At 41.0% G+C, this 144,179-nt stretch overlaps 5 protein-coding genes and 1 long non-coding RNA gene across 10 annotated transcripts in view; 2 read left to right on the top strand and 4 right to left on the bottom strand.

Moving 5' to 3' along the window:
- The window catches only part of LOC135242930 (beta-1,4 N-acetylgalactosaminyltransferase 2-like), a 24,544-nt gene extending 10,964 nt beyond the window's left edge, over positions 1-13,580 (bottom strand). The window contains exons 1-3 of the mRNA XM_064314269.1: positions 13,389-13,580; positions 1,776-1,928; positions 847-953 (exon numbers count right to left, since the gene is read on the bottom strand). Of these exons, the coding sequence (XP_064170339.1) occupies positions 847-953; positions 1,776-1,928; positions 13,389-13,519 (391 nt within the window). The 5' untranslated portion in view covers positions 13,520-13,580. The remainder of the gene's footprint in view (positions 1-846; positions 954-1,775; positions 1,929-13,388) is intronic.
- A 16,559-nt stretch (positions 13,581-30,139) lies between these two features.
- Positions 30,140-42,415, top strand: LOC135242932 (beta-1,4 N-acetylgalactosaminyltransferase 2-like). The gene is made up of 9 exons (XM_064314271.1): positions 30,140-30,381; positions 33,254-33,403; positions 33,703-33,809; positions 35,710-35,747; positions 37,153-37,333; positions 37,482-37,568; positions 40,889-41,070; positions 41,270-41,413; positions 42,271-42,415. Exons 1-9 carry the CDS (start codon positions 30,266-30,268, stop codon positions 42,400-42,402), a joined length of 1,137 nt encoding a protein of 378 aa, XP_064170341.1. The 5' UTR covers positions 30,140-30,265; the 3' UTR covers positions 42,403-42,415.
- Positions 42,416-42,488: 73 nt separating this feature from the next.
- Positions 42,489-44,410, top strand: LOC135242933 (uncharacterized). Its single transcript, XR_010326507.1, has 2 exons — positions 42,489-43,926; positions 44,010-44,410. It is a non-coding gene; the product is annotated as an uncharacterized LOC135242933 (long non-coding RNA).
- A 3,754-nt stretch (positions 44,411-48,164) lies between these two features.
- On the bottom strand, positions 48,165-66,775 carry LOC135242928 (beta-1,4 N-acetylgalactosaminyltransferase 2-like). Of its 3 annotated transcripts, none has more exons than XM_064314266.1 (13): positions 63,792-66,775; positions 58,617-58,651; positions 58,463-58,479; positions 57,625-57,677; positions 57,084-57,233; positions 54,771-54,877; positions 54,292-54,329; positions 53,685-53,865; positions 53,354-53,440; positions 52,985-53,166; positions 52,441-52,584; positions 50,033-50,204; positions 48,165-49,125 (listed from the first exon to the last, which is right to left on the bottom strand). In XM_064314266.1, exons 1-13 carry the CDS (start codon positions 63,938-63,940, stop codon positions 48,935-48,937), a joined length of 1,506 nt encoding a protein of 501 aa, XP_064170336.1. In that variant the 5' UTR covers positions 63,941-66,775; the 3' UTR covers positions 48,165-48,934. The 3 variants fall into 3 exon arrangements, with proteins under 3 accessions (XP_064170336.1, XP_064170335.1, XP_064170337.1); XM_064314265.1 differs by having other exon boundaries at positions 50,033-50,255; positions 63,792-66,772; XM_064314267.1 differs by lacking the exons at positions 58,617-58,651; positions 63,792-66,775 and having other exon boundaries at positions 50,033-50,255; positions 58,422-58,500.
- A 1,158-nt stretch (positions 66,776-67,933) lies between these two features.
- Positions 67,934-110,567, bottom strand: LOC135242931 (beta-1,4 N-acetylgalactosaminyltransferase 2-like). The gene is made up of 10 exons (XM_064314270.1): positions 110,327-110,567; positions 93,761-93,904; positions 93,365-93,471; positions 89,103-89,140; positions 80,988-81,168; positions 79,971-80,057; positions 78,377-78,558; positions 77,936-78,079; positions 77,570-77,792; positions 67,934-69,998 (listed from the first exon to the last, which is right to left on the bottom strand). Exons 1-10 carry the CDS (start codon positions 110,440-110,442, stop codon positions 69,811-69,813), a joined length of 1,410 nt encoding a protein of 469 aa, XP_064170340.1. The 5' UTR covers positions 110,443-110,567; the 3' UTR covers positions 67,934-69,810.
- A 5,278-nt stretch (positions 110,568-115,845) lies between these two features.
- LOC135242865 (3 beta-hydroxysteroid dehydrogenase type 7-like) overlaps positions 115,846-144,179 on the bottom strand; it is a 31,858-nt gene continuing 3,524 nt past the window's right edge. For 2 of the 3 annotated variants that reach the window (XM_064314131.1, XM_064314132.1), the window contains exons 2-6: positions 143,818-143,973; positions 141,079-141,187; positions 136,175-136,274; positions 134,910-135,072; positions 126,653-131,809 (exon numbers count right to left, since the gene is read on the bottom strand). In XM_064314131.1, the coding sequence (XP_064170201.1) occupies positions 131,400-131,809; positions 134,910-135,072; positions 136,175-136,274; positions 141,079-141,187; positions 143,818-143,973 (938 nt within the window). In that variant the 3' untranslated portion in view covers positions 126,653-131,399. Of the gene's footprint in view, positions 117,242-126,652; positions 131,810-134,909; positions 135,073-136,174; positions 136,275-141,078; positions 141,188-143,817; positions 143,974-144,179 lie in introns of those variants that run through there. The other variant, XR_010326492.1, reaches the window with a different exon arrangement.

Raw genomic sequence — 144,179 nt, 5'->3', positions numbered from 1 at the left:
GGGTTATAACTCTACCCTCCTCTTGCCCTTTTCATGCTAAAACCCTTGAGCATGTCTGACTTTCTCCTTTACAGGAACCTGCTGGACAGTATGACTTTGGGCTGGCAGCTCTCTCAAGGTGGCCTCTACTGACCTCCTCTTTGACTACTCCGCAGCCTTTGACCTCCTCTTTGACTACTCTGCAGCCTTTGACCTCCTCATTGACTACTCCGCAGCCTATGACCTCCTCATTAACTACTCCGCAGCCTTTGACCTCCTCATTGATTACTCCGCAGCCTGTGACCTCCTCATTGACTACTCTACAGCCTTCGACCACCTCATTGACTACGTTGCAGCCTTTGATGCAGCTGAAGAAATGTCTCGACTAAACCTCAATTGTCATTCTGTGGCCGAAAGACTTTATTGTCTCTCTACAGGAGTCCCCCAGGGTCCTGTCCTGGGTCTTCCCCTCTTTTTCCTGAACATAAAGTCTCTTAGGCCTGCCATCTCTGCCCAGAGCTTTTTGTACCATTATTATGCCAGTGACACGCAACAGGTTCTCTGCCGCTTTTCCTCTGATGGACAGGTACCTGGTCAAATATCAACCTGAAAAATTGACTACTGACTGATGTGCTGTACTCTCAACCAAAATCGTTCCTCCTGCCTGACTTGCTGTACCAAATATAGCATGATTGTTTTATATCAAAAGCAAAAACATTTTATAAATTAGCTTTGAGTGAAAGTCTCCTTTACTTTCTAATCCTGCACTCTGTATGCCAGCTGTGCTTCAGTATTGAACACATTTTTAATAATCAGCCATGGTTTATCTGTTGCTAATCCTCAGAATTAATGATTAGGTCACAGTACCTGGAATGAGGCTCTTCTGAAGAGGACTCACAATGAATCCTTGGATTGGATATTGCAGAGGGGAGTTAGCTGGCGCTAACAGAAGTTGGTTTAGAATTGACTTTTTTCTGTAAGAGAAAAATCATCCTTAAATGAATTTACATTTTAGTCAACATTTTGAGTTTACTTTGCGTTCCATAGAGTTCCACCATAATAAAGGGAATTTTTATTATATGGACAACAAAGAACAATTTTCATTAACACCTTCCAACAACAAATGATTCTTTTTCTCTCTCTCTCATTCACTCACTCACTCACACACACACATACGCACACACACAATCAGACATTTTCATATGAACCAGCTAATCACAACTGAATCTTCAATAAACTGGCAGTAGAAATGCCAAATAACGTTGCTGTGTTTTTGTCAATGTTCCGATGATGGGTGACTACGGAAAAAGACCAGGTTAAAACCTAGTATATGGCTGGACCTAACACACGTGATCCGGCTGACCAATGGTGTAACTTCATCAATCAGTCACTCACTCAGTCACAGACATTCGTGTTTGTAGGGCTGGCCCCGCTGTTGCGGTCCAGCCAAAAACAAACAAAAAAAACAAGCTTTTATTGTTCAGATTATTGTTTGGTTTCTTCTGTCAGTATTTCTTAGAAACAAGGTGTGGGTGAAAAATCATCATGACACAGCGATTTGCCTATACAGTGCTGTGGGAAACACTAGATTTGGCACTAGACTGCTACTCACAAAGCCATCTTTTATCAGGAAATTGAGTTGCCTAACACCTGTATGTTGCAATGTTGTATGACATGGTGTGTGTGTGTATCACCCTTGTCTTGAGCTTTGTGTTTGCATTTGTCTCTGCTGCGTGTCTTGTGTTCTTCCAGTTTGTTATCTGATTGGCTAAACAACTGTGTGAAATCGCACTCACCTTGTCTGATACTTTTCGTACTCTTCAGCTCTCCGCCTAACGATGTCACTGAAGTTATCCTTGTTCACGTAGTCGCGTAAATTTGCAGATCCTGCTGGACAGGAACACGACTTTGGCTGATAGCTGGTATTGGGCGACATAGGGTCGTAGATCCTGCACAAGCAAAACATGCATCAGAACATGACTGAATATAACTGAACAGCTTCAGAGACACGACATCTGCACCAGCCTGACTCTGTCCTCCCTCCGGCCTCCCTTCAGCCATTCACTTTTGTATACACTGAACATTTCCTAAGGGCAGCAGAGATGGATTTTCAGCGCATTCACCCCTCCCCTTATGGAAATTTACAATGCTGAAAATATATTTTTAAATAAAATATTTTTGTAAGATATTGCAAAAAGAATGCCATAGGTCAGTAAATATGTCCTTTACTACAGCTTTCAGATATTGCAGTACCTCACATTGCTGTTAATGATTAGCATTAACCTCTTAGCGCAAAGCCCCTAGTGCTCAGCATGCCAAGATTGTCCAACTCAGACATTCATTGCTCCTGCAACCAAAGTATGAGTTCAAAACAGAAACACTTTGTTTTAGTTTCATTAGTAGATGATACATGACAACTATGCAGAAAACGGAGTTTCGCAGCGCCACCATTGTCGCTCTGGTCGTTCATTTACCAAGCACCTCCTCCCTGCAGTCTCATCTGTAACTACACCCCCCACCCATGACATAATGGACAATATTGTCTCTCTGGGCATTCATAAAAATATTGTTTCACCACTCAAAAATTGTATTCTGTCATAGCAACAAGATAAACTAATCAATAGCCCTAAGATATGCCAATACAGCAGTGAAAACGTTGCTCACTGAATAATGAAATAAACATGACAAAGTTTTCAAAAATTATACCATGTCATTCTACAGTCAATATCTGGGACTAAATAAAATGAATAAATATACAACCATTGGTTTTACGCGTAGAGATGTCCCTTTTGATAATGAGTGGTCATATATCATCTTGGACAATCTGTTTGTGAAATATACGTGTATTTGTGACACCTGGGTACCTTCCAAAATAGCTGTGCATAATACCACGCGTTGTTTACGGCATTGTCGCCCTTTTTACTACAGTCTAGCTTGATTGACAATTTATTTATTCAGTAGGTGAGAGTATAAGCTTTCTAACGATGTATAACATGTCTAATTTTGCTTTTGACCAAAGGTTTTCTCATCATCGCATTCACTTAGGCATTCACTCTGTGGTAGCAGTAAAACACACTGAACCTGACGAAACATTATCAATGATTTTTGGCTGGACCGCAACAGTGGGGCCAGCCCTACAAACGCGAATGTCTGTGACTGAGTGACTGAGTGATGAAGTTACACCATTGGTCGGCCGGTCCAGCCATATAATAGGTTTTGACCTGGTCTTGTTCGGAAATTCTTAGAAAATAGTATTATTATTGAGGACTTCTGCACATAGCTAAGCCATATGTTTGTTGATAGAAATGGCTGACATCGTTTTCTGGAGTAAGACAAAAGCGGAGAGAACTGTATCATTGATTTATTGTCTCTGTCTCTATCTACTGAACACAGATAAGATTTCATCATCGCTGTGTAAATATTACTTCTCAAAATATTTTGGTTATATATGTTATTTTTTAAATTAAGTGTCTTTAAATAGGTTAGTGGTATTTTATAATGAGGATATTTCACACTGTAATGTAAGTGTTCATTGGTAGTTTAATAGTTTTTGTGATGCATGCAACAGTGATGACGTGAGAGTTGGAACATTGTCAAAATGAGGTGGACGGTTGAAAATTCCTTTCATGTCGCCCCACCCCCATACAAGAAAACATAGGAGAGTACAGAGTATATAAATACACACGAGTTAATTATTACACATTTAGGTACTGTACCGCATTGTGTGACAATGTTTTTGCATTATTTTTTAAATCTGATATCAATGTTTCATCTTAAACCTTCATAAGGGACTCATTTGTATGCTTTATAATGGACAAAAAGCATTTCATTCATTTATGGAGAGATTTTGGATATGTTTCTGGACCCCTAGATATTGTAGACCATTGTACTGACAGGAAGCTTGTAATTCCCACTTGAAAATGATGCAACAGTGAGTTTCTTGAGTCAAAACAGTTGATTTGTTGTGAAATATGTGAATATGTTGTGATTTACAGCAAATCATAATTTATACATTTTGGATAAATTTGGAGATGCTGGGTGCACTGCTTAGTTTTTGCTTCATAACATAACATATCCACCCTTAGATTTTATGAACTTGTGGTCCACAAGTTTTTGATCCAGGACATGTGTAGTTTAACCTGCTGTATATTTGCAATCTCTCAGTATTTCATTGGAAACTAAAAAAGAGCAAATTAATTTTAGATTTTCTGCCTAGACAGTTGCATTTGTGGCACTTTATGGCTTCCAAAATTATCAATATAAACTAATCTAAGTTAGTATTGTAAATGGTAAAAATGTCTTGCTTCATTTAAGCCATATTTCAAGTCTCTGTGATGTTCGTATCTGCAGTTATAAAACTGTTAATAGGGTACCCCCTAAATGGGCGAGGATTAGCCAGATTTGGCAGGTGCGCTAACGGGTTAAAGAAGGCCAAACAGGTAAAGCAGGTCTGAGAGGAGGGATCAGTCACGGTGCTTGCAGTGTACCAATGGTTATTGTTTGAAATACTGATAGATTCAGAGATACCTGCTTATCTATGTACCATCGTAATGTCTATCATTGCCTGTCTCCTTACTTTTCATTTGTTTTGCTGGTATCATACAGAATCTGAATTCATGGGAAACTGACCCCCCCCCCCCCCTTTTCTTTTTATGGAGAAATGACCCATACCATCTTCAGCCAAATGAATTATAAAATGTGAACTATTCTTTGGATTTATGACCATGAAAATTTCCAAACAAAAAGAAACCACTAAGCAAAAGGAAACATTTATCTCAGCAACTTCGAATGTCACAGTCAAGCTGTATTTAAGAGTATTAGAAAAAAGTTACTTATTGTAAATTAGTTTTTTATGACCGAGTTCAAGTTTATATATTGGGATATGCAATAAATATACATTTGCTTGTAATTTTATATGTATTGTATTTGTATGCCTAATTTAGAATAAATATTTATGCATATTAAACCATTGTAGGTGATGAAATTGAATAAATACTTTTTCTCAGTGGGGACATTTCTGTGATAGAAAATTGGCCCATGGAGTAACTTTTCAATGAGGGTCACTTTTCTATCAGACAGGTTATAAAGTGTTTTAAAGGTTTTTTTTTAAATAAATACATTTTTAAATTATGCCGCTCCCCAAGAAATCTTTGAATTATTCTTTTGTCCTTTTTTTCAGGCACCTTGGTTGAGTTGTGAAGTTGTGCTAGAACATCATTCAGTCATTAAGTAAAGTAAAGAGTTGCTTGACATGATATAAGGATCGCCAGAGTCTCTGAAGATGCAATAAAACGTTTACAGGTATGTGTCTTCGTATGTGAAGCAGTTGAAAATGGTTTCGAAAAGGAACCAGTTTGGGGCAAGATATTTGTATACCATCACGTCCTACCAGTTACTCTACAGCAGACATCGCCCCAGTTAAGTCTAAATCTGTCCTAGCCAAGCTACAAGCTACCTGGGAAACACTGCTTGCTACATTGAAGTTACTTTATACCAAATGTTGTAGGATGCAACTTTGAGGTCAAGTTTAGAAGCAACTCACAGTCAAATAAATCAGTTGGGGACAAATTGTCCAGTTTCTGTTGAAAACGTTCATTACAAATATTTATTCGAAAACATGGAATACACGGAACTAATTCACTGAGCCATTGTGTATTAATTTATAGATACACTGGCATCCAAGGGCTGACTGTGAATAGTACTGCCTCCATAGCCTCCAGTGTTAGATCATTCAGAAGGGCTTACTCACATGAACAGTACGACAAAGTCAAAGCCTTTCAACATTTGCATGGGAAAGATGGTTTCTATTTTCTATGCTGCCAGTCATCCACAATATGTAAATCACTTAAAAAGAGTCTGAAGTATTTTCAGCCAAAATTAAATCACTTTCTCACTGATTCAGTCATTACAGTTTTAAATTACAGCTTAAAGCAAAAGCTGCAAACCATGAAGTAGTTTTTATTTTTTTTAAATGGTGATCATTAATTATTCCAGTTGACAGAACTGGCGTGACAGCCTTACTGGTTGCCAAAATGCAAATTCTGGAAGGTGATAAAAATCTGATTCTGGGTAATAAAATGCAGGGAAAGCTATACTTAGCTTTTACTAAAGTAGTGTACACTGCTTAAAGAACATGTTTTGACTGTAGACTGAGAAATGGTGAGGAGACTGTCTGCTACTAAACATTAGCCCGCCTCCCCTTCCCTTGAGTGGCTTTAGTTGCTTGCCAGGCCGTCATTGTGAATAAGAATTTGTTCTTAAATAAAATAAAATAAATAAAGGAATATGTGTCCCCTGTGAACATGATTTTATGGAACCAAAGCTGTAGTTTCCAAAAAAAGTGACTCAAAATTTGCCCGTGGCTCAACACGCATTGCCTTACAAGAGTGAACCTCTTTAGTCCTTTTAACCTGTTTATATTTACAATGAGTGAGGTTTATCATTTTCCAGCTATGTGGTGAAGTATAACAAACACATACTTACTCTTTTTAAAAACAGTGTTTTAAGTCATTGTGATAAATCTGAATATCCCACATAGTTTGTGTGACTATATTAAGGGATGGTGGTCTGCTTGAACATTCAGCACTTTTTCATTAAACTGTCGTGGTGCCAAAAACTGTCAGGCCGTTCTGTAATTTGCCATGGTGTGTTTTGAATTTTTCAGTATAAATGGATCGAAAAAACTGTGGCGCCATCAAGTTGAGTGAGCCTGGTGGATTTTTTATTGTATGGTCATGCAAAATTTCTTCAGATGACTTTGATCTCAAATTACAATGCTGAAATTAATTAGAATCACCCCAATGTCTATTCTGATTGGGTAGAGTCTAAGAAAAACAACATTTTAATCTGAAGAGGTCTTTTCTTTCAGTGAGGCACGATTTACAGTGACGACTTCTTGTCCATATACATAATGTTGCTAACACTAATATTTTGGGCCACAAATATTATTCAATTTTTTATTTTAAAAGTGCAATTTTTTTTTTTAATTGAGTGATTAATTTTCATACCATCCAGAAAACCTTACTGAGGATTAGAAATGATCATATTTCTTTTGTCAGAATTATTAGTGAAGAAGAAACTGTCATACTGTATGCGGTTGTATAAAGTTTATTATAAACTTACATGTTAAATACTTGATGCCCTTGTGTATATGTAACCCCGCTCTGTAGTCATTGAAACCTGCCTTCACTACCTTTGAAGAGGTGGTGAAGGCTGTCCAGTTGATTCCAGGTAAAATCCAGCGAATATCCTTAACACGAAAACAATGAATACAAATAGGCAACAACCCATGAACTTCAAACGAGACATAACTGTGGTCCAATTTTGATTGAGTAACCACGCGTGTTCTTGATTTTACAGAATATGTGCTTGGTTCTTCAGTTAACAATGAAGGCTGTCCTTAAGTGTGATCCTTAATGCTAGGGCTGAGTCACTGCCTCAGAAACGCTGGCTAACGCTAACACATATCCCTTTTCCACCAACGCGTACCTAGTTCTGGTTCTGGGCTGGTGCTAGTGCCGGTTCACATTTGGTTCAACTTGCGAACCTTCTAAGAACTGGTTTGCTTTTCCACGGGCTAGAGAGCCACATCATTACGACATTTTTTTCTACATAACTAGGTACAGGTTGTTACAGATATTTCGCCTATTTCATACATAGTTTTCCTGTCTGTCGAACGAAGGTGGTCGTTAATAGGTGCTCTCACTCTACCTGGCGGTCACAAAGTTTTAGTTGGTCTTGGTTGGTCACGATAATCCCGCCCCCAGCTCCTGACGTAAGCGGTTGTTGGTCCTAGAGCAGCCAAGTGTTGATGCCGCTTTGGAACCAGTTTTTCTGGCCGAGAGCCGGTTCTTTTGCTGTCGAAAAGCGAAGAACTGGTTCGCGATTAGGCACTGGCTCCGAACCGGCCCTCAAAATGCCTTGGTGGAAAAGGGGTAACAGAGAAGCAGAGTGCACTTTTTTGTCCTTCCAAGAAACAATTCTCTGCATTTTACTCTCACAATAAATGTCATTTTTATGGCTGCTTGTTTGTCATGGAAGTAGTGTATGGCAGGGATTCTCATGGATTTTGCCTTTTTCATTTTTGGCAGATCTGGGACTTCCCCAGTGTAGGGAATAGGGTCGTTAATGATTAATCGATGATTAATTATATGCCATTAAGACTTGATTAATAAAATGAAATGATCAATTTGCACAAATTGGGGTCTCATTTTTAAAAAAACCTTTTGGTGATGAATTAAAATACTTTTTTTCTGGGGGCATTTTTTGGGGGAAGAAAAAATTGGGCCCCCTGGGAAATTTCAATGAGGGGGCACTTTCTATCAACAGGTTATAAAGGGTTTTAAAGGTTTTTTTTTTAAAAAAAACATTTTTAAATTAGCCCTCCCCCAAAAAATCTTTGAAATTTTTCTTTTGTCCTTTTTTTCAGGGACCTTGGTTTAGTTGTGAAGTTTTTGGGAAACATTTCAGTCTTAAGTAAAGTAAAAAGTTCTTGACAGATAAAGGGTCGCCGGTTTTAAGATGCAATAAAAAGTTACAGGATTGTCTTGTTGTGAAGCGGTTGAAAAAGGGTTTTGAAAGGGAAAACCAGTTTGGGGCAAGATATTTTATACCATAGCCTACCCCCTTACTCTACAGAACTGCCCCCATTTAATCTAAAAACGTCCCACCAAGCACATCATTACAAATATTTATTCGAAAACATGGAATACACGGAACTAATTCACTGAGCCATTGTGTATTAATTTATAGATACACTGGCATCCAAGGGCTGACTGTGAATAGTACTGCCTCCATAGCCTCCAGTGTTAGATCATTCAGAAGGGCTTACTCACATGAACAGTACGACAAAGTCAAAGCCTTTCAACATTTGCATGGGAAAGATGGTTTCTATTTCTATGCTGCCAGTCATCCACAATATGTAAATCACTTAAAAAGAGTCTGAAGTATTTTCAGCCAAAATTAAATCACTTTCTCACTGATTCAGTCATTACAGTTTTAAATTACAGCTTAAAGCAAAAGCTGCAAACCATGAAGTAGTTTTTATTTTTTTTAAATGGTGATCATTAATTATTCCAGTTGACAGAACTGGCGTGACAGCCTTACTGGTTGCCAAAATGCAAATTCTGGAAGGTGATAAAAATCTGATTCTGGGTAATAAAATGCAGGGAAAGCTATACTTAGCTTTTACTCATAGTGTACACTGCTTAAAGAACATGTTTTGACTGTAGACTGAGAAATGGTGAGGAGACTGTCTGCTACTAAACATTAGCCCGCCTCCCCTTCCCTTGAGTGGCTTTAGTTGCTTGCCAGGCCGTCATTGTGAATAAGAATTTGTTCTTAAATAAAATAAAATAAATAAAGGAATATGTGTCCCCTGTGAACATGATTTTATGGAACCAAAGCTGTAGTTTCCAAAAAAAGTGACTCAAAATTTGCCCGTGGCTCAACACGCATTGCCTTACAAGAGTGAACCTCTTTAGTCCTTTTAACCTGTTTATATTTACAATGAGTGAGGTTTATCATTTTCCAGCTATGTGGTGAAGTATAACAAACACATACTTACTCTTTTTAAAAACAGTGTTTTAAGTCATTGTGATAAATCTGAATATCCCACATAGTTTGTGTGACTATATTAAGGGATGGTGGTCTGCTTGAACATTCAGCACTTTTTCATTAAACTGTCGTGGTGCCAAAAACTGTCAGGCCGTTCTGTAATTTGCCATGGTGTGTTTTGAATTTTTCAGTATAAATGGATCGAAAAAACTGTGGCGCCATCAAGTTGAGTGAGCCTGGTGGATTTTTTATTGTATGGTCATGCAAAATTTCTTCAGATGACTTTGATCTCAAATTACAATGCTGAAATTAATTAGAATCACCCCAATGTCTATTCTGATTGGGTAGAGTCTAAGAAAAACAACATTTTAATCTGAAGAGGTCTTTTCTTTCAGTGAGGCACGATTTACAGTGACGACTTCTTGTCCATATACATAATGTTGCTAACACTAATATTTTGGGCCACAAATATTATTCAATTTTTTATTTTAAAAGTGCAATTTTTTTTTTTAATTGAGTGATTAATTTTCATACCATCCAGAAAACCTTACTGAGGATTAGAAATGATCATATTTCTTTTGTCAGAATTATTAGTGAAGAAGAAACTGTCATACTGTATGCGGTTGTATAAAGTTTATTATAAACTTACATGTTAAATACTTGATGCCCTTGTGTATATGTAACCCCGCTCTGTAGTCATTGAAACCTGCCTTCACTACCTTTGAAGAGGTGGTGAAGGCTGTCCAGTTGATTCCAGGTAAAATCCAGCGAATATCCTTAACACGAAAACAATGAATACAAATAGGCAACAACCCATGAACTTCAAACGAGACATAACTGTGGTCCAATTTTGATTGAGTAACCACGCGTGTTCTTGATTTTACAGAATATGTGCTTGGTTCTTCAGTTAACAATGAAGGCTGTCCTTAAGTGTGATCCTTAATGCTAGGGCTGAGTCACTGCCTCAGAAACGCTGGCTAACGCTAACACATATCCCTTTTCCACCAACGCGTACCTAGTTCTGGTTCTGGGCTGGTGCTAGTGCCGGTTCACATTTGGTTCAACTTGCGAACCTTCTAAGAACTGGTTTGCTTTTCCACGGGCTAGAGAGCCACATCATTACGACATTTTTTTCTACATAACTAGGTACAGGTTGTTACAGATATTTCGCCTATTTCATACATAGTTTTCCTGTCTGTCGAACGAAGGTGGTCGTTAATAGGTGCTCTCACTCTACCTGGCGGTCACAAAGTTTTAGTTGGTCTTGGTTGGTCACGATAATCCCGCCCCCAGCTCCTGACGTAAGCGGTTGTTGGTCCTAGAGCAGCCAAGTGTTGATGCCGCTTTGGAACCAGTTTTTCTGGCCGAGAGCCGGTTCTTTTGCTGTCGAAAAGCGAAGAACTGGTTCGCGATTAGGCACTGGCTCCGAACCGGCCCTCAAAATGCCTTGGTGGAAAAGGGGTAACAGAGAAGCAGAGTGCACTTTTTTTGTCCTTCCAAGAAACAATTCTCTGCATTTTACTCTCACAATAAATGTCATTTTTATGGCTGCTTGTTTGTCATGGAAGTAGTGTATGGCAGGGATTCTCATGGATTTTTGCCTTTTTCATTTTTGGCAGATCTGGGACTTCCCCAGTGTAGGGAATAGGGTCGTTAATGATTAATCGATGATTAATTATATGCCATTAAGACTTGATTAATAAAATGAAATGATCAATTTGCACAAATTGGGGTCTCAACTGTATCAACTGCCATTTTTAGTTTCTGCCATTTTCTCATTTTTTAATGCTTTACATTATTTTTGGCAGCATTGGATGATAAGTCAACCTTAACGCAGCCTACAGTGTTATTTGACTAGTCATATGCATTTTAACAATATTGCAAAGTGCTGGGAGAAACAAACTGTGGCAATGCATACGATTCAAAAATGTGACCTTGCCAGTTTTTTATATTAGATTTTTGATGACGCCTGGTTACAGTATTGATGCCAAGTGCTCCCTCCCACATTACAATAATATTCAGTTACATTCAGTCAAAGACCAAACCTAGCAATGAACAACTTGTTTACCAAAGCAATGTTTAAGGAAATAAAAAACAAACGCACAATAATCACGTTAGTAATGCAATTTGAGCATGCTCTATTTCTAACTATGTTCAGTTAAAGGCAACACAGCATGCTCTTTCTTTCTGTGATGGACTGAATTAAGTGAATTAAATGTATTTTACTAGTAGACGATTTGTTCCCAGCAGCTGATTACGTTGATTTTCTGAAATTTCAAGCCCTTGTTACTTTTGCTAACGTTGTGCATGTTATTTGAATAATTTCCGATTCTCACAACTGTGTGTGAGATGTATTAATGAATTCAATATATATACTTTTTTTTTTTTTTTAACTGCGATTTCCTCTGCTTTTGTAAAATTTTCAACAACTTTGCCATGATTCTAGGTAATATTTTCTTAGATGAACACCCACCCAGTCATCACCTATAATTACATGCATTCTTGACAATTAAATGGTATTGGTGGCTGTTCATTCATTTTAGTGGAAATTGATTAAGAAAAGTGCTTAAAAGTTTCATCCCTAGTAGGGGACATACCTCTACTTCTCATACGGAGCGGCAATATGTAGGGGATGTGCGTCTATATCCTAGATACGAAATCACAGCTTTTGTCTCAAGGTAATCCAGAAACCAATGAAATGTAGAATGCCAGACCTAGATACAGGACCTAGACGCATTATTTATCTGGTAAAAAAGAGGAGGAGGCAGGGGCATGGGCACACACTCTGACACACACACACACACACACACACACACACATAGAGTCCCATGCTATTCTTATGAGGACTTCCCATTGACTATATTCATTCCGTAACCTCTAACCCTAACCCTAACCCTAACCCCAACCACTACATGCCTAACCTTAACCCTAACCTTAACCTAATTGTAACCCTAACCCTAAATCCTAACCCTAACAGCCTCTTGACCTTGTGGGGACCAGCAAAAGGTCCCCACAAAGATAACTTTCCTCATCTTTCCATCCTTTTGAGGACATTTGGTTCCCACAAAGATAGTATTGCAAGTTCTTGCAGACACACACATTCACACCTCAGATAGTAACCCCCCAGTTCCTGCTTTGTCTTATCTCCAGGCTATGCTGGCTGAGCACTTTGAAGCTTTCTATGGATGAGAATGGCCAAATGGTGAATTACAAGTAAAATTCCTAACAAAGTAGGCTGCAACCTATTGTACCAAAACAAATTTTAAAGATGTGAAAATGGAAGCACAGTAATCCTGTTTCACTATTGTAGTGAAAATGCAATTTGAGCATGCTCTGTTGAGCATGCTGACGTCAGCATCATCTTTCTTTCCATGATGGACTACAGTAAAGAAATGGACACTGCATTAAATATTAATGCATTTTAATGGAATGCATTTTACTTGTAATTATTCCTAGCAGCAATTGCCCACAGTTTTTTTTTTCAAGCACTTATACCTGTTATGTTATATTAATCATTTCCCATTGCTATGTACAAGATCTACAGCTCTGTGGCAAAATCTGTTGTCTAAAGTTTACTCAAGATTTTTACACTTTGACATATATTTCAGAATTATTTAATGATCTTATCCACATTATGTTCTTCATTTAGACAGCCTCAAAGGTACATTCAAGCAAAAACTACATATACTGAAATAAATGCAAAACAGATTACAAAAGAGCATGCAAATATTTCAAATATTTATTTAGCTCATTGCACGCTCTGTAGGATTCTTCCTATCGGCACTACGACTGCACCTGGAGAGGTTAAAGTATCTAGAGTAATAAAGGGATTAAAAACATAAAGCCAGTCCTACCTTTGAAGACGTTGTAATGGTAATGGGCAATTAAATGTTCTCAAGTAAAACAAAGCAAACACTGCAAGTGAAGAAACGGCAAATAGGAATTTCCACAAGCAGCTGGAACTCATTAACTTTAAAAGAGACATAACTGTGGTACGTGCCTGACGTGGATGCACGAGTAATCAAGCGTGTTTTTCGTTTACAGTGAATACACCCGGGGCATAACTTGAGGACGAGGGGGCCGTCCTTGAGCATAACGCTTAATGTTGTCCCTCCCAAATCATATCCTCAGCGGTCATCTCTCTTTGTTTTTAGATAATCACCTTTGAGAAACAGGGGAGAAACTCGCTCTGTGAGCCCACAGGAATGTTACCTGTCTTCTCTCTGTCACAACAACCCCCACCCCTTTTGCAAACACCAAAGGAATGCTTTTGGGGCAATTAGGATCACACCACAATCACATCTCCAAATGTATACAGTGCCTTATAATTTTTTCCCTTGAAAGTTTTATTACTTTATTGTAATAAAGATCTGAAATAGTACAACTGGCTGTTTTTGGCGATTGTTTGTCCACAGATTTCACCTCTTTGTTAGAAAATAATAATGTATTTGACATTACTGTAAGGTAGTATGTAATGTAAAACAGCAGTAAATATTATTTTGTTTTTTAAAGAGATATTCAAAAGCTGAGTTGGTTTACCTCCTAATATATTCATGTTTAGTCTCTTTGGAAAGACTGTAAGACAATGAATCTTTTAATAATCATAGGGCTTAGCCCTGCTTCCAAAAACACAAGGCAATTTTAATATGCAAATGTATTCTTTTTCAGATAAGACAGACCCTGTCTGCAACCACACCCCATACTTTGAACCTCACCAAATCAACACAACGACGTTGTCCCCCCCTCTCTCTACCATGCCCCCTCCCTTGCAGAACCACTTAAAAATGCTGACTTTTCTTTAGCTAGTTTAGTCAGCCTAAGGAGGAAGACAGCAGTTCTTGGGGGACTTAACGTCAGCCAGTAACATCTGTCACGGTAGACATTTTGCTGGCTATTGCTCGCTATTCTGGGAGAAAGCTGTGGTTTGCTCATTTCTTTCATTCGTTTCGTTTGTGAATGCGTCCTTGTCTGAAACTTTTTTTTTTTTTTAAGGTAGGCCTAGTTGAACATGATCTTCAGATCAGATGTGAATTTTTGTTGTAACTTAAATCTCTTAATTTTAATCTAGTTTCTAGGTTGCACTGCCAGTCAGCAAATTCGGTGATTTAATTAATAATTGGTATCTTTGATAATAATTATCAAATTAAATCGACTACATTTTTTCCCGTGAGGGGTTTTAACTGTTGATGCACTTGTGTTCGGTATTCAGAGTGCCGGACCTCAAATGAGGGTGTTACCTGGTTAAAACCGCTGGACTCAAAAATTAAACATATATCATATAATCCTCACTTCCCCGACAAGATGGTGGTGCATATACCCGAGTGTTTTTGACAACCGGTTTTAATAAATGATCAACCTTGATTGATCATTTGATTGATTGATTGATCATATTCAACTGTTAGAAATATTACATTTCAATTTACAGGAAATAAAATTAATAAAATGATACAGCAATAGAATGTTTAATTCAAATAAATGTTTAAAAATGATTGACAAGAAATCATGCAATTGTCAATAGTGTTACTATTTAAGAAAATGTGCAGACTTTTTATTACTCGAATTAGCCTACTAAAAATACCGAGATTAAAATACATAAAAAAATATGTTTTATAGCCTATCCAAAATGGTACGAATTTAGAGAGTGGGGAAACTGCAGCGTATACGTCGCTTGTCCGGACAGAAGTGCTCATGTTTTACCTAGCCTCGTGCCCAAGCTCAGTCAGTACTGATTTAAAGGAACGTAACTCGGAAAGACAGCCAGGAAGATACGTAAAGATGAAATGACGGGAACTGTAGTGCGGACCGGTGAATGCTTTTCACTACTTCTTGGTTTCTGAAGTAATTTGTATATGTAAAGTTGCTTTTGTTTTTGAGCTGAATGCCGAGCCTGATATTACCAATATTCTAGGGAATATTTTACAGTTTAATACTATGAAAACAATTGTTTTGACACTTCGGAGATCTACCTGCTCTTTTTGAAAGTTACACACTACAGAGCTCTTAGTGATCTGCCTGATATGGTAAATGGTAAATGGACTGCATTTATATAGCGCTTTTATCCCAAGCGCTTTACAATCGATGCCTCTCACTCGCCAGAGCAGTTAGGGGTTTGGTGTCTTGCTCAGGGACACTTCGACACGACCAGGGCGGGAATCTAAGCGGCAACCCTCCGACTGCCGGACAACCGTTCTTACGTCCTGAGCTATGACGCCACTATGATAGCCCTTGGACACGGACGCTGAACGTATTAGATCAGGAGGGTGCTTTATAAGAAAAGGGCTGGGGACCGGCTGTGGAGATGTCTGCACAGTGCAGCGGCAACAACCGTAACGACAGAATCACCTTGTTTTTGTTTCTAGAAAGAAACCGTGCTTCATAACTTTCTTTTCGTCACAGGTTGAAACCTCTCTTCAACATTCTGCAGAAAATGTTTAATACATGTTTTATCCTGCGTGTTTTCTGAAACCGTGTTTCTACTCCACAGCAAGAAAGCACGCGTTCACGCTTGCAGACTTTCTGACCGGACAGTAAAAGCCGCTTGTGATGCAAGGAATGTAGGCTGATGTTGTTTTAATGTTTTTAAAACAACAATAGTTGTTCTAAAGTTATAGTTAGTTCTACAGGAAAAAACTGGAATATATGTATTATAAGCATGGCAAATGGCCTGCATTTATACAGTGCATTTTCCAGCTACAACTGTACAAAGCGCTTTGATGTGTCTCATTCACCCATTTACATACACACTCACACACCAATGGCGAGGCAGCCATGCAAGGTGCTGGGTGTCTTATAAGCAGATACAGCAACTGGAGATGTTTGAAACTGTGTGGGGGTATCGGGGGTGTTGTGTGTCTACTAACTGGGGGAGAATTGCAAATGAGCTGGTGAGGAATGTGAATTGTAAAATGGAATGTTAGATTTACTTTTTTGTTCTTTCTGTTGATTCTTTGAAATACTTCGTCATTGAGTTTTTGAATCTTGAGTTATGATTGGTTGAAAGGAGGAATACTTAATAAAGTATCTTTTAAAAATAAGCAAATATCTATCTATCATCTATCTATCTACTTAAATATCTATTGCTGTGAACAGTGTGTGCAACTTTACTAGTTTGCCGACATGTCATTTTCACAACACTTAAATACTTTTTTTTTTATTTTTTATTTTAATTAGGCATATAATAATACTCAAATGTATATAGTTTCTTAGAGTAGTGCTTGTTGTGGTGGTGGTAGAGATGGTTTGCATTTTCGACATTATTATTATTATTTTTTGAGTTACTGAAAATTATGTGCATAAATTAGGCCATGGTTGTTCCCAGACATGATACATGTATAAGCAATGCCTTCTTTTGGCAGATGGGGAGAAGTACTATACAGCTAAGTTGGGAGAACCAGCAATGTGTGGCAATTAGCAGTTGATCGTTGGTAACTATAGTGGAGTAGAATGCTTCTGACCAAACACAATTGGAGAGAAAGAAATTATATTTTGTCAAAGGCAATAAAATTGGGGCCAAAAGTACTTGGTAGATTGTGTGGTTGACTATACCTCAAAATGAAAGAAAAGTAATTAACTACTACAACTGCTACACAAATTTGAACGCAGTTGAAATACCAGAAAACTGCTGTTAAATGTTATTAAACTACTGGTTTAAAGTAATAATCTTGAAGATTTTCATTAAAATAAATGTCTTTTAAGTCACTATCTATCGCTGCATTAGGTAACACAATGGTGATTGAGCCTATTTTTATATTAATTTATACTATTATTATTATCATTATTCATGATTAAAAAACTTGGTGTCTGTGGCGACATTCCCGGGAAAAAATCACAAGCGGCGCACAGTTAGTGACGCGTTTTTCATCACCCATCAGTGGTTGGTCCGCCAGAGAGGGTAGGCGGAACTAACGCAACAGGCTCGCTCTTCAACTTGTGTGTGAGCGGCGTACTGTTTTTTCCGGTGTCTGCATGCGTTACAATAACAGAGAAAGGGGGGTTGGGGGAGTTATGGAACCCTAAAAAGTTTTTGTGTAACATGAGAGATCATATTATTTGTTGATGTATATTTCGTATTACATTTAATGACAATGTAACTTTACTAAATTGCATAGCTATTTGCACAGCTAACGCTAGCTACCGGACCATGTCAAGAAAGACAACATTAGTTTAGACAACGTTGCGCACAGTATCCATCTCTCATATCAGGTAACGTTGCGTTAGCTAGCTAGCTAATGTAATGAACACAATCTAATGTCGGCTAACAATTAGAAAAAAACGCTAGCTAACGCTACCGACCGGTACCGACCTCGCAAATCGTCTCTCGAATGCAATGCTACCTTGTTGCAACGTTGCAGTGTAGCTAACTTAAGGCCAGTTCAGATCAATGATTCGCAATGAGACTGGGTGCAACTTGTAAAATTCCAAGACGTCTGATTGTAAACGTTGTAAAACTGCACTTGACGATTTGACAAGGACGGTCTTTTAAAACGTCAGGGCAGGCAACGGCTCTGCTACTAGCCAGTTCACACCACTGCAATTTTCTCTGCAACATTCTAAAACCGTTTCGCCTCGTTGCGAATCATTGATCTGAACTGGCCTCAACGTTACCGTTATTTACATTGCCATCGAGTTCATCAATATTACAATGACCGGAATAAAGCCGGGGTATGTGGAGCAGAGCCGGGTCTGATTTCTGAAGACGTCATGCAGGAGAAAACTAAATAAAAGAATACGGCAGTATGGATTAGCATTGTTATTATTTTATTACGCTTCCTCATATGTTCCTTCAGCCTTTATGCCCTTTTTGATGAAATCTCCTTTGTTTTTGTTTTATTCTTCTTGTTCTGATTGCTAATTTAACACCCAGTTCAGCTTTATTCTCGAACAGTTTAGCTAGCAAAACCAGAAACACCAGGGGTAACATTTTGCAAGGCAGTTGTTTCAAAAATACCACACAACAATCATTCACGAAAAAGACTGCTTATTGTGCACGAGATACATAATTGCACGAGCCACAGCAAATCCCGCAAATTCTTCTCTGCAGTGTAAAGATGCTCATACCGGGCAAAAGGTGGATAAAGAACGTTTGCAGAAATTGATCATCACTAATTCTACCCCAGGTTTGCTACGGCATTTTAACCCGGCTCGGCAGTGTAAAGACATCTTGAGTTAGCCTAATATTAGACAACAAATGAGTATGTACATAACGTTACTTTTATAACAACCAATTTTTATTCAGTAAATAGTAAGTGTTATAGTTGGTGTGCCAACTGACTGACGTCACACAGGCGACACTGGTTGGATCTGGTTGGATCTATGGGAAGTGAGGTCCAAAAACACACCTGCAATTACCGCTTCTCGCCATTGGCACCGCCATAGAGAACAAAACAGAAATCTTCGAGATTGTCACTTTAACTATATGTACTTAAACTACTGCCCAACACTGTTGGCCATTGAGTAGCCTAGGTGTTTTTGCAGATGTGTGTCTAGAAGTTGGAGCGGGGAGAAACCTTGATACCGAATGTCGCCAGTGTGAAGTAAAATTGGTAAATCTTGTGTTCCAGAAGCCCAGAAATCTTCAGAAAGTGGAAGTTCAGCAGATTTGTTCCAGTTTTTTGTGTAATTTACGATTTTAGAGAAGGTGCTGTTCAGGCTAAACACTGCTTGGGCGTGCGAGGATCTTATGCGTATAGCAATATGTCATCCACACAGAGGCTGATTTTATGTTGTGAACTGAAGATATTAATTCCTTTGAATTTATTGTTTTGCCATGTTGCTGCTTATGTTGGTTCAATATAAATCACAAATCACAAAGAAGATTGTGGGCACACTTGTTTACTTCCCCGGGGATGTGTGAAGCTCTATAAAGTAATTCCAGGTACGTGATAGAGACCATAGACAACGTGTAAACTTCTGATCCACTCAATAAACAACTCTCCGAAACAAAATTTGTCTAATGTGTTGAATAAACTGATCAAATGATGATATATATTTTTTTGCCATCTAGTGATGCAACTATTGTCTTAGTTTGGATATGTTATGATAGATTAATTACATTAAATTATCAACAAGCATGATTAAATACATGTCTTTTTTTGATGAAACCTGTTTGGTCAGGATTAATTAAGAAGGGTGTAGCTGTTTCTGTTTCAACAGCTAGGCTTAATTATAAATCTCAAGACAGTGTTGAATAGTGAAAGGGGGCAGTAGCTCGAAGGTTGCGTTTGACACATTGAATCCGGATGATGCAAATTGGCACCATAAAACACTATTTTTAATCTACTTTGAATAACTCTCATCTTTGAATGTGGGATCGTTTTCTTTTTTTTTTGTTAGGGAGTGGAGACTCGTGATTCTCAAATACGTCAAATTTACTAACAATAAAACAAGATTTGTTTTTGAAAATCACTATTACTTTTTGCTAAAATGCACAAAGGGTGAACTATTAGGTAAATCAGTTTAATCTGTAAAAAAAACTGAGGGAAAAATGTCAAAATCAGGGGCTCAAAGAGTTTTAATTAATACTTATTTGGTTTTAGTAAGAGTGATATGACAGCTGCGTTCATGTGCAAAGGGATTAGGGAGTTAAACAGTGACAATCTATGCCAAAAGTTGGAATTCAGCAGGTAATCCATCAGGTTCAGGAGATTAGGCATTTGTTTAAGAGCTCTGTTGTGTACATCCGAAGTGAGTGATTTGCCTAAGGCCTGCTTGCTCTTTGGACAATTTGGGTAGTTCCAGGTTGTTTGACCAATGACTGTATGTACGCTAGATCTGGCTCAGGGTCAGAGGGGTATAAATTACTGTAAAATGTTCAGAAGATGTTATTTATATCATGTGGGTTGCGGACAGTTTTCCTGGAAATCATAGCTGGAACTATTTTTTTTAAAAAGTTGTGTCTGATTTGTCAAAACCATGGCGAGTCATTCCTCTCATTACATTACATTACAGAAATTTATTAGATGCTGTCGTCCAGAGCGACTTACACAACATTTTACATAGCATTTACACTGCATCCAGTTATACATCTGGGTATATACTGAAGCAATGCAGGTTAAGTACCTTGCTCAAGGGCACAACAGTGTCCTACCGGGGTAATCAAACCTGTGACCTTTAGGTTGGAAGACCAACTCCTTACCCATTATACTACACTGGCGCCCTATCCATAAAGACAAATAAAAATGCCTTCTCTTATAGTATCATATTATCAAAATCAGGATCCTTAAGCATTTATGTGTTCAACTGCCATCTAACCGAGGGTTTGATGGAGGATTCAACGTTTAATGTAAGACAGGTGGCTACCTGGTCACTGATTATGATTGGTTGAATTTTAGTTTTCAGAACGAGTGAATTACTGACTTCTTTAGAAAAGAAGGATTGGTGGCAGGAGGAAAATGTAAGAATGTTCTCTTGATGGTGGGTTTTTCATTCTCTGATGCCAAAATCATTCATATATTGTTTTATTGTTTCCATGGAATTTTATTTCCTTGAATTACCTGAGATACTTGAGCAGTCAATTTTGGGATTAATAACCACACTGAAGTTTCCAATGATTATAATGTTTGAAGAAAAAAATGTATGAATTATAATTGATCCTACACAGAATGCAAATGCAAACACAAGGCAGTCTATTCATTTCGTAATTTAATCTCTATCTGAAACGGAATGTAAATGCAAACACATAATAACAATGGATGACCGCTGGAGAATGAGTAAACGTCATCCTCTGTAGCCCAAACCAAAAATAGAAAACCCCCACTCACGAGTATACTTTTTATGATCTTGGCAGCATGCAAAATAAGTATGGATGAAGGCATTGTTGAAACATCAGTACTCATTTAGTATGCTGCCAAGACCATAAAAAAGGATATTCATGAGTGCTGGTTCTCTGTTTTTTGTTTGTTTGCATGTTTCACATTACAGTCATTTAGCAGACGCCCTTATCCAGAGCAACTTACATAGCATTTACATAACACTGACATTGCATCCATTTACACAGCTGGATATATACACTGATATGTTCCCAGTTTTATTTAGTATACATGTATATATTATATGTAGTGTATTGTGTTTCCGTTTCTGCCATTACTGTGTATGATGCTAAATGGCTGCAAGGGTTCCCAGGAAGGGACAAGACCATTTGTCTTCAGCCCGCCACTTAACTCAACCTTTTGATATGTATGACTGCAAACTGTATATCTAGACACCACACAGCGTGATGGGCAGAGATTCTCTCAGCGCAGCGCCCGAATATTCTGCGTCTGCCTCTCCCTTGCGCATTGAATTAAACATCAAATCCTCTGAGGAAACTTTGTCAGCGTGTTCTTCATCGTCCTGCATTTGACTCCACGAATAAGGGCAAAATATCCTAACAACACTAAAGGAATGCAGGTTAAGTACCTTGATCAAAGGTACAACAGCAATGTCCTACCTGGGAATTGAACCTGTGACCTTAAGGTTACAAGACCAGCTCCTTACCCATTAAACTACATTGCTATCATGTTTTAAAGGTGCATGTAATTACATCCTCCAGCCCAGTTCAGGCTGATATTCAAAACTGCACAAACTAACCCACAGGCTAGATTGCCTTTGCCTATTTTATTCAATTAAATTCAATTCAATACAGAGAACTGTCACAAAGACACTTTAAACACCAGGCCTGAACCCCCAAACAGCAAGTACATAAGGTAAAAAAAACTCCCAGTGGGGAGAAAACCCTCTAATGGCAGCGAGAAAAAAAACTCCCAAATGGGAAGCATGATGTATGATCTTCTGGCTTGGCACTGAGGTTGTTTTTTATTTATTCTTTTTTTGGAATGTTGGCATTTGTCAAACCCAAAAAAAGCACACAAGAAAAAAATGTGGGTGTTTATCTGAAGACCAATCTAGAACATTCAGGCACGTAGACTTAGCCGCTTGCAATGTTGCCCTTCCACTGCATAGCACCCTGGGGGTTTTTCACACAACAGGTGAGGTCATGATTGCTCAGTGCCTTCTCTACTCTGTTTTATTCCACCAAGACGCTCCCTGCGTGGGTCACACCCAGAGACTGTAAAAAATATGGACAAAGCTACTGTGACGTCACCCATTGCCTCTCCGTGGGTCTCTAAAACACGCTTTGAAGCTCAATGGCGGGCGCGGCCATTTTGTCGATTTGGAGCCAAAACCATAGAGTTAAGGGGTCTTGTGATTTTTACAATGTGATTGACAGTCAGGTCCGGAAAAGCTCATCAACCTGAACGAACGATTGCAGAACGAACTTGAGGCTAGCTGACTGTCTGCCGTTATGTTTTAAAATATATTACCAAATGTTTACGGAGTTTAATTTCCATCCGTGACTGTACTGTGTCATCACGTTATATGTATGACATTAATAATACAATTATGTTCAGTTATCTTCAATTTATGTTTCTCAGCAAAACGAATATGCCTAGCTAGCATATCAGCTTGCCAGTGAGCTAGGTAGGCTATCCGTGGTTAGCTCACGCATTAGCAATATGAACCACAGAGGAAGAACATCGACTACACTGATGGTCAATCAATCAGAGATGTGTAGGCTACTGGTGATTTGACTAGACTAATTTTCATATAACGGTCTGGTAGACCTGCTGTTAACCAAGCAAGTTATCGTCGTAGGTTTTCGCCACAGTCAGTTAATGAGCCAGTAACTGCTACTAGCTACTCCATCGCCGTTTGTGGTGTTCACTTGCTGGGTGACGCTAGCTGACCGATCGTTCGCAAGTCACTTTCTACCGAATAAAAATTAACACTGTCAGCGGTGATTAACAAATCTACCAAGTATTTTAATAACTGATCTGCAGGCGTGTAAATATGACAACACACTTTGTACAGCAAGTTTTCCACCTGGTGCATGAAAACAAAAATAGTGTATATTGAATTTCTAATTATTATTAGGCTTTTTTTTCTTTCTTGTAAATCATCAAAACCAATGGAGAAAAGCCAATATACGCAAGGAGCCCCCAGGACCTCCCAGGGGACCTCTAGAGCTGTGACGTAAATAACATGCACAGCCGTGTTAGCTTTTTGTTAGCAAAATAATTGTTTCGGTTGAAAAACGGCATCGGAATTCAGCGGATCCAGTGCCATTTAAGAGAGAAATGTCCAAAACGTCCAAGTTTGTGACAGGGACGGTTATGTGAAAATCCATTCATTTTTTCCATAGAGAAATTTCCCTTTGAACCGGAATTCCATATATGGGCAAGGTTTTTGCTCTGCGTTACGTCAGACTTCGGAGTTCTATGGAGCCCATAATTAGGTAATAGGCCACAGCTGATGTGATTGCGGTGAACCACACCTATCTGCATGGAAGGTGCCCCCTGGTGGACAGCACCCCAATTCCCTTTCTGGCACGACATGTATTTGGTTGAGAAACCAACATATGCACATACGCAGCTGTAAATGCAACAGTCCAACTTTTTCCGTGTTCAAGTAGTTCAGAAAACGATGTTGTGTGTTGCAACTCCCTTCCTGTCACACCTGTTTCCATAATAAAAAAACTTGTTCTTCCATTGCCAAATCGCATGGTTTTAAATGACACAGGCCTTCAGCAGCAATGTTGAGCAGGAACTCAGTCAGACTCAAACACACAGACTTGAAAGAAAGGGAGTCTACATTTTCTGCATTTCAGTCAGGACAACTTACGTATTTAGATAAAATGTTTACATGAATTTGTAAATACATTTTTTGGTTTTGCGCTGAATGGATTTGCTTCAGTGTGCATGCACTACTCTATCTAACATGGAGCAGTATTCATCTCCTCTAATAAACAGGAGGATTATCAGAAAACGCCCAAGACAGCAGATCATTCAATAACCAAATACTAAAATTACGTGTACGGCAGAATGCCTCCTGTTTCCCGAGTGATCTGGAAGGCCATGCCAATACCCCTCCAGTATAGAGACGGAACAGGAGCTGTGATCCTGGATCACACACTGGCCATGCTGTCAGTATGTGGTAGTAAACTACAGACAGGTGACAAATTAAAGGAAAAACCTGAATAAATGAGTGGAGAAACATAACGAATGGATATGCTTTCATACAGGCGTACTGCATGATACAATTAAGCAATTAACATCCTGTCGTGCTTTGTGGAATGTATAAAAATGCTGAGCAAGTCCAGTTGACCTTGATTTTGGATCAAGATGGCCGGAGGAAAAGATCTAAGTGACGTTGAAAGAGGGGTCATTATTGGGGCACGGATGGCAGGAGCTTCATTCACAAAGACTGCTCAGCTGGTTCGTGTTTCAATAGGAACTGTGACTAAAGTAACAACTGCATTTAGATCTGTGGGAAAGACATCAGTAAATAGGGTTGGAAATTGTGGTCAAAAGCACACATTCAATGACCATGATTCTGCATTAGAGCGATATGTAAGGAGGAACAGGAGAGCAACTCTTCCTCAGATGACTGAGAATGTCTATGCAGGATGTGATCAGACACAGCAAGAACAGCACAACAACAACTACACAGAGAGGGGTATTATAATAGGGTCGCAGTGCATAAACCCCTCATTACACAGACAAATGCACATTTGAGAGTTCAGTGGTGTGAAAACCGTAGGAATTGGTCTAGAGATTTGGAAAAAAGTGATATGGTCAGATAAGTCATCCTTCACCATATTCTCAACAAAATGGCGAGTGTATGTGTGGCATAGCCCAAGAGAACGGTACAGAACGGACTGAATGCTTGACCCCTACAGTGAGGGGGTCCAGTGGCTCTGTTATGCAAATGCGTGCTGTTTCCTGGCTTTGGTCCACTTGTCCCCTTAAAGGCAAGTTCACTGCAAATCAATGCAAAGTTATTCTGAGTGATCACCTTTATCCTATGATGAAACATTTCAATCCTGATGGGAGTAGTTTCTTCCAGGATGAAAATGCCCCCATCCACAGGGCAATAGGGGTCATTGAATCATATGCTATAGCATTCGCAGTCACCAGATCTCAACCCAGCTGAACACCTATGGGAGATTTTGGACCGAGTAGTTAGACAGGGCCCTCCACCACCACCTTCAAAACATCAAATTAGGGAATATCTTTTGTAAGAATGGCGGTTCATCCCTCCAGTAGAGTTCCAGAGATTTGTAGACTCTATGCCAAGGTTCATTGATGCTGTTCTGATGGCTTGTTGTAACCCAGCACCCTACTAAGACACTATATGTTGCTTTTTCCTTTGATTTCTCACCTGTCTGTATGTGTACAGCAGAGCACACAAGCTGTGATCCTGGATCTGATGCTGGCCATGCTGACATTATGTGATAGTAAACTATGTGTAGGTTTATGCAACTTCTGACTCCTCCAGACATGAAGTCGGCCCCCCCACCCCCCAAGTGATACCGGAACATTTGCTGAAAAACCTATTTTCCTACTGCTACATTATCCATGCTACATATTTTAAATTATTTTTTAAAATTTATTTTTTACAGAGTCTGAATTTTTTCAGCCATCACACAGTCAAAGATATAGATGTTGTTATTGCCCAAAAAATGCTCTAACGTCATATCTTTGCAACCATTACATTACATTGCATTACATTTATTTGGCAGATGCTTTTGTCCAAAGCGACGTAAAATAAGTGCATACCGAAGGTCATTGGAACAACTACAGAACACAGGTCCGATAAGGTACAATACTCATTTTGTAACAGTTATTCATAGCCATGAACACATTAAGTCCTGTTCTCACATTACTCTGACCTAATCTATGCTAAATCAAACTAGGAGGCATGACGAACTACAAACATAAAGATAATGATACAAAGTACAATAAGTGCTGGATGGAGGTACACTTAAAAAGCAACACAGTAACACAATGGGATTTTATTCTTCATGCCATGCATAGCAATTTCTGACATAATGTAGCTTAAGAGGGTAAATAATTCCTCTTAACATGAAAAACTAATTAAGAAAAATCAACAGCTTGTTAAAATTCTGAGATTGCAATTGTGGTTGGAACGAAAACCAGCATACACAGTGGGCCCCCAGGACCAAGGTTGAGAACCACTGATCTAGTTTATTTTGCGACTCGGTAAGTAGGGTTTTTCACCGCTATATTGCTATGACTGAATGCAAATTTTTGGTGGCGAAAGAATATTTTTATGAACTCCACGCTATTGTCCAATGTGTCATGCTAGTTGCGGATGAGACTGGGTGGGGGCTGCTTGTTAAAAGGACAAACGACATAACAATGGTGGCACTCTGTATTTGGCAAGGTTGTACTTACTGTATTTCCTACTAATAGAGCTAGAACATAGAGTTTGTTGTTTACACTCATAGTTTGGTTGCAGGAGCCAGTTGCCTTTGAATAGCAAATCCTTGTCTTACATATTATTCATGAGGCAAGTTTTAAATAATCTGTTATTATTTTGACAACCAGGAGCAACAGGAAAAATATCATTTATTTGCCGATTACATTTTGAAAGTTTGACCAACACAAACTTTTCAAACCGTCATATTACCTCATAGTAAAAGTCAAAGTCAGTGTCAAAAATGATACGTGATAATTGTGTGTTGGATTTCCAAGTGTAAACATTAATTCTGAGGCAATAACAGACCAGAAGGGTGTAATGTGAAGCGACGTTACAGCGTTAGCGAGTAGGCCTATGGGCTTTCACCATCATGAAGCTGACTCACTTTAAAATACACGCAATCAATTGTATGGTTCAGGTATTTTTGCCAAACTCTTGTCTTTGGCTTTGTTGGCGGCAACGGTGTTACTTCTTTTTGACATTATAATTGCTTTATGTTGTACATTCAGTCATTTTCCCTCGGGCGAGAATTTCATCTACCATCGTAGTGCACCGCAAAGGATTACTTTCTGCACCCGTTTAGTTGCTCTTCAGGTTCCCAAGGCCACATAAGGCCGTTTCCCAAGGCCGTTTGAACATGGTGATCCTTCAATGTTCATGTAAGAATGGAGTAAGAAGATTATATATAATTATATAATGATTCTCTTTCGGTTTCTCGTGTCAGATACCTTTCGTTTTTTTTTTTTTTTTTTTTGATGTTATAATACCTGCGCAAGGAGTGACATCAAGTGCTAGATGGCGAAAACAGAAAAGCAAAGCTTTATTCATAAAATATTGCATATTTTACTGGTTTTATATCTTCACTGTGAACGATATAAAAATCAATGGCAAGTAAATTTTCTCCTATTTTGTTCAATCTAGTGTCAAGGCATTTGAAATTTTTACATAAAGATACAGGCCTTAATTCCGTATTCCGTAAAAATGTGTATACAGATGGAGGTGGGTCCTGCATGTGGCCTTAAACTGCACTGATAAACGGTTTGCTTTCAAACAGTCCTAAGACGTTATTTTGCACGCAATCATTAAAATCTCTTAATACAGATAGGAGAGCACCCAGAAAACAGCACAGAATTTATAGCACAAAATCAGCGTGCTTTGTCGTGCACAAACATAAAAGTCAGGTCACACATTTTCATAGATGGCAACTGTTGTCATAGCAAACCTGATGACCCCAACTATTAGCACCGGTCAAACCTGCTCTGCTGGCCACTTAAGCTGGCATAAAAGGATGACATTTGACAAGTGATTTTGTTTAGTGTGTGGCTTTTTTCCATGGGTACAGTGACGTCACATATTTTGATAGCTGGCAAGCCCTATCATGAACCCTGACTCCGTGGTATTCTTTGCCTGTTGAATATAGTCGAACGTGCTTTGTTGAGTGCAGACAAAAGAGGATGATATGTCTGCTCAGATATTTTGTGATTGTGTGGCCCTTTTTATCTATGTTTTTCGTCAACGAATATACTGTACAGGCCAAAGGTATTAGACCACCTGTGGTTTAAAAAAAAAAAATCATAGGTAGAGAATTCAGTTATTTTGCAAATGGGAGGTAGGAGGAAGGTAGAGGGGTAGTTAAATTGACTGAAACCTTATCTACTTTAAAAATACTTTTTTTTTTAAACCACAGGCCTAATACCTAATTGGACTGTATTGCATGTAAGTACAATAGGTACTAAAGCTACAAGAAATATCACAAAGAAGAATATCTTGTGATGTCTAGCAAAAAGAAAACACAAGTACAGGAAGTAGTTGTAGTTATGCAGCTAGAGACCCTGACTACAGTGAAAGTAAAACTATGATCTGCTGGTCTAAAAGGATGTGCATCTGCCTTTTCTCAATCTTTTTGGTTCAGTTTCAACAGTGCTTGGTCCCCTGGAGTCTTTTCTTCTACCTGGGGTTTTAAAAACCTTAAGATTTTGTGAGATTTAACTCGATTGAATGAGCTCTCCACTTCCCTCCCACCCCTCCACCTCCCACTTTGCTAAATTATCGTATATATTTCCAATAATCAATTTAAGCCAGCTTGCGCAGGTGAGAATGGATGAGGTTAGCATGTGTCTGCATCTTTAATACCCACAGCTGGCTCTGGTGGAACCAATTAACTTTTCCAGTCACTATAATATTTATTGTGAGGCAGGTGGGGGTAGGGACTGGGGAGCAAATGTGTCCCCCCAAATTCACTCCAGTGCTCCTTGTAGCCAGTCTATACTCTTGCAAAGAGGGAAGAATGATAGATTCACCCAAGGTCAGGGTAATTAATTCATGAAGGATAATTGGTCATTTTGTTGTAACTACATCTTAAATTCTTCAAAACCGTGTAGTCCAGAGAATGACTTGGTAGCTTAAACTGTATTTCCAAACAGTGATAGGGATGTTCTAAAACGACTAAAAAAGGAAACAAAAGCCTAATAAACATCTGTGCAAAGTTTGAATGTTCAATCTCTTAAAATAGGTAGTTTACATTAATCGATGTTAATCACTATTTATTGAGCGTGCAAATCTTGAAGAGTCTAAACCATTATGTTTGCTGGTGTATAATTCTTTAAGAATCCTTATTTTAGAAACTCCGAAGTCCTGTTATTTATATTTCCTTTTACAAATTAGCCATGCCTAATTATTGCCACAAAAAACAGAGGTAGACTTTGATAAATTAGTTTAAGCCTACCGCTTCACTAAAATAGGCTACGACACCGGCAAACAAAAAATTCATCGACAAGATCTTGTTATAACGAACAGATCCACTGGGGGGAAAAAAACTATTTAAAAACACATTTATTCACAAAAATCACAAACCTCGCTTTATTCTTTCTTCTTTGGAATCAAACTGATGCTATTGATGACGTTATCTTGTTAGTTCATAGCTTCCTAACAACGGCGATTTATTCAAACAGAATTTGCGACCAATAACTACACAACGACGCTGAATCCGAATGTCCAGCACAGGCAGACTTAACGGGCGCGTTCCCGTGGAGTCCAGAGCACCTGAGCCCTCCTGCGTGCTTTCATGCAGAGTTCCCGAGAGTCAGATTGGGTGCAGACTTTACCAGTGAGATTACCCAAAATTCATATCAATAAAGTGATGATATGGCTAAAAGTCAGCAACAAACCAAAAAAGGTATTGGAGTGTAAGTAATACATAATTCATATAGCCTAAATGGATACTTATTTGCAAACATTTATTTATTTATTTATTATTTTTACAAAGCGGTCGTATCCACGGTAGTATCTACGCGGAGATCGGCAGTCCTGTCTCATTAGTCGACTTCTACCCTCGCAGCCCCGCTCTCTTGCAGACTTAACGTAATGACGCTCAGCACTTCAGTCAACGTCACATTTTGAAAGTCCCTGTAGTGCTGACATTTGGTCTCAACCCGACGCTTTGGGTGAACGCGCCCCAGAATAGCCCTGCGCGATGTCTGTTTTACTCAGTTTGACGAAATTCTTATTAATTGCTTCCACTGCAACTATATTATCACTATGTTACCTTTACATGAAAACTGGGAAATGCGCATCACCACCGCTTCAGAGGTAAGGCTTTTTAAATACTTAGAAAAATAGCCTTTGTTTTGCCTGGTACCCAATTTACAGGACTCCCAAACAGACTGTTTTAATCTCAGTAATTTATATAAGTAATAGAATCCAAACAGCTAAAATATTTTACTTGTATATTTTAGTACACTGCATTTAAGGCATGAAATTTTAAAATACAATATTTTAAAATAACTAAACTGTAGCCTACATCAGCTAGAACAGGTGTATGTTCAGTATAGCCTACTTTGAAACAATGTTATTCCACCGTGTTACAAGTTTTAGCACAGAGTTGACTGTGTTGTGCTTTTTGTCTGTTCAGAACGGAGAAAAAACGTTTGGGACAGGAGGTTTGTGCGTATAATGCGAACTTAAAATGAGAAGTAATTAGGTGAAAAATATTTTCAGTGTCTCTAAATTTAGCTCTCCAAAAGATTTCTCCGAGTAGCTTACGTTGGATTGTTAAGTTTCCAAAAAATGTCATTTAAAATGAAATATAAAATGTCAAATTCATAAGTGAAATCTTCAGAGTCTAAACTCAAAGCCGCTCTGCGAAGCTGCTTCAAGTTCATCATCAGAGTCTATTGCTAACAGCCGTCGGGGGGGGGGGGGGGGTCTACCATCCTGCAGTTTTTCCATTTCAACCTTAATTTGGCACAACTGACTAATTAACAGCTCAACACGATATCAAACTGTTGAATGAGATGTGCTTTTGTGCTTTGTTAGGGTTGGAATGAAAACCTACAGGATGGTGCTAGCTCCCCATGATCCCCCAGATTGCCACTGCCCTATCAGGAAATTCCGAGATAAATAATGCGTGGTTTGTAGCTCATTTCTTAGTCACGAAGTTGACCCATAATACACGAAAAAATGTCTCTATTCGATTTTTTTTCATTTGTTGATAAATCCTGAAAATCGAGACTTACCGTGTTCGCATAAAAAAGTGAGCATCATACTAAAACAAGTCACGCTTCTCAGTTATTGAATTAGGCTACTTGAAATACATGTTTTGTTCTATAACTCCGTGTTCGTCCCGAAGCGGCAAAAACTAAATTCTCACAAATTTGCAAATCACGCTACATTTTTCCATATATCCTGCTCTGTCAGACCATAATTTTTTTCTGATGTATGAAAACTTTTTAAATTACCTGAGAACGAGCCGTGGAACCATTTAGCGCCGTAGACTTGAAAGATTAAAAACACAATAAAAGTGTAAAATATGTGAGTAATTTAGTAACAACTTATTAAATGTGTGTCTGGTGATTAGATGAACTTCTTTATCAGTAATTTTATTGCAGTCCTCTCCATGCATAAGTGTCCTTATCTTCAACGCACATACGGAGGTCAACATGGGTACAATAAGCAGCTGATTAATGTCATTGCCAGGGAGGCGGGCTTCTAATTGTGAGATTGAAGGTTTGATTGCGGTTGTACCTTTGAGCAGCCTGCATAACCTGAAATACTTCAGTAAAGCATCCCGCTGTTCGGATGGTCTGTGTGCAGAGAACGGAAACTGTCATTTGCTGTAGATGCAGCAAGAGCATCTGCCAAGTACCCTCAGTGTGTTAAAATTCAATTTACGCTTGCAGCTCTGAGAATGCTGCTAGTCAGGTTTGCCGTCGTCGCCCACATAAAGTGTTTATACACGTATGCTCTCTTCCCCCATCATTTTCCCTCAGGAATGTTGTCAGCCAGGTCTGACAGTGACACATATCTACAAAACGCACATTTTTAATCAGGGGGTTCTAACTATAACATCGACTAGCCATATTCATCAAAATGGCTTATTTCCTCCTGTTTTATGAAATCGTATACATTCCAGTAAGGTTTGCTCTGATTTTTTCCCCAGCTAGTCTCACCGTTTGGAAAAGTTGCCCGGTAAAGAGATCGTTTAAAAATAGTAGCTTTCAGCGCTGTATCCCTGGGCTGGTGTGTAGTTTTTTTTTTTCTTTTTATTATCTCTTTCTAATGCTGGTTTTACACTAAACAATATTTTAAGCGATTCTACAGTCTTATGAGTCGTAGTAAAATCTTTCCAGTCCAGTAGGTGCGAACCGCCAGTCACGACTTGCGATTTCTGTGACATTAAAATGACTCAGACAAATATTGACATGTTGGTCCGGACGGTAATAGAATTATCAAGGGACCAACATGTCAATATATGAAAACCTAGTATATGGCTGGACCTAACACTGATCCCCGACCTGGTAACTTCATCACTCATCATCACGACATCGGCAGGTGCCGTGTGCGTCAGCAAACAGACTAGAAACTAGTATATGGCTGGACCTAACACACCTGATCCGACCGACCAATGGTGCAACTTCATAACTCGGCCGACCAACGGTGTAACTTCATCACTCAGTCACTCAGTCAGTCACAGACATTCGCGTTTGTAGGGCTGGCCCCGCTGTTGCAGTCCAGCCAAAAAACAAGACCAGGTCAAAACCTAGTAGCTTATATGGCTGGACCTAACACACTTAATCCGGCCGACCAATGGTGTAACTTCATCACTCACTCACTCAGTCGCAGACATTTGCATTATTGTTGTGGTCCAGCCAAAAATAAATAATCACCTTCGTAATTTTAAATAAGGATCAGCTCCAAACTGAAGATACAGAATGCTGGCATGTGCATTTGAAGCCTGGAAATTGTTTTTGTTAAATATTTTCTATATGGATGGTTGCAATTAGGAAGCAACATCAAAATTAGCATATAACAAACAACATCGGGAAGCTGTACTGATGTAGCAGAAGGTTGTGCAAATTAAGTGGTGCTAAGAAAATAAATTGTGTTGGACCAAGGCTGGCAAATAATTATATTTCCTGTTTCATCTTTCAATGAAAATGCTTTTTTTGTTGTTGCTGTACAGGGCCTACAACCCCATGCCTAATGTCACTCGACAGCCAACATCATGTAGCTGTCCCAGGTCCATGATAGATTTAACAAAATACGTGAACAAGGACAAATTCAGCGACATTGTTAAACGCAGAGCTGAAGTTTTTGAACAGGATCAGATCAGGTAAGTGAAGTCATGTGCGGTTGTTGGGTCTGCATACAATGGAGAGAAATGCTGGATGTTTGGGGGAAAGCCACATAACTGTTTACCTGTCTGCAGTTGTGATAATTGGTTTGAAATATTGGAATTTGACAATTTTCCACTATTTTAGTTCTATTTATTGTAAAATGCACTAGCAAGCCTATCTATGCGGTTAAAGCCCCACAAACCACTGCAAATCTTAAATACAGCTGATTGTTTGCGCACTTGATTACGTTACCAAAAAGCAGTTGATACGCATGTTTTTTTTTTTTTTTTTACAGAAAAAAGACGATACTAAATGAGCTTCTGTTAGCTCCACCTCATTCCCCTCTACAATATCCAATCCAAGGATTCATTGTCAGTCCTCTCAAAAAGGGCATCATTCCAGGTACTGTCACCTAATCTTTTATCCTGATCAAATTCAACAGATTAGTAATCTCATATTATAAGAAAATATTAAATATTGAAGGATATTTTTCGGTATCAGTGTAGCTGGAATATAAGACATACAAGGTGCAGACAGAAACAAGAGGGAACTTACAGGACACACGTTTTAGACAATTTACTCGAAGAGTTGTTGCTGTATTGGAGGAAACGGTAGACAAACACCTGCAAACCAACGTTATTTTAATCTGATAGTTTACATATAAACATTCTTCAAACAATCTTAAAGCTTGTATATCAATATATTTTATGCAATCGGATCGCTTATATATAAAAATATTGCATGCAAACTTATACTGCATAAATATATTTTAATGCCTCACAACTTCTGTATACGTATATTTCATTCAATCTTGTAGCTTATACGTCAATATATTTAATCTCATAGCTTGCGTATTAATTTATTTAATAAAATCTATAGCTTGTGTGTAAATATGTTTCATACAATCTTGGCTGAAAGGATTGTGTACAGATTTATTATTCATTAAATGGTAAATTGACTGCATTTATATAGCGCTTTTATCCAAAGCGCTTTACAATTGATGCCTCTCATTCAGAAAAGTTATAGGGTTAGTGTCTTGCAGGACACTTGCGCCAGGCGGTTTTAACCGGCAACCTCGACTGCCAGAAACGGTCTTACTCTGAGCTATTCGCCATCATTATTATTTTGTAGTTTATTTATTCCATTGATGTTGCAATGACTGGGATCTATGGCCCTGATGGTTTGTATGACGATTAATACCATTATCCTTCTGGGTGTACATATATATATATATATATATATATATATATATATATATATATATATATATATATATACACACCTAGAAAGATACCATAATGTTTGGGACAAATGGCTTCATGTGTTTCTGATTAGTCAAGTGTGTTCAGTTGCCTCCGTAGTGCAGATATAAGAGAGCCATCAGTATCAGATCTTCATTCAAGGCTTTTGCTTGCCATTGGAGTCTGTTGTTGGCGTTTGTTTGCATAAGGACCAGAGCCGGGCCAGTGAAAGCCAAAGAAGCCATTATAAAAAATAAAAAATTTTAAAAAACTATCAGTCACAAAGGTGAAACCTTAGGCTTCCCAAACAGGATAAGCAGGTTACAGCTGGCTAAGCAGCAGCTACTTGAAAGAGCCTGCAGAGTTCCAGTAAACAGGTCTTGTGGACCAACTCGATCTGAATGCAAATGAACAAGCATTCCATATGCTGAAGAAAAAACTTCAGCATACGGCAGCTGGCCCCTGAAATGAGCAATAGCTGAAGGTGGCTGCAGTGCAGGCGTGTCAGAGCATCACCACAGAAGATACTCAGCACCTGGCGATGTCTGTGGGTCAAAATCTTCAAGCAGTCATTGCATGCAAAGGATATGCGACATAATATAAATACTTTCTAAACATGAATACTTCCATTTAAATAACATAAGTATAGGTCCCAAACATTATGGTGCTGTGAAATGGGGGGGGGGCTATGTATAACAAGTGCTGTAATTTCTACATAGTGAAGCCAAAGTGTATAAAAATACCCATTATTAAAAGCTGAGAATGTGCAATCATTTGATTGTAAGTCTAAAATTGTGGAGTACAGAGCCAAATCAAGAAAATATATTATATATATTAATTTATATTTGATTTATATGAGAACAAAAAAACGTGTGGCCCTCATGCAAGGGGTAATGGACACAATTACAAGAAATATAAATACTATATACTGTATATTTCCTGATGGTATTGACAGTGTGGATTATGGTGTGTGACTGATTTCCTGTTTTTAAGTGGAATTCTGGCAGGATTTTGTAAAATATTTACTGTGTGTTTTGAAAAAAAATTGTACTGTGTTACAGGTTTAAGTGTACATACTGTACAAAAACAAAATTACAAGGTTAGTGAAAAAAAAACTCAACTCACGTTTTAACTTCTGGTGAAATCTGGTGGTGGAACAGGTAATAACTTCTGTTGATTTCTGAATTCTACCTATCACGGCCTTAATTGAAAATCATGGCTACTTAATCAGTTGAATCAGGTGCCATAGTGCTGAGCTAAACCAAAAACCAGCATCCACACTGGCTGTTTTTGGGTTCTGCATAAGATCAGTTCTCAAACAGTAAATGAAGGAATTGTCAATAATTAAAGCAGTGGTCTTCAAAGTCAGTCCTTTTTCATGGCATGCCTACAGTAGTTGTTTCTCGTGCAGTGTCACCTAAGAGGGCAAATAAACCCTCAAAACATAAAAAGTGTCTAATGAATAAAAACAGCTTGTTAAAAATGGAGAAATTGCAGTTGTGGCTGGAACAAAAACCAACACAAACGAGTTTGAGAACCTCTGCTTTAATTATTGATTCCTCAATTCCTTTATTTTACTGTACCAAAAGGATCATTGCTACAAACCATTAGTAGCATGTAAGCAAGCAAACCAGTATAAAAAAACATTTAGGCTAAGTATTCTTTATAATCAATGAAGGACTCACATGAACAATCATGGTGTGTTTTGTTACTTTCCAGACATTTCCAATTTCTGAATGACCGGGTGCAGTGTGTTGTGTTGGTTAATGCAAGACTTGGGGGTCTGGTAAAACTGATTATGGATCAGGGAACCAATTGTATGCTATTGTACACATACTGTACAATACCATATGATTAAAATGTGTCCAAAAATGTTGTTTTTTTTTTAGTTGAACTGTGGCCCAGTGGTGGCTGGGTAGTGTTAATGCTTATGAGCATGCTCCATTGTGTTTATGTCAATATGAGCTCCTATCAGTCCATGTGAACACTGGGTTTGGTTTGGTTCTACAGTAACAGCAACGTTAGTAATTTAGCAAAGTCCTTATCTAGAGGAACACGGTGAACATGGGGGGTTTCTTAATTAGCCCAGTCAATTACTTTTAATGAATCTGTTTCCAATGATAGAGCTGAAATGTGTGTTTTGTACTGATGCACAGAATTCATAGTTTTATTGACCATGACTGAACATAAACAGAATGCAGCACAGATCATTCAGCAGAATTATTGCACTGTTCTAATACTTTTCTAATACTTCAAAAAAATCAATGACTTCCAGCCTGTGGAGTAGCCGGCTCACCGGCTGAACCATATACCCTAAACATTGCTTGTCGAGTCTGGGCTTTACCAGGTCCCAAATAGGCCCAACGTGTCTGCCCGTACCTACTGTGGAGAACACTTCACCCAAATGAGGATCAGATCAGGATCATTAATAATAATTACTAACTTGAGGAAAAGCTGTAAGTCACTTGTTTTGTTTAACTGTGGACCCCTGACTCTATGTGCAGGTGACACTGAGCGTAAGCAGTGGTGTCCTGGCAGTGGAAAGTCTTCAGGAAAAGGACCAAGTGACGGGACAGAATGAGAAGGTTCTCTCCATTTCTGCCTCCAGCCTGTACTCTCTCAATGACCTGCTGGGTCGGGTCTCCTACAGAAGCACTGTGTACAGCATCAAGTCTGGAGACCTGGGTAAGCCCCTCCCCTGAGCTCTGTTCCTCTTCTCTCTCTCATCAGTCTATAGGGTTTGGAATGAGCTCTGAAATCACATTGTTACGCTTGTCTGTATACCAATAAACTTGGGAGTAAGCTATGAGTGTGTGTTTTGATTCTTCATCAGTACACTTCACCTTTGAGCAGTACAAGGCCGTCTTCCCCGTTGTGATCCGACAGCCTACAGTGCCAGTTCTATACGAACTTGGAGAGGGTGAGTCAACTGAAGTTTCAATCAAATGTATTTGTGAATCTACTGCCAGCTCAATTTTTTTCTTTTGACAGTTTTTATCGGAATGCGAACTTGCAGCATCTGCTTTTTGTACTAAATGTGCATGAGATTCTGTTTATTTAGCACATGCTTTTTAAGTGACGTACAATGTAGGAGAAGTGCATCCGTTCGATTTACAGGGCCAAGAGTGCCAGACTTGGCTAACAACATTGCACTGAAGTACAATTATGACAATCTAACTATACTAAATGTATCTGCCCCATAGAGTCACAGTACTCTGAACTGAAACATGTTGACTTCAAAAATTTTTAAGCTTAAAATTTACTTTTGCTAGATTTTAATCTCGTTCTAAATGTATGTTTAAAATGTCCGTGCTGCCAGTCGATCAGGCGAACCTTCCGGACATCTTCCGAATATCTGTACATAGACACAAGGTAACTTAATGTTTTGGAGAGACCTGTCTAGTGCTGAACAATTAATTTACACTTTGATGTGCTCGTACCAAGTATGCCAGTAAACATTTATTTTTCGTCTCCCTAATTTTGCGTCGTTTCGAGAGCGTAAAATGTGAATTTTCAGGCTTCATTTTGGAAGTATAAACTGGGGAGTGTTTAGGCTTGAGTTTGATTGGCACACGCCGTGCAACACACCTGAAAGGGAGATGTGGCAATTCCAGTTTTACACCATAATTTGCCACATGGAGAGGGAGAGAGAGAGAGAGAGAGAGAGAGAGAGAGAGAGAGAGAGAGAGAGAGAGAGAGAGAGAGAGAGAGAGAGAGAGATTTTTAAAAAACCCTTTTATTGGGACATTGTTTAACCACAGAAATTACTGTACTTCAAAACAAAAATAATATACAAGCAACATAAAGAGAAAAACCAATGAACAAACTAACCACAGGCAGAAAAGAGAGAAATAGCTAGAGAAAAGAGGGATAGAGAGAGAGAGACAGAGAGAGAGAGAAAAGAGAAACATATACACTTCCATTTTCTTATATAAAAAAAAAAACATCCAAACTCCATCAGCAAAAAAAATTAAAAGAAAATAATAAAAATTCAAAGGATCAAAAACCAAGATTAAGCCCCCCTTCCTCATCCACATGACATAGCACCCTATTTACTCCCCACAAGTGCTCAAAAAGCTGTTTGTTTCCCACAAGTGTATAGTAGGAGAACTCTACGCGAAGCCTTGCTGCTATCAGTCCACACATGATTTTCGCTGCGTCTATTGATCCTTCCCCAATTCTTTTGTTTTTCCTACTCATCCAAGTTGCTAACTTAGCCTGCCCAAAAATATAATTTAGCAGACACACCCTCCTCTTCTCTAAAACTATGTACCTTGGCCCTCCTATGTACAAATCCCTAGAGAGAGAGAGAGAGAGAGCCAACATAAAAACAAATAAACGCCTTCACCCCTCCCCCTTGCCGGTGTTCTGGGCAAAGACAACCAACTAAAATAACATAGAAAAGCCCAGTGCCAGTTTTTCAAGTCACCACTCGTAGCTTCCCAGCTTCTCAGCAGCGTTTTCTTTTAGATCGTCTTCTGTGCTTGGACAAACAAAAACTCCCAAAACAGGTCCACTCTCTCGGTACACGCTCTCGGTCGCAGCCCTGTGATGTGGAGAGGAACAAACCTTTAAGCACCTGTGCCGATTGGTTAACACAACCTGAGTGTGTGCGTTCTCTGTCTTTATGCACTTTCGCCAAATTCCTGCGCCTTCGCGTGCTGTTTTCTGTCTGGGAACGGTTGGGTGTGATAAAACCACTATTATGTTCCAGTATTATGGGATTAATTAATAATCTGCCTTTTTACTGTTGCTCACGCTCGCTCATTTTACAGTAATAATGTCACCTCTCGCTATCCAGCTAGCTACGTTAGGTGGGGAATTTTGATGTTGAGTACTTATGGGCAAAAGTGGTTTTAGCTCAACATAACTTAAGAAAGAGAGGGCTTCCCTGGAATCTCTGTCAGAAAATGATCTGATTGTAATTTAAAAAGCTGACAAAGGTGACATCACTGTGATTTGGAGTAGGGACATGTTTAAAGATCCAGTCAAGATGCTGAATTTGACCAATTTTGACATGTACTCTTACTGAATCCCTTAAAACAGAACTAAAAGACATCCTAACAATGGCTAAAGAAAAATGTTGGATTTCTGATAATGTAGTAGGGTTTCTGCTCAATGAAAATCCACAAATTGCTTATTTTTGTATGCTTCCAAATTCCATACAAATTCGGAAAATGCCCCAGGTAGTCCAGTAATCTCAGGGTGTGACAGCTTCTCTGAATGTAAATCTAAACATATCGATTACTTCCTTAAACCCTTTCTTCCTTCAGTCATGGCCTATATTCAAGACACCACAAATGTTCTAAATGAAATCAAATAATGAAATATTATAGGCACAGAGTAATTATTGGCTACAATGAAATAAAATTGTTGGAAGCAATTGGTTGCTGTTATTGTTGCTAACGTTGGTGCAACCAGTTATTAAGTTTAAGAGAGTATTTTTTAATGTGGGTGATATGGGTGTTTGATAACTTTTTTTCATTAAATAAATGAAATAATCATTTAAGAATTGTTTTTACTCAGGTTTCCTTTATTTAATATTACATTTTGTCTAAGGATCTGAAATCATCCAGTGTGACAAATATGTAATAATAAAGGAAATCAGGAAGGGGGCAACACTTCTTCACTGCACTGCATGTCCTTAGCACCCTATGAAGTTTTTGCGTTGCCAGAGCAAAAGTGGCCTTGTCCTAAAAATTCCAAAATGCCCGGTCTGATACTAATGGAGAATAAGGAATGGTTTGATCAAGAAATGGGGACAGAGTCAGACAACTTATCTAGTTGTGAACATTCCCGGGATATATACTAACATGTACCAACATCATTTTGGGAACACAGTGGGCATATATCATATGCCAAAAATCGGAGATCTGGCAACCCTAACTACAATATATATCAATAATTAACTAATACTGCAAACCAGCTGTGCGTAATTGGTAGAAATAACAAAAATTCTAATCCAAACATTTTGTGAGTTGAATTAACAAATGATAACTTTGCTATGTTTGTTACATATAAATGCTACCCAAAACAAATATACAACTCTAGCTACTACAGTTACACAGTTGTTTTATTTGAAGCATTCTTATCCATTTTATTGTGCACACATTGGGGCAGCAGTGTTGCATTGTGTCTAAGGAACCTTCTCAATAAATCTTCTTGGTAAATGATCTAGGTCTTCAGCTGGGTTTAGTGAGCTGTAATTTGATTGCTTTTTTTTTGCTTCTACAATTTCAGATATCAAATCCCAAGTAACGGTGACGACTAAGACTTTCCTGAGGTACCCTGAAGTGAACTATCTCGTCAAAACGATTAGACAGTTTTACGAAGACATCAAAATCATCATTGCGGATGACAGCCTAAACCCACAGAAAGTGAATGGAGATAACATTGAGCAGTACTTCATGCCACCTGCCCAGGTATGGCTTTTAGAAGAGATGCTGGAAGGGTATATGATGAGTGTTCAGTGTTACATGCTGTGTTCAGTGTTGAGTGTTGCATGCTGTGTTGCGTGTTAAGTGTTGCACGCTGTGTTCAGTATTGAATGTTCAGTGTTGCGTGCTGTGCTGTGCTGAGTGTTCACTAATGCACTGTGTTTTTTTCTGTTTTACCCTGTAGGGCTGGTTTGCTGGCAGGAACCTTGCCGTCTCGCAGGTCACCACCAAGTACTTTCTGTGGGTGGATGATGACTTTGAGTTCACAGAGAGAACAAAGATAGAGAGATTTGTAGAAATCATGGAGTCTAAGCCTGAACTGGATGTGGTAAGCAAAACCCTTTGTAACAGGTTCTTCAGTACCTCTCGCCACAAACCACACAATCCGTTGTTCTTAGACGCACTGAGGATTTATTGTGCGCTCGATACAAAAACATGGAAACACGAAACAACACACACAATAAGGAAAGGGGACACGTCTCCATTGGTGATGTGCGAGCAGCCAGATCCTCAGATAATGAGAAGAGACTGTACGTAAAAAAACAGACGCACAAGCAACTCGTAACTTACTGTGAAGTGAGTTGTGGTAACGTCCAATTAGATCAGGACAGCCACTTTTTTTTTGTTTCTTAACACCCAGGTAAGCTTTGACAAAGCAAATAGCTGACCATACTGACCAATCTGGTGTGTGCTTATTATAAATACATGTGACCAGGCAGCTGTTTCTTTTCCATTATCACAGCATCCAGAAGGGGAGGCTCTGTCAACGCAGCAAGCAAATTAGCTGAGCCCATTTGGTATTAAACACCAAATTGTACGGGAAAATTGGTATCCTGCCGATTACGCCAAACTGTAAGGAACAATTTGTGACAGGGACCAAAAGACTTTAAAATAGGAATATGGAAATATGAGGGTTTATTAATAAACATAATCACCAGTTAAGATAATGACAGCAAATATGAACACATTCATTACCTATAGCTGATCTACATGCTGGCTAAGGCAAATGAGCATGAACATGTTCACCGACAAAATACGTAACCACATGATTCCGTACGGCAATGACTGTGGTACCGGGAGAACTGTTAAGCGGACTCTCCTCGAATGCTCATTTGAGCTACGCAGCTTGTTTCTGTGGCTGTTCCATGATCCGTAACAGAATGGAATATCTTCCTGTGTCGGCAGGTCGCAGGGTCGGTGGGCATATACGCAAATTCCTTCACGCTTATCTACGACGAAGGAGACGAGGACGGTGGCTGTTTGACCCGAGTAAAAGGCACCTACCAGCCCATTCCCGAGATCCCAAACTGCTACTAGCTCGGGGTGATCAACTTCTCGCCGGACGACGCCTGTACCAGGTGGCTTCGACCACTGCTGAAGAGTGGCCACTAGTAAGGCCTGGGCTGGACCTGGAAAACCTCCGGTGTTGGACTGTGGTTCTGTTGGACTGCGGTTCTGTTGGACTGCGGTTCTGTTGGACTGCGGTTCTGTTGGGCTGCCGTTCTGTTGGACTGCGGTTCTGTTGTTCACTACTTGTACGTTCTCCTGCAGCGCAACACCTCGTAAAACCGGCTTATTTTCACAGGCTCAGACGGCCTTCCTGACTCACAGTCTGGGGGGGGGGGAAGAGATAAATGTGACGTTCTGCTCTCTCCCTCTCGCTGTCTCCTCTCTACAGAGATGTTCATGGACGGGCTGGGAGAGCTGCTGGTGGCCATATGTCCCGAGGTCGGTCTTAACCACCAGCGCCGAAAGGCGAATCCTCAGTACAAAAAATTCCGGAAGCCGGCCAAGAGCGACACCGACAACAAACTCTACCTCCACTTTTTCAAGAACCGTCTGAAGTGTATGAAGTGGTGAAAACTTGGGTCAAAGGTGTAGATATTTGTACTGCGCTATTATTGTGTAGGTACTCACGCATAATGAAATATGAGCGCTGGGCGACGTTTTGTGATATGACATTTTGGCCCGCAGTTACTATGGTAACTTGGCGGTGCATTTGTGTGCAACCAGGCAGCACAGCTCTTTGCTGCTTCTCAAAATGCTGCGTGTTTGACCACAAGAGCGTGTCTTTTTCGGGTTTAGCAGAGAAACTACAGCTCTGACATGATGTCTCACAGGTTACCTCCATCCCCCACTAGAGCTGGAAAGTCCAGGGGTCAGAAAGTAAAAGTCCAGCCTTGTGTTTCATATACGCACAAACTCAGCCAGCTGATTTAACTAATTGGTTCTACCTTATGCTAATTGGCGAATTCAGGTGATTGAAACAAAATACTGAGGAGGACTTCTACTTTCTGAACTTGGATTGTCCATCTCCGTGCCCCACAAAGCCAATGGATACCTTGTGCTGCAGTTGAACATCAGAATCGTAAAAGTTAATTGAAGCAATTTGAATATTTAAGAGAAAGGAAAATACCTATGCTAGAAAATACTGCCTTCCATAGTAGAGTGTCAGTGAATGCAACTTTTCTGTCCTAGAAGCACAGTTTATGTAGTACAGACATGGCATATTATTGTGCTAGCTGTGCTCGCTAACGGACCCTGTCAGGCTGCTTCCGCTGGCCCCCTCGTTGATGATGTTAGCTGAGTTCTTGGCAAAAAACTGCTGGGTTTAAATCTTTAAAACTTGGTCCAACAATCATTCTAGCTCACATTAGCTACAGGTTCTCTGGCTAGTTGGATAGTTAGCTAATTGTCTCAGTCAGGTTGCTAACCTTTTCTGGTTGGCTGGCTAGCTACAGTAACTGCCTAGTGTCAAAAATTTTATTCAACATCCTGAATGTAAGTGTCGAAAAAGCCTCAAGCATTTGGATATGTGTATTGCTGAGGTCATGTGGTATTGTCACTTTGATGAAGTTGCTGGCAGATTTTGTTTGCAGTTTCTACTTGCCATTGAGCGCCAACACCATTATTATCCTGTCCAGTCATATTTTACCTTTTTAAATTGTAATTATAAATTTTAATATTATTATTCATTAAAATAATATAGATTTAGCCATTACCCCAGATTTAATTAAATTAAGCCAATAATCCTTTGGCTTTGGGAAGCATAAAGAAGACCTGTCCGTCACAGTGGCCAGTACACATCTGTGGTTGTTTTTATTTTTATTTTATTCTCTCACTGGTGATTGTGCAGTCTGTTTTGCAGAATATTTTGTGATTGGGATTAACGATTCTTGTTTTTGTCTTGTGGTTTTTTCACATGCAAATGTTATATTACTGCACTCAGTTTGGGGGATTGTTTGGAACGTATGATTTTTGTGTCTTAGGAGATTTTATTTGTACTATTTTGGGTTTTAATAAATTTACAAGTGTTGTAAATGTAGTCCTGCTGTTTGTCCTTGAATCCAGTGTAGAATGGTAATACACTTTGCCTGCCTAACCAATTTTAAACAATTTACAGAGACGACAACCTGGCTACATTATGGCCAAATGCATCTGATTACAGAACTGTGAGAAGCAATTGATCCCCACCACTGCCCGTAACATGAACGTTCATTGACGGGATCCAAACTCACCTACAAATGAACATTAAAGGTTTAATTGGGAAATAAAACAAGATCACATGAAGAGATTGCTATAATAGGCTAGCTGTAGCTGACTAAAATCAGAGCTAGAGTACTATTCTAGGCGAACTGCTACTGACTGAAATTAGAGCCAGAGTATTATGCTAGGGTAGCTGTCACTGAAATCAGAGCCAGAGTGCTGTGCTAGGCTCGGTTCAGCTGACTAATATTAGAGCCCAGGTGCTATGCTAGGCTAGCTGTAGCTGGCTGAAATCAGAGCCAGAGTGCTGTGCTAGGCTCGGTTCAGCTGACTGATATTAGAGCCCAGGTGCTATGCTAGGCTAGCTGTAGCTGGCTGAAATCAGAGCCAGAGTGCTGTGCTAGGCTCGGTTCAGCTGACTGATATTAGAGCCCAGGTGCTATGCTAGGCTAGCTGTAGCTGGCTGAAATCAGAGCCAGAGTGTTATGCTAGGCTAGCTGTAGCTGAGGGAAACATTTTACAGCACGTCCTGGAGCTGACACTAAAGCTATTAATCATTACAACATCGTAATATCTGCCAGTTCAGCCAGCATGTCAGGAAATTGGATTTGAAATGAAACAATTAATATACAGGTATATGAGGTTAAAGTGCTGACTGTTAGCTTTAATTTGTGGGCATTTACATTTATATTGGGTATTCCATGTAGGAATTACATCCATTTTTTATTAGGTTTTTAGGAGACCAACAGTAATTGGACAGATTCACATAATCCTAAATAAAGTCATCATATTTAGTACTTGGTGGCAGATCCTTTGGATTTAATGATTGACTGAAGTCTACAACCCATAGACATCATCAGTAAAGAGAAGTGAGCCAGTTCCAGTGGCAGACACATGTGGAAGTTAAATGTGAGTGTATGCTTATATTGATTGTACAATTTATTGAAAGAGAAAAATGCGCTGTCCTTTCGATGAACAATGGCGTATGTAACAGAAAGAAATTTGTGTATGAGTCCTGTTTTTGCTGATAAGCAGAACATCAGTGGTTTATCTGCCTGAGAAGATGGAAGTGCCTTTTCGAACCATCTGTAACACCTTTGTTTTTCTCTTATCTCAGTTCAGGGGTATTTCCTCATTTTTGCTGCAGTACTCCTATTTTGTACTCCTAACTGCAGTGAGCTTTCCATGCATCGATGCAGTAAAGCTTAAAGCTCTAAACAGAGAAGCCATAACACAAACGCCATCATGTTTCACAGAAGGGGAGGGAGCTTTGGATCATGAGCAGTTCCTTTTTTCTCCACACTTTCCTATTTCCATCACTTTGGTACAGGTTAGTACTTGTCTCATCTGTCCATAAGACTTTGTTCCAGAACTCTACATTTTTTTAATTTATTTATTTTTTTAATTTTGTTTTTGCAAACTCCAACCTGGCCATTCTGTTTAAGGCTTAGCAGTGGTTTGCACCTTGCAGTGAACCCTCCCGAGGTTATGTTGATGCAGTCTTCTCTTCATTGTACTCTATGCCTTCATCCTGGAGTGTGTTCTTGATCTGTTTGACGCTTGAATATGGGGTTTTCTTCACAAGTGAAAGTATTCTTCTGTCATCCAGTACAGTGGTCATCTTTGGTATCCCAGGTTGTTTGCTACTGCTGAACTCAGCAGTGACTTCTTGCTTGTTAACAATGAACCATGTTGGTTTTGAAGCACCCAGTGATTTGGCTATGTCCCTGATTGATTTATTCAGATTTTTCAGCCTCATGATGGCCTGATTTACTAGCGTCTGAATAGTCCTTGGTTGACAGACAACAGCAACAGGCTCCAAATGTAAACGACAAACCTAGAATAACTCCAGACCTTTTGTTAGTTTTCTTGTGCGTGAACTAATGATGCATTGACGCATAGCTGGCCAAAAAGCAGATGAGCAGCCAATTGTACATTTACTTTTGGTCCCTTAAAATGGGGGAGGGGTGTATAAAAAGGGCTGTAATTCCTTCACGGGGTGCGTGATATAGATGTAAATACTCTCAAGTTAAAGCGGACAGTCTGCACTTTAACCTCATATTTGTTTCATTTCAAATCCTACCCTATGGAGTACAGAGCCAAAACAACCAAAATTGTGTCACTGTCCTAATACTTACAGACTGCACTGTATATTTGGCTAGAAATAACTCACTTACTCACTCACTTAAGGCACATTAAAGGAAAAAATTGTGTAAACACTGCGGTGAGCTTATCGCAAAGACATTGAGGATGACTTCCAACTTTAGCTTGCAAAGAGTGGTAAATTGAAATCCCAACAAAAACACATTTTCAACATAGAAAACGTTACTCATATTTTCAGGAAAAACTTTTCTTAAAAGTTTGCTTGAAGGCATACTACGCAAAATTTGTTAGCCTGTATCTTACAGTCAAAGAAGTCTCCTCCATCAACACCACCCACTCATCCCCGAGTATTCAACAGGGTCACTGACACGCAAGTTCATTGGCAACTGCCAGTAAATTTACTCCATAAATTACTTAGACTGGACATTACATCGTATGGTCAGGACCATGAACCAGACACATACATAGAGGAAAAGCAATTCCAAAGTTAACTCTAGTTCTTGAACTTTTGCTTCACTGTATCTGGGCCATTGGAGCCATTAACTAACTAGCAACAAACACTCCAAAATCTGATCCCAAACCACAGGCACTGTAGCCACACCCACGCACCCCCACACAGACAAAAGTACCAGAAACATCCCACACATTTTACAATAATAAATACAGGCAAAGGTGCACAAATTCGGTGAAAGTGCGTAAAGACAGAGATTGCCAGTGCATCATGGATATGCCTCAGCATGGTTTTTTAAAATTATATTTTTAAGGTAAAAAATCCTACATAGTATGCCTTTAAGGGGATTAAAAAAACTTGTGGTTTCTATGCTATAGTGGGGAAAATGTGCCTGAATAATGGACACCATTTCCCAGCATGCCGGTGAATTTGTCATTAACCGCATGTCACTCACGGGTCTTTTTCTGGCACAGGGATGATCCAAGAACAGAAACCGGAAACCTGAGGGGCAAAATGGATCCCACCTTCTCAATACAACACTGCCCTGAAGGTTTAGGGTTGCCATGCAACAAACATGTTGGGTTGCCCTCGTGAATTTGAACCCAAAATTATCTTGACATCAGATTTTTCCAAGAATTAAACTTCATGCAGAGGAAGGACATTCATCATATATTTCAGATATGGATTACAAACACATTCTGAGAAAGCTGCAGTCAAAGTGCCCCTTTTGGGGCATTTTTTGTACTCTTGGTGCCCCCTTTTAAGAGTACCCGTAATGTCTGAACTGTATATTTTATTTTTGTATAAATATCAGTTATAAGTCTACACATTATGTTTGTACAATGGTGTTTTCATTATTGTATGAAAAGTACAAATATGAATATTTCAAAAGTACCATTTTGATTCTGCTCATCTTTTGGTTTGTTTCCCTATAAAGAAAAATTCTAAGTGGATCTCTTTACCTTTTTGGGCTGCAGCCCATTTTGTGTGGCATAGAGCCTTGGGGGGGGGGGGTGCATTACATCAAGAACAAAATGTGTTAAATGTAACAAAAAATGTTTATTCATTCATCTTTCATTAATCTTTCAGAAACATAGGCATAAATCATAAACTGCATACACCTCATAATACATTGCATTTCATTTATCATTTTGTCAGATGCAGTTATTCATAGCGCCTTGCATAAGCAAAACGGATTAGAACCATTAGGGTCACAATCAATGGTAGCTGTCAATAGAAAACTTAGAAATAATAAATATACAAAACTACAACTTAAAACTTAGTGCTGTAGTTGGTTGGAGAGGACGCAGAGAATGCAGTGCTTCAAGAGGCCAATTGGTTTGAGGATATGGTTTTAGATGTAGCAATGCTGAGGCTAGTAATGCTGTGATAGATGTTCAAGTATTGGTGGGCTAAGCTGTTACATAAGCAGTACAAATGTGTTTTCAGCAGCAGAAGATTGACAGCAGCTCTGCTTCCTGACTGCAGTGGCCAGCTCATTGGATGGGGAGTTGACATTACTTCACTTGAATGCATTTGCAGTGGTTTCAGATGGCCAGGGATCACACAGGGTGGTGAATGTGCAATCAAAGCTACGTAAATTGCATATTTCTCTTTTTTTTTTTAAAGCATTTGGTACAAGCCCGGTCGTTCCAACCATATTTGGAAAAGGAGTCAGTCAAGGAGAAATTATGTCAGTGCATCTTTTATATGTACAGTACTGAAAAACTTTCATTTATAATTCAAATTAGCGTACGTACCGACATAAAACAAGGGTATTGTTGTAAGGTGCACAATCCCCGCGGATTTTCAGTACTTGATGCACTTCAGGTGATTCTTGACAAAGTGGAGATACATTTTAAGGTTGGTCTCAGTCTTGGGCGGATAGCGGTATTTGTAATACTGGGGATCCGACATCTTCCCCCGTTTAGCCTGGTGGCCGGTGGAGATCCCGGGACAGCTGCCCACGAGCAGCTCCCCCAGCCCGTCTATGAAGAAGTCTGTCAGACAAGGACAACGCAAGGGAACGCAGTAAGGAGACAGAGAAAAAGAAACACAGGACGCCGCAATCTTTGTGGTTAAAGATTAGGGAAAGGTCCCTCAACTGATTTTAAAAAATCAGTTGAGGGGCGACATAGCTCAGGAGGTAAGAACGATTGTCCGGCAGTCGGAGGGTTGCCGGTTCAAACCCCACCCTGGGCGTGTCGAAGTGTCCTTGAGCAAGACACCTAACCCCTAACTGCTCTGGCGAATGAGAGGCATCAATTGTAAAGCGCTTTGGATAAAAGCGCTATATAAATGCAGTCCATTTACCATAAAAAGAATCAGGAATCAGTCTGCCACAGGGACGGTCGGCTTTGCTTCTCGTGGGCTGAATATTTAATAGTTGCGCACATCTATAGCGTATTTCATTTTTTCCTTTCGTGCAGCTGACAAGGGTGTGGCTTTGACCCGATAAGCGAGAGGTTCTCGACTGCATGGATTCATTTTAAGAGTGTTCGTGGGCAAGCTGCTTCAGCTCCTGCTCCGCTTTCTCTCAGCCCCCAACCCCCCCACCCCCACCACCTCCACACACACACACATACACACATGTACACACACTCAACATGAACGCCTTGCCCGCAAAGGCAAACCAGTTGAACTATCTGTGTCCTTCCTAGACTGGCATCAGGCCAGAAAACTAAGGCTTTATTTAGACTATTTGATCTCAGTCTAAACAACAAATGATCACACAGAATCAGATATTGAATTGATATGATAGCATGATTAAAATGCCAGGTGCCTGGGCATCCGACTTTTGTCTGTTCAAATCCAAAAAATGTCTCTCTCTATTGCTTTGAGAGGGCTGGCACATGCATGCATTTCTCAAAATCAAACGACTACAGATTACCTGACGCTTGGCCTCACCTGAGTGGCCCACTCTCTTCAGCAGTGGGTCGAAGCCCACCTTACGCACGGCGTCCGTCCGGGCCAGGAAGAAGTTGGTCACCACAGAGGTGAAGAAGCAATCGGGGAATCCCGGAATGGGCTGGTAGTCCCCTTTCACTTTACGCAAACAGCCACCTTCCTCATCCCCCTCCTCATTGACCAGCATGAAAGAAAACGTGCTTGAGCTTACAGAACCGCCCACCTGGCATGAAATCAGAAATGACATGAGACAGAATCTTAGAAACATGGAATTTGGCTGAAGGCAACACAAATACAGGAGTGGCAGTTATTTTTGGCTGGACCGCAACAGCGGGGCCAGCCCTACAAACGCGAATGTCTGTGAGTGACTGATTGACTGACTGACTTAGTGATGAAGTTACACCATTGGTCGGCCGGATCACGCGTGTTAGGTCCAGCCATATACTAGGTTTTAACCTGGTCTTGTTAGTGATTTAAGAGAAGTGTATTCTGGGGGGCATTTTTTAAAATCCTGTTCCTGTAAATGTCATATCCCTCCATCCCTTAGTGCTCCATGTTATAATTATCTCTACTCTACTCTAACATTTCTATACATCACTGGACGGATTCCGGTTTAAATATTAAGGTTCCTTTCAATTTGTTTTCATGTCTATGCGATCACTCCACTGCGATCACTCCACTGGCTACCGGTCGCTGCCATGATCCGGTTCAAAGCCCTGACTCTTGCCTACACTGCAGCCAACAGGACAGCTCCCATCTACTTGCAGGACAAAAATCGATCCTATGTGCCTGCTCGACCACTCCGCTCTGCGGCAGCAGGGCACCTTGTAACCCCTTCCACCCGACCAAAGGGATCACAGAGCTTCTCCACCCTAGCTCCCCAGTGGTGGAACGAACTCCCCGTCCCTCTCTGAACCTCCCCCTCACTACCCATCTTCTGCTGTGGCCTGAAGACTCATCTCTTCAGACTATACTTGGACTAACTACTACCACACTGTATATTTCACTCTAAATACACCCCCCCACCCCCCCTTTTTATGACACTTGTTACATGTAGCCCCATCCCAGTACTTTTTGGTAATTTATACTTGTCCTAATACTGTAGCTTATTCTTCTGCCTAGTTGGCTTTGCAGAGGTTAGGTCAGAATAGTGTTCACTGTGTTCTTGGCTAGAAATAGCTGTACAAAATAGGTATTGTATCTTATTGAACCTGTGTTTAGTAGTTGTCTACGACCATGAAATGCACTTTTTGTACGTCGCTTTGGATAAAAGCGTCTGCCAAATAAATGTAATGTAATGTCTATCATTGTCCATGATACACATCGCCCCATGGTCTGGTATCAGTTAAGGCTCTGTTCCAGTGCGTGAATGGGCCCCATGGTCTGGGTATCCGTTAAGGTTCTGTTCCACTGTGTGGATGGGCCCCATAGCCTGGTAAATGGTAATGGTAAATGGTAAATGGACTGCATTTATATAGCGCTTTTATCCAAAGCGCTTTACAATTGATGCCTCTCATTCACCAGAGCAGTTAGGGGTTAGGTGTCTTGCTCAGGGACACTTTGACATGCCCAGGGCAGGGATCGAACCGGCAACCCTCCAACTGCCAGACACCCACTTTTACCTTACGTTGCCCCCAATGCTGGTATTGAATGCTGAGCATGTTAGTGAATAAATTTAATGTTCTATGCCAGTCTACCTTGAATGCAGTTGCATCATTCAAAACCAAGACCAAATCTTACTCTAGAAATACCACCTGGATCGACGATCATATACGCTCCTTAAAAAGGGATTGTAGAAAGGCTAAGCATAAATAAAAAGGCTCCATTGCTTTAAATTGATTATTACATCAGCATTAGAATGGTCAGTTAAAAACACTCTAAACACATATTTGTGATATTACACCTGAAAGGATTAAAAATCATATGCTTGTTTTCTAAGTGAAAAATAGATTTAAAAAAAAAAACAATTGCAAACTGCACTCACTACATTTCGAGCTGATGTGAAGCACTTTGATCTATGCATACTGGTGACATCAGCAGTCTTCAGAACTCGCTAATCTTTTTTGCCCCTTACATTCTGGCACTTGTTTGGGATCTAATCCGATGCCTCCCTGGCGCTCTGTCTGAATTTTCCTTGGTGTACTTGTTAGCATCTGATTTCAATTTCATTTCAAATTGTCACTGGTGCCACATCAGATAAAGCTGCAAACCAGCTAGCCACTGCACCTTAGCAGCACAGGGTTGGGAAATTTCATTTGAGACTGGCTTTTGTTTTAATTATGTCTTTGTTTGGTGCAATACTTTTATCACTCAGAATCTTCGAAGAGAACACAGATTAAAGAACATAAGTAAACCAATGCCCATTTTGAATTATCCTTCATTTCAAACTATTTCTTGTTCTTGCTTACCACATCCAGTTCAGGCTTAGACTCCATGATTTCTACAAATTTCTCAATCTTTGTTCTCTCTGTGAACTCAAAGTCATCATCCACCCACAGAAAGTACTTGGTGGTGACCTGCGAGACAGCAAGGTTCCTGCCAGCAAACCAGCCCTAAAGGGTAAAACAGAAAAATACTGAAAACAGCATTCAACACTCAACACTGAACACAGCATTCAACACTCAATACTTAACACAGCATGCAACACTCAACACTCAATACTGAACACAGCATTCAACACTCAACACAGCATGCAATACTCAACACGCAACACAGCATGCAACACTCAACACTCAATACTGAACACAGCGTGCAACACTCAACACTGAACACAGCATGCAACACTCAACACTCAACACTGGACACAGAAACGAATATGAATGAATGAATGAAAACTGACTACCATAGGTTATTATCTTTTAAAATCCAGCCCTATGTCTCTCCCTAATGTAGCACCATGTGCATACTGTACATGTACTAAAACTCTTCCAGCATCTCTTCTAAAAGCTGTACCTGTGCAGGTGGCATGAAGTACTGCTCAATGTTGCTGCCGTTCACTTTGCGTCGTTTAAAGCTGTCATCCGCAATGATGATTTTAATGTCTTTGTAAAACTTTCTAATACTTCTGATGAGATTGTTCAGTTTATCATATCTGAGGAAGGTCTTTGTTGTGATCGTTACTTGGGACTTGATATCTGCAATGAGAATCAAGATCTGCATTCTATAATCACACACACACACACTAAGGAGAATAAGCCAATCATTTCAACAAAAGGGATTCCCCACATGAAAGCTTTAAATTTGATTTTTAGGAAGTGAATGCATTTATGTGCTATGTTCTTTCCTTCACGAATTGCTAGGATTAATATTCAATTGACTCACCTGCTCCAAAGGCGTACAGAACTGGCACTGTAGGCTGTCGGATCACAATGGGGAAGACGGCTTTGTACTGCTCAAAGGTGAAGTGCACTGATGAATAATCAAAACACACGGAAAAACCAAACATTAATCTTGACAACTGAGATTAGCAGTTGGTACCGAAACATGTATTCTAGATAATCAGTGGTTGCAAAATTTTATTGATCTGACTCATAGCTTACTCCCAAGTTTGTTGGTATACAGACAAGCATAACCATGTGATTTCAGAGCTCATTACAAACCCTATAGACTGATGAGAGAGAGAAGTGGAACAGAGCTCAGGGGAGGGGCTTACCCAGGTCTCCAGACTTGATGCTGTACACAGTGCTTCTGTAGGAGACCCGACCCAGCAGGTCATTGAGAGAGTGCAGGCTGGAGGCAGAAATGGAGAGAACCTTCTCATCCTGTCCCTTCACTTGGTCCTTTTCCTGAAGACTTTCCACTGCCAGGACACCACCGCTCACGCTCAGTGTCACCTGCACATAGAATCCGCAGTTATGGAAGAGACCCGCAGCCTTTTCTCACATTAGTAACTCACTTCCCGGAGGGCCAAATAAACCCACGTTTATACAATGCAGACTTATTGCTCGGGGTTAAGGACTGACATTCCCGGGCAATGTTTGGTGATGTTATGGTAACATAAGCTATCATTCCAGCCATCATGTGTGTTAATACTATCCCTTTTCATATTTATGTCAAATTATGATTAAACATAAGTAACTGTGTTGCTGAACTGACTGCTTTCCTGTTGTTTTTTAAAAGCCAAAACAAACAATAATTTTTTGTCATTGAAACATACATGAGATGGAATGCCTATTCAAAGTAAATCTGAAAAAAATATGATATTAACCAAATTTTCCCAACAATTAAAATGAGAGGAGAAGTAAAATGTTTCTGCTTACCTGGTAATTTTGTTTTTGTACAGAATGCACACTTAAACCTGTAACAAAGAACATTTTAATAATAAATTCTGGAGAAACCCCTTTGTATACTGGTATCTCTCAGTTAAATATAGGAATCCTGTTACAATATTGTTGGTAGTCAACAGGGTAAATTAATATACACATTTTAAAATTCTAGGGTAAGGGAAAAGGAATACTGCTTTGGAGAATCAGCTGAGGATTCTGGAAATCACTCTGGAAACCCGTTTTCTACATGGTGGCAAATGAGAGAGTTCATTAATTGATTAATTAATTGATTAATTGAATAGAATGGCTTCAACTGATGCACTATCATTATGGAATGTCGCAATGTAATCTAGACATCATTTAAATGTTGAAAATCAATGTATTTACTGCCCTGGACCTCAAGGTTTCTCTGTTGAATTTAGTTTGAATTAATGGTGCTATGTGTAACTTTAATGTGGACAAATAATAAGTACCTGGAATGATGCTTGTTTGGAGAGGACTGACAATGAATCCTTGAATTGGATATTGCAGAGGCGAGTTTGGTGGAGCCAAGAGAAATTGGTTAAGTACTGACTTTTTCCTGTAAAAGACACAAAATCATTTTGGTATGCCTGAAGAAGTATATACTGTATGCAGTACAGGTGTATATACTGGTGTACATGTACAGGTATATGATATATTTACAATAATATACACTAGAGACACTCAAACCCGTAATACAACAGACTATTTGCAGATGACACATTTTGACCCTGTAGGGCCTTATCAGACAAATTGCCAGTGTATAAGACGCTTTCCCAAAAAATGTTTTCAAAGCAGCACTCTTACCACACAACAGCAGACTGTGGATAGACACAGTGAGCTTCGTAATGTCTGGGACAAAGACATTTTTTTCACGATTTGGCTCGGTACTCCACAATTTTAGATTTATAATGAAACCATTCACAGGTGGTTTATGTGCAGATTTTCAGCATTTGTTAAAAGGCACTTTAATGCATTTTAGTTTCACCGTGTTGTACACTGCCCCCATTTCGTGGCACCACAATGTTTTGGACACATAGCTTCACAGGGGTTTATGATTAGTCAAGTGTGTTCAATGGCCTCCTTAGTGCAGGTATAAGATATCCTTAAGTATCTAGTCTTGGTCCAAGACTTCTGATTGCGTTTGAAGTCCGTCATTGCCGTTATTGTCAACATGAGGACCAAAATTGTACCAATGAAAGTCAAGGAAGCCACTATGAGGCTGAGAAATAAGAAAAAACAGTTAACAACATAGGTCAAACCTTAGGCTTACCAAAACCACACAATTTTGTTTTGAAACGTATATGTATATAAGTGATATATGATGGTATGCCAATCCTCCTGCCCATTATTATTAAGATTATGAAAATATGAATTTATAGTAATTTATTATTTTATTGCTGGCCAAATGACTTTACAGCACCTGCTATTTTCAAAGAAAAAAATATATATTTTAGGAATTGTATTCCAAAATACCTAAGTAACGAAGGGGTGAGTGAGCAAGAAAGAGACAAATGGAGGCCTTCCTGTCTCTGCCTGACAACAGGCTCTGACATGGGAAGATGCATCTCTTGCTTATTTTGCCATACCTAAAATGCATACTACAGCCTGCCATACCTAAAATGCCTACTACAGCCTTCCATACCTACCATGCATACTACAGCCTGCCATACCTAACATGCATACTACAGCCTGCCATACCTAACATGCATACTACAGCCTGCCATACCTAACATGCATACTACAGCCTGCCATACCTAACATGCATACTACAGCCTGCATACCAATGCTACTACGCTCATACCTACATGCATACTACAGCCTGCATACCTACATGCATACTACAGCCTGCATCCTACAGCCTGCTACTACCTATACAGTGCCATACCTAAATGCTATAAGCCTCCTACTAACATGCATACATAGCCTGCCATACCTACATGCATACTACAGCCTGCATACCTAAATACCTACAGCCTCCATACTACGCATACTACAGCCTGCCATACCTAACATGCATACTATAGCCTGCCATACCTAACATGCATACTATAGCCTGCCATACCTAACATGCATACTAAGCTGCATCCCTAACAGCCTCTAAGTGCCATACCTAACATGCATACTACAGCCTGCCATACCTAACATGCATACTACAGCCTGCCATACCTAACATGCGTACTACAGCCTGCCATACCTAACATGCATACTATAGCCTGCCATACTACTACAGCTCAAGTTTCTCAGGAAAGCGTTTATCCGCTCTGCATACCGCTGTGCGAGACTATGCTCTTACAAGCTGCAGCAGCTGCAGGTAGAAGCAAACGGAAGCAAGCAAAGTGGACAGTGTCTGCAAATCACAATGCCCGGCTCCCATCATGACAGCTGTCAATCATTGTCACTATCTGATACTATTGTCATTTCACCCAGCCCTAGTAAATGGTAAATGGACTGCATTTATATAGCACTTTTATCCAAAGCGATTTACAATTGATTCGCCAGAGCAGTTAGGGGTTAGGGGTTAGGTGTCTTGCTCAAGGACACTTCGACACGCCCAGGGTGGGGTTTGAACCCGGCAACCCTCCGACTGCCAGACAATCGGTCTTACCTCCTGAGCTATGTCGCCCCTTAGTAGATACCAAAATCTTTAGATCTACAGACCTATGCTTTTTACCAAAAAGCCTGTAATGTCAGTGCTGTTCATTTCTGTTCAAAATGTGTGCCAATTAGTTCTATTTCTGGCAACTGCGCAAAACCACACTCACCTGATCAGATGGCTTTTGTACTGCTGAGCTCTGTGTTTGACAATGTCGTCGAACTCATCCAGGTTCAGGATGCTGCTCAAGTTTGAGGTTCCCTTTGGACAGGAACACGACTTTCGCTGATAGCTGACATTGGGCATGGGGTCGTAGATCCTGCACAAGCACAACACGCATCGGAACATCAATGAATATAACTGAACAGGTTCAGAGACACCACATTGCTATCTGCCTAACTCCATGCCATGCTCATGAATGCAGCTGAGAGTTCAAATATGCAGTTCAGCCAAAAGACAACATTAATCATAGAGAAAGCCTCTGTTTCATTTCATGCCTTCTGGCACTGATAGGGATGGGTGGACAAACCGGATCCACAACAACTCTCAAGCAGAGGTGTGTCTTCCACATAACTGTCTGTCGAGGTTTCGCCTTTTTTTCGCCCTTTTTTGAGCTGCTTCCTGTAGACTCGCCAGTACCGGGTACTGGTTTTTGTTTGTGTTGCAAGCACGAGTGTCGGTTTGCCTGCTCTGATGACGGGGAACCTTACCTGGGCTCCAGGTGAGCGGGACTACTGGTGGCAGGAAGGGTGAAAGGAGGATCCTGCCAAAAAAAAAACGCACGTCAGTGGCCATCAGCCGGGAGAGCAGCGGAGAGCTGGCGGAAGTAGGCCAGGGGGCATCGTTGGCGCATTGCCACCTGGTGGACTGTTCAAGGGACTCAGCCCACGACTCCTGATTCCAGCGCATGCAGTGTGCGTGTTACTACCGCCATCCAGTGGCACAGGTTGGTACTGCACAAACTCATTCACCACTTCCCTATAAAGTCCGCATGATAACCTAAACAGAGAATAAGATGTCACCTCTGAAGAAGTGGTGACACGTGCTGTGTAACTCTGTTAGAATGCCTGGCTGTGTTGGGAAGTGTGTAACTCTCTTCGAATGCTTGGTGGTGTGAGTAAGTATGTAACTCTGTTAGATGCTTGGTGGTGTGAGAATGTGTGTACCTCTGCTAGAATGCTTGGTGGTGTGAGGATGTGTGTAACTCTGTTAGAATGCTTGGTGGTGTGAGTAAGTGTGTAACTCTGTTAGAATGCTTGGTGGTGTGAGGATGTGTGTAACTCTGTTAGAATACTTGGTGGTGTGAGTAAGTGTGTAACTCTGTTAGAATGCTTGGTGGTGTGAGGATGTGTGTAACTCTGTTAGAATGCTTGGCGCTTTGACGAAGTGAAGTCTGTAGATGTAACTGGCTCTGGGTTGAAGTCTGTAGGTGTAACTGGCTCTGGGTTGAAGTCTGCAGGTGTGTGCGCTCTGGAAGTGTGAGGTCAGTGGAGGTTTATTAATTTACCAGAGGGTTGGTGTGCTGTACTTGAAGGCACACATGCTTACCAGTTTGGTGCTCTGTGCTGTCATCCCGCGTTGCCCAGAAGGGAAAAAAGGGGGGGGGGGGTGCATATTAATTATGCTGTTTTTGTGATTTTTAATTTTTTTTAAACAAACTGTAGAGATATTAGAATCTCATTTGATTAATAAGATTGTTTACCTTGTCCAAATGCTGTTTGGTGGGTTGCTGGACAACTGGAAGAGAAACAGATGGAGGAGTTCATAATTTATTCACTATGGCACCTGCTGTCATTAGTCACGGCAAGTTACTAATGCCAGTAACTAGTACCTCATGCCAAACCCTTCCAGCTACAAGTCTAGCGAATGTTATACCTTAAATTCATTGAATTCCCATATACTATATATTATTTACATAATGCTAGTACTTGTCTGTCTTAGTCTTAGTCCATGTCAGCATATGCCTTTTGCTTTTTGCTTTACAACACTGAAAATGCACCAACAATCCCATGCATTAATTTAACTAGTCTCTCAAGAGTTTAAAGGGACCCTACAGTTTCTGTTCAGATCATGAGAAACACTGAAATTTGCTTTTTAGATCTGAGTGCAATTTATTTGCAGATAACAAAGGCAAATGCTCGTTAAGTGTAGCTTTTATTCTGAAATAATTTCATTTATTGTCTTGAATAGAATATTGTCTTGACTTTTACATCTAAGATATATATTTAGCAGATGTACAAGTCAAAACAATATTTTATTCAAGACAATGAATGAAATTATTTCAGAGTACAAGCTACATTATTTCAAAGTACATGCTACACTTAACAGACCTATTCCTCTGTTATTTGCTTAATGCAATGCACTCAAATCTAAAAAGCAAATTTCATATATGTAAAGATCAGTGTCATGGACAGCATGGGTGAGACCAGGATAAAGATCAGTGCCATGAACAGCGTGGGTGAGACCAGGATAAAGGTCAGCACCACGGACAGCGCTGGTGGGACCAGGATAAAGATTAGTGTCATAGACAACGCTGGTGGGACCAGGATAAAGATTAGTGTCATAGACAACGCTGGTGGGACCAGGATAAAGATTAGTGTCATAGACAACGCTGATGGGACCAGGATAAAGATCAGCACCATGGACAGCGCTGATGGGACCAGGATAAAGATCAGTGTCATGGACAGCATTGGTGGGACCAGGATAATTCAGTTAATTTATGTGAATTTATTGAACAACAATTTAAAGAACAAACTTTTTTCAATTTCAACTTACAACAACAGAAAAAAATAAGTTTTACTCAAAAATAAAACTACTTTCCTTTGACTAATTACAATTATTGGGAGTCTATCCAAAAGTGTTGTTTTTTCATGTACAAACAAACGCCAAAATGCAAAAAAATTATTTTGAAGAAATTAGGAAAATGGCATTAATTTCTCCTGCAGGCAGTCTATTTTTTTGATCCGGAAGTCCCGAAAATGGTAATGAAATCGAAGGGAATGATGGCATGATTTCTGAGGCCCACGTGCAGCATGCAGACATGGTGAAGCAGTTTAGATGTCATTCAATCAAACATTAGCATGGGCAAGATCTTAAGTGACATGGACCGTGGTATGATTGTTGGTGCCAGACGTGGTGGTTCCAGCAGTAACAGCTGCCCTCATGGGATTTTCAGACACTACAGTCTCAGGAATTTAGAGAACGACGTGATGAAAAACATCCTGAGAGGCTGTTCTGTGAGCTAAGCTATCTTGTTAATCTTGTTGATTATGGGTAGACTCATATAAGGTAACGGAAAGGCCACACATTTCAGCTGCAGAAGAGCATCTCTGAATGCACAACATGTAGAACGCTGAAGCGGACGGGCTACAGAAGCAGAAGACCATGTCGGGTTCCACTCCTGTCAGCTAAGAACAGGAAGGTGAGGCTACAGTGGAAACATGATCACTAAAACTGGACAAATGAAGAGTAAAAAAATGTTTCCTGGTCTGACAAATCTTGATTTCTGCTGCAACATCCAGATGGTTGGGTCAGAATTCGGAGTAAAATGCATGAGTGCATGGATCTGTCCTGCCATTTTTCAACAATACAGGCTGGTGCTGGTGGTGTGACGGGAATGTTTTCTTGTTACACAATTGGCTCATTAATACCAACTGAACATAGGAGTAAAAGTGCTGTCACAGACGACTATGTGCAGAGAACCTGCTTGTGATTAGGTCTGGATTGCCAAAAATAAAGAATCAGCTTACCAGAATTGGCAGTTCAGGAGTGACTGGCATGATATGGACTTTCTGTTGAAATACCCGAAACTGGAGAGAACCAGTCGGGCAGGCTGCAGAATCCAGCCCACATGTTCGAACAAAGGCAATGAAGTTGCATGTTTTGATTCATTCCTTGGCACTTACCACAGAACAGGAAAACCTTCAAAATAACTTTGAACCTGGAACTCACCTGACCGCACATATCTTTTTAAATTTATTTATTTATTTTTTTTACGGTGATAACATTCAATTTCACAGTAATCATAACTCAGATTGTCGGTAATATTGTGACAGAGGTCATCACAATTAAGGCTGTAACTATACATCACTAAATGGAGCTTAGTGAATGGGACTCAACCCCCCACCACCATTGCACCATTTCTGTGCCATAAAGATAAATGTATAATATATTAAAATATATCAAAAAGAGTTGTAGATGGTGCACTCTCCTTTAAAAAAGTTACTAATCAGTTGAACATGCAAATTACTGATTTTTCCTGAAAGGTGATAGCTGGTTTGTTGAATTGATTTTGTTGAAGGTTCTGTATGAATGAATGAATGAATGAATGAATGAACGAATATAGTTTTCGGTCATACATTGTAAGGAACAAATCATTAAGCTTTGTACACTTATGTGTTTTTTTTTTTTTTTAATTTACATTCAATATTAATTTTTTTTAGTAGCATAACTTATTCCTCAGAATGCCAGTGAGTTTTAATATACATGTAATTAAAATAATGCAAGTGGTATATTAAAACGCACTGGTATTCTAAAGAATATAAGCTATGTTACGAGGAAAAGTTAATATATGATGTAATTATAAACAAACACATAGGTGAGCAAAACTTATACTTACAGAACCCTTGATTTCTATCATAGAAAATCAAGGGTTCTGTAACTATAAACAAACACATAGGTGAGCGAAGCTTATACAGAATTATTATATTATTATTATTATTATTATTATTATTATTATTATTATTACAGGATTTCTATGACAGCTCGTGAGGAGTTAACATAGGAACAGCAAGCCACTAATATGTGCACCTTCACCAGGAAGATAATTTGATATTTCTGACAATGAAATGCTGGACATACCGTCCACATAGCAATGATAACATTGCACAACGACCTGTCATCGAACGGTATTATTATTATTACAGGACCCTTGATTTCTATGACAGCTCGTGAGGAGTTAACATAGGAACAGCAAGCCACTAATATGTGCACCTTCACCAGGAAGATAATCTGATATTTCTGACAATGAAATGCTGGACATACCGTCCACATAGCAATGATAACATTGCACAACGGCCTGTCATCGAACGGACAACTTTAGTGGTGATGACTCTGGGAACGGTATGTCTGAGATATCATATAAGCCTGCTGGTGTACATGCATGTAGCCTCCATTCAGCCCCTCATAAACTGTCATAGCAGGCGACCAAAGCCCTTAGGATTGAATTCGATCGGATCCTAAGTGCTGTGAAGATAAGGAACGCTCATACACTGAGGGGACTGCAATAAAATGACTGATAAAAGGAGTTTATCTCCTCATCACCAGACCCACGTTTTTAATTTGAAAGTTGTGACTAAATTATTCACATTTTTGTGACACACATTCGATGTGTTTTTAAACCTTTGAAGTTAACTAATTTAGGCATTTTGAAACACAGGGATCCATAACACCTTCTAAGGTGATTAGACATGCCACTGAGGCTTTAGAACATCAATAATTGATGTAAATATGGCAAAATGCATCATCATTTGTATTTTTATTGTTGTTATTATTTATTATTTTTTTGCCATTGCTATACAGTAAGCATATTATCCAGGGTGTAATTTTAACAGGAATGCCAATAAAGTTTCCTGCTCTTCTGCAATCTGAGCCCATCAGTAGCACACAGTCCCCTGAGTCTGTGAGACAGTCATGGAACGAAACACAAGGCACTCCGTGGTGACTCTGCTTTAGAGTGCAATGAGATGAGCATCCATTTCACTCAGTTACAGATTAAAATCTGAGGACCTGTAAACTCAAAGAATGTATTTTCAATTCTAGTTACAAAGCACAACTAAATGGGAGTAAGGAGATTGACATTTACGTGGGAAGGGACAAGACGTAACCTTGACAACTAACCGTGGCCAATCAGACCTTACAGGTTCGGGCTGTTCAGCTACCTTGATGTTTGTTTGTTTTTTTTCGTTTTGTTTTTTCTTGAAAGATACAGGACCTACGCCCAACGAATGAGCAGTTCGGTTGGCAGAGAGGCATATTTCAGTTTATTTTGGGGAAGAGGAGAAAGCTTTTAAATGATAAATGCTAAAAATCCTTTAAATGCGCTAAAGCTGTCTCTTTTAAAAGCTACAGGCTAAAGCTGTTTTTTTAATGCTAAATGCTAATGCTGCCCCTTGAAGGCTTAAGCTGTCTCTTTTAAAGGCTAAATGCTAAAGCTGTCTTTTTAAAATGCTAAATCTGTCATTTTTAAATGCTAAAGGCTAAACCTGTCTCTTTTAAAGGCGTGTTGAAGGTGTTCAGGAGGTGTTTGCAGTAAATAAAAGGGGATTATGAATGTGAGGGGTTGGGAACCCCCTTAATGCCCAACACAAGAACATAATTTCATGGATGTGACATTTTTCAAATTTCAATCAATCAATCAATCAATCAATCAAATAAATTACATTTTTATTCAATTTGCTATCATAAAAAACCTCTGAATGCAGACAGTAGAAAAAGAAGAATTATGTTTCAGTTTCTAGTCTAAATTCAACATTTCCCATGAAGCCATTAATTTCCTAAAAAAAAATATTCTCTCATTCAAGAAGATAAACAGCGTGTTGATATCTTAGAACATTAAAATACAGAATACACGCTGAACCTTTGAACGAGCACAGAAACTGAAACTTTTGCCATAATACAGTGCAAAATATAACAGAAACCATAATGCAAACATATTTTATCCACCCACTGGGAAGTTTATTGAATTTCTTGTCCCTTCTATTGTTTCCTGATACAGCTCTAACAACTGACACTAAAAATGATTTGGGGATTGTAGAAGACTAGATACACAGTGACAGATCAAATGCTGCACAGAATCAAAGCTTGTTCATAATCTTACCCTTGAAGAGGTGATGACTGCGTCACAAGGTTCAAGTAAAATAAAAATATCGTCAGTGCCCCGAGGATGAAGCAAACAAATAGGATTTGTTTCAGGGAGCTGGAAGTCATCATTCCGCCTCTGAAATTGGCTCCGAACCAGGAGACCATTAAAAAACAGGAGTTTCGAATTTGCTCATCAAATCCTGAAAGACTAATGTAACCGGCATTCACAAAATGCGTGAATGCATTGAGCACAAAAGAGGTCTTTGAAAAGTCCTCAGCCGGAACCTGCTGCTCCACACCTATGATCACCTACATCACGAGTCACCACAGCACGTATAAGCGCGAGAGGGCTTGTTGTAATTTCCAAAAAAAAAACAGGAGCCAGATCGTTTTTTTTTTACTCCTGTCAAAGAAGAATCTTGAAAGAAATGAAATGACTGGCTGGGCAGAGGCTTGTGACTGAAGGGAAAAACTCTCCCGTCCAGAGCTGAGGACGCACACAGATTTACTTACGCTGACATACCCTTATGGGGGACTCAATGCGAATACACATACACATGTGCGAATACCATGAAAGAAAACCTTGATTGTGTGTACTTTTGTCATCATATTTTTATCTCAAATCCAAGTATCTTAAGCGAAAAATAGCAGATTCCGCTCTGTCGTTCCTACACTTTTCGAGGGCACTAATGCTGATAGTCATATTTGATAATCCATTCCACATCACACAGACTATCCTCTTATCCTGGTATTCAATTTACATGCATAATAATTCTCCACATAGTCACATAATCTGGCATGATGGATATATGTTATATAGAAATAAATCACTTTAATTTGGAAAGTGGGCCAATAATAATATTATTTGAGTTATATATTCAAAGATAGCGGGTTCTCCTCTCAATTATAGTGAATATGATTTTTTTTTAATCTTGTTACAATATTCCAATTATGACAAAAGCATTTGCTTCTGTTTTCAGAGCTGTTCTCTCATCGATTATTATGCCTATGATGGGGCTGAACAACCAGATTTGACAGACTGTGCAGTCCTTAGATTTTTTAATATGCCAGTCAGTAAAATCCACTACATTCGCAAAATACTCTACTGATAACCTCTAGCCTTTTGATTGCCTTTGGAGTGTTTTTGGTGTTCGTCAACATGAGGACCAGAGTTCTGACAACGAAAGTAAAGGAAGCCATTAAGAGGCTGAGAAATATATATATTTTTAAAAACAAAAAAAAAAAACAAAAAAAAAAACAGCCGGAGACATAGACCAACCATTAGGCTTACGAAGACCAACTGTTTGGAACATCATTAAGAAGAAAGAGAGCACTGGTGAGCTCAGAAATTACAAAGAGCCTGGTAAGGTTGGAGAAAACATGCTACAGATGCTATTCCATATATTTAGAGATAACATATTTGGGTATTGCTCTCTTTGCTGGTAAATCTCATTTGCAATAGTAACCAAATGCAAGCACAATTTGCCTGTGGGAAAACAAAGCAGTTAGCTGGTGTGGAGATAGTGACACTCCCACTTCCCCCTCCGCCATTGTCACATTTGGAGGAGGTGGAAGAGTTCACAGCTCTGGACAGTGAGATGTGATAGAGAGTGAGATGTGATAGAGAGTTAGATATGCTATAGAGTGAGAGAGAGATTGGTAAAGAGTGAGATTTGATAAAGAGTGAGATGTGCCAGAGAGTGAGATGTGATAGAGAATGAGATGTAACAGAGAGTGAGTGATTTTGAATTCAAACCGAAATATTCAGTTCACATAAGCATTCTTATGTACAGTCCTATTGGCAGTTCATTTTAGATTGCTGAAACAGAGAGCAACTTTGTTTTGAGCAGTGGCACAGCTAAGTTAAAAAAAACGTGAATATTTTGTATATACATTTTTTGTGTGTGTGTGTGCGGTCTCTAGTGTTTATTTGAAGTTCATTTCTTACCCAAGACCCAAGAGATCAATAGTATAAATTCATAAGTCTTCCATCTTATTGTGTGCTGTATTGTATGTACTGTATTTTTTATTTTTTTATTTTTTTCTATCTTAATCTTTGCAACACCAATGCATTATAGGCCTCCATATACTGTACAAAACAGCAAAAATCCAAGGGCACCAAAAAATGTGGAAAACAAGCATAGACAAGGGGAAAGCTGAAAATCTGCACTTTAACTACAGTTGAATTGTTTGATTACAAATCTAAAATAGTGGAGCACAGAATCAAATCAAGACTCCAGAACCCTGTATCCGATCACACTTTTAAAAAAAACTATGGCTGAAGATCTTTCCACCATTACTGCACAAAAAATGTAAATTCAATCCCTTTATCTGTCAGAACTATCACATCGCTCTCATCTTTCAAGCACACAAACAAGCAGCACATGATTACAAACCAGTCATGGCCCTGCTGACCTTTACTCTGGACCAATTCCCAAAAATGCAACCTCTGCCTGCCTTTTTTTCTTACAGTATCTTATTCTACCTTTCCTGTTCTCAGTAAATGTTCTTTCTGCGGATGACACACCCTCACACAGTGCCACCTACACACGTCTCGCTCACACCTCTCTTTTGCTGTCTTTTCTTCCTCTCTCTTTGTGTTTATAGTTAAGCGGCAGGACAGGAAACCAGTTTTTAAACTATCGAGCTAAGTGCATTGTGCAATCCTGCAATACCTCTGCGCATTTTACGGTAAAAATAAATACAATTTAAAAATGTTAAAATAAATTAATAACTTAAATTATGGAAGACCTGATTTCCCTTACATCTGAATTTAAAAATAACATATTTTTATCTCTTTTTTTTTAGGTTTTAGCATTTTATCACTCTCACTTTTTCTTCAGAAATGCTTTAAAACTCATTTTCATTAATGTATTTCTGCATTGCTCTGAATGAACATGATTTCCCTTAAAAAGCTTAGTTAGAACTTTTTTTTCAGTTTTACATTTTTCCTCATACATGAATGAAACAATTTTAAAGCACATTTTCATTCATTTATTTCATTGTGGTTATTGAATAGAAATATAATATAAAATATTTTAAATAAATATATACTGTATTTTCAAACTTATTTTCATTCATTTCATCATGTTTGTTGAATAAAGATAAATTCTCATCATTCTGAATAGGAAAAGCACACATTTAAGATTTTGCATATTGATTTTGCACACTTTTTCACATTTCACAGTAGATTTTGTATTTTGCTATTTTTCCAGTGGGATACATTTTTCATCATAAATACTCTCGAAACCATTTCATTAATTTATTTCACCATGGCTGTTCAATCAAGATAATTTCTCATCCATTTGAATTTTTTTAAAGCCCATATTTACATTTTTTCACTCTTCTTTTTGATGTTGTATTTTTCAGCTTTTCCTACTTTGGGTCATACAACAGACAAAAATGAACCACAGCAGAATTTTATCAAGGTCAGTTTATATTGTATTTACATTTAATTGCCTATTTGACTTCTATTACCTAGCACCGTAGCCTTGTGGCTATGTTAAGGCACTGTTCCAGTGTGTGGATGGGCCCCACAGTCTGGTATCTGTGAAGGCTCTGTTCCAGTGTGTGGATGGGCCCCACAGTCTGGTATCTGTTAAGGCTCTGTTCCAGTGTGTGGATGAACCCCATGGTCTGGTATCTGTTAAGGCTCTGTTCCAGTGTGTGGATGGGCCCCACAGTCTGGTATCTGTTAAGGCTCTGTTCCAGTGTGTGGATGAACCCCACAGTCTGGTATCTGTGAAGGCTCTGTTCCAGTGTGTGGATGGGCCCCATGGTCTGGTATCTGTTAAGGCTCTGTTCCAGTGTGTGGATGAACCCCACAGTCTGGTATCTGTGAAGGCTCTGTTCCAGTGTGTGGATGTGTCCCACGGTCTGGGACCTACTGTGGTAGTGGTTGGCTGTAGTGTCAGTCTTCAGGGATCCACATCTCATTGCTCTCTAACGACCCCTGCTGGGGGACCGGGCACCTGCAAGTACGCATGCTGAGTTGCACTTGAGGTGCCTTCCTCGGTGTCTGTGGGCGTTGCTCTTTGCAGGAGAGCATGTGCCCCAGCGAATCAGGGAGATCGGCTTCAAACAGCTATTTACATAAACCTCAAGTGATGTACCATCCAGTGCCATCACACAGCAATGCATACTGTAGGAAGACCTGGCTGAAAATCAGTATGTTTATTCAAAGCGAACATTTTTAAAAAACTTAAAAAAAAACTGTGATTTTAAACAATTACAAGAGAAATTCATCACATTTGAAATATTACTTGCCCAGATAAAAACAAAATAAATAAAAAATAGATCTGATGAAAAATATTCAAAGGTTCAAAACTACAGTCTGCAGAAACACAATTAAGAGGAAAGAAGGCAGTCCTCAGACACGTTGTTCACTGCACAAACTTCCGGAATAATCCGCACGCATCCCACAGTGTTCCGGAACAATCTAAACTACACTGAGAATATTTCACAGGACACCAGGAAGCCCCACAACTTCGGCTGTGCGTAGACGGAACCTCAGCCCCACTCCTCTTCATGGTAAAGTGCCGTGACATCTTTAATCACCACAGCGAGTCAGGGCCTCGGTCACATCCAGGAGACGGCAGCGCCTCCTGCAGCACAGTGTCCCGGTAGCTGCCTGGTCCTGGGTGAAAGGGTTAGGGTTGGCCTGTCGTCTGAGCCATACGGCATTCCAACCCCCGCACCAGTCCACCAAACGGAGCACCAGCAGCAGCACCAGCACCAGCAGCAGCACCAGCAGCAGCCGAGCTTTTCCGGGGGGGGTCTCTCATCCAGGAAGTAAGAAAGCCCCACCCACATAGCTCCAGACATCTGACAGGAGAACGCAGCATTGCTTAAAGTGCACTCTGTGGCGTATCAGGAACAGTGAGTGGCAATGGAAACTACCTACGGGTTAGGAAACTAAATACGGGCAGCAGCCGTACCTTTAAGCAAGGTACTCGCCACAAAAGTGTCAGAAGAACATTCAGCAGTGTAAACTGTTTGCATGTTTTAACACACGAGACGTGAATGTAAGAGGATCTGCTAAATTCCTGAAATGTAATTGGCCATGCGTTTTGGTTTTTTTTTTTCCGCAACTGTTTATTCAAGAGTCATTGCGATTGTCCACCAGGCGTCGCCGTAGCGACTGGATTAATGCGGTCGACGTACCTCCGCGGAATTCATCGGAGGGATGCGTCATTGTTGCTATTATTGAAAAAGCAAAGCAACCGAAGGAGGGGGGAGCTTCGATGTCGAAGTCGCCCTTCTCCCGATGCGCGTACGCGTCCTTCGTCCTTTCAGACGCCGTCGGGCGCAACCACCCCCCCCCCCCCCCGCCACCCGCCGCGGCGAACGCCATCGGTCAACAACGCTATGCGGGCGACGCCGCCTTTAAACGACTCAGGCCGCTGAGATGGAAAGTAAAGGAAAAACGGAGGAGGCTGATTTGCCTGGATCAGCACTGTGCAGTCGGAGAATGACAATTTCAGAAAGGATAATTAAAAAAGGGTACCAGGGGACGGAATGGTCCTTAGTCTCAGTGTGTGATACAAGGCACTGTGCATATCGAGCACAATACGCACAAATTTCACACATACACACAGAATTAACTACAAACACATGCTTCATGTGAAGAAAAAGGGATCACATTTCCCATGGCTGTGGTCCTATCCCTAAGCAAATTACACCTGTAAGAATTATGTACATATCAAATATGCTGTTAAAAAATATGCCTGATTAAAAACCCCTCTGAAATTACCCAGGGCCTACACTCAGGCATAATTAACCCCTGAAATGCTAAGTGGGTCGCATAAGACGCGCCTGCAAACAATACACTGCCAGCAATCACATTTGAATTCAAATACACATTTCTTTAAACATTTAAATAATAATTTAAAAAATGCACTATTCCTTGTGCAGACGGAGGCCCGGTTAGGGACCAGAATGTAACGCACAGTAGTGGTTTTTAAGATGTGGATGTAAATACACACATATCCCTGAACGGCGCTCCCTGAAGCGCACGCAAGTCCTTCTCGGCTGTTTCAGTACTTGACGCACTTCAGCCGATTCTTGAAGAAGTGGAGCGCCAGCTTGCTGTCGGTGTCGCTCCTGGGCGGCATGCGGTACTTGTAATACTCGCCGTTCGTGTCCGCTCTTTTGGCCTGGTGTCCGATCGACAGATCGGGACAGCTCGCCACCAGCAGCTCCCCCAGCCCGTCCATGAAGAACTCTGCAGAGGAAAGGACAGGAAAGTGGGAACATAAAAGAGGCGTGGGGATGTTTTCAGGGCGAAATGGCCGCGAAACGAACCACATTTGGACCGTTTCAAGACCTCCTCCACTCAGAAATGTGTTTTTTAAATGGTGAACTCCTCTTGGAAGCATGGCATGTGCGAGAAAAATTAGTGATGTCACAAATTTGTCAAAGCTATCACGGTCCACTATGCAAAGATATGTAAATTACAGGAGTGTGATGTGGTAAACGGAAACCTAAGCACACAGAAAGCTGACTAGTTACTAACATTGTTGTGACAGTTGATGTGTTGATGCCCTGTTGCTATACATCCACAGCAGCAAGTTCTGCCAATCTGCATATTCATAGATTCTGGCATTCTCGATGAGGGTAAAGGTGTAGAAATGCTGCTAAGCCCTTTTAGTAGTTCATGTGACATTTTTAAAAACCATATTAAACAAAATATTAGTCAATATTGAATATTTTTAAGGGTTTTAAAACACAACTGGAAAGGTACTTTCGGAAACACCCTGGGACAATAAAACATTTGCACTAGTATCTACATATGGGTTGTTGAACAAGAAATGATTTTAGTCATTGAATTAATCTAGTATACAATATCATAGCTGCTCCCAAACTGCTATGCAGAATCTCTCACACCACATAAAAATGTGCTGCTCAATGCTGAAAACTAAATGGTCTTCCCCTAACATATATATGTAAGCACAACCTCCACATAAAAACGAAGTTGCAAAAAATCTAACTTTTTGAACTCATTCAATATTAATATCAAGTTTTACATTTACCAACAATTTACTGGATACATTTCTGGCACAGTCTGGATTCGATATCAGACCATGGGGCCCAACTACGCAGCATAAAAATGCCTTAACAAGTTGAGCCAGTTCCCAGCAGCCCCAAGAGAATGCTATGTGCAAGTCTCTTAAAAAGTGGCTTTGAAAGGACTGGACAGAATAGCACACATAGTGCTATAATATAATTTGTGTGAATATGACTATTCAAATGATCTTTTTCATATTTGTGCATTTGCATGTTGCCGTTGGCATAGCAAGTATATTACCGGTTCTGTTCATAACAATTGTTTAAGGCCTGGCTATAGCACAGTATAAAGAATAGAAACAGAACCTTTTCTGCTATACTTGCTGATGAAGTGCCAAAAGTTACATTACATTTATCATTGGACATCATTCAAACATCTTTTAAATGCAATACAAATACATCTCACTACATGATAGGAACTTGTGTTTTGGGTGGACAGGTTGGGATCTCATGCTTTGGGTGGATAGGATGGAATCTCATGGTTTGGGTGGATAGGATGGGATCTCGTGCTTTGGGTGGAAAGAATGGGATCTCATGCTTTGGGTGGATAGGATGGAATCTCATGGTTTGGGTGGATAGGATGGGATCTCGTGCTTTGGGTGGACAGGATGGGATCTCATGCTTTGGGTGGTCAGGATGTGATCTCATGCTTTGGGTGAAAAGAATGGGATCTCATGCTTTGGGTGGATAGGATGAAATCTCATGGTTTGGGTGGATAGGATGGGATCTCGTGCTTTGGGTGGACAGGATGGGATCTCATGCTTTGGGTGGTCAGGATGTGATCTCATTCTTTGGGTGGATACGATGGTATCTCATGCTTTGGGTGGACAGGATGGGATCTCATGCTTTGGGTGGATAGGATGGGATCTCATGCTTTGGTTGGACAGGATGGGATCTCGTGCTTTGAGTGAACAGGATGAGATCACATGCTTTGGATGGACAAATTCCAAAGAATGAACTGAATTAACAAATTCCCTTCAGGTAAATATTTGGGATAGCTATCGTCAATATGCCAATATAACATTGTCAATATGTACGTAACTGTAAAACTTGAATAGCCACAGGATAGCAGATGGTCAGCAAGAAATGCTAACGTGTGTAATAGGATTAAAACGTAATGAGGCAAAACCTATTCCTTTTATGTCCTTTTTTGGCTGCTATCTGAACCATACAGCATTCTTTTTTTTTTTTTGGCAGATAGATGATGTCACTGTAGCTTTAAAAAAAAAAAAAAATAAGTCATCGACTGCCAACAGTAACGCTCTCTGTCGGTTCAAAACCCACTGTTTTAGCCATTTCTGCAAAGAGTTTGATGTCTGTGATGTGTCTATTATGTGATCTGAACTGAGCATGCTGTTGTCCTGTCACTGCATGTAAACACTGGTTTGCTGTTCTGTGCCATGTTTGGGTGCTGTCTTTCCAGGAGCACTCTGATGGTTTTATGCACCCCCTTTCTCCAAATCAGTAAGATATGGAGCCGTAGAGACAGCACCCTGGGGTTTTTCCATATTACACTCAGGCCTGTACATGTATAATACTGCACATGGGAATTAGAACGTTCCTAATCCTCTTGCATTTATGTTATCTTCCAGGGGGATTATCAGACAATATCTTTTTTCAAATACAGCAGTTTACTTTATTGGCGTGTCTGCGTGTTCTGCTAGCTTGAATGGAATATCTGCCCCCAGTCAGGTAATTCTAGCCTTCAGTGAGGTTATAGTTTCACCTGGACACTACACTCCTTTCATCCTGACAGTTTTGATTAAGTACCTGCCGCCCCATCTGAGACTAACCTGAGGCGGAAAGGAGTGTCAGTTTGGATACGGAGAGATCTTATTCTCTGAAACCATACCTGTCACACCCATCACACAAGGTGTACAGGTGTGCTCCAGTTACTGCTGGCAGGAGATGACATTCAAAATGCAAGAAGGGGCTATGTTGTCACCAGTGGTGACCACTCCTCGGCCAATGCTAGCACAACACGTGGGGTCCCCCAAGGCTCCATACTGGGTCCTGTGTCGTTTAGCCTCTACATGCTGCCACTGGGTAATGTTATAAGGGACCACAGGATTGTTTTTCATAGTTATGTGGATGATACACAATTATACATATCTATATCACCCACCGGCATCAGTGCCGTTGACAAACTGGTTAAGTGGATTGTATGTATCATGTGAACTTGTGGATGTCACGTAATTTCCCAGAGTTGAACAAAGACAAGACAAAAGCACTGAGACTGAAACTGTGCATTGACTTAGAATCCCTAGCACAAAAGCTAGTAACCTTGGTGTGCTATTAGATGCATATTTGAATTTTGATGCCCATATCAGAAACATTACCAAAATTGGCAGTTGCCTGTTTTTTATTGGTTTTCAAATCACTCAATGGACTAGCACCCAAATATATTCCAGACGTGCTTGTAAAATATGCCCCCTTTAGATCCCATTGTTCTTCTGGCAGTGGATTTTTAGTTGACCCACCGGCTAGGACAAAGACCTACAGTGGGGAGGCAGCTTTTAGCGTCTATGGTCCTCACCTCTGGAACGGCTTGCCTTCAGAATTTATTTTTAAGCAAAATCTTAAAGACATACCTTTTTTGTTTAGCTGTTACATAGTTAATTTCACTTTTGCTATTTCACTTATTCCTCTCACTTATTTTGCGTTTACATTTATAACCTCTGCTAACTTGTTTTTATTACTACTATTGTTCTTATGGTTAGAATTCTTATTATTATTGATGTTTTTATTATTTTTATTTTATTATTATTTTAATGTCTTTCTAACATTTCAGTGTTGTTGTAGCTCTTTTGTGGATATTTACTATGCGAAGCACTTTATATTGCAATCTTGCACAAAAGGCGCTATTTAAATAAGCTGTGATTTGATTTGATTTGATTTGAAACAACAAGCATCTGCCAAAGAAGACATGATTCAGTATGGCTCAGATAAACCCCCCCCCCCCCCCCAAAAAAAAACAAACAAACTACACTACCTACACTACCATGGACAAATATGGATATATAATGCCACGGTCTGCCTTAATCCTATTTTAATCACATCACTTCTAAGCATTGTTTGCTGTTCATAAGGCACAGACACCGACTGTAGAAGATGTAGGGGTTCTCTGCTCCAGCCAGCGCAGTGGAAATATCATATATCTGAGTAGGGTGGCTGTGTGCCAAAGTGGGAGGGCAGCCACCGCTCGGAGTGTGCCCGTCAATATCGCGCGCACCTGTGCAATTCTGGCAGCTCGTCTGAATTTTCAGGTCATTCCAGTCTGTCGTTTGCATCATTCGCCAACAGCCTGCTCAGGCCACACCTGTGGCGTATAGACTTTGATATAAATCCCGGAACTAGGAAAAATGCATTCACTGTTCATTATTTAATTTTTTAAATCATTTTAATTCCCGTATTTATTTCTAATTTTTATTGTTTATGGCTGTTCTTACAATGCATCGTGGTCCTGAATTTCATTCTTTTTCTTACACCGTCTGTAATGAGAAGAGTGACGATAAACGCAACTTGAACTATTTTTTTATTTATTTAATCGACTGTAGTTAAAATGATAGTAACAGTACTGGCACAAATTATGGATAGACTGCTTTTATAAACAGAGTTTGATGATTAATGCGAGGGTATTTTGCAACAATCTCTCTTTTTGGCAAAATAAATGTAACAAGTAATACATTTAATGTCAACATAAAACAAAAATTTAGAAATAATTAGCATCTGAGTGAAAGAAATAATAATCATTAGAAATTCCTATATGCATCAGTTTATGCCAACATAATTGAGCAGTATAACACATCTTACTAGTGGAAGTATTTTTCTACATAAAATAATAATATTTCTGTGAAGAAAAATTTTTTTTTTGGTATGTAAACTTTATTTCAAATTACTGATGGTCACAGAATGTCATTGATGGACAACAGGCTGTCCCTCTCCAACAACATTGCAGCAGTAACCCGGCCATGCAGATTTTTCCTGTACAACATCCGCAGAATCCGCCCCTTTCTCACCACCTACTCAACCCAGCTCCTGGTCCAAGCAATGGTTCTATCCCGCCTGGACTACTGCAACTCTCTTCTGGCTGGACTACCGGCATCTGCCATCAGACCCCTGCAACTCATTCAGAATGCTGCAGCTCGTCTGGTCTTCAACCTCCCCAGACACTCCCACGTCACTCCCCTGCTCACTACCCTCCACTGGTTGCCTGGCAGTCAAGGGATCAGCCCCAGCATACCTCCACAAGATATTCAGACCCTACATGCCAGCCAGATCCCTCCGTTCTGCTACCTCAGGACGCCTAGCACCTCCCCCTCTTCGCACCTGCACTTCCAGAACACGTCTCCTGTCTGTTCTGGCCCCACGATGGCGGAATGACCTCCCTGTGGAGGTCAGAACAGCTGAGACTGTGACCCATTTCAAACGACGACTGAAGACTCACCTCTTCAGGCTGCACCTCTCCCCCTCCCTCCCTTCCCCCCTGTAAATGACTAAACTTAGGGTTGTAACTAGGCAGCTGTTTCGTAGGTGACTAGGTGCATTAACTGTCTTAATGACTACTTGTGTTTTTTTTTCCATAGATTGCGTTGTTGCCGTTCTCGTTGTTAGTGTTAATCAGTTTAACCATCAGGGTCCAAGTTGAACTATGCGGTTGTTCCCTGCACTTGGACCGGTACTTCTCTCTAGGGGTTTCGTCATACTTGTTCCTGGTTATGGTTATACACTTTGTTGTACGTCGCTCTGGATAAGAGCGTCTGCCAAATGCCTGTAATGTAATGTAATGTAATTACCACGCATGGTCAAGAAGATATTTAGGGGAGAACTGGCAGAATTGTAACAATTTTCACTTCTTATTGAATTAGAAGTAATGTGATAAAAAACAGTGAAAATACACTAGAATACAAAGAGAATACACTAGTATACTATAATAAATCACATTAAGTTTTAGGTGATCGCAAATGGTTTATGTACAATTTAAACAAAGGTTAACGTAGTCCGATGTTACAACGGCAAAGTATGTGTGGGACAGTAATAACAGAGGTAACGAAAAATAACTGCATAAATCTGCAATACTTATTAGACAGAACACTTTTGGTTCCAAGAAGCATACTGTGAATGGCATACTGTGAAATTCAGCATTAACAAATTCAGCATTAACAAATACTGAGTATTTAAATTACAAAATGTATTTGAAAATACATTTAAGGAGCATTTGCATGTATTTGTAATTACTTTACAATGTGTCTTAAAAAAACATTTAAAATAATGGATTTTCAAATACAAAGTGTTTAATATGATGGAATTATTCGAAAATACTTTCCCAACATAAGGGCAGTGGTGCAACGTGCAGTTGTACCAAGCTGTTGAAAGACTTGAAAAGCACTGGATATGCGGAAACATACCAGCTCTGAAAGCTGAGAATTTTTCTAATTAGAGGACAGTATTTTGATGAGAAAGTGTAAAGAGACTGCTGATGGACCTGGTCCAATTGTACCGATTTCCATTTTTAAAATGTTTAGCTACAGGTTTAATGAGGAATTAAAACTGACCCATAATAAATGGTTTAGGCAATGTTCTAATTATGACAGAAAAATCTGAACAAATTCGATTGAATTTCTGTTATTTATGAGATACCTTACCCTTACCCTAACTCATTTTTATTTTTATTTTTAAAGTGACCGCCCAATTCTGTACCGCCCTACAGACATTTGCCGCACACTTGAAATGTGTGAAATGTGCAGGGCTCTTAAAGGGAATGAGCAGAGGCCATTTGATTGGCCATTAACAAATGCAGCTGCAGCACATCCGCTCATCATATATTCAGTGTAATCCGGCCCTGTTTCCAGGTGCGCCGCGGCGCTTTCCGCTCTGCGCTGCTCGCCTCTGGTCCCGAAAATACCAACCAATCACAAGCCACGCCCAGTGCGCCTCACGCCGCCCCATTCGCTGCGTTCATGTGTGACATTGATTCCGAGAACTAGAGCCCCATGTCTTTACTGGTAACGATTCTGCTATCCCGTGGCTATCTACCAAGTTTTACAGTTTCGTACATATTGACAGTGTTTCACCAAACAGCACTTTTCTTGTATGGAGCACAAATTGCTTTAAAAAGCACCATAAAGCCATGATTTAAATGAGGAAATAACACAGAATAAAGACAATAAACATTGAATAAAACAGTAATACTTTTAAAATATTTACACAGCATAGAAAGTCTAGATAAAAGTCTGGTGGATTATTCTATAACACTGAAGCCTGTGCCACCACCAGGACAGTAAAGAGGTGTATTATTGAGGATTTAAGGGATCTTTTTAATACAAACACACACACACACACACACACATTCACCTACACATACACATTTCCCAGGAGTCCTGGTTCTGAAGATACTGCTGGACTCAGCTCAGGATCTACCTGGTCTTGCAGAAATTATCACATAAACAACTCAAATAAAATCTGTGACTTTAGCACAGCAAGGTGATCAGTACCTGGTTGGAGGACGAGGGAATTTGAGTCAGTGACTTGTAACCATAGACTGTATAAAACTTACAACACGGTTCTCAAGGTGCGGTGTGAAAGCAAACAGGAAGTCGCCCCAGGAACCGATTTAGTCCCTGTTGTGGATAGTTCCCATTCGCGCTTAGTTCTTACAACCTGGTGGAGAAGGAGCAATAAACATAAACACGGGTGGGAAGGGGGCTTCGTACACACGCTTGGCCTCACCTGAGTGGCCCACTCTCTTCAGCAGTGGGTCGAAGCCCACTCTGCGCACGGCGTCTGTCCGGCCCAGGAAGAAGTTGACAACCCCAGAGGTGTAGAAGCAGTTTGGGATGCCCGGAACCGGCTGGTAGTTTCCTGGGATTTTACTCAAACAGCCACCTTCCTCATCCCCCTCCTCATACAAGACTTTGAAAGTAAAGGCATTTGTGCCTACAGATCCACCCAGCTGCCGAAACAGGAACAGTCCATCAACAGGTGTATATAAAGGGAAGTTGTTTCAAACTGAGTCAAAACAAAGAGAACCGCTTGTCCATCTGCTGGTCAAAACTACCTTCCAAGGACCACATTTGGCAGAAATGTCATGCTCACCACATCCAGTTCAGGCACAGCCTCCATGATTTCAACAAATTTCTCAATCTTTGTGTTGTCTATGAACTCAAAGTCATCGTCCACCCACAGGAAGTACTTGGTGGTGACCTGTGAGATGGCAAGGTTCCTGCCAGCAAACCAGCCCTACAGGTTAGAACAGAAAAGACACAGGAAAAAAGTGCATTAGTAAACATTCAACACTGAACACAGCATGCAACACTCAACACTGAACACAGCATGAAACACTCAACACAGAGCACAGCAGAAAACACTCAACACTGGACACAGAAATGAATATGAATGAATGAATGAATGAATGAATACTGACTACCATAGGTTATTATCTTTTAAAATCCAGCCCTATGTCTCTCCCTAATGTAGCACCATGTGCATACTGTACATGTACTAAAACTCTTCCAGCATCTCTTCTAAAAGCTGTACCTGTGCAGGTGGCATGAAGTACTGCTCAATGTTGCTGCCGTTCACTTTCTGTGGGTTGAAGCTGTCGTCCGCAACAATGATTTTGATGTCTTTGTAAACATTTCTTATACTTCTGATGAGATAGTTCAGTTGGTTGTATCTCAGGAAGGTCTTAGTTGTTATTGTTACTTGAGAACTGATACCTGTCACAAGAAACACATCACAATTCACAAAAGTAGTCATTTTTTGGGGACAAAAATGCTAATCAAAACTGATACACTACTACATTCCAAATACATACAGGAACTGTGGTGGCTCTAACAGTTGCAGTGACTGGGGTTAAATTTATGGAAAGTTTCTCCCTGACTCTCACACACAAACTCATTGTGCTATGTTGATTTGGAAAGAGATTTTATGTTTAAAAACAGATTTTCATTTTTCAAGATAAACGTGACAGAAGAGCAATATTTATGTTAAATATTTAAGTTTTAAGATCTGAATTTTATTTCAAAAATAAAGCTTTTTTAAGGTGTTAAAAGATTAAGACAAAATAAGTATCATTTATTTTATTTGAAAAATATAATAAGAAATGTGTGATATAATAAAAAAAGGATTTATATTTGCAAGACTAAAAGTATTTATTGTTAATTTGTTCTAATGAAAAGAATGTACCTCAGGTTTATTCAGACATTTTTCTCTAAAGCTTGGGTGTACATTTCACCTGATATAAGCAAATTTATCTTTACCTGTTACATCTATCCCCAGCTAGCATCATAACTTGCCCCAAGAGTGGGGAAGGTTGTAACAGTGGAACTCTTTGTGTTTGGCATCAACTCACATATTCTGCCAATATTGTAGTCAATGTCTAAATGACTGTTATTTGTAGCAGACAAATACTGGCAGCTTAGATCAAAGTATGAGAGCCATAGCCAAAACATTCACTGAGTTATTGCTTTCCTTCAAAATACTTTGCCACCGCTGGTTTTTCTCCTGGGTTTGTTATTAAGGTATATACACAGATGTAGTAAGACAAAACATTGCTAACTTTAAAAAACCAGGCAATGACTATAAAAAATAGCTAAACATCTTAAAATACAATCTGCATTATTAGGGCAATAATTAAGAAGTTTAAAGTATCTATAAGAGAAGACTCAGCACTGTTATCTTGGCAAAGGGAGGGTGCACAAATTACTAAATGCAGTGGCACCCAGACCGATGTCACACAATTTTGTCAGGATTCTTTTTATTAAATATGCTGTGTGTCTTCGTATCATATATATATATATACATCTTGTGAGTTTGTCAATAAAAGTAATTGTAATTCTAGTAACGATAATGGTATAGTAAATTGCTACAATCACAAAAACACTGGTTGCTATCATAGATGACCTATCAATCAACACTGGCTAAATAGGAATTGCCATCCTAATGTGATGCGTACGTAATTGCGTACAGCAATACTATAAGCTGTTAATGTAATCAATGACTTCTTGGCTAGGTTATCTAAGTTTGCCAGAAAGAGAAGTGTCTTTCAGCAGTACTGCCGCAGGTAGAAAAGCTAAAACTGAAGTAGCATTGACATGTGATTCAGATGTGTGGAGTTCAGCTGACTCACCCTCTCCAAGGTCGTACAGCACTGGCACTGTAGGCTGTCGGATCTCAATGGGGAAGACGGCCTTGTACTGATCAAAGGTGAAGTGTACTGTAGAAGAATCAAAACACGTGGATAGAGTGAACATATTTACCTTAACATATAAAATAATGCAACCACTTTATACTGACAAAATTATTTGTTTGCTTTGATTAATAACCACAAAACCATCTGTGGGTCTGAGGTTCTTTTCCTCCAAATTAAATGAAACACCCCTAATTCTGAATGATCCGTATACGATTCGCTCAGTGCTGGGAACGAAAGCTATCACGTTGAGAGAGAGCAGCAGACTAGCCAGAGCACTTGTCCCTTGAATATCCACAGAATGTCCCCTGAATGTCCCCAGAGCACCCCCTGAATGTCCCCAGAATGTCCCCAGAACGACCCCTGAATGTCCCCTGAACGTCCCCTGAATTTCCCCAGAGCGCCCCCAGAATGTCCCTAGAACGACCCCTGAATGTCCCCAGAGCGCCCCCTGAATGTCCCCAGAGCACCCCCTGAATGTCTCCAGAATGTCCACTGAATGTCCCGTGTCCCCTAAATGTCCACTGAATGTCCCACCAACCACTGCTTCTTTCTAGTGTGCAATTTCCATACCAATAAACATTTGCCAATTAACTAAAAATTGGGAAATGTAATTATTACTGAAAGTATATGTCACTTACATAGATATAATAATAAACGTACTATATATATATACTATATAATACGATATTTCCCAAAACTCTTTGTATCATGAAAAGGTAATCATTTTTCTGCTTTATTATGTTCTTCATCAGCACTCATTGCTGCAGCTTCTACTATTGATTGAGGAGACCGCAGATAAGCATGAGGTTTATGTTTATGGTTTATGTTTTTTAGAAGGCTAATGTTTTTGAGGTTCATGTTTCATCATCATTGTGACTCTAATACATTCAAAATATATATTCAATTTCTATTTCACTTAAGAGTAAAGGAACAGAGTTCAGGGGAGGGGCTTACCCAGGTCTCCAGACTTGATGCTGTACACAGTGCTTCTGTAGGAGACCCGACCCAGCAGGTCATTGAGAGACTGCAGGCTGGAGGTAGAAATGGAGAGAACCTTCTCACCCTGTCCCTGCACTTGGTCCTTTTCCTGAAGACTTTCCACTGCCAGGACACCACCGCTCGCGCTCAGTGTCACCTGCACATAGAGTCCGCAGTTATAGAAAAAGAAGAGACCTGCTGAATTCAACCAGTCTTCTGATCTTTAGTGTGCAAAGCATTCTGGGTCCAGACTGTACCAGGAGTCTAGGATGTTTACCCTTTGGTTCATTTTCCAGAAAGTTTTATTTGGAGTGCTGATGCTTTTACACCAAATGTATGATTTAAACATAAAAAAGAACCGTTGCAGGATTTGCATCGTTCTTGGAGGTAGGGTAAAATGTAACTGTACAAGTACTTTCACCCCCGTATCGGTACTCAAATTCAGTAGTTTTATTTTTGTCTAACTTAACTCCTACTCCACCACATTTATGAAGAACATAGAGACTTTTTACTTTTGACTCATTTTTACATTGTTACAGTGCACAATTCTTTGAGAGCAAAATGTCAGATCACCCATCAACCATAAAACCACAGTCCCACAAAGTCCCACAAAGTCCCAAAAAGTCCCAAAAAGAAAGACGGTGAGGCAAATGGACCGTTATGAAAGTCCATTTGTTTCATTTTTTCCAGATAAACCTAGTAGGGGGAGTTCTGTTCATTTTGCATAACAACGGTCCAAATAGAACTACCAACCAGAGTTTTGCTTGACAATGGTAAAATAATATGCCCAATTGGCCGCTCTCAGCTGATTGTCGACAAAAATCAATAAATATTAAAGTAACCATATATAGTCATTGTTGGTAACCCATTATATAATTTGAATAAACCCCTCCAGGCTGTCTCGTTATTGGAAAATAATGTGTGGTGGTTTTATATTACATTAGCATAGTTGGAAGTTTAAACAAAGTCATTTTACGTAGATTGCAAGTTTGATATACACACACCACCATCATACTTAAGCTCATTGAAATCATTGTCTTTGTAGTTCTTTTCCCTTTTATCATACAAAACGGAGTTCTGTGAAACAGACAATCAAACGATCCGTCATTTTGAATGTTTTGAATGTGACGTTGTCAACAACTTCCATTTTTTGTTGGTCAGACGTGTACATGTTGAAAGTGAAACCTCGGAAAAAGCGACAGTGGTCCCGAAAAAATTAAAGCCGCAATATCGCTCAGCGAAATTCCGTCGCTGATGTGAAAGCTTGCATTAATGTGCAAATTAAATCGCACAAAAAAACGCGTCTGGTGTGTAAAGACCTTAAGGCACACAAGCTTAGGCAGTCGATCCTCGTTTTTGTTCTCCCTTTAGCCAACAAAAAGAATGCAACAGATATAATTTAGTCATCTGTGCAGTGCCTGGAACCAAAATGGAGCACAGAGGACATGCCAAGAGAAGGTTGCAAATGTTCTTGGAGCTGGGAAGATGAGAGATGCTCGGAGGAGAATAAAGATCCTCTCATGCCTATCAACAAAGCAGAATCACCCTGGCTTTTTTTCTAACACTTGTGTTCAGCTGAGTCTTCTTTGAGGCTGTGGTTATTGTTAAAGTGACTTACTGTTATGTATTAACGTAAACTCAATTATTGCAACACGTGGATTTTGGGATGTAACAAGCATGAACAGTCATGTACTGCAATCCTGTCTAAATCAACTGGTTTTGATCCTGTGATTGGTTTAATCCCTCAACTCAAGAACACACAGTACCAAACCCATGGAAGCCACCAATCATCAATCCCCAGTGCCAGAGAAGACCAACTCGAAGGATCCTAATGACTTTCGACGTGAGCCATTAACATCCGTCATCATAAAGTGTTTTGAGTGCCTGGTGCTTTCACAAATCCAGCAGAGTGACCAGAGTATAGGAAACCCATTACAGTTTGCCTATCAACAGAAGAGAGCAGTCAACTCTTCTACCACTGCTCCATCTGGTTCATTCCCGTCAAGAGATACCAAAATCATACACCACATTCTGGTGCCTGTAGATTTGTCTAGTGTGATATACATCTATACAAGATATACATCTCAAAAACTATAAAGGGTACAAATATGATTCACGGCTTTTTTTATAAAAGCCTTTTGACTAAGCAGTCCGAATTCACATTACTTCTGTTTCTGGAGCTCATTTACAAAAATTTATGCACAGAAAATGTAAAAAAAAAAAAAACAATCCCTACATTCAAGTTTAAATTTTTTTCCCTAAGGTATAAAAGGGATACTTATAAAAGCTATGTAAGAAATAACTCCAGTTTGTGATTCCACTATATGCTGACAATCTGTGGTAAATATTTGATGGCAATTTCTAAAGCCACTCAAATTCTTCCGTGTTTTAAATTTTTCTTTTTTTTTCAGGCGAGCCCTTTTGGTTACAAAATTGTGCCAAGCTGTGCCGAATTGTGTCAAAAATGGCAATGTTCCAGAAAAGCCTCAATATGTTTTATTTTGTAGGTTGTTACAACAAAATTAGATATTCTGGTAATAAAACATAATTTTCAGATGTGTATTTGATGCTTTCATATTACACAAGTACCTACCCAAAGTCAAACAGCTGTCCAAACCCACGTCGCAGCACAAGTGAATCTTGAGTAAATACGTGTTCCCAGACCTCCATTAGCCAGAATGAGTCATGGTGTATGCAAACAGGTCTTCAAAGGGGATGGTATAAAATTTCCCTAGATATTACTGCGTTCCAGACCTGTGTTTATTCAGTTTCAAACTCCTATGATGGGGCTGTGGTGGTCGGGTTTTGGGAGGGTAACCTTTATGCATGTTAAACATACATAAACTATATACAATGAGCTCCATAATGCTGTCCTGAGATGTGTGGGGCGGGCGGGGGTTGGGGGGTGGGGGTGGTTAAACAGTGCTGTAAATTCTATATGGTGAAACTGAAGTGTACTCTATATAAATACCCTTAAATACAAGCCCAGAAAGTTCATTTTAACTACATGTGAATTGTTTGATTATAAATCTACAATTATGGAGTACAGAGCCAAATCAAGAAATAAAATATGTCTTTGTCCCAAAAGTTGTGGAGCTCACTGAATATAAGATATACAAGTGTGCTTAAGGTGGATCTCTAAATGTGCTGTAGACATGATATCAAATGTCTGCCAGTTTCCTGAGACAAAATAAAAATTCCCATGCTGTAACAAATAGAAAGACCCGTGATATACAAGTGTGCTTAAGGTGGATCTCTAAATGTGCTGTAGACATGATATCAAATGTCTGCCAGTTTCCTGAGACAAAATAAAAATTCCCATGCTGTAACAAATAGAAAGACTCGTGTCCTTTGCAAGTGCTCAAGTTACCATTACTGTAAAACACAAAGCAAAGAAAAGCACAAAAAAAGCAAAGAAAGCACAAAACAAAAAAAACAAAAAAAAAAAAACAGGTTCCCAGAAGGCTGGAAAAAAAAGCTGGGGACAGACAGACAGCAGCTGTGCTGTCCCGGTGCACCAGTGCATTGTGGGACAGCCCTCTGGCCAGAGGAGGACCTGCAGGGCGGGGCGGGGCGGGGCGGGGCAGGGAGGAAGTCCCTGGTGCCTTAATGGCAGAGGACAGGGTGACTGAAAGCACAAAGGAGAGCTAACTAGCACGGGACTGCAGAGAAAAGAGAAGGATATCAGTTAACCGTGTGTACAGAGAGCCATTTACAGACCCCACCAACCCGCGGCCATGGAAACCAACACGCTGCTCAACTGTTCGTCATGCTGATATACAGTACCTGATAACCATCCCCCTCTCCAACAACAACAACAGAGATCGACAAGTCGCCCCCATGTTGTGTGTACATTTCTTTTCCGTTCACCTACACAGCCTTCTGCACTGCATGAAGATCTACTCATGTGGAACAATGACTACTAAACAAGCCCTTCCCCACGCCGCGTTATACACTGTTAAAAACAGCCCCTGATCGCTGCTTTCCGCAGGCCTTGTGCGCAGTCATTTTGCATTAAATTTATATTTTCATGTTTTGTGTTTCTTACTAGAATTCCCTTAAGGCAAAACTTAATTTATAATTAATGTTAATAGAAATAGGAATTTCTGAATGCAATTTCTGTAATTTTATTTTTTAATGTCATTTATATAAATGGTAAATTTCTATTAATTTATATACATTTCTACTTCACCTGAAGTTCCCCTGGGAAAATAAAGTTATTCTATTCTATCCTAAGCCTCCAACAGGGTTACAGTCTAACTGGTTATAAAGCATTGTCTTCACAGCCTTAAACTTTTCTTCTATTCAAGTAGTGTTTGAATGGGGCCTTTTATTTTCCTGGCATTGTTTTACATACAGCATTATGTACTTTAACTCAATTATAGTCTTCAGCTACCTCATACACTACAGGTTCTTTGGAAATGATGTCATCACTATTGAAGATCAAATGGCAGGTTCCTCCAGGTTTTTCGGGGATTTTCAGTGTCCACAGAGAGTGACACGTGAGCGCCCTTCTCCCTGCACATTTTAAAAAGGGTCTATAGACACAAACGCCATTTTAACCAGTTACAGCGATACCTCCAGGAAAAGAAATAATGAAGTCCTGTCAGACTCAAGTGACAGGAGGCTGAACAGGAGAGACCTGAAGGTGCGGTTTGACACACAGCACTGCGATGTGCACGGATGGTTGTCCTCAAAGTAATGTTTCAGAAAGGTGTTTAAGAAGCAACGCTGCAGTACGTAGGCAGGCAAAAAAAAAATTATACAAATTTAATTTATAGAAATAATTTTCATAATCATACATTATCTTGGTGGCTCAGTGCGGTTAGCTGACCAACAAGAAATAACAGGAGAACTTTTGAATGTTAGCTGACAACCACTCACTTTTATCTAACATATATCTAATGTATTTTTTATATGTAAAACGAATTAATATGCTGATAATTCATCACTGCTGCCACATTTAGCCACTTAGCAATCTCCAACAGGTTTTTAATTCTGGTTTTTAAAAAGCTGCCTTTTCCCTAAATGAATGCTTTTAATTGTAGATTAAACCAAATGACATCTGAAGATTTCCTCTCTAAGAGGACAATGTCCTGACCCGGTTCTTATAGGTACCAAGCTCTATGTATTGATGAAAATCTGTCTTAAAACTCATTAACATTATTTCTCTATGAGGAAGTTGAAAGTAGGAAGTTGTCCTGCTTCTCTTCAGAAAATGCCCTAGGTCCTTTTCCACCGTTGATTGGCTACTGTGACATCATATATATACACGCCTGTCTGCTGATCTGCGTGCCTTAGGCACAGTGTGTCATGGTGAATTACAGTTTATTAACTCTCAACTGCCTTTATCAAAGGGCGAATGTAACCTCTTTGACTAATCACAGAAGTTGCCCTTCATAAATCTTTTTTAATCTTTAATCTTTTTTAAATCTTAAATCTTTTTTAAGGAGCACTCATAATCTGTGTTAAATTCTTACTACACTTTTTAAAGTAAGCCCCCACGTCCTTTTTTAGAATTTGGGAACATGCCTTGTACTTAGTCCTGTTACTTTTCGTCAAAGATTTGGTGTTAAACATTGTAACAGAGATACATGTTTGTTTCTCTTAAGAATACTCTTACAAAAGAGACATCATTCTCAACGGGACTTTCCTGGTTTAATAAAGGATAAGTAAGTAAACATTAAAAAAAGTCATAGCCAATGCACTGAACTGCAACCGCAAAACGAATGCCCTTGTGTACCTTCCTGAGTAATTCCTGTGTAACTGCATAGCTGGCGAATCCTTTCCTTTATGTCGTTACTGTAAATAAGGATTCAAGGTTTTGAACAAACATTGACTCACGGAACAAAAAGATTCAGCCGAGCGAAATTCGACACCCGGTTACACAAAAAAAGGGGATTCGATGTCACAATGCGTGCAGTGCGTCCGGCAGCGACTCTGAGCGCTGGACGAACAGGACTACAGCGCCGGCCGTGGGGAACGAATGATCCTCACGACTGCTGTGCAGCAATGAACAACCACATTGGACATGTGACATCATGGCAACAATCGGGCATAATTCTGCCTTCTGTAAAACTTTCGGCTTTTCAAAATAGCAGCTCGCTCCTGACTTAAGCAGCTAAAACCTGAAGCAGCTCACACCTGACTGAAGCAGCTCACTCCTGAAGTAGCTCAATCCCGACTGAAGCAGCTCACACCTGAAGTAGCTCACTCCTGACTGAATCAGCTCACTCCTGAATGAAGCAGCTCACTCCTGACTGAAGCAGCTCACACCTGAAGTAGCTCACTCCTGACTGAATCAGCTCACTCCTGACTGAATCAGCTCACTCCTGAATGAAGCAGCTCACTCCTGACTGAATCAGCTCACTCCTGAATGAAGCAGCTCACTCCTGACTGAAGCAGCTCCCACCTGAAGTAGCTCACTCCTGAATGAAGCAGCTCACACCTGACTGAAGTAGCTCACTCCTGACTGAAGCAGCTCACTCCTGAATGAAGCAGCTCACACCTGACTGAAATAGCTCACTCCTGAAGCATCTCTTTGACTTTTGATACCTCAACAACCCCCATGACTTATAGTTCCTAGCAAAATTATTTAAAATATTGCAGTTTTCACATTTTTTGCATCAGAGCCTGAAATCAACAAAGTTTCAATGCATATGTAAAAACAATATACAGTGCCCTCCTAAAGTATACCAACGGTAGAGTGAAATCAAAGATGAATATGTATTTAATTGTAATTGTGTATGTTTTACCATTATACAGAACCAGCTGTATAATACAAATATTTCACAAAAAAATAAATTAATAAATACATTTGCTCTGCTGTTACCATACTTTTAGAGGGACTGTATATACATACGTATTCACTCACACGCGCACACACACACACACACACACACAGAGAGAGAGAGAGAGACAAATACACACACAAATGTCTTTCGTCATCGATCTGGAAAACCTAAATAGTTCAGCTGAAAACAAACATCATCAAAATCAGACAATTAGTTAATTCGGCTGGGTATGTGAGCAACAGTAGTGTATCACATCATTTCAGAAAGAAAATCAATGAAACAAATCTGTCCCGCAAAAAAAGTCCCTCAGTAGTCAGAGAGTTAATCTGAAACAAAGATGGAGCTTCACAATCAACTTGAGGATCTTTTTTTCTTTTTTTTTTTTTAGAAAGACACAAATTAGTAGAACAGCATTTGAAAGGAAAGAGTTGGCGTATCGTAACACGTGGACAGGGCCCAGACCAGGCAGTGAAGTGACCGGGGCAGTGAAGTGACCCCCCCCTTATCGAACGTTTAACTCTGTGTGTCGTTCTGAGCCGCTAGCCCTGCGTAGCCGCATAGCCTGTCCTATCGCCACGCTTCGTTTCAGCGCTGTGCCAGCGCTGGGGAAAGGTCTGGCTCCACCCATCATCATTCCGGTTTGGGGGGGGGGAAAAAACGCTCTGGCTTGTTCGTATTTCATTAAACCAATCATAATCGTCTTGGGCGGCGCTAAGCCCAGGATGCAGCGACAGTGCCCTTGCAAAAATGGTAACACACAGATAGCAGAAGGGGAGGAGAATTCAGACTGAAGTAGTCGGCCAACGGCAGGCTTATGCCCACAGTATATACCCTGTGAGTCAGACTAGTCCTGCGGCGGCTTCCCTCTCCATCCCCCCCCCCCCACCACCCCCGTCCCCCCATATGGGGAGGCCTGGTTCAGGCTGGTCGGTCTAGCCCGCGTCCACGTGCCACAACACCCTCGCTTGGGCTCGGTGCTGAGCGTGTGCACCAACCCACAGCGAGGGGAAGTGGAACTGCATTCCTGTGGCACAAATGACTAATCGCGTCGTTCTAAAAACTGCATCTCTGACAGGAAATGTTTCGATATTGTGGCCGGTGAAATTTTTGACCGGCTGGATTAACTAGGCCCCTGTCACATTTTGGTGAAAGCCAAAATAATTAATTTGGTACGTTCTAAGCACATATGCCACGTGGAATGCATGCTCCATGCAAATCAACAGGAAGTATTACATTGATCGGTCGGTCCCTTCACCAGATTTCACCAGTAATAGAGAGGGCAGCTGTTTTTACTAACCTGGTAATTTTGCTTTTCGACAGCATGTACACTTAAACCTGTAACAAAGCATAATTCAAAACAACACTGTAACCCCTAAGCCACAAAGTTGTTATCTGATCGTCATGAGCATGCCTGACTCCCCCCCCCCAGGTGCATACATCCAACATGAACAAACAAAAAAAAGAAGTTATTTCAGGTAGACAAACTATCAACACCATAACTCCCAGTCACGTCAAGACACTCCCTTACAGAAGACTCTGTGTAATCTTTGAGGTTCACGGGGACATTGTGCATTCTACTGTGCATCATTAGCACTTGCGAACATAGAAAAAAACATTAACTGAAAAGCAATCAGATGACCAAGGAAGAGAAATGCTGCTGAAATTGATCTGCCCATAAAAGCTGGAAACATCAACCAATAAATTAAGCCTGAAGTGGGCTTCTTGCATTGCTAAACATGTTTGCTCCCAACCCCCCCCCCCCCCATTCCCCCTCCCACACATAAATATATGATGCATTTACTTTCCATCTCCTCCCTTCAGACACTTTGAGCTTGTACGGTTACAGCTCCACCACTGTTAAAAACCTCTCTGTCTCATATACTGTACTGTACATGGTATGTGACTGTTAAAAACCTCTCTGTCTCATACATTGTACTGTACATGGTGTGTGACTGTTAAAAATCTCTCTCTGTCTCATATACTGTACTGTACATGGTATGTGACAGTTAAAAATTAGTTTGAGTTGCACAGAACACAGGATGACTCTGCTTTGCTACTCCAAATGAGCTCATATACCAGGATGGCTATTATTTCACGGTGCTTCTGAGCTGGAAAGCTAACGCCACAAACTCATTTAATTGAGGGTGAGTGCACTAATTTTTAACTAACTTTTACAGTCACATACCATGTGCAGTTTCATGCGGAGAGGACTCCAGGCCTAAAGCCCTCAGAAAGCAAAGCCCGAGGCTCCTACGGGTAGCTCTGTCTCATGAAGGCTGAAAACGAAAGCTTGGAACAATGTTGTGACAACGTTTGCATAAGATCCAGAGATTTAAAATGTATGTCATCTTATTCAGTTCAAACTTGGGACTACTCAGTCCTTCCACGGAACTGAAGCCCACCAGGGATGTACCTGCATGTGTACATTAAGTCTGCCTTACTGTTAACACTGGAGTAACTTAGCCTTGCTTCATCGGTCCTGTCCTGACTCAAGCACGTCTGGCTGTGAAATGCTTATGACGAAAAACGAGGTTGGGCAGTGTTGCAAAGCAACACCACAAAGTGCTCGTGTCAGCGGGTATGCATTAGGCAGGTAAGCCCCATCCAAAAAACAAAAAACATAAACAAAACGGGGGTGGACTATATAGACTGCTGTTTACACAGTAGATGAGAAAATGACAAATTATTCATAAATAACGATAATAATAATAATAATTATTATTATTATTATTATTATTATTAATAATAATAATTTTATTATTTATATAGCACTCTATTTATATAGCACTTATATCATTATTCTATTGGAGGAGGGCCACTAATCCAAAGCATCTAACCATAACACCATCTCAGCCCTAACCTTTACCCTTCTGTTCCACTTACTTTTAAAATTGCATTTCAACAGAATCTGGATTGAAATGCCGGTGTGAATAGACATTCAAATGCAATCCTCGTCTGTAAATCAATATTATACGCAAAGACCTCATCAAAAGGCAATCAAAAAATTAAACAATGCAGCCCTCTACTCTGGCTAGTTCAGTGGTCTTTTCCAATGTACAGCTATGATAGATATTCTGCATGGCCCATCTAATCGCACGGTGGTCCAACAATCTGAACTCCACCAACTAGTTAAATGTCCTTAGGGCAGAAGGCTACCTGCAGTAGCTCGTGTCTAAACAAGCCTTTGTGCTGTGGCTGGGTCTGGACCAGAACTTGTGCTGTGACTGGGTCTGGACCAGAACTTGTGCTGCGACTGGGTCTGGACCAGAACTTGTGCTGTGGCTGGGTCTGGACCAGAACTTGTGCTGTGACTGGGTCTGGACCAGAACTTGTGTTGTGGCTGGGTCTGGACCAGGACTTTTGCTGTGGCTGGGTTTGGACCAGAGCTTGTGTTGTGGCTAGGTCTGGACCAGAACTTGTGCTGTGGCTGGGTCTGGACCAGAACTTGTGTTGTGGCTGGGTCTGGACTAGCACTTGTGCTGTGGCTGGGTCTGGACCAGAACTTGTGTTGTGGCTGGGCCTGGACTAGCACTTGTGTTGTGGCTGGGTTTGGACCAGAACTTGTGTTGTGGCAGGGTCTGGACTAGCACTTGTGTTGTGGCTGGGTTTGGACCAGAACTTGTGTTGTGGCTGGGTCTGGACTAGCACTTGTGCTGTGACTGGGTCTGGACCAGAACTTGTGTTGTGGCTGGGTCTGGACCAGGACTTTGCTGTGGCTGGGTTTGGACCAGAGCTTGTGTTGTGGCTAGGTCTGGACCAGAACTTGTGCTGTGGCTGGGTCTGGACCAGAACTTGTGTTGTGGCTGGGTCTGGACTAGCACTTGTGCTGTGGCTGGGTCTGGACCAGAACTTGTGTTGTGGCTGGGCCTGGACTAGCACTTGTGTTGTGGCTGGGTTTGGACCAGAACTTGTGTTGTGGCAGGGTCTGGACTAGCACTTGTGTTGTGGCTGGGTTTGGACCAGAACTTGTGTTGTGGCTGGGTCTGGACTAGCACTTGTGTTGTGGCTGGGTTTGGACCAGAACTTGTGTTGTGGCTGGGTCTGGACTAGCACTTGTGTTGTGGCTGGGTTTGGACCAGAACTTGTGTTGTGGCTGGGTCTAGACTAGCACTTGTGTTGTAGCTGGGTCTGGACCAGAACTTATGCTGTGGCTGCATTTACAGCAGTATTGAGTCCTGTGGCACTATCCAAACATAAGAAATTCCTAGGGGATACCTAAGGAGTACGTGCTTATCAGTATGGATCTCACAACGTGGTTGAGAAGAGCCTGGCGTTGGGAGCTACCCAATCTCTGGCAGGGGCTTGGTAATAAATTTCCTGTGCATCTGTGACATCATCTACTGTTGTTCTGGGACACTGACTCACTTGCTCAATGTACAGGGCACGAAAGTTCTGAAACCTGGCTGATCAAGGGATAAGGATGGACGTGCCAAAACAGCTCAGAATTTCTAAATAATAAAGTATACTCAGAAGACCAAAGCTTCACTAGTCTCAGTTGTGGCGAAGAGATATTTGTCGTTGAAAATTTGTTTCGTGGGGCAAGCTATTTGTATTACCGTGCAGGTATACCTAATACAGTGGCTGGTGTGAGTGTGTGTGTGTGTGTGTGTGTGTGTGTACATATGCTGTGTGTGTTTTGTTTCACCATGTAAAAATAACAGCACTTTTCTTTTACATAGCCCCCCATTTCAGGGCACCATAATGTTTGAGACAAGTGGCTTCACAGATGTTTCTGATTAATGAGGTTTGTTCAATTTTTCCGAAGTGCAAATATAATACAGCTTTCAGCATCTAGCCTTGCCTCTGGGCTTTTGATTGCCTTTGGAGTCGGTTATTGTCGTTCATCAACATGAGGACCAGAGTTGTGCCAGTGAAAGTCAAGGAAGCCATTATGAGGCTGAGAAATAAGAACAAACAGTCAGAGACATAGGCCAAACATTAGGCCTACCAAAATCCACTGTTTGGAACATCATGAAGAATAAAGAGGAGCACTGGTGAACTCTGTAACTGCAAAGGGCCTGGTAGGTCAAGGAGGAACTCTACAGTTGATGACTGAAGAGTTCTCACTGAGGCCCCACAGACGCTGCTATACCGGCAGGGTTTTAGGTGCAGCGGAGCCACTGGTCTCCGCACACCCCCTGACCCTACCCTCCTGCCCCCTGCCCCCACCCCACTGCTCCCCTGTTCTTTACAGCCAGACAGTTATCACCAAACACAGTGTTTTTATGGTGAGGCATAGCTATCACCAAAAACAGTGTTCTCTATAGCGAAATATAGCTATTACCCAACACAGTGTTTTACTGCCAGAATTATATAAAACAGGAAACAAACCCTCTTATGACACTAGAAGTGGATTAACCCCACAACAGTAAGGATACTGCACTTTAAGGTTATATTACATTAACTGTCAATTGAACTCAGTTAGCCACAGACAGAACTATCCCTCTTATACTATAAAGTCAAAACAAATTTGGCTTCTGTCCTCCAATCTGACATTTTTATGATATGATATTGTTTATCTGTTGCTTTCCATCAGAATGAAAGATTAGGTTACAGTACCTGGTATGAGGCTCTTCTGAAGAGGAATAACTGTGAATCCTTGGATTGGATATTGCAGAGGAGAGTTAGCTTGCGCTAACAGAACTTTGCTTGGTGGTGGCTTTTTCCTGTAAAAAAAAAGGACAAATGATATTTCTTATGTTTAACTGAACCACATAAGCAAAAACTAATTCTAGGTCACCCAAGGGCATTAGAATTTCTTCAGTAGATTCAAAGCACGTTTTGTAGACCTTGCCCTCCCCCTCCCTGAATTGTATTTTTACCGTTTAATGGTTACATATTATAAATCAGTATATTTACAGCACCCCACAAGAACACGCACAAGACCCAGAGTCCTAATAACAACGGAAGATTGCAGCAACACAGGATCTGGCAACCGTGCCAAAGCTCCCTCACCGTATCTGATGCTTTTTGTACTCCTCCGCCCTCCGTCTGATGATGTCATCAAACTTATCCTTGTTGACGTAGTTCTTCAGAGCTGTGGCCCCATTGAGGCAGGAGCAGGGAACTTGTTGAGACTGGACCTTCAGGCTCTGAATGCTGCACAAAGATAGCCAGCGTTAAGCAATGAGAACAGGGCAATATTACGCATGGAAAACCCGCAGGCTCTGCCCTCACTTTCTTTACATCCATAATCTGTCTATATATAGCCTTCTCCTACAATGGTAGCCTTTGCCAAACCAGTGAGATAAACTTTAATTCATATGTTTCTTCATTTTGGAAAGTTACTAATTTCTGATGAGTCATATAGTATACCCAATTATGCATTGTTTGTTCAGGATTTGCAAGTCTTTGCCGAAGCAGGTAAGCTTGGTTTTGATGATGGACTGCTATTGCTCACATAAAATTCCTTGGTATTACTGGTCTGTGCAAATACTAATACACGTCTATATTAATAAAATGTTTTCACTATTTAAAAAAAAACAAAGAAACAAGTAACACACATACACAAATCATACACTCTCAATACATCTGTAAAAACACAATTTGTTTTTCAAAATCTAAACAAGCCATATTCCAGTGGGCCAACATGATTTTGTTGTTTGATTAATGTGGGAAGATTTCTCCAAAAAACATTAATTATGCACACATAAGCATCACAAAAGCATGACACTGCAAATATACAGAGCCATGTGAATTCTTCACAATTAATTTTCTATTAGCCTATGTCATTATGATGTTTGCTTTTATTTTTGTCCTCAGATGTGAAGCCCTTTGCGTTGCATGCTATGTATGAAACAGATGAACAAATAAAGTTTATTATTATATTTTCAGCGTCGCCAACAGTGTATAACAGTGCCCCGGTGCACGGAAGTGGAGCTCGATCAGACCTGAGTCAGATACTTTTCTGTGCTCTATTGATTTTGCCTGGTGTAATTGTGCCTGCCAATATGACCAGAAGGCGGGGTTTGCACTTTTTGAGAGTATTTCATTGGTTTCAATACACCAGACAAGATCAGTAAAGCATGGAAAATTATTTGAATCCAAAGGTCTGAGCTCAATACAGTGTCTATCACTGTTAGGGCTCGCCTTGTTCAGAGGGGCAATGTGCACAACTATTAATTGCCGGAGGTATATAATTCCCACCTGACTAAATTAGTAGCTCTCATAAAGATACCCGCATAAGATCTTGTTGTTCTCCAAGAATACGTTCCCTTCTAAATGCTACTCTAGCCAGGTTTTAGTTAATATTGGACAAGCGGATAGGGACCAGAGTTACTTGGCGGTCTGCAGTATCATTTCCAGCATTTCCAGTACCCATTGCCCGCTCATTAACCTTATCACATTTCCAGTTACGGTCTGGCCTACATCGTCTCATAACACAAGGCTCGCCAGCTACAGCCATAACACATTCATAAGCACTGAAAAACAGTGGCACAGTAGCTATATTAAGGGTACGTTAGTTTCGCTAATTGCTCTAAAATGGCACGTTATCAGGATACGTAACTATAAAACATTACAATGACACACAAATTGCTATTCATAACCATTTCAGAAGGCCAGTACTATACGCTCAGGCCTAACGTCTTCGGAGAACACGGCAGAACACCGCACAAATGTTCCCCGTAAACGCTGCATCCTCCTCTGCTATTGGCCGCGCTCGGTGTGTCACACGGCGCAGGAGAAAGCACAGTGCTGAAGTCTGCACCCAGCGATACGTGCACAGAACTGAAAATGGCGTTTCCCTATTGACGCCATCCTGCGATCACCACGCTGAAGCTCACTACAAGCGCCGATGCTGAGCACTAATAATTACCAGCTGCTAACGAGGTACTGAGGAAGCGTTCATTGCCCTTTGAACTGTGAAGCTGTGTCTGTCTTTTGTGGCCAAATACTAGCATGACATGATTTAGGTGAGTAGGATATGCTCCTGGATCAACATCACTGGAACAGCATTTCTGTTAACCAGTGTAACAAATTACTCAAATGTTACACAGCCCAGTGTAACAAATTAATTAGTTAGTTAAGCATTAATTTGTGAACTGTTAAGTGCTACCAGCAAATTTTAACTACTAACTAGCTAGTTATCTTAGCTCAGTTAGGCACTGCACTAGCTGAGCTACAAATTCAACCCAGCTTGACAAATGAATTAGTTAGTTAAGCATTAATTTATGAACCGTTAAGTGTTACCAGCAATTTATAACTACAAACTAGCTAGTTTTCTTAGCTCATTTAGGCACTGCACTACCTCCGCAACAAATACTACCCACTAAACTAGTGCTCATATACACATATGAATGGCGGAAATAAGGTGCCACTAAAGTATTTTCACTAAATCTATAACTTTGTTCAATCATGCAAACAGAAATGCAGAGACATGGCGCACATAGAAGCATACCTATCTGGAAACTGGAGCGTTTCAGAGGGAATTTTGAAAAGGCTCAGGAGCATAACCAATCACTGTCCTCTGATGTCATCAATCTGTGTTGAACAACCCCAGGCTCCTGAGCCAAGTACGACATGTTCCTGGCTCAACATCCCTTGATCTTCCTGAAGCAGGAACATCTCGTACTTGGGTGAACTACATTGTCGCAAACAATACTAACTGGTTACACCTGTAATATACACAGTCACACTACCCACAAAGGCCAGTGTGCGAGGAACAACCTTTATTGGCTGATGTCCTGCTTATCACGCATCACTTCCAGCTGAGTCAGCATTCAGCAAGCACAACATTAGATGCAGCCCCAATGAGACTGCTCGTGTACGGTAGGTTTTCAGTTTGCTACATTACTCATGTTAACTACAATAGTAATGTGACCCACCTGTTCTTTCCCACATTTCTACATATTATGCATGCACTACTAAAAAATAAATTGTATTTTATCTTTAAAAATTATGTCAACATAATACCATCATTACAAATACAAAAACACACACCCTCTATTTAAAAAAAAAAACCACAATCTCTTAGTGTTCCAAATTATGGACATCATAATTATGCCAAGTTACAACTGATTTTTCAGTAAACCATTTCACAGAATCCAAGCGAGCCTCATCCCAAAGCAATGCCATTTTGGGTTTACTACATCCACTGAAGTAACATCCATTTCCTCATCTTATCGTCTCAAGAGGATATGCCCTTAATGCGTGCAATCAATACCAGCGATCTTTGCTGCTGTCAGCAGAAGCTCTCTGTGATGAATATTTCAAGGGTTGCTGGTGATAATGCATGGAAATTGTTCAAGTTATTACACAGTTGTGGAAGGTGGAAATATCAAATCAATTTGGACCCATTCTGAAAAGCAATGTGTGTTGGACATAACTATCATGACAGTTTTGTTTTTGTTTTTTTGTTTTTTGACAGAATACATCATTTGTTTAAACGCTCCACATCTTTAGTGTTTTCTCCTTAAAAACATGACTGCACTTACAGTATGTAACTAATTATGTAATTAAAGCATTGCCTACCCACTACAACAATATAACACACTTTCAAGCAGAACTCCACATACAGACATGACATCATATCAGCTCTAGTCAGTTTGGCTGCAAAGCCAGTAATTCCCCAGACGCTAAGCTCCATCCAAGTGTTCTGCGAATGTTAAGCATATTTCCGAAAAGTCGGCGAGAGAAACCGTGAATCAGTGTGCATCTCCATCAACTACTGTTTTGCAAATATTCTGAAGAGTCATCATTTATACAAAAAATCTGTTTCCATCACTTTATCACATCTTCTCTTTATATGCCAAGTTCCCCCCCCCCACAACAAATGGAGAGGTGTTCATCAGCAGGGCATGGGGGCAGCCCTGGTTCACCTCGCTTTCTGACTGTTCTTAACATGCTGCCTGGCGTGAACTCACCTCCACACAGCCCGTCTACAGGTGCGTCTCAAAGTTCCATTCTCAGCCCCCTCCTGTTGTCCAGATACGCTGAACCTCTGGGCTCCGCAATATCTTCTTCCCCATCAATCCATCCATCCATTATCTACACCCGCTTATCCTGAGCAGGGTCGTGGGGGGTGCTGGAGCCCATCCCAGCGTGCATTGGGCGAGAAGCAGGGAATACACCCTGGACAGGCCGCCAATCTATGGCAGGGCACCCATTAATTCAAATTTAATTAATAACCCCCACACAATATTATAAGAATTTTTCAATACATTAACTGAATTTCAATCCAAACAGAACTGATGTTATCTTGATGTTGCAGCTCCTAGGCTGACCTACCATAACTTTCTGACCTAGCCTCTGCTTACTGTGTGAACTGGGTTTAATGTGCTCATGGCTATGAATAACTGTTACATAATGAGTATTGGACCTTATCGGACCTGGGTTCTGTAGTTGTTCCAATGGCCTTTGGTATGCACTTACTGTACGTCGCTTTGGATAAAAGCGTCTGCCAAACAAATGTAATGTAATATGACCCCTTACCCTCGTGTCCTTATCTCACTGTCTCTGTGCAGTCCTCATCAGTCTGTGACAAAATCTGCAGTCAAGAGTCCTGCAGCCCTACTCTTAAGATCGCACTCAATGTAGACAAGTGTCCAAAATGGATGCTAGGCTGGAAAAACACATTAGCAGCTAGATTTGAAGATTATTTGTAATAACACTACCAGTTTAAAAAGGGTATTGTGGATCTGAAGGAAATAAACTGAGCTTTTTTTTTTAGAATTTGGAAAAATGTCTGTTATAGAGCAAACAACGAATGACACAGACTGACTCTTTCCTAATGTCACACTCAGAACTGCCCGGAGACAGCAGGCAACAGAGAGTCACTATACTAGACAGAGAAAGAGGGTGACGTAAACACACGGTCTTGTGATAAATCCCCAAGGCAAGACAGGTTCAGAGCAGTTTTATAAATACTTGTATTCATAAACTCCTTCCTCTTGTTCCTCTCTCTTCATCCACTGGAACAGGGACTCTCCTTCAGTTCACTTTAAGGAGTCATGAACAAAAAAAGTGTGAAAAAGGGAGATGTCCTCCTTTGTGCTGAACAGAGATCCCCGGTTGGAGATCCTGGGCCTGCTCAGCCCCGAATAAGGTGGAGACTAGGGCGGCATGGCATATCGCCTGACCACGGCTATGCGCATTGTAGTGGATCAGAGCAGTCTGTCCCTGGCTCACCGTTAAGCATGCATTCATTATTCATGAGCCAAGAAGCGAGAGGGGCGTGTCATCCAACACATTAAAGTGCAGCCTGATGATAATACACTGCTTCTTTTGCTGTTGTTTTAAGCTCTTTGTTCTAATCTTGGCGCCCCACCTTGCCGGTGTTTGGTGATACGGGCCAAAACAAAAACCAAAACCCGCGGGACCCGTATCACCAAACACCGGCAAGGTGGGGCGCCAAGATTAGAACAAAGAGCTTAAAAATGTTGGGGATTACCTTAGGAAAGGCAAATGTAAGTTTGTTATTAAATGATGGTGTTAACCACAGGATTCAGGAACCATGGTTTTCCACAATTTCCCAAGTGGAAAACAGGAAGCTCACTGGCATTACTCTGTGGCTACAAACAAAGGCGGCTAAAATGTAGTTATATTTATTTTTATATAATTAATTTGGCTTTCATTACTTGGGCAGTGGGTTAATACAATTGAAAGACTTTATTACCATCAAATATGCCCTAAAGTGCTCAGTGAAATGAAATTTGAAAGTTAAAAAAAATAAAATAAAATAAAAAGGTTTAAACATTTTTATCTTTCAGCTCTCTCTACATGGACCAGCCACTCCATAGGTCAGCCACATTCACTGAAACCTCAAAGGCAACAGAATTAGACACTGGATCAAGGTTAACAAGGTTACCATACCATGTCAGCCACTGAATGGGTTAAGCAAGGGTTTCACAATGGTACATTTCACAGGTTAAATTAGAAAAGAAAAATGGTTCCTACACTACAAAATAAATGTAATGAGTTGGTGGATACAGAAACAATATCTGAAAACTTAATAATGGAACAAATTGATGTATTTCGGGGTATTGGGAGGTTGGTTATGCAAGCAATTGGTTACATATGTTCATGTAAAATATTGCTCCTACTATGAAATTGTCCATTTCAGCATGATAACAACAGGCTCTGTAAGGGAAGGGTGGTGGTAGCTCGTACAATGAGTGTGCTCTATGAGTGACTTTGAGCCCAAGGAGGATGTTTTAATCAGTGCCCTTAGGTTACAATTGGTAAATGGTAAATGGACTGCATTTATATAGCGCTTTTATCCAAAGCGCTTTACAATTGATGCCTCTCATTCGCCAGAGCAGTTAGGGGTTAGGTGTCTTGCTCAACGACACTTCGACACGCCCAGGGTGGAATTTGAACTGGCAACCCTCCAACTGCCAGACAAGCGGTCTTACCTCCTGAGCTATGTCGCCCAATTAAAATATAAAACTAAGGTTATTAATTTCCCAGTCAGTGTAGTTAATCATTTTTCAGCTCACAAATAAAACCAACATTTTACTGAACAGAAATATGTCATCCATCCACTCATCCATTATTTAATCTACTTATTCCTGGTGAGTGTCATGAGAGGTGCTGGAGCCTATCCCAGCGTGCATTGGGCGAGAGGCAGGAATACACCCAGGACAGGTCGCCAGTCCAACGTAGGGCACACACACCGTTCACCCGCACACTCGTACCGAGAGGCACTTTACAGTCTCATGACTGTGGGAGGAACCTGGAGTACCTGGAGGAAACATAAAACCTACTGTGACAAAAGTAACACTATACAAGTATTAAATCTTCACGCAGGTATACTAATAACATTATCCAAAAGTAAATGTAAGAAAGAGAGGATATCTAAAGGGAGTCTGGGTAGCCGTGGTGCCATCTAAAGAGATGCGTTCAGATGAATGTTCTCCAATATCATAAAACAAGGTAGAAGAACAGTCGTAGCCTAATCCTTGGAAAAGAGGGGTGTGTAAAGTACCAAATAATAGAGGTGAAATTTTAATCATTATTCTCCAAGCAATTGCTTTAGTGTGAAATAATATAATTAGGGCTGTCAATTTTAGGATGTTCAAATCGCTACAAAATCAGTCAGACTGCCTCAAACAAGTTGAGCACAGCCATAGCCAAACGGATTGCTACGAGCCTCAGACAGATGTGGCAGGCCCTCGTTCTATGGACATTCTGCGGATAGCACGCGTCGACCAAACATTCACATTGTCCTTGCGAGATACAGTCGTTTTACATATAAACGATATGCATGAAAGCGAGACAGCAGCTACTCCATTAGACTAACTGTTTACATTAAGGTCACATGAATTGCCATTAACTAATGTAGTTGTTAACATGAAATAATGATGTCCAAATACTATGAGCATGAAATTAACTTTTCATTAGTTAGTACATTATACATTAATATATTAGTTACATGATTATTTATGCATCAACAAAACATAGGATAAACTTAAGTAGTTAAGTATTAACAAATACATGACCAGTTTTCTCATTCGAATATGAACTGGCATTCACTAACGTAGTTGTTAACATGAATCAATGATGTACAAGTACTTTAACAAAGCTGCACCGATGACCTTTTTAGTAGTTAGCAGTTACTGCAATAGCTGATGCCAATTCAAGTGACCGTATTGCAGAATGTTACAAAAGCCCCTTAAACGTGCGACGGCTGGTGCATTAACTGTGGTTCATTGCATAAAACTCACAGGTGCCTGTGAAGGCTTGGCAGATCTTGCACAGAAATATTTGTCAGCACCCGCAACGGCAGTGCCTTGTGAAAGACTTCTCATTCTCCGATCATAGTTTACTAAAGAGCTGCAATGCTCAATGCTAATGTTAACAGACTACCTACATTACATTACATTACAGGCATTTGGCAGACGCTCTTATCCAGAGCGACGTACAACAAAGTGTATAACCATAACCAGGAACAAGTATGACGAAAACCCTAGAGAGAAGTACCGGTCCAAGTGCAGGGAACAACCGCATAGTTCAACTTGGACCCTGAAGGTTACCTAGTTTTAGCAACTGGCTTATAGAAAAAGAAACAGGAAGCAGTGACCTCACATTGTGACGCCTGGTTTTAGAAGAAACAACGCAGTAACTAAGTCACCATAATGATAAAGGGATTTTCCTCTTGTAATAGTAATTCAGCCTCAATATCAACTTCATTGTGCACTATCACAACATTTGTGCAGTGCTGACGCTGGAAGCCATTTTGAGGAAGCTTGTGTTCATTGTGTTCCACAGCCCTGTGATATGTACTTCAGGAATAATAAGGGTCCACTTAAAGTAAGTACTGTAAGAAGTAAGAAGACCAAACAAAATTTAAAGCTGTCAATTGAATTTCAAATTTCATTTAGAGGCAGCTGCCGGTGTAACTGCACTGCACAAGGCTGAAAGGTGGGGAGGGGACAAAATTAAAAAAAGTTTGTGTATTCTTACATTATTTCCTGTCCATCTTATCTGAATATTTTCTCAAAACAAAATATAATGCTGAGAAAATGTCATTCTAAAGTTCGATTTAATGTGCCATTAATCACGATTAACTATCGAAACTGAGATGGATCGCAATTTTTTTCATTTATTCGAATGTCAGCACTACATATAATATTCTCATTTGTTGAACAGAGTATACAGCTCATTATGAGTTATTTATTGTATACAACCTTTCTTGGGTCAACTTTACTAAGAGTGCCAATACTTTTGGAGGCCACTATATACACTTGCATGAGTACATACACACGCATGCATCTTCACCAACAGCCAGAGACAGACACCAGAAGGAGGCGGGGAATGAGCCACGCGGAGGCCGCGATGAGCCGCAAAGCTTAAGGAGACTATTTTCCTACGGACAGCAGGATGACACACTTACTGTCACCAGTCCAGCTAGTTAACTGAAAGGCAAGCCAGCCTATCGCGGGGATTCTCCTCAGTTAGCAAGCTGGAGGCCATTCAGTGAAATTTCTCCAAGTGCGCTAGCTTAGCCGCAGATGCTGCCACTGTGCCAATGCTTTTGGATGACCATTTTTCTGACTCCTTTCGAGTTATATTAACAAATTTATTACTATTCGTTTTGAGAACGGGTCATGGAAAAGATGCAGTAATTTGTGTGTCCCTTTACAACATTAATTAAAGTATTAATATGTAAAAATCATATTATTCTATTGTATTCTATTCTACACTCACCTGTAATCTATTATTCAGTACCATAAATCCTTTCTGTTGTACCGTAAAGCATTGTGCTGAATGACAATAGCTATATTATCCTGCTTAATACACTTCAACTTTTACGCTTATCGTGCTCATTGCTTTTTAACATATTTCAGTTCCAGATAATCAATTATGTCTATTATGAATATTTGAGATTTTAAGGCTTTTATTCTTATAGGTGATGTAGGAGGCATAGGGATAAGGAAGTTCCAATAAAGTCACATGTGTGTATGTGTGTGCATGTAAGTGAGTGTGAGTGTGTGTGTGTGTGTGTGAGTGAGTGTGTAAGTGTGGGTCTACATGCATGTGTGCATGTTTAAAAAGTGACTATCATCAGAAAACATATTAAATAAGTTCCAATTTTTCCTTTCGTAATAAGCAATACATTAGATTGTAACACAAACTGAAACAGAATACATATGTGAGACTGTCTGTAGTATAATTATAGCCGCGTTTCCACCGCAGGAACTATACCCCGGAACTAGGAACCTTTTGAGGAACTCAGTGCGTTTCCACCGCAGGAACTAGGGTCTAAATTTAGTTCTGGGGGCTTTCTTTTACCCCCCAAAACGTTCCTGCTCGGGGGGTAGTACTTTCCGAAAGTACAGGAACCTTTTGGGTGGAGCTTGCAGCGCTGAACATTTCTGATTGGTCGAGTACTCGCAGCATTTGTGTTGTATTTATTTTCCGCCATTACCCGCCATGTTTGAAAATATCCAGCGGCAAACCAATTTAATTTCATAATAACTTCCAAATCAAACTTGTATGTTATGCGGCGCAGTAGCCTAGTTTTGGTTATAGCCTGCCAACGTCTTGGAATTATAACTCTTCTGTTCTTTTCTTGCTTTAGTATTCATTTTATAAAATGCTAAGCATTTTCTTCCGGATTTTCTTTGTTAGCCCGTTGTAATTGACTCAAAACGTTTGATACAGTTATGTGAGGTATGCGGTAGTTCTGCGTAATTAACATTGGTGATGCAGTACAAGCAAACTGGAAATCACCTTCCGCACTTTTTGTCCGGGTAAAATAACAGGTTAATTCTAGTAATCTCCCCTTTAGCTTTTTCAGACTGCCGTAATTTTACTCAATTTTACTGCCATTTTTCAATTCCACGAAAAAACCAGGAAGACTATGGACTAATTTATGGTGCATGGTTCGCATCTGGAGGGCACACTTCACTGCTCGGCTAGCAGTAACTTCGAAGGAAAGCAAACGGTGGCTGTACCACTACTAATTTACATTTTCACGCAAGTCCGAGTTTTCGTTCTATTCTTGTCATTTTGCCATTAGCCTATATGGAATTGACGACGAGAAAGTAATCAAACAGCAAATTGTTTACAACGTGTGCATGTTTTCTGCTGTTGTTGCCAGTTATACATATAAATGTGAATGCATTCTGTCGCTTCGGATGTCAAGACATGAAAGCGAATGTTCACATAAAAACATAATGAATGTGTTTGAAAGGATATATGAAAATCAATAAATACAAAAGTAACCATATATAGTCATTGTTGGTAACCCGTTGTATATAAGTGAAATAAACCCCTCCGGGCTGTCCCGGTTATTAGAAAATAATGTAGGCTACTACGGTGGTAGTATGGGGTTACAGAAGAAATCATATGACAGATGGACCGACGACAACGTCGCTTTTTCATACGTCAGTGGGCTAATTTGCCTAATCTTCGCGGGACTTTAGACCCCGGTGGAAACGCAGACAACCATTGGCTGAAGGAACCTTTTAGTTCCGGGTAATTTTGGTGGAAACGCGGCTTATGATGTTTTTACGGAGTGTATTTTGGCAAGCCTAGCCATGGATATCTGACCAAAGTGCAATCATTAACATTGTAAATATAATGACTGGCATTTATTAGGGAACAAATTCTATGAATAGCATTTAAAGAGTATCAATTGCCTTATGTTTGAATTAAACATATGAGATTGCACAGATAATCCTCTAATCAATTTTAAATATCTTTTATATTATTATTTTTTTCATAATTTAAACTGAAGAGACACTTTCTCTAAAAATATTAGTAGGAGAAAATGTCTCACACTTGAAGTACCGTCGTTAGAACAATTAATTCCCACTAAAGATGAAAAAGTGACAGAAAGACAGGGGGAGGGGGGGGCAATACAATTAAAATAATGAAAACATGATTTTGTAGTGAAATGTTTTAATAGCAGCAATGTCTGTATATATCATGTCATTAACTTAATGAATGGCAGAAGCTGTCCTAATGAACAGCAGCAGGTTTTTAGATCTGTGTCTGAATCAAGGATTGATGACACAGTCGGTAGTACACACTCCTTTGGTACTGTGCACCTTTGGCAAAGAAGGGTTGTCTTTAATGAGGACATTACCCACCCCAAATTAGTGCTGTGTCGTTTGCGAACGATTCGTTCAAAAGAACGAATCTTTTGGATGAACGAACTGTACTGAATCATTTCGTGAAACGATTTGTTCCCGAACGTGAACTGGTAGTTCACTGACTGATTAGTTCACTGAACGTACTACGCCCGAGTCGTTCGCGAACGACACAACAGTACACTTTCCCGAATCGTTCGCGAACGACACAACAGTACACTTGCCCAAATTATTTGCGAAAGACACAACAGTAGTTTGTTCGTTCGTCTTGCTGTAGCGAATGCATGGAGCGAGGAATCTCTGGGGAGGGGAGTGGGTACGGTATGGAATAATGGATAATAAATGGATAATAATCGAACATCACTGTCAAGTGTGCTGTTTATTTTCAATGAAATAACAAGCCTTTTTAACATGTCTCAAAGTAGGCTAGCCAGGGCTACTATTTTATCAACGACATTTTATGAGAAAACATGACCTACTTAGCCAACGTATATCAGCATCAGTAGCAACCCTACTGAGGCCACTGATTCGGTGAACAAATCTTTTCAACGAATCCTTTTGGTGAACTGATTCTACTGATTCAGTACACTGAAAACAACTGTTTTGCCCATCACTACCCCCAATCCCACCCCTCGTCCCCTCACTTCCTAGCTCTTAAACAATGAGGGGAAAGAGACCATTAAAAACTTGCCACCCCACCCATTGCCTGACCATCTACCTCAAACCATAATAAAAATAAATGAGGAATGTCTCGGCTCTGTCCACCCCCCCTCCCCCCCCCGCCCCTTCCGCCCCTTCCGCCCCCCCCGGGACCAAGCGCCTCCAGCCGTCCTCCTTCGACACACTGCAGTTTCTTTAATGGTAGAGATGAGCCATAAGAGCCTGAGTGTCACATGGACTCCTGAACAGACCACTGAAATGTGAAACTGCGGTAGGTGCGCTGACTCATTCTTTCAGTAGAGTATCTTGTTCTCTCTTTTACTTCTGTAACGACAAGTGCATTTCAGACTTCTTCCTGCAAAACTCTGTCCATGAGTGATTAAATGAATGAATGAATGAATTAATTAATTAATTAATGAATGAATCAAAAATATCATACTGTCAGCCAAAAATGGTTGTGGAAAAGTAATGGTTAAAAAATAATGAGCTAGCCTGCCACTGAATTTTGCGGCAGCCCTGAATCTCACACCCAGCCCTCTGTAGGAAGAAAAACCCTGAAGGTGTGTGGGGGGGCAGGGGGCATGTTGAGATACGAGAGGGAATGGGGAGAAAAAAGAGCTCCGCCTCTCCTTGTTTTGTGTTTTTCGGAATCCAGAGAAACAGGTTCCGCGCCTCAGCCTTCTTTAAGTGGGGAAGACAGAAGAGGTGTCACGTGCGGAAGCCCAGTTACTCGTCGCACGCGCGATTCAAAAGTCACCGACCGCGCAGTGTGTGCCAGGGCAACATATTTTGAACCGCTACACAGTGACCAACCATTTTTGACTTGCAATACCCAGCTTTGGACCCACAGAGTTACTCCAAAGGCCCTAGTTCCGCAGTCGAGGCACAGCTGCCAAACTAGTGCAGACTTGCCATGACGCTGCACTGTCTGACTGAAACAGCTGGGAAAAAGGCCAGTATAAGAGTGATAGGATGTGGTGGAGGTTTGGTTTTTTCCATTTAAAACCATGATGACTGCATGAAATACGGTAATCAGTGCCTTTGATCTGATGTACAGAGCATGTCCAGGAAATGCAGACAGACCACATGCACATTCATTGCACTGCAAAAAAGAAGAAAAAAAAGCCTCTCGAGACAAAATAACGCTGTGAAGACAGCGTGCGAACCGCACAATGGTGACATCCGGCAGACTTGTTTGTTCGGTCTGCGTATTTTCATCTTAACGACATTGTCCCACGAAGTTGATTTCATTATTTATTTATTTTCGTCGTATTTCGGCAGGAGCAAAGTATGCTTACGCACTAATGCTTTTCTGTCCGGCAGACTGTTTAAGAGACGCCGTTCAGGCCCTCTTCTTCTCTACGACGCTCCGCAGTCGACGAGTCCTCTGCAGTGGACAGAACCCGATACGACATACCATTCCCAACCATTCCGTATCCATATCATTCCAATGTCAATATCAGTATTCCTCTGACGTAAAAAGGTGAGCACTAAACAGAAATGCATTACTTTTCCATGATAATAAAATCAAACAAATGTGGTTGTTATGAGAACGGACACTGCCAAACAACTGCACTGCTATAAGGAAAAGAAGGTATAAAGAATGGGCTGAATAAAAACAGATCACACGTGAAAACAAAGATAGCGTTTCACTGTAAAGGAAGTGTTCCATCTCAAATCAGATGTTGAATTTATGACCGGATCATTTACACTAAGATTTATAGCTACAGAACAAGAGTAGCCAGTTGAAAATAAGGAAGCAGTTACGTAAGTAACATTTCCAATGAACTGATTTGAAATCTTTAGATTGGCATAAGGTACCATAGAAACACTACAGTTCCAAACAACCTTCATTCCCAATGCTCGTCTCTCTTAGAAGTTCATAAAATATTTATTTAAATGCATCTCTCTCTCTCTCTCTCTCTGTCTCTCTCTCGTACGTGAACATTTAAATTTATGCATGGTCGAGAGAATCTGGGAGGGATACAATGCAAATACATTTATTGCACAAACACCAAGTGGCTACAGCTCCAAACAACTCACCCAAGGTTTCTGAACACAATATGACCAAAAGTATTCGGATACCCCTTTGTCTGGGGCTGTTTTTCATAGTTTGGGTTCAGCACCTTAGTTCCAGTGAAGGCAAATCTTAATACAATGGCATTCTAGATGATTCTGTGCTTCCAACATTGTGGCAACAGTTTGGGGAAGGCCCTTTCCTGTTTCAACATGAAAATGCCCCCGGGCACACAGCGAGGACCATATAGAAATGTTTTTTTCAAGATCGGTCTGCAAGAACTTGACTGGCCTGCACAGAGCCCTGACCTCAACATCCCCCCATCCAACACCTTTGGGATCAATTGAAAAGTGAGTAATTTGCTAATCTGCAAGTAAAATGAGTGTGTTTTAATCTGCAAGTAGTATGGCTGGTGAATTTATTTTCCAACCGATTCTCAGAAAACTTTCATGAATTGCAGGATGATGTAGAGCATACTGTGATGAGGACACCTGTTGTACCTCGAGTATACCGTACATTTTCCCTATTTGACATTAAACAAGCATAATTTCAGGAATTATTTCATCTGTCACCAAAAGTATTGCCTCCAGCATCAAGATTTGTCAACAAATCATTCAAGGAACAAACACGAAAAATCGCAGGTATTGATGGTCCCGATAAGTAAGAGTCTCCGATTCGAAATCCTTCTTTACGTGGTTCTCATCCGTTAGCCACTGAAATTGAAAAATTGATTTAGCAGCTCAGCGGCGCGTTTCCTGAACGCTTGTTAATGTCTAAGAATCTCTTTAAACGCCTCTTACAATCATTCTTAAAATAACATGGGTTTCCCATATTCCTAACGACAGTGCCTCTTCCGTTTATTTTTAAATTACGAGCCGTCTAGATCATTCGCTCGCAGCAAAGAACCACTTTAAGATACCGCTCGCAGCCGTACGCTCGCAGCGCACACAATACGCATGCGCTTTCGAGGCATGCTTACAATCAGCCTACAACAGCCTAAAAAGTCTAGTAGTCTCGTTGTCTATTCTTTTTCATACTGAGAGTAAATATTGTAAAAATAAAATATACACCCACAGAATAAAAACTATAGTTGAATATGATTCACTGACACATTGTATTCAGTTAAACATGGCAATGTTACATAACTTGATTATTTGTAATCCAATTAAATACCATTCATGATAACCTAATTACGTTTTATTAATAAAACAAATTGCTGCACCTGTACAATTCCATAAATAAGGCCTAAACATTGCCACCCCTGCATTGTGGAGAATAGGCGAAATGTCATGTCTACACTTCAGATTCACCTGCGCCTGAACCAAAATGTGCAGAAAAATACGTAATGAGAATAAATTCTGTCAACTTTGATGTGTACCAGGGGTGGGTAATTTTCGGGAAATTGTTTATTTAGCCTATTATTCGTGGAGTATTTTGTTTTAATATTTATGTAGCCTATTTAGACACTATGAGTCCAAATGGTAATAGTTTAATGGTAACTCGATATTCCAACCACAATTTGACCACTTCATTTTTCAGTGTTGTTTGAAGTAGCCTACAAACTCATGACATGTTTTGCAGGAACGCGCTTTGCATAGAAGCTCTTTGTTAAGTTCCTCTTAAGAGTTCGTACAACGATTGTAGCCTATTTGTGAAACCCACTTAACGCGAGAACGTTCGTTGCTTTGGAACATAGGCTACACACCCGTTAATTATATGATCCGACGTTATCCGGAAACCCACCTTTAGACCAAGAGCGACGTAAACAGTTCTTTAAATACAGCCAACTTTAACAGCATATTCTGTACTTAGATACGCAACCAAGTAATTGAACAGTTCTAAAACATATATGTAATTATCGCACAATTAATTTCACATTTATATGAGTTAACACAGGTAACCACAATTAATCAGCCGTTATTATTATTATCACATTAATCATCGTATCAGAACTACAGTAGGCCTACATTAATTTATTCTCGGTTGTTTGTAAACGCGTTCCTTGCGCTAAAACACCGACAGAACTTGTATGCGTACTGCTGTTTAAAAAAATAAAGCATACTGCGCAACGCAACACAACACACTCTATCACTCCACAGCACAAAGCCCCGGCATTTTTTTAAAATTATTATTATTTTGTAATTTAATTGGCCAATTGCTTGCTACGGAAATTATCACTGACGTAAAAATCTATTTGTTGGGAGAACTGGTTTATTTTAGAGCTCCAACCGACTGCAAGTGTCCCAACCCAAAATGACGACTGTTAGTCATTACTCACTCGAAAGAAATGAATAAACATAGACTTACCTTGGAAGCGGTGGCGATGAACATGTTATCTTTTCTTGATAAAAGTATAGTAAAGTCAATAATATCACAAAGGAAGTAAAAAGCATAAATTTCACCAAGCTACTGGAACTCATCATGCTGTATAACAAAAAGTGATGATGATGATGATGGCTAAAACTCTGGTGGTGCGTAGGCTATATTTCCTTCAGCGCTTCATATGCGCAGGTAGCCTCTTGTACCTAAAACTAGGCGGTCTATCCGGGCGCTCTATGATATATTATCGACGTCAAATTACACGGTCCCCGCCCCAGAGTGGTTGCAGCCTCTAGTCTGGTGGTACTTTGGGGTGTGGCGGTTGTGCTCTGGACCTACTGGGCTAGTTTTCAGTTATAAGCGCTAGCATCAAATTAATTTCATAACGGCGTACGGAACGGTATTGAGTGACACACAGGCCTATAGAAAGTATTTTCCTGAACAAAGCTGTCGAACATAGAGCACCTCTTAAATATGCAACAAAAAACAAAACAAAAAATAATAATAAAGGCACCTTATAGGCCGGGGCTAGGATATAGTGGGCTGTCATGTAAATCGAGTTTTCACGAAATTGTTTTACTGGCATTTTCATCAAAATATTTTAATGACTGCTTTAGAACCGATCATTAATTATCACAAAACATATGACAGTCCGTGAGCAAAACACCTTTGGACAAGTATGAGAACATTTTTATTACTTCTCACCGAAACCAGAACAGCCTACCAATTCTTCTGTATAATGTTGGATTTCGGCGTGGACATGAAATCGGCTATCACAGTCATCATGCGCTGTTGCGGACACCGTTTTCATTTGGTTGGCCGTTTGTTTTACAAAACGCTAATACGACTTTCTTATCGTTTTCGCCACCATCTCTGATAGTCTCCACCCCCGCGAGTGAATCCATCGCGTGTCTGCGGTCTGCATGCAGAGCCAGACGACTAACCCGATGAGCAGCCCACATCCTTTTCGCACTGCAGAAGTTCCCATCTTACACTGATTATTCTTCCTCAATTGTCTACTGGCTTCAGACCCAGTTTTCTTTTATTTCAATTCAACAGAACAACAAAGCTGTGCTGCTGCTGGGCGGCTTAAAGACGAAATAGAAATGTAAGCACAAAATCACAGTAGCAGAAATGCATGTAACAATATCCTAACAGCACAGAGCCAATTCATATTCTTGTCAGAACTAGGTCCGGTAGATATGTTAAATGTTTTTCTATGAGAACTATTTGAATTGTGTTGAAATCTAATGCTGAAAGAGGTGTTTTTTATTTGAGATAAGTTCATATGTTGCCCCCAATACATTTATGAATACATTTAGGCTAATGTATTTTTTAAATACTAAAAATATACATTTTTAATTTGTTCAATATAATTTGTTCTACAGATTATTTAAGTTCAGCAACTTCCCTCAACTCCGATTTAACTTTTTCCTGCTTGAGGAAAAAATGACAACTAGCCTAAGTCAAATAAGTCATCAGCTAATACCTTCCATTAATAGCCTATTCCAAGTGAATAACACGATTCTAAATAGGCTACATATATCAGTTTAAGTTTAACCGTTTAGATTTCAATTGTTTCATTGGAGGGAAAACAGTTTTAGATGCACCATTATAAAACCTTTTCATCGTGATCGAATTTCAATCACTTCTCTTTTTCTCGAAATCTTTCACGAACGTTATCATCTTTGCATGCCTGCTAAAACGTAGTGAACAACAATAGCTACCATATTTCAACGATTCTCTCCTGAGTCTATGTTACTACGACTACAGATCCGACAAGTAGCCACATGGTCCTACAGACGTCGATATAAAGAGTGACGTTCGTTCGTTTTGTTCTAACATGTTTATTTAGTGAAAGCGATTGGGGCAAAATCACATTGCCAAAAAAATGATAGGGACACGTCAGTACTAGTTATATAGGAATTTACGCCCATGGTGACAGAGCATTTGAAATGGATATGGGCCATTGGATAGGCTAATTTAGGCCACTCTATTTTATAAACAGCTGTATCAAGTTTTTAAAGCATGACAAGTATTGTCTGGCCCAATCGGGTAATCATCGTTTTATTGACACCAAGATAAAATTAAGTTTTGTTTAGTTTTGCTTTTGTTTTCTGTGACAGCACAGAGACATACGGTCGAGGCGCTCTGTAGCGGTCCGTCTGTGGGAGGTAGCGGCGACACAGTGTGGAGGTACAGTACTATGCCCGTTGGGACGCTGTCGTGTTCTGTCTATATAAGGAGTGTGATCTTGTTTCTGGCGTGCGATTCATATCCGCTTTACAGCAGAGCGGGGTATCTGAGATGATCCGATGCTTGATTAACTAACGAAAGAGAGCGAGAGGGAGTGAAAGAGCGAGGGAGAGAGAGATGGAGGAAAGGAGAGTTGGAGGGAAGCAGTGAAGAGAGATGTGGGGTGAGAGTGAGAGATTAAGGGAGAGAGAAAGAGCGTGAGTGGGCAAGGATGTGAATCAGAACATCGAAATGATATATTTTCATGCAACACGAATTGAAAATTATTATTATTATTATTTTGAAAATGTATTTTCAAGACACACATCAATTTTGGCACAATAATTCCTTAAGGGGGCGCTATATAAAGGACCCAGACTTTGACAAGACATAACTTTTGAAGTGTTTGTTCCCAGAGAAACAAATCGAAAAGATGCATCAGAGAGAGAGAGAGAGAGAGAGCGAGAGAGAGAGATGGTAGAGTAAAAGAGAGAGGGGAGCGAAAGCAAGAATAGTTTTTCGGAGAGAAACAAATCCAAAGCTGCCATATGCATTTACAATGTTTTGAAAAATACTGAAAAACCTGCTTATGAACCGTAGTCCCAATCAACATTAAGCTATGCCATAGATGCCAACCAACCAAGTTATGACCTGTTATAAACCCCCACCAGTGGCATCTCAGCAAACTGCATTTTCAGCCATTTTTCAGTATAAAAAGTATTCCAAGTCTTCTCATGAAATGTAGGCAATATTGAAGTGAAACATGGTGTGAATCATGTACTAGTCTTCATCTAATTTTCAAGGGAGATATTTTTTTTAAAAACAGGGCCAAGACAGAGAGGTACATTTGTTACCGTTGTTTTCATAGTGTACAAATGAACCTCTTTTTCACCTTTCTTTAACTTAAAGCATGACACTTACGGGCATGAACTGAACAATGTTCGATGCCCTTCCACAAGCTGAACATAAATGACTCTTGGACATCTTTAATTGAATTAACTAAGACTGAGTTTACCTGCAACTCAGGTCTGTGCCTGCTGAGTGTCGATTCCAATCTAATTTTAACTCCAAAGTAAAAAAAAAGGCTGATTTTTGCAGGTTTCACATCTGCTTAAAAAAAAAAAACACTTCTGCAGCTGTAGATTACACCAGATATGTGGAAGTGTAAATACTGGACCTGCACTCTTCAAATAATTGTGAACCTGGAACACACAGTGGAACATACAGTGAAGCTTAATAAAGCAAGACCCTCCACTGTGCAGGCATGGATAGAGCTGTGTTCTGACATCTCAGATTTTATTTAAAAATAGCTTATTTTAATTTTTTCGATATGCTGCATAGGTTATTTTGTCCTAACCCTAAGTATATAAGGTGTATCTCAATGTGTGCTGGCCTATTGTCAGGACATAGCCTCCTTAATGAAATATTTTCAACTAGGTAATGCACAAGTTTGCAGTTATTCTCACAGGACATTTGGAAATGCTATGAAAACAATAGTGATTATGTAAATATTTCCATTGCGAAACCCTCTTGCAAATGATATCTTTAACCTTCTTTAATATTCTGGCCCCTGACGTGGCCAGGAAATCTGATGCACGCGCTGGTATGCATTTTGAATGCAATGTACGCTTTCCTGATTGCCTGGTATATTTCGCTTATATCTTCATTTATTTGGCTTTAATGATGGCCTGTTTCTCATTTTATTTCTAAAATTTTGTCTCTGCCTTGTTTTAATTACCTCATTTTCTTACTGTATTTATTGTGGAATCTTGTATACTGTTTATTGGTTTCATTTTGCTTTATTCATTATCCTCAAATCTGAAGCATTTTGCATTGCATTTTATGCATGAAACAAATGAACAAATATTTTATGATATAAACAAATTTATAAGTAAGTTAATTATATTTTCAGCATTGCAAACAGCACATAAAAATGTACCGGTGCGAGAAAGCGGAGCTCAGTACAGTGCCTGTATCACTGCTAGGGCTCTGCTTTGCTCTGAATTGGCAATGTGCACTACTATTAATTGCTGGAGGTCAATAATTCCCTCACAACTAAATCAGTGGTACTCATAAAGATAATCCTATAAGTGCCTTAAAGAATCTTGTCGGTCTCTGAAAACCAGTTCCCTTCCATACAATCTTCTTGTAACGATGGCTTGTTCATCAACAAGGACTTGGCGTTCGTTTCTGCTGTTGAAGGTGTCTGTGGTTTCACCAGCTAACTTAACCCTCCTGTTATGTTGCGGGTCAAATTTACCCTTTTTAAAGTTTGAAAATCTAGGAAAAATTCTTAAAATTATTTTTTCAGTATGAAACTTCTTCTACTGGCCTTAATTAGTGTAATCAACATTTTAAATGAAAATAGTTCATTTCATGTATTTGCAAACCCCCCCTGTATGGGGATTGACCCGGAACATTTTTGCTGTACCTAAAAAATGAACAGAACAGGAGGGTTAAGCATAGGCCTGCAGTTTCTAATTCATGTGACACCCCATGCTTTTAAATATGCGTATAAATAAACCAACGGTCGCGCTACACCACACCCCTCATGCAGTTTTTCTTACTTCGCCCTGACCAGCGGTGCCTGGCCAGCCTGTGAAGTTGGCGGTTTGAGAAGGAACGGCAGGCGCTAGCTTTAGAGAGATGAAGTTGTGGGCGTGAGGGGTGAGCTTGCGCAGGGAGCACAGTTCCGCATTTACAGACATTTTTACTCGATGATGATGCGACACCAAGTTGAAGTTCCGTGAAACTGGAATATTGTTGATTTGAGTTATTCAGTTATGAAAAGATCAAGGCTTACCGAGCAACCATTAGGAACATCATTAAGAAAGAGAGTCATGAGTTTATGATTCAAGAATTCTCACTGGAAGTATCATTAGCATTATGGTTTATAAACTAGAATTAGTTTGAACAGCCGCTGAAACTAACGCAAACCAAAAACGGTTTATTCACAATGTCTGGCTAGCTACATCAAATATCTGCACAGGGTTTCCTCCAGAAAAGTTGTTAGGCCCGTTGGCAAGTATCTTGACGGGGGCCGGCGGCCCGGTGGCCAAGTGTCTTTTTTGATGGGGGCCCGGCGCGGGCCAGCGACAAACTGATGGCTGCATTAAGGTAGGGCCCTATAGTTTCTGTGATAACAGAATCACCAACGAAATCGTGGAATTGAGAATTTAAAAAAGCTATAACACAGATTCCATAGGGCCCTATATTAAGTCAGTGCTAACAGCTGACTGGAGATTTGAAAATATAACTACGTAATGTGAATGTTGTAATAAATAAGTCATTTATTCAACACACATTTCAAAAAATCAACAACTATTTACAGCATAGCATAGTCTTACAAAGAATCTGACAACAATGTACAGACTTGGAATTCTGTGTTTTCAACAACAACAAAAGAAATTAAATTAAATTCAAATAAATAATATTAAAGTTTTTGCACTCTACAAAAAACTTGAAACAGGTCCTGATTGGCTACTGATTCCTACAGCCTTGGAATGCTGGGTACATTTCAACAACAACAAAAGAAATTAAATAATATCAAAGTTTTTGCCCTCTACAAAAAACTTGTATTCAAGTCCTGATTGGCTACTGAGTCTTACAACAAGCCTTGGAATGCTGGGCACATTTAAATAGGCATGGGAATCGCGAACCGGTTCCAAGTTGTCCTATTCATTGGAATCGTATGGCTCCGAGCTTATCGATTCCGCTTATCGAAGCCAGCATGTTTTTACTACATCTGCGCATTGCAAAACAATGACGTAACACCTTGGGGGAGACACGCACGCAGGCAGCTTCTCTCAGATGTCTGTTTTGGACGGCAGCTGTCACAACAAATTTGATCCGGGCTGCCAGCCTTGATACATTCTGTTGCGATAAAGATTCTAAGGCAACTCGGCAATTTCTCTGGATTAACGGGTTATTTTCTAGCCTGAAATGCGATCGTATTACTAAATGGCTACACATGTCATGTAACATGCAAGTAGTTGGCTATCTCCCTGGATATGAAGTAAATGTTTTTACCATTAAATAATAATAATAATAATAATAATAATAATAATAATAATAATAATAATAATAGTAATAAATGCGATTTTATCAATGGAAATAGCTACACAAAAAGGCAAAATAAATGTCGTGTTTGCGATTGCCGTCGTAGATGTCAGAAGGAAATGTCACGGACAAAAAAAAGTTTGCTCTCTTTTCAGTGGTTTGGGCTGGAAACCAGCTGTAAGAGCGGGATATGCACAACACCGCCTACTGATTGGCTACTGAATCTTCCAACAATGTAAAGCCTGGGAACGGCTAGAATAAAGCATTTGTGTAACTTTGAGGGAAACTGCAACTATGTGAATGATTAGAGGTTAAGCAATGCCATTAAAAGGAAAATAGGTGAGTAAATGCATGCCCTGCCATTTCCGTGAACCTTTAACGGCGTGGGGAAAGCATGTAAATACGGGGCTGAGAAACCGCGCGGCTTGCGACTGTAGCTCGATGCGCTGAAAGTTGATCGGGCGAGGTCAGTGGCTCCGGCAAGATCCAGTGTCGCTGGCGGCGTCCGCTCTTGCGAGGGCCGGGCCGCGCGTCACTGGCTGCGCGTGCCCGTCAGCGTGCCTGAAACCGGAGTCGCGGTTTGCTGTCGCTGCTCCTGTGGGCACCGCGCTGCGCGAAGGAACAGAGCAACAGGCCGTTAGCGAGACACACAGAGGGAGGGAATCAGTGTCGAGAGAAAGAGAGCGGTTGAGTGAGCGCTGGGTGTGTCAGAACAGGTTTGTAAACTAGCGGTTTGGCTTCAGTACAGTTTACTGATCAATGGGTAGCATGTAGCGGCCCTGAATGCTATCTTTTGACAGTTTACTGTTTAGTTTACTCTTATAACTTGTATCCTTCTACCTTGTTAGATTACATACATTTCAGGCATTTAGCAGATGCCCATGACCAGAGTGACTTACATGTACATTGCATCCATTTCTACACCTGGATATATACTGAAGCAATGCAGGTTAAGTACTTTGCTCAAGCAATGCAGGTTAAGTACCTTGCTCAAGGGTACAACAGCAGTGCCCTACCCAGGAATCGAACTTGTGACCTTTAGGTTACAAGGCCAGTTCCCTAACCATCATACTACACTGCTGCCTCTAGCTCTTTCATTACACTTGTATCTCTATTCAGCACTTATATTGCACTCAGTGGGCTCCTGACAGTAACTTTGTGCACCTTGCAAATACGTGCTGGATGTATGAGAGAACTTATGATCCTGCTCCTCCTCCAATGAACAAATTCATTGTGCAGTATTCAAATAAGCCTAGGAAAACTGGGACATCCACCAGCGGTGATTGTGTGCTACAACACAGATCAACTGAATTTGGATAACAAATACAGCAAATGTAGCAAGAGATACTTGGAACGCAACACCCACCAGTATAAGGAACTGTGTCAGGTTTAGAAGTATTAAATGACAAATATTTTATAGTTATACGCACACCGTCTTTCACTGTCACCTGCCCAAAGACAGTAAAATTTAGCTTGATGGCTAACTCTGGGACAACCAAGAGGCTGCCCACTGTCCCTGTCAAATAAATAATAAAGAAATAAATTACAACCCTAATTTCTCGTACCCGATTCTACTAATTTGGGCTAGCAGCTCAGCGAGATCTCTAGCTGTTAAATGGGGTGTGCGCTTTATTAGGGTTGGAGTAAAAACCTACGGAATGGTAGATCTCCAGGAACAGGGTTGGGCAGAAACTGCTCTAGCTGTGCTTTGTTAGGATTGATGTGAAAACCTACAGGTCGGTAGATCTCTGTCCTGTACAGAAAAAATTTAGCACGCCTGCTTATGGATTTTTGTGACCCCATGACCTTTCCTCTAGTGTTGCCAGCAGGCCAGACATATCTCAAAAAGTAACGACTTGATTATCGAGACATTTGCTTCGCACATTCATGCGAGGGTAGATTGTTGTACCTTGGCAGAGGCCTGCACTCTATAGAGTGCATTCTTTCTAGTTTCACGTTTAATGTTCACACTCAAAAATCATCCGTCATACCCGGGATGCTATTGGTTCTCTGCTCAAGACTGCTGTTTTTGTGATTGCCAGGGGATTGTTGATTATTTCACACTGTATTCTGCCAGTAGCCGACCGATCTATATCTGTTATACTGTATGTTATGTTTTATGCCTCTATGGGTTCCCTGCGAGAGGAAGGTTCTGTTTCACCCAGTTGCTCAAATACTTTTATTGCCGGAGGCCTCGAGTATTAGACAGACTTATGTTTCCGCATCAAGTTTGTGTGAGAGGGCAAAGCCTGCTTAAGATAAACAAACTAAAAGCCCGTTTATAAAAATGGCTGTTTAAAAGCAAGGGTGTGCCTGTCTGGTTCCTCACTTCAAATAACTTCAAAGTAGCTTGAATGGTGACTTTGTCGGTGCGAATTAATGTAAATAGCATGCGTTGGCTATTATGTGCACGATAGGCAAACATTGAGGGCATGTTTTAGGGTGAGTTTCAGCCCTAAAGCAGTTGTGAACAATTGACTTTCTGAGGTAATGTTTGCTCTAAATGTTTACAGCAAGCTGAGTAAGCTCTGTGGGCACGAGGCTACAGCACCACTGGATGCACTCATGCTAATTCCAGTCAGCCAGTCAAGTATAGAAGTAGCCATCACAGTGCCCACTGCCACGTATACACTTATATCAGATTAGATATGGTATAACAACATGTTTCTGTCCCAATAGTTACGTTACTCCATTGATAACCGAATAGCTAATTCATACAAAAAGAGTAAAAGAGTGAATCATAGATATACAGACTTAACGAGACAGGTAGGCACGCCTTCAGCTAACCTAAGCTTCTGAAGTCCGGGAAGTAAGCCTAGGATTTTAGTGGGGATGGGGGGGGGGGGTATCGCTTGGTAAAATTTGTTCCAAGTGCAGCGAACAACCACATAGCTTAGCTTGGACCGTGTGGGTTCATCTGATTAACACTAACACAAACAAGAACAGCAACAACACAGCCTATGCAAAAAATACAAGCAGTAGTTAAGACACAAGTGCATTAACTAAGTCAACGAAGAAACAGCTACCTAGTTACAACCCTAAGCTTACAGTCAATTTAGATATTACAGGGAGGTACAGAGGGATGGGGAGAGGTGCAGCCTGCAGAGGTGAGTCTTCAGTTGTCGCTTGAAGGTGGTCAGGGTCTCAGCTGTTCTGACCTCCACGGGAAGGTAATTCCACCATCGTGGGGCCAGAGCAGACAGGAGACTTGATCGGGAAGCGCAAGTGGAAAGAGGGGGAGGTGCCAGGCGTCCTGAGGTAGCAGAACGGAGGGGTCTGGCTGGCATGTAGGGTTTGAAGATCTTGTGGAGGTATGCTGATGCTGATCCCTTGACTGCCTAGTATGCTAGGACCAATGTTTTAAATTTGATGCGAGCCATAACAGGCAACCAGTGGAGGGTAGTGAGCAGGGGAGTGACGTGGGAGTGTCTGGGGAGGTTGAAGACCAGACGAGCTGCAGCATTCTGAATGAGTTGCAGGGGTCTGATGGCAGATGCCGGTAGTCCAGCCAGAAGAGAGTTGCAGTAGTCCAGGCGGGATAGTACCATTGCTTGGACCAGGAGCTGGGTTGAGTAGGTGGTGAGAACGGGGCGGATTCTCCGGATGTTGTACAGGAAAAATCTGGACGCTACGATGTTCTTGGAGAGGGACAACCTGTTGTCCATCACCACTCCGAAATTCACATTGAATTCATGGGCAGCTAACTCTTTTGCACATGTAGTAGAGGCTGTTTCCTGTTACTTCCTAGGCTTCACCGCCTGGCCCCTCCTACCATCTCCAGTTCCTATGTACACTCTATGGCCTGGCCCCTCCTACCCTCTCCAGTTCCTATGTACACTCTATGGCCTGGCCCCTCCTACCATCTCCAGTTCCTATGTACGTTCTATGGCCTGGCCCCTCCTACCCTCTCCAGGAAAAGATTGGTTAAGTCCAAGTTGTGTTTTTTTGTCATTCTTCTCATTACAGACGTGTATGAAAAATAACCGATACAGAACACAGTTCAATTTAAGAACAGCCATAAACAGAAATAAATGCAGGAATTAAAAATGTTTTTTTTTTAAAGAATAAATGCTAAGTATGCATTTTTCCGGCTGTGATCATGAACACATTGCATGGGAAACTCCCGAAAAGAGCAATCCACCCTCTGCTGAGCTGCCAGTTACGCTATAGGCCTGGTCTGAGCGGGCATAATAATGATAATATAATACATGTGCTGAGGAGGCAAATCTCAGACCAGACGGACAGGAAAATTGCAAGGATCTGCACCAAAGTTGCAAACCCCTGCTCGATCTTGACCGACACACCGCCAGCAGTGGCTCTTCTCCCACTTTGGCGCATAGGGAGCCAGGAAATTACCAAATGCCTCAGCTGCACACAAAAAAAATACCACTTCACCAGTGCAACAGCTCGCAACACACACGAAAAAAAGGCCAGAAAATAGACCCCTTGGTGTTTTATCTGATATTCAGGTATTTAACTGATATTCCCAACTGATCTAAATTTGCATTAAGTAATTTTTTGAAGTGAGGACGTTTTTCATTTGATGTTGGTGTTCTTTCCAATGAGACAATTCATATGTTGAGTACGCTAAATATTATTGTCATTCATGACAACGCATTGTCTCGTGGGAATGACTTGACTTGGCAAGGACTACAGAATGTAAACAAGGATTAGGCGACAAAACCAGACACCAAGCCTTCACAAGTGGGGCGTAATCTCAGTTTAATGGATGACTTTTCACATTCATCTCACTGCATTAGCCATAGTACATGGACTATGTAATTGCACCGATTAGTGTTTAAGAGTGATACAACAATGAATATGAAACTGAAACATGGGTGTGAGCGACAAAATTGAATGCCTTTAAGGCATAATTGTGGTCTCAGCCGTCTATTGTGAAGATTTACCGCATTATTACGCTATTTGGGTCAATTATGTCAACGAAGACATTCATGAGTGACTTCATAAAGAAAACAAATCAAATTTTGAAGAGGATACTTTTGCGTTGATAATGGAAGCATGTGAAAAGCGCTCACACACTTGCAATCAAAGATCACCTTATTTTAAAAACATCGCTCTCACATTACCAGACCAGTTGATAAATCATCATTGAAGATGAGCGCAGAACACAACATGGTTACTCACATGTTAAAATCAGTTGATCCAATGCATAAATGTTATAATAAATACATACTTCCTTTCATATTTAACACCCTAGTTCATCAGGACTCTCAAATCTCATTTTTTAAAACTTGTTTTCAATCTTCTTAAAACTACTCATTGTTATTAATAATATAAATATTACTATTATTATTTTTTGTTGTTGTTGTTATTATTATTATTGTGCAGCAGTACTGGGGGAACTAAAGGGTATGTTGTGAGTTATTGTGTATTCAGGCATTCAGTGGCAGATGCCCTGAGGGACCTTCAGCTTAAGGTAATATGAAGCACCATTGTGTTATATACAAATATGAAAGCTGTAGAATGGGTTTTTGCGGTTGTTAACTGTGGGTTCCATTAAGTAATGTTTGAATCAATGTGGTCATTGTATCAATGATGACAGTGCATATGTATTAGGTGGCATCACTGAACCTGGGCATACAGAGTTCTTGGAACTATGTCTACCAAATAATTTTTGTGCGATCTTTGTGCATTACATTACATTACAAGCATTTAGCAGACGCACGTATCCAGAGTGACTGACACTACTTTTTTTACGTAGCATTTACACTGCATCCATTTATACAGCTGGATATACACAGAAGCAATGCAGGTTAAGTACCTCGCTCAAGTGTCCTACCTGGGAATTGAACCTTTTAGGTTACGAGACCAACTCCTTGCCCATTATACTACACTGCAAATCAGTGTGTCCTTATCTTTCCTGGGCTACATATTCTTATTTAGTCACTTTCTCCATGATGCAAGGTAAATTTTGGCCATATGGGATTAAAGTGTGTGTATATAGGTGTAGGATTCTCATACTTTGAGGGTTAATGTGCATTTATATAATAGTATAATGCTCTTGCACAAGGAGGGCTTCCTCTTGCGAATTAAGGTGGTATTATAAAAGTGTAAATGTCTTTGGTGAAAGTGCAAAGTAGGCTATTTCAGCATTGTGGTTTGTGCCTTAGGCGAGACGTGCACTACCTTCAAATCAATATCAAAACCTCTAATGCGATTAAAGCATATTTCGACTTAGTAACCAGGAAGGAATTTTTAATACTTGTCAATTGAGTCATTCCAATCTTGAACTGTGAAACTGATGGTGCAAGTCCGCCACATCCAATTTTAACCACTAGATGGCGCGGTTTAATCAAGTTTTTTTAATCTAATGGCGCAGGTTGACCACATTAAGAACTAGGACAGCATTCCCGTTGAGAATTTATTTCTTCACTAACGTTGAGTAACCACTTCCAATATATGCCACTAGATGGCAGAATTTATTTAAGTTACCTAAACTTCATTTTTAAGCTAAAGCCTTTTGAGCTTGTCATCGTTTATCTATTTGTACTCAAACAAGTGTATGTACACAACTGAAAATAAATGAAATACACATTTCTAAATTTTCTATAGATTATATATCATTCCAACTGAATTATGTTTGTGTCAACAACTGTGTAATCATGTTTTTTTAATAAGTTTATACAACCATCTCTTCACAATCTAAAATATCAGATGATTAAAAACTTTAAATCTTGGTGCTTGGTCTAACCTGTTGGTTTTATTACGTTGCTTAGCATGCATTGACACATTGAAGTTCTATCTCCAACCTATTTCTTTCTGCATTACCTAGTAAATTTGTGCAAGTCTCTATTTGTCTGGTTTTTATATTACATAGAGTCTCTTATGTAAGATGGCAGCTCATGGTCTTCTCATTATGAACCTCTCTGCGTAACATTAATTCGTGGGGCTCAACCGCAGTGTCGCTTCTCAGGCCTCACACTCTCTCCACGCCTCTATGTGAAAAAATTCCACTGCATTTTTTTGACACCTGCACTGCACTCCAGGTCAAATTTGCTTGCCGGTCTGTTCATTTGCAGTCATTTCTTTTTTTCCATGCGCGCCCTAGATTCAGGAGCTTGTCACCGATTGACCCGCACGCCCGCCCTTTTCACATCTCATTCTTTTCTCCATTTTTCTGAGTCAAAATTAACCGCCTTCCAACATTTGAACTTGCACGCCACATTAACAGCTTTTGTATACCTAAAAATGCACCTCTTTTCTCCCTAATATTCATCCATCCAATATCTATGCCCGCTTATCCTGGGCAGGGTCACAGGGGGTGCTGGAGCCTATCCCAGTGTGCATTGGGCGAGAGGCAGGAATACACCCTGGGCAGGCCAATCTATTGCAGGGTGCACACAATATTCACTTGCACACTCACACCCAATGGGCAATTTAGAGTCTCCAATTAGCCTACCTGCATGTCTTTGGACTGCAAGAGGAAACTGGTGTACCCGGAGGAAACCCACACGGACACGGGGAGAACATCCAAACCCCACACAGAAAGGCCCAGGCCGGATTCGAACCCAGGACACTACTTGCTGTGAGGTGACAGTGCTACCCACTGCACCATCGTGCCGCCCTCTCCCTAATATGGAATTCCGAATTGTACATCAGCGCTCAATCCTGGATCCTCCTATAATAGAGGATTCTGGAGAATATGCTCTCCTGCAACACCTGTGATGTCAAATGTTGCTTCTGGTTACTCCGCAGTCGGCAAACTGGGCACTTCACCTGCAGTCCTGTTACCAAACCATGGTCCTCTGGGGCCGAGACCTGCTGGTTTTTAACCCTCCCTTTACCTGGGAGTCAGGTGTGAAGACACTCTGGCCAATCACAAGCATTGATTGCTCAGTTAATTACCTGGGAGAAAACAAAACCAGCGCCAGATTTGGATTCGAGGGCCGCATTTGAGTACGCATGGTTTTCAGTTTAACGAACTGATCCGCTGGCCCCAAATCAACCAGCAGGGGTCACTAGAGAAGGATGAGATGCAGAACTCTGCTGCCTGAACACGCCTAGCCCTCCCTAACCCTAAGGCCTACACACGAGGCTGCCAGGACCTGAACCTCTCCTAACCCTGGGGCCTACACATGGGGCTGCCAGGACCTGAACCTCTCCTAACCCTGGGGCCTACACATGGGCTGGCAGGACCTGAACCTCTCCTAACCCTGGGGCCTACACATGGGCTGCCAGGACCTGAACCTCTCCTAACCCTGGGGCCTACACATGGGCTGGCAGGACCTGAACCTCTCCTAACCCTGGGGCCTACCCGCAGAGCACCTGAACCCTCCCTAACCCTGGAGCGTACCCGCAGAGCACCTGAACCCTCCCTAACCCTGGAGCGTACCCGCAGAGCACCTGAACCCTCCCCAACCCTGGAGCGTACCCGCAGAGCACCTGAACCCTCCTAACCCTGGGGCCTACACACGGGGCTGCCAGGACTTGAACCCCTCTTAACCCTGGGGGCTACCCGCAGAGCTGGCACCAGCACTGACTCACCCAGCAGCCCTCACACTTCAACTCACACTGTTGGTTTTTCTGCAAAACGAAACAGTGGAACAACATCAGACTGCGGCTACGCAACCATACAAATATTGAGTGCATTGCTAAGGAAAATCCAAGTCAGACAGAAGACTGACTAATGGATGTGTCACAGCGCTGGAATCTTGGGCTTTTTCCAAAGGGAACTCCCATTCCCCTCTCCGTTTGGAAATGAGATACAATGTGCCACATCCCACAGCATGAAATTTAGGATATAAAGCCCAATACACATGCCCCCACACAAACACACAAACATGCGCACACACAAACACACAAACATGCACGCACACAAACACACAAACATGCACGCACACAAACACACAAACATGCCTACGCACACAAACACACAAACATGCCCCCACACAAACATGTCCACGCACACAAACACACAAACATGCCCACGCACACAAACACACAAACATGCCCCCACACAAACACACAAACATGCGCACACACAAACACACAAACATGCACGCACACAAACACACAAACATGCCCACGCACACAAACATGCCCCCACACAAACATGTCCACGCACACAAACACACAAACATGCCCACGCACACAAACACACAAACATGCCCCCACACAAACACACAAACATGCCCACGCACACAAACACACAAACATGCGCACACATAAACATACAAACATGCATGCACACAAACACACAAACACGCGCACATACACAACACGCAAACATGCACACACACGCATGCCCGCGCACAAACAAGCAAACATGCGCACGCACATGAACACGCAAACCTGTGCACAGGCACAAACATGCAAACATGCCCACACACACACACACACATGCCTGCACACAAACACGCAAACATGCGCACACACAAAAACACGCAAAGATGCGCACACACAAAAACACGCAAAGATGCGCACACATAAACATACAAAAATCCACACGCACATAAACACACAAACATGTGCGCACACACAAACATGCAAACATGTGCACGCACACAAACATGTCCACACACAAACATGCAAACATTCTCACACAATATCTATATACAGGGTCTAAATAATACTTCAGCTGTCTTGGTTTGAAAATACAGAGGCCGGGAGGACTACTTTTCTATAAGCCAGGACCTGCTTCAATGTACAGTAATGTAGTCCGTACGAGCCCAGGGAGTCCTATTTGTTCCACGCATTACATCATAGGGGCTTTCTTGTGTTGTTTATGGAAAGCTAATACATTGTTTGGACCGTCTCTACGCTACAACCACAGAACCACCCTGTCTAAAAGGAACATGGGTGGACTAATCCAGTTCAGCTGTTCTCAATGGGGGGGGGGGCTGTCTCTGGAGTATTGTGTTATACTTTAAATTCAGCCTTAAGCTTTCATAAAACATGATATATGAACTTACCATCTGATGAGGAATTCCCTCCCCCCACCCCCACCATTCCCATTTGTGCATTTAAAAAGATTCAATGATTAAGACAGACAAAATGGCAAACATTGGATATATTATTTAATGTATTCATCATATATTGATACAGTTAGAAAAATAAATACTGTCTTTATATTATTTATTTGCTTAGCACATTCCCTTCTTTATGACAACAGAGCTAGCACACCTTTATCCTTCAAAATTTTAACAATGATTCAGATCCGAGAAACATTATTCCTTAATTTTACTAATAAATTACAGCAAGTGGTTTTTGCTTTTTTCTTCAGAATACAAAAAATGTTGACCTAAGTTGACTTAATCAATGGCGGTGAAATTAAAATGGCAAGTAGAGGTACATTAACTCTAATTGAAAACGAGACCCTAAAAACAAAATAGCTGTAGGTTTAATTTTAGCCCCAAGTATTTTAGTTAATTTAATTTAATTTAATTTAATGTTTATTTGATAGGGACAGATACATTTAAAAATAGCGTATTGATAAACAATAACCAATGCAATGTATCGCAGCATTTATAGCATATGCTAATTTGCGATGCTTGTCCCTAGCTGGGCTTTTCAAACACATACATACAGCACAAAATCATATAATCATAAAACACATACAATAAACTACTAGAGCATTATAAAATACATTAAAATATAGTAAAGATATCATAAAATTTTACAAAAACCTAGCAATTCATAATCACATATGATTACACGACTGGGTGCATTTTAAAAATTGCTTCAGTTTATACTTAAAATGCTCAAAGTTATGGTTGGTTTTAAAATGCACAGGTAAAGAATTCCAGATGCTAATCCCCTTAATAGAAAAGGCTGTCTGGCCAAAAGAGGTTTTTCGATATGGAACCTTACAATTCCCCATAATTGCTCCCCTAGTGGTGAGACCAGAATCCTGCAAAGATTTCACCATGTCACTAAGACATGTTGGAGCCATATCATGTAGACATTTAAAAGTAAGTTTGGCATTGGCAAACTTAACAAAATTATCAAAACTTAAAACATGCAGTTTTTTTAGGACGTGACAATGGTGAAATCTTATCGGCTTTTTGTCTAATATTTGTATTGCACGATTATAGAGCCTTTCTAATGGTTTGATAACCGAGGGGCATGCTTGCGACCTCACAAAGATTTTATAAACTGCATTTAAATCCAAAAGTGCTTACTTGTATATAATCAATACCACTGTATATAGTGACTCCTAGACCCCCATCAGTCTGGCTTCAGACCTGGCTACTCGACAGAGACCGCACTCCTCTCGGTCAGTGAGTCGCTTCACGCCGCACAAGCAGCCTCCCGTTCGTCCGTCCTGATCCTCCTAGACCTTTCTGCTGCCTTCGACACAGTCGGCCACCCCATCCTCCTGTCCTCCCTGGCAGCTATGGGGATCTGTGGCACAGCACTAGACTGGATCGAGTCCTACCTCTCCGGTCGCTCTTTCCAAGTCGCCTGGGCCGGTGCAGTATCGGCACCTCGCCACCTTGCCACAGGAGTTCCCCAGGGCTCAGTCCTTGGTTCCCTCCTGTTCTCCCTGTACACCCAATCTCTTGGTCCTGTAATCTCTGCCCATGGTTTGTCTTATCATTGTTATGCCGATGACACCCAACTCTTTCTCTCCTTCCCCCCGTCTGACACACAGGTCTCCGCTCGCATCTCCGCTTGCCTGAGGGACATCCAGAGATGGATAACCACCATCTTAAGCTGAACCCAGGTAAGACAGAGATGATCTTCATTCCTGCTCCATCCTCTAACCTCCTAGACTTTTCTATTTTCTCTAGGGGTGTCATCATCACCCACTGCCAAAAACCTGGGAGTGGTGATGGACAACAGACTGTCCCTCTCCCAGAACATCGCGGCAGTGAGTCGAACGTGCAGGTTCTTCCTGTACAACATCCAGAGAATCCATCCCTTCCTCACCACCTACGCAACCCAGCTCCTGGTTCAAGCGATGGTCGTGTCCCGCCTGGACTACTGCAACTCGCTGCTGGCTGGTCTGCCAGCATCCGCCATCAGACCCCTGCAGCTCATCCAGAATGCTGCAGCTTGTCTGGTCTACAACCTCCCCAGACATTCCCATGTCACCCCCCTGCTCACTGACCTCCACTGGCTGCCTGTTATGGCTCGCATAAAATTTAAGACTTTGGTGCTTGCATACCAGGCGGCTAAGGGGTCAGCACCAGGATATATCCAGAGGATCATCAGACCCTGCACACCAGCCAGACCTCTCCATTCTGCCAACTCTGGACGCTTGGCACCTCCCCCTCTTCGTGTCTGTACTTCCCGTTCACGTCTGTTGTCTGTCCTGGCCCCTCGCTGGTGGAATGACCTTCCCATGTCGGACAGAACAGCAGAGAATCTGACTACCTTCAAGCGCAGACTAAAGACTCATCTCTTCAGGCTGCACCTCTCCCCACCCCTCCCTAGCCTCTAGTTTAGCTCAATGTACCTAGTTAGGCTAATGCAATCTCGTTAGTTTTGTATTTGGCAGGATTGTTTTGTTTGATTCTGATGAGGCAAATGTGATTTCAGTGCTAGTTTTGTACTTGGCAGGATTGTTTTGTTTATTTGCTGAACAGGTTACCCTACAGGGTTGGAGTCCTGATCTATGTGGTCACTTCTGGCACTATGATCTTTACTTCACTCTAGTGTTTATCTGCACCTTGAACCGATGCACTTGTTGTATGTCGCTCTGGATAAGAGCGTCTGATAAATGCCTGTAATGTAATGTATGCACATAGTTATGTATTGTAATTGCTGCGTGTCATTTCATAAGGTGCAATATATTTATGGAATTCCACACAGGAAAAAATTCTCTGTATAATTGCTGAACGCAAACAAATATGTCCCAATAACAACTTCTCATAAAAGCAAAACAAGACATTTGACCATTTGCAGCAGCCCTTGGTCAAATACATACTTGTTTTGGTTTCAAATACTTTTCTACGCTTTACTGATCTTGTCTGGTGTATTGAAACCAATGAAATACAAAATTGCATACCCTGCCTTCTGGTCATATTGGCAGGCTCAATTACACCAGGCAAGATCAATAGAGCACAGAAAAGTATTTGACTCCAAAACAAGTATGTATTTGACCCAGGTCTGATTAGCAGGAATGTTTCAACTTAGTTAAACAGATGAAATGCAGATTCCTCTTGTCTAAAAATGACTGCAGCAGTGGGGGACAGGGATTCTAAGGCTCATTTCTGACCTTTGCGGACAGGCTTTGAGAGACCACAGGGCCTGGAAAGGTTTCTGACCTGGCAAGGCTGATGGCGGTATTTTGGGTCCCTGAGTTTCCAGGGGCCAGCAGGGCATCATGCAGAAGCGGCTACGCTCAGATTGGGGGGGGGGGGGCGGGGTACAGCTCGGGTCAAACGAGCCGGTGCCTTTAGAGCACCCTGAAAAACAGAGTAACGATGGCACCATTCCTGACGCTGTGGAAGAAGGTACATAACAGCAAAGCTAATGCAGTCTGCAAATCTGTTTACAAGTGGCACAAGTGGCACACACCATATGCACCCCCCCCCCCCCCCTCACCCCCAGAGAAATGTGGCAGTTCCAGGCTTGCACTGTAATTTACCACATGGAGAGAGAGACAGAAAGCACACCTCCCCACCCACACCCCCATACCAACACGAAAAGAAGTAAACAAATTGTTTCACCCTTCCCCTCAGGGGTTTTAGGCATAAATGCTAACCTAAAACAAACTAAAACAACGCAAACAGGAGGAAACGAACACAGCAGAAGCTTTTAGTCACTCTGCTTTCTAGCTGAGCAGCCCCTTAGCTTTTCAGCGCCGTTGGTTTTGTTTTGTCTTCTGTTTTGTCTTCGCTTCCTCTCGGCATGTGTGCCCGGTATTGGACCCCGTATTGTGGAGAGGAGCACACCTTTAAGCACCTGGGGTGATTAGTTCTGTGTTTCCTGACTGGTGTGCCATCAAAAAAACTTTTTAACAAAACTTAAGTGAAGAAATCCCAATCGCAAAAGGCAAAATAAATTCAGATCTCTGAATAAATGAAGCAGGCTATAGACAGCCCCAGTCAGCCTCAGCAGCCCACCTCAATCAGCTTCAGTCAGCCTCAGACAGCTTCAGTTAGCCACCGTTGTGTTCGTGTCACAAGCTTTGCTGAAACGTATCTGAGCTGGGGTGGTCCTAAGGTTGAACTCTAAACCCCCACAAACGCCTCTAAATGCACAGCTAACTGGGTAAGATCTAACTGAAGCCATTAATTTTCCCTGTCAAAGAGTTAAGCCTTCATATATCACCATCTGCACTGCCTGTGACATAAATTTGGACGCAGCCTCGGTACTGGGGGGCGGGGGAGATATAAAGGTAAATGGAGTCTTTGTTCTTCCATTCATTCAGTGATTACTGGCCCAGCTGTTTACATTCTGCGAGGTTTCTGTGTCTCTACGAGAGCAAACTGTGAATATGTGAGTGACTGAGGCCCCTAAGGACAGGGTGGGGCGTGTTTGTGCCAGATGGGGAAAACAGGGCCTTACATCAGGCTGGAAAGATGACTCACAGACCACCAAGTCTCAGAGTGCAGTCAATTTGGGTTAGGAGACCTTGGTGTGGCGTGAAAAAGTGTTGACCCAGGTGGGGTTAGGAGGCCTTGGTGCTGTGAGGAAAGGTGTCAACCCAGGTGAGGGTGCGGTCAGGTGGGGTTAGGAGGCCTTGGCGCTGTGTGGAAAGGTGTCAACACAGCTCCCAGTACAGTCAGGTTGGGTTAGGAGGCCTTGGTTCTGTGTGGAACCGTGTCGACCCAGGTAAGCGTGCGGTCAGGTGGGGTTAGGAGGCCTTGGTGCTGTGCGGAAACGTGTCCACCCAGGTGAGGGTGCGGGCTTTGGCCTCCTCCCAGCTGTAGAGGGGCTGGTAGTCGAAGTGGCGCTCGGCCTTGTCGGAGCGCACGGTGAAGGAGGTGGAGGCCACGGCCAGCGTGTAGCGGTTGAGCAGCGGCGTGTAGCTGCACAGGGGCTTCAGGAGCCAGTGCAGCAGGTCGTTCAGGCCGGCCGCTCCCGACAGCACCCACCGGGGCACTCGCACCTCCCGGAAGTTGAACTGCGACAGGAACTCCAAGTTGAAGTCCTCGTAGCTCTTGTAGGGAGATTCGTCGTAGCAGAAGTACACTTCCCCTCCCAGCTTGTTGGGGCGCTCTCTCAGGGCGCGAGCTGCTAGCAGGTGCATCCAGGCTACATTACCTGGAGGGAGGATGATGAAATTTCAGGACTAATGGTTGACCAAACCTGGACCAAAATGTCATGCCGTCTGTAAATCCCTGCAGGCATGACTGTATCTTCAAATATGTACATATATATATATATATATATATATATATATATACACACACACACACACACACACACAACGACTTGGCCAAATACTTGATTCTGATCCAAGGGTATGCATTCATTTTGAATAACAGGAAACCTCGCCTTGGAACTATTTTTTCCAGATAGAATCATTGTTTTCATAAAATTACCGATGAGAGGTTTTTGCAGACAATGCGTGCAGAGGAAAAAGCAAAAACAAATTTGCCACGATTGTAGAAAGATATATAAATGCAAAAGTATTGGTGCAGTCGTGCCATTCAATGAATCAAGTCCCCTAATTTAAAGGCCAATTTAACGGTCAATATTTTGCTACATACATCTTACATATGATGACTGCATTGGATCTGCTACTCATGGACATCACCAGGTTTGTGATGTCATCGTTTGAGGTGCTCTGCCAAGCTTTAACCACTGCCTCTTCCAGTTGCTGTGCGTTTGTTGGAGTTTCTGACATCAGTTTTTATTTATTTATATTTATTTTTATTTTTTTGAGCAAGTGAAAAGCTTGTCCAATTGAGTTTAAATCTGGTGACTGACTAGGCCACAGCAAACACTTTCACCTTTTCTTCCTGATAAGCTGCTTGGTTACGCTCCTTGGTTAAGTATGTTTTAGGTCGTTGTTTTTATTAACTTCAGTCCAATGGGTTTTGTGGTATTTCTTTGAATATCGGTGGACAAATATGTTTCTGTTCAAATCAGCCATCATTCTGTTGCCGCCATCACTGGTTACACCATCAATGAAGACCACTGAGCTGGTTCCAGACGCAGCCATACAGGCCCAAACCCATCACACTGCCTCCACCATGCCTGAGAGATGAAGTAGTACGCCGAGGGCTCAGAGCAGTCCCTCTCTTTCTCCACACTTTCACCTTTCCATCACTCTGGTAACGGTTTACCTTTGCCTCACCCAGGGGTTAAATTGGGATTTGGGAGGTGGGTGGACCCTGAGATCCGGTGGGAAGTGGGTGAAAAAAGGTACAAACCAATAAATGTTTCAGCTCAAAATAGTTGTATCTTCAATGTATTGTGCACATAATTGTAATTAAAGAAAACAATGTTTTAAAAAGAATGTATACTATTGATGCAAGCTTTTATATAATATATTTCAAGTTTATTGAGTGTCCTTAATGCTGAGAATTTTTTTTTACCCACAAAAATAATCGGTCATCCTCCTCTTTTGTCCGCCCTTTCTTCCTCCTTTATCCATCTTTCTTAAACTGTCAAATTGAAACAAAATAAAACCAGCGGCGACTGGTGAGCTGAAAATTGGTGGGGCACAAAACTTTCCTTTAAACTAATTATTGATCTCAAACTGTTTTAATTAATTTTCAGTGATTAACAAGCATGCAAACATCTGACTACTCAATTGGAAAGGGACACAGCTTCTTCGCATTGTGTTAGGGAGATTAAATGATAAATGAGATTTAGAAAAATCCATTTTAATCACTAAGCAGTGAGTATCAATACAATAATCCACAAAATAGGCTACTCAATACTATCATATATAACCAGCTCTCCCCAAATAGGCAATTTTATCAAGTAGCCTAGGCCTTATAGCCTACATTTATTTTCATTTGCAGTATGAAATTGTGCACATTTTTAATCAACATTATTTGCGGATACGTGCACTTCTTTCTCCGCACTCGTATTCATGGCAAATATCTGCAATGCGTAGATTGTAAACAAAATTGGTTTTGTTTTTGCTGGTTATTCTGAAAGCTAACACGGTAGATAACAGACTGGTGTATCTTGTTTGTTGAGTGTAGACTACTTGGTGATTAAAACGGATTTTTAACAGATAAATTGAATTTATGATTTAATCCCCCTAACACGGTATGAAGACACTGTGTGTTAGGCTACTTGCCATTTGATTAATCCGATCGTTGGCACGCTTGATAATAAAGGAAAATTACTAATGAAAACCTCAACAGTCACCAGTCGCCGCTGAATAAAACGTTATGTATGTGGGAAATATTCAATCCTAGTTTAGCTGCTGACCAGCAACCTGATGATTTTGCTCAAGCAATCAAAGTTGCCGTTAATAATAGCCGGCGTTCGTGGGGGCTGTTTATTCACCTCTCTTTAAAATGTTGCATAGATGAAATTACATGTTAATGAAATTACCTACCGCGTCCGCTTCCAAACACTCAACGATATTTTTCTTTCTGTGCCTGTCTATATAAACGACTGTACCTCCTGAGTTATTTTTTCTTCAGATTCTTGATTGGTTGAGCGAGTAACTGGCTAGAGGGAATACATAGACTTGAGCATATGAGAAATGGACTGGATTGTCATAGTTATTTGTAAAACTGTTGGTCAAAATTATGTATTTATTTACCAAAGGTGGGTGGACACCGTCCACCTGCATCCATCCCCAGTTTAACCCCTGGTCTCACCTGTCCATAAGACAATTACACTTTCACGCCTAACATATGGAGACCATTAGCAGTTATTCAAGCTGACAGTTTAGGATTTTTTTCCACCACCCTCAAAAAAACGCCCTGTCATCGCTTCCTAATGGCTTCAGCGGACGGTCCAACAGCTGGAGTTTCCCTCAGTCCTCCAGCAGTTACTTTCTCCTCCAGAACATTCCATACTGTTTACACAAACATTCTGCCAGAAACGAAACTGATCTTTCCTTTTTTCCTCCTCACAATAGCGTTCCGTTTACTTGAGTTTTCTGGCCTTTATCAGCCTCCGAAGCCGACTCTGCGTTGGATATGAGCCGTACCCTGACGCTCACGGCTTTCCGTTCCCAAATAATCGCAGTGTTACGGCAAAACCTCCGAAATATCAAACAGTCGACGGTCATTCGTCCCAAGATTCGGGTGGACTCGGAATGGCCTACGTGGCCTTGACTCATTGAATGGCATGGCTGGCATGGCATCAAATGCACATTCGGTCCAGGTCTGAGGGGTTTGGGGCACAGTTCCGGCGCAGGAGCGCTTTTCGGCCAACGGACGCCCACCTGCGTAGACGCGCCCGTGCTCCGTGTCCCGGGGCACGCCCCGGATCACCCACCCCCCCGTGCGCACCCCCGTCTCGTAGAAGTCCCGCATCAGCTGGTGGTGCTCGCCGTATATGCCCGTGGGCCGCAGGGAGCAGGTGTACAGACACGCCCCTCCGCTCACCTGGATTACAAAGAGAGAGAGAGAGAGAGAGAAGGGGGAGGCAGAGAGAGAAGTGGGGAGGCAGAGAGATAGAGAAAGAGAGACAGAGAGAAAAGTGGGGAGGCAGAGAGATGGAGAGACAGAGAGAAGTGGGGAGGCAGAGAGATGGAGAGACAGAGAGAGAGAGAGATAGAGACAGAGAGAGAAGGGGGAGGCAGAGAGATGGACAGACAGAGAGAGAGAGAGACAGAGAGAGAAGTGGGGAGGCAGAGAGAGACAGTGGAGACAGAGAGAGATGGGGATGGAGAGACAGAGAGATAGAGACAGAGTGAGACGGGGAGACAGAGAGAAACGGGGATGGAGAGACAGAGAGAAACGGAAGGGGGGGGGGTGTCAGTGGGCATAGGGTAACAGCCTATAAGAGACAGGGTGTTCAGTCCTGTTCCACAGTTCAGTTCAGTGGGCACAGGGTAACAGCCTATGGGTTGTGAGCTAAGCTGCATGACTAATCATTGAGACCAACAATGAACAACAATATTGGCCCAACAAGCTTTATTCATTACGTACATAAGAGATCTTTTTCCAGGGTGGAGGGCTGGATCTAACAGGAATTATGATGACTGTCATAACAGGGAAAATAATGGTAGGAATTGTCATTTTACTTACTCATACTCAAGAGTGTGTGTGTGTGTGTGTGTGTGCATGTGTATGCGTGTGTGCGTGTGCGTGTGTGTGTGTGTGTGTGTGTGTGTGTGTTTTTGGGCATGTGCCTGTGTGTGTGTGTCCTTTTTTGGGCGTGTGTGTGTGTGTTTTTGGGTGTGTGTGTGCGTGTGTATGCATGTGTGTGTGTGGGTGTGTGTGTGTGTGTGTATATGTGTGTATGTGTGTGTGTGCTTGTGTGGGTGTGTGTGTGTGTGTGTATATGTGCGTATGTGTGTGTGTGTGTCTGTGTGTGCGTGTGTGTGTGTGTATGTGTGGGTGTGTGTGTGTGTGTGTATATGTGTGTATGTTTGTGTGGGTGTGTGTGTGTGTGCGTATATGTGCGTATGTGTGTGTATGTGTGTGTCTGTGTGTGCGCGTGTGTGTGTATGTGTGTGCTTGCGTGGGTGTGTGTGTGTGATACCTTCCTGCCGTTAGCCTCCAGCACCAGTTTCTCCGCCTCTGCCTTGCTCCTGGGGTACGGCATCTCATGGCGCACATTATACGGCGTTTCCTCGTCCCCTCTGAGAACCGTCAACAGAGAGAGAGAGAGAGAGAGAGAGACACAAAGTTTTATTCTGTTTATATGTTTATTCACTTGTTGTACTCATTCTTTGGCAATGTGAACCTATATACGTCATGCAAATAAAGCTCATTTGAATTTGAATTTGAATTTCAACTGAGAGAAGGAGGAAGTAAGAGCAAGGGGGAGGAAACAGAGAGAAAGAGAGGAAATTAGGTCACTGACAGAAAGGAAACTAGACTCACACCTGGACTGCAGAGAGAAAAGCAGAAACGAGGCTGAATTATTCTGAACTGACTTCGCGAAACACGAGAACATTAAAGAGAAGTGGAAGGTAATTTTTTGGAAACGCTGGTGAGCGTGATTGTGGTGGGGGGGGGTGCAGTTTGCGGACTGAAATGTCTTACCAAAGGGGGGGGGGGGGGGCAAATGAATGAGAAACACAAAACAGTCGTCTCAAGTGAAGCAGCTTGGAAAGATAATATTTCATTATATTTCTTCCCAAACGGCTGGAGGGGGAAGAGTCAATTCAGAGATCTCATTGTCTTTTCCTTCTAGCACCATGTTGGAATTAATCCTAGTATCGCAGCCAGAGATTTGCGCTCATAACGGAAGGGCTTGGGGTCACTTCCCAGCTGAGGAGCAGCCATCGCACCACTGAGCGAGGGTTCTTAACCCAAATTAGTCCAGTGAATACCCGCCTGCGTGAATCGACTGTCCGTAAAAATAATCCGCTAAACGCCCGAATGTGTAAAAAAAAATAAAATAAATAAAAATCCAACCACGTTACATTAAAACCCCAAATGACCCGCGCGCATGAAATAAAAGTCACACATATCGCTGTCACGCCTCTGTGGAATGCGGGAGAGATGGAATCAGTGATGCGGTTACAGGTGAGATAAAAAATAAAAAAAAATAATGATCATATCAAACGCACGTGGTGCAGCCGTGCATCTAGTCGTTATCAGATACATCTGGAGACAATGTCTCGCCTGCGTAGACGGGAGGGCGCCCGGCCTGCTTTAAACGGTGGCCTTTAAAGTGGTTCAGCGAACAGACGAGAGATTAAAGTGATGGAGGAAGCCTTCGGGCAAAAAAAGTCCCCCGTTGCAGTCTGTTCAAAAGCAAACCTGCGCGAAGAAATGCCGACTGCTTTTCTTTCAAGGGTGTCTGTGTTTGTGTCTGTCAGAGGTATTGCTCAGCGTTGTTATTGGTGTCTTAGGAGCATAGGCGGTTTTACCACAGGTCATAGGTAGGCAATTGCTTGGGGCCTCGTCCGCCGAAGGGGCCTCCTAAATTTGTGTTCCCTTTTTTCTATTATTATTTTTTATTTATTTATGAAACATTTTTCTTTTCTTGTCGCTCAAAACGAATGATAATCTGTAATACATAAAAAATGAATCTACATGTAAATGTGGGCCTATCCAATTAAATATCTATATTTGCCAACATTTATTACCACCCACATTTCACATTTAATGGACTACTCCACCTGCACCTTCCTGCATTTGCGCCTAATCAATGACGTAGAAATTCGAGTTGCCATCAGAGGCAGAGAGTCACTATCGTTACCATTAAGCGTTTTCAAAGTGGATTCGAAAAGAGAAAGATGAAGAAGGAAGACGACCAGTTTAAGGAAAGTTTGCCTAAACTGACGAAATTCTTTAATAAAACAGCAGCCAAGTAGAGTGAGAGCACCTATTATCGACCACCCTAACCATAGTGTATTTAATTCGTATTTATTAGAGAGAACTGGACATTGTTACCTATTTAAATGTAAGTCCTGTAAAAATACACATAATAAATTGTCTAAATGTAAAAAACCGACTTCATACATATACATTTAGTTAGATTTTGATATAGTAATACAGCCTTATTTACTATATCAACTTTAAGACAAGCAACATGCTAGGAATTATCTCATCGCGACCCATTAAATCCAATGGTGCAGACGTTGCTTCTTAATTTCAAACTGCTTTCCTAACGGTTATTTTGCATCCTGCGACTTGGGTTACAACAGTAATATGTACGGATTCCTAGACATGCTAGCGACCACCCTTTCTCATATTAACCTCAAATACGCAAGACAGGGCACTTGTACAGTATGCTAGCAAATTTATGTCAAGTTCCATTCATTTATATAGGGTGGTCGATACACGTCCTCTTAGCAACCAAAATCTAGCGCTGGACCACCTCTGAGTTATTTGCCGGCACATTAAAAAAATTGCGGAAGTACTTTAAAAAAATAACTACTGGATAATGAGGATATTTTTCCTACATAACTAGGTACAGGTTGTTACCGATATGTCGCCTATTTTTTAATATATAGTTGCAAATCAGCTTACGTTTTCCTGTCTGTCGAACGAAGCTGGTTGATAATAGGTGCTCTCACTCTAGCTGACGTTACAACAGGTGTAACGTTAGTTGAAGAAGCTGAGCTAGCTAACGTTAGCAGCCTTACTGCTGCCTCAGCCTATTGTACACCCACCACACCTACTACAACTTCTAGCGTTCTCTGCTGGTTGTGCTGAACCAGCTACAGTGTGGGAGGAAAGTGTCAGAGGCCACAGCGACAGACAGCAGCAGCCCACCACAAACCAGACACCCACTCAGACCGGGACTTTTACCCCTAGAGAATACTGGATGTTCAAATGCTTTATCAAAAAGCATGTACTATACTTTTGTCTTGAAAGAATTAAAGATTATATACTTATAATCTTTTTCTTGCTATGCCTTCTAACTGACTGAAGGTCATTTGAAGTTCTTCAGTTAGAATTCTCATTTGGGTCTGTCCTTTAGTTCTGTGGCTTTGTTAACTGAAAAAAGCTGCCTCCAAATATTTTTCATTCACTAGCTATGATTGCGTTAAGCAAAATGGAGAAGGGCCTCACATTGGTCTTTGCCCGGGGCCTCCAAATCACTAAGACCACCCGTGCTTACGAGTGACCGGGATCAGAGGAGTGGAAAAACATCAACTGTTTAAAAAAAACACAGCCTCTCCCACGTTTGTGGTGTTGCAGGAATGTCTGTTGCCAAAGCAGATTCACATACAGAGCTATAATTACAGTCAGCAAATGATATACACCAATGGTGCTCAATCCTGTGCCAATGGACGGCTAAGAGTGTTCAGGTTTCTATTCCAACCAATCACTTCACCCCCTGATTTCACTAACTAACACACCTTCAACCAGACAGGAGGGAACTAATTAGGGAAATCAGCAGGTGAAGTGATTGGTTGGAATGAAAGCCTACATGCTCTCGGCCCTCCATGGCACATGATTGGGCACCACTGATGTACACATTAACATTGAATGTGTGAGTGATATACACAATAACAATAAATGTGTGAATGATACAACCAATTAATGTGTGAATGATATACACAATAAGAATGAATGTGTGAGTGATATACACAATAACAATGAATGTGTGAATGATACAACCAATTAATGTGTGAATGATATACACAATAACAATGAGTGTGTGAATGATACAACCAATTAATGTGTGAATGATGTACACAATAATGAATGTGTGAATGATATACACAATAAGAATGAATGTGTGAATGGTATGTGCAATAACAAGACAGGATCGTCATCATGTTCATCGGACTGAATGAGGCTTCTCTGGGTCTGTGAGCTCCGAGCAGTTTTAACTGTAACCAGTTTTTAAACTTTAACTGTGTTTTGTGCTTAAACAAGCCCAGGGCTGCAGGATTACTGAGATAGCGGGAGTGAACCCCGGAATCCTCCAAAATCTGGAACATGAAGCTGCTCCGGATTTTACTCGCTGCAGTTATCCAGCTAACTCCATAACGATGCCTATGAAACTCCCACCGGCTCGTCTTGCCATCTGTCAGGAGCTCAACACTTTCCTTTTAACTTTGACTTAAATAAGAACTTTAACAGACCTGGTCTTTCTGTTTCTACAAGTATCTAGCAATTCATCTTTATAGTGACAGTTACAATCAATCTGCCACCTCACAGTGGACATTTTCTAGACAGAACTAAAAAAAAAAAAAAAAAAAGACCATCCAAGACTTCAGGTGTGTATATATATATGGTAAATGGACTGCATTTATATAGCGCTTTTATCCAAAGCGCTTTACAATTGATGCCTCTCATTCGCCAGAGCAGTTAGAGGTTAGGGGTTAGGTGTCTTGCTCAAGGACACTTCGACATGCCCAGGGCGGGGTTTGAACCGGCAACCCTCCGACTGCCAGACAATCGGTCTTACCTCCTGAGCTATATCGCCCCAGATATATAATCTGCCAACTCTCCCAACTATGTTCGTTGATTTGTGACATGTTGAGTGTGAAGACAGGCCTGGACTGAACACTGAATTTTTGGATTTATATCCATATTTGGAGGTGTTCTGTAGACAGCTGCTGGGCTACATTCTGGAGCATTTTTCAGTCAGCTGGAGACAAGGAGTGGAATGTATTTAAGTGTATCACCATTTCTGAACGAGGCATGGCCTTTCAGGAACAGAACCTATTGGGAACAGCACAGAGTGTAGAGTGCAGATAGATCAATTAAGGAGGAAAGAGAGGCGAGGGATGTAAACAGTAAAAGGTGAGTAAAAGGACAAGTCAAGCAGAGTTCAAGTAGTCGTCCCAGAGTGAAAAGAAAGGAAAGAGAAAGCCAGGAGAAAGAGAAAGAAAAGCAGGAGGAGCAACCTCCTCAACCAGCCACCAGGACAATCGCTTCCATTAAATGACAAGGGCAAGAGAGATAAAGGGAACCCTTGTACTAACGCACCTGAAGAAAGGTGTGAGAAAGGGAACGCAGGTTCTAACGCACCTGATGAAGGGATCTCCTCTGACGTTTGGTCCCACCACTTCCATACTGCTTGTGTACACCAGGTACTGTACTCCATTTTCCACGCATGCATTAATCACATTTACAGTACCTGAGAGAGAGGGAAAGATACCAGCCTCATCAGCATATGATTAGCACCTATAATTAGCAGATGATTCAGCATCCCATACGGTTAGCGGATGGTTAGCATGCAATCAAATACTACATATGGTAGCTAATGTGATTCGCATATGACTAGACCCACATATTGATAACATGTCCTTTCAGTGTTCATTCATGAAATCAGAGAGGGAACCAATGAATGGAAATGAAACCACATCCTGACTATATTTCAGAAACAGCTGCAAAGGATAACGACGTTATCCACTCTTCCAGTAAAAATAACCGGGAGGAATTTGGTCCTGGAAGCACTTCAAAAGCTTGACGTTCCAGATAGCGCTTCCCTCAGTCCAAGGATAGCGTCTGAACTCAGCCTGCCTCCCTGCTGCACAGAGGTTCGCCTTGAGTGCAAAACAGTTACACCGGGCTTAAAGATTTAATGATCCAAACAGCACAAAAACAAGGGTGCCTCCTGCGTGATGAAGTCTGAGCGTTTGGGACAGCTGGCCTGGCTCCTGAGGTCTGTGTGTGTGTGTGTGTGTGTGTGCCGGACCGGGCTGAGGTCTGTGTGTGTGTGTGCCGGGCCGGGCTGAGGCCTGTGTGTGTGTGTGCCGGACCGGGCTGAGGTCTGTGTGTGTGTGTGTGTGTGTGCCGGACCGGGCTGAGGTCTGTGTGTGTGTGTGTGTGTGTGCCGGACCGGGCTGAGGTCTATGTGTGTGTGTGTGTGTGTGCTGGGCTGGGCTGAGATTTAATGCCCATTCTCAGCATTCTGGGCTTCCCCAAGGGGGGCCCTTCCCTTCAGATAGTAGAGCTCTTCCTGGTCTCTCAGGATAGATTACACGATGCTTCCTGTTTATATCACCTGACACATCCTGTTCAAATTACACAATGATTTGATTTGATTCGCCTTGCACAAAGAAATCAGAGATATTAAAGTACAACGGAAGATTACATTACATTACATTACAGGCATTTAGCAGACGCTCTTATCCAGAGCGACTTACACAATTTTTACATAGCATTTTACATTGTATCCATTTATACAGCTGGATATATACTGAAGCAATGCAGGTTAAGTACCTTGCTCAAGGGTACAACGGCAGTGTCCTTACCCGGGAATCGAACCTGCGACCTTTCGGTTACAAGCCCAGTTCCTTACCCACTGTGCTACACTCCGTCCTACAAATATGCAGGGGGAACTCTAAAAAGCCCTCAAGAGCTTCACAGTGGGTCTGTTATCGTACATATAGCAGATAATCAGATAAATGTCAGCCAGGGGAGGGAGCCATGCACCCGCCACCCCCAGGACCAAACCCCAGGCTCCCTGCCACTGGTGGCCCGGGTGGGTGCATCCGAGGGGTCGGGGCAGGGACAGGGCCTGTGACAGCCGCAGGTGGAGGGTCGTCTCACCCTAACCCTAACCCCCATGGTGGCGAACGTTTCTGAACCCATCCGGACCCATCCAGCTTGTCCCGGTCCTCTTCCTCCTCAGACTCATCAAGGGTACCCCACTCATGGCCCAGGCAGGGGCCCAGGTCCCCCGCAGACCCCCCGGCCAGACCCGTCCTGGACCCGAGGCAGAAACCCTCGGACCTGCTCCTCATCACCAGAGGCGTCATCTGCATATTTGTCACAGGCAGGGGCCCCTCGTACCTCTCGTCCCAGGCTCACCAAAAAAAAAATGTTTTTTCCCCCCAAAAATTCCAGGGAAATTTGTTTTTTTAACTGTCTGTCCACCAGGGGGTGCTGTGCCTGCATTCTCCACCACTGTGATGCAGGGCTGGGGTAACCCCCATGAACAGACAGAAACACAAGGGGATAATTGACTTGTCGGCATTTGTTTAGTCGTGGAATGGAAAATGACATAAAATACTTTGAAAAGAGGAAAGGGCCAACCTGGCAAGCAAAGCTTTCTAGGCAAAGAAGGCAAACAGACAGCCACACAGTCCAGAAACCTGTCTCCCTCAAGGCCTGAAAGGCAGGTCTTTCTTAGGCCCAGTGATCAGGTAATTGACCACAGCTGTAATGAATACCATGCATCACAGCTGTGGCCAATACCTGTGTTTGGGGCCGGTGCTGCCCCCTGATGGACAACACCCCAACTCCCCTACGTCATGCACGCACACCACACACACATCACACACACACACCCCACACATCACACACACATCACACACACACTTGCAACAAGTACACCGTGCACAGCCATCAGTACTCAGCAGTACTTGGTGTTTTGTGATGAGTTTACAAGCGCGTGCAAATGCACAAGGGAAAATCAGCACTTACAGTCAAGCAAGAAATATAAAAGCTTTCAAGACTTAGCCTTTCACTAATACAATTGGAAAAAAGGCAAGTCACATAATTGGCTTTATGACATCACATGATGGTGTCACAGGCAGAGAGGGTTCAAGGACAGGCAGGCAAAGAGAGGATTACAGGGGAACTAATCATGCAGTGCAGTGCAGAGATGGTCACCAAGATCGGCTAGAAGGTCTGAAGGGCTCCTCTGGCAGGAAAAGCAAGAAAAGAGCGTATACGGGTTTTACAAAACGTTGTTCCCGTGGGATTTTAGACATGAGGAGAACTCATAAAGCTCTCTCTCTCTCTCTCTCTCTCTCTCACCTTGGACGTTGACATTTTGGATGATCTCTTCTGGGACCCGGTGCCAAACGTCCACCAGGCTGGCCATGTGGACGACCACGTCTGCCCCTCTGGTTGCCTCTAACACCGAGGGGTAATCCGTGACATCCCCCTGTGTCACCATCACCTTTACCCGCTCTGGTACAGACAGGCAGACAGACAAACAGGTTACAACCCACTTTACGTCCCCCTGTGTGACTAGCACCTTTACCCGCTCTGGTACAGACAGAGACAGACAGACAGGTTACAACCCACTTTACATCCCCCTGTGTCACTAGCACCTTTAGCCACTCTGGGATGGATGGACAGACAGACAGACAGACAGGTTATAGCCCACTTTACAT

The sequence above is a fragment of the Anguilla rostrata genome, chromosome 17 (assembly GCF_018555375.3).
Source record: "Anguilla rostrata isolate EN2019 chromosome 17, ASM1855537v3, whole genome shotgun sequence".
Taxonomy (NCBI): Eukaryota; Metazoa; Chordata; class Actinopteri; order Anguilliformes; family Anguillidae; genus Anguilla; species Anguilla rostrata.
This window is presented reverse-complemented; position numbering and strand designations above follow the sequence as displayed.

Bases quoted from the DNA above. Each gene is read 5' to 3' on its own strand.
- LOC135242932 (XM_064314271.1), top strand. From the start codon at position 30,266: ATGTCTGTTTTACTCAGTTTGACGAAATTCTTATTAATTGCTTCCACT. The intron at 35,748-37,152 runs GTTAGTGAAAAA...CTCTATGTGCAG, and splicing joins TACAAAAACAAAATTACAAG to GTGACACTGAGCGTAAGCAG. The intron at 37,334-37,481 runs GTAAGCCCCTCC...ATTCTTCATCAG, and splicing joins CATCAAGTCTGGAGACCTGG to TACACTTCACCTTTGAGCAG.
- LOC135242928 (XM_064314265.1), bottom strand. From the start codon at position 63,940: ATGGTCTCCTGGTTCGGAGCCAATTTCAGAGGCGGAATGATGACTTCC. The intron at 54,878-57,083 runs GTGAGTGTGGTT...TGTCTTTTACAG, and splicing joins TACAAAAGCCATCTGATCAG to GAAAAAGTCAGTACTTAACC. The intron at 49,126-50,032 runs GTGAGGCCAAGC...CTTGTCTGACAG, and splicing joins GAAGAGAGTGGGCCACTCAG to ACTTCTTCATAGACGGGCTG.
- LOC135242931 (XM_064314270.1), bottom strand. From the start codon at position 110,442: ATGATGAGTTCCAGTAGCTTGGTGAAATTTATGCTTTTTACTTCCTTT. The intron at 81,169-89,102 runs GTTAGTAAAAAC...CTCTATGTGCAG, and splicing joins TCGAAAAGCAAAATTACCAG to GTGACACTGAGCGCGAGCGG. The intron at 78,080-78,376 runs GTACAGCTTTTA...TCTAACCTGTAG, and splicing joins ACTTCATGCCACCTGCACAG to GGCTGGTTTGCTGGCAGGAA.